At 39.4% G+C, this 115,029-nt stretch overlaps 1 protein-coding gene, 1 long non-coding RNA gene and 1 other non-coding gene across 9 annotated transcripts; 2 read left to right on the top strand and 1 right to left on the bottom strand.

The window, feature by feature from the left end:
* Nucleotides 1-218: 218 nt before the first annotated feature.
* On the bottom strand, nt 219-72,912 carry SNRK (SNF related kinase). 6 transcript variants are annotated; one of them, XM_037848450.1, is made up of 9 exons: nt 72,810-72,863; nt 69,630-69,679; nt 59,963-60,021; nt 56,771-56,896; nt 56,202-56,675; nt 19,152-19,293; nt 14,069-14,281; nt 11,955-12,089; nt 219-4,082 (listed from the first exon to the last, which is right to left on the bottom strand). In XM_037848450.1, exons 5-9 carry the CDS (start codon nt 56,590-56,592, stop codon nt 2,864-2,866), a joined length of 2,100 nt encoding a protein of 699 aa, XP_037704378.1. In that variant the 5' UTR covers nt 56,593-56,675; nt 56,771-56,896; nt 59,963-60,021; nt 69,630-69,679; nt 72,810-72,863; the 3' UTR covers nt 219-2,863. The 6 variants fall into 6 exon arrangements, with proteins under 6 accessions (XP_037704378.1, XP_037704379.1, XP_037704377.1 ...); XM_037848451.1 differs by lacking the exon at nt 69,630-69,679 and having other exon boundaries at nt 72,810-72,887; XM_037848449.1 differs by having other exon boundaries at nt 56,202-56,896; nt 72,810-72,862.
* A 105-nt stretch (nt 72,913-73,017) lies between these two features.
* LOC119528396 lies at nt 73,018-76,696 on the top strand. 2 transcript variants are annotated; one of them, XR_005215701.1, is made up of 3 exons: nt 73,018-73,116; nt 73,430-73,578; nt 74,040-76,695. It is a non-coding gene; the product is annotated as an uncharacterized LOC119528396 (long non-coding RNA). The 2 variants fall into 2 exon arrangements; XR_005215705.1 differs by lacking the exon at nt 73,018-73,116 and adding an exon at nt 73,160-73,188 and having other exon boundaries at nt 74,040-76,696.
* A 6,164-nt stretch (nt 76,697-82,860) lies between these two features.
* Nucleotides 82,861-82,922, top strand: LOC119510565. The gene has a single exon (XR_005211969.1). It is a non-coding gene; the product is annotated as a U7 small nuclear RNA (small nuclear RNA).
* Nucleotides 82,923-115,029: the final 32,107 nt, after the last annotated feature.

Genomic DNA, 115,029 nt, shown 5'->3' with positions numbered 1-115,029 from the left:
ACCAGCCAAGTGGAAAAAGTGAATGAACTAGGGAAATAAAGTATAATTAGTGGGATGCTCTGGAACCCATCTGAGATTTATGGTCAAGAACAGACTATTTTTTTCAGCTACGTCTGGCTATATAGGTACAGGTGCACAGCACGTGGAAAGTTGGGTCTTCAGGGGCTGGAATTATTCAGAACTGCTTACAAGAGAAATATAAAATGGAACTCAGTTTATATTGCTGAACACCAATATGTCACTTTATTATTTGGATTTTTTTCCCATTTGTCACATACCTGTCAATGTTTACACAATGAGAAAAATCAACCAGCACTGGAAGCAACTGACCAAATCAGTTGATAATTCTGTACCCTCTTAACACACATCCTTACTTCATAGAATTCAATTCAATCTCACGGCTATTCTTAAAATCAGTGTCGAGATTGTCACATCTTTAAATACAGATAGAATTGCCAGAAGTACATAATTATATATACACACATACAGAAAAATACAAGACTAACTGTTTTTCCACAATATTTAATTTATACACTACTGTAACTATGTGCAACTTTTGAAGACAGGTTAAGGGGTACAAGAAACCGTTTAGAGCAAGTAAGTAGTTTGGTCCAATATTATCTTAACGTAATGGTTATCCACTCCCTCCCTTTTATGTGACGACATATTATGACATACAACACATGCACAATCATTCACTTGTGAACAAATGAGTAAGACACCACTCAGACTAACATTTGTATACCCAGAGGGTCAACCAACCACACACAACTAATAAGGCTATAATACAGCTATGCAGCATAAATGGTCAACACTGCTGATCCTAAAGTGAGCACCATATATACATCTGAATATAAAAAACCATTGAAAACCAAACACATATGGGTTAGTTAAAAGGTGCCATTCCAAGGCTATACATAATCACAGGAAAAAATATTTACATTACTTGGAAAACAGCTGCAACAAAGAGTTTATTGCCAATGCCCTTTATAAACTTCTTTCCTACGTTTAATACAGATGTTACGCTCACTATCTATGTGAACCACACATCTTATTTCTGGCCCTTTATAAGATCCCTGCTCAAGAATTTCAAGCAAATATGTTCTATGGCTTCACCCACACATCTATTTTTGTAGCTTTTCAATTATAAATATCACAATGGATATAGAGCTATAGCTTAAAACATATCTAGCCTAGGTCTAGAAAGTAAATTAAGTGTTTTAAGTATCACTTTTACTTAGTTTAGTAAGTATACCATGAAATTCAGAGTTCTGAGTAAAAGATATTAACCTTAAAGTTAGCAGAGTTGGTGTGTGGACTTGAAGAAACCACAACCAACATAATGCAGTTCTCTGGTGCTCTGCCCACTCTACAAATGACATGACCGGAGGTGTCCAGGTCTGTCACTTTGGAGATGTGATAGGAGGCTGGCGTGTGGGAAGGCCCCCGGGGCCCTGCCACTGTTGGGGCTGCCACATCCCATCACCAATTCTGCTAAAGCACTGCTTTTAAGACCCCAGGGCGCAGCATGAATGATAACATCTGGCCCCTTCCAAAATTAGCAATCTGCAATATATAAATATATATATCCCATGAAAGATGATTATCTGGTCAAAAGTAGTAGTCTTTGTACAGGAATAGTTTAAAGCACAAGTTCTTTGATTATTATTTTGGCAGGAAGGCAAAGTGAAAAATGCTTCCAGCAACAACAATAACAAAATACAAAGCAGGTTTTGTGTGTTTTTCTTTATTCTGCATGTGTGAATTTTACCCTTTTATGTGTATTTTTTGATCTGCCTATTTTCATAGCTAACTGAGCCAAAGGATGTAAAATAATGGAAATAACAAAAGAGAAAACCTAACTATCAAACACCTAAAAAAAGAAAAGAAACGACGTTTTTTTTTTCATTTCTCCGGGGTTTGACTTTGCCAGCATCTGTGTATACTTTTGCCTCCATCCTAGGCCCTCTATAGTCTCTTCTATCTACATGGTTTTAAAGGAAACCCTGGGGTGTGCCCTAAGGGAAGGAATTTACACAGAGCATCTTTTTGTTCTGTTAGACAGACATACTCTCTATAAGTAAAGACATCATCGATTCACTTCACATAACAAAATAAGATTGTCTGCTTGTAATTAAGTTATCACTACTGGGGAAGCTGCCTTATAAATCTAAGTACTTTATCTCACCTACTACAAAAACAAGAGAATCTTTTTCAGTTAAATTTTCAGAGACCAGGCTTTTTTTTTTTTTTTTTTCCACACTATAGCTTAAGACAAACAGGTGTGGGTATGTTCAAAGCATGGTTTCAGGTTCTCGGTGCAGACGCTCGCTGCACTCTGCTCTGCACAGGCCCTAGCAGGCTGAGCGGGTGCCCAGGTGCTCACCCCTCACCCAGGCCTGCCAGCGTTGCGACGTTATTGCTTTGGTTCTGTCTCAGACATCACAGAGGGTGCCTCAGAGCATGGAGTTTCCCTCTCTCAGAAGGTCAGGACAGGAATTTAGATTTCTCACAAGGAAACAAAAGCATTTTTTCTCTTTCTAGGTTAAGTGCAGAAACATCAAATTTCTAAGTGCTCCATTTATATTAGGTTCCAAATATACATTTTAATTTAATCCTGATCATCCACATTAAAATTATAAAAGTAAAAATTACACAATAGACTTTTTGGCTGGAAAAGAATTGTCTAGCAGCATGCAAAGACCATGCATTGTCACATCGTCAGGCGAACAAATAAAAAAGTAATAAATAATTGCTCCTAACGCCCACTTTTTAAAAAAAGTAAAACAGAAGAGGGAACAGTGAAGTGAGCCGGTCTTCACAGCTCTGAGCAGGAGGCGTGCTAGTGGCCAAGCTGGGCCAGTCAAATGACGTGGCAGCAACTGGCCTGGCTGGAGGCGCACAGCAGCCCCTCCTTAGGGTTCCGCTGGATGTTCACAGAGATGGTCTTTTCACACAGAGGTAGCTGTAGCACGTTATTTTTCAGGTTCTTGCTCTTTATCCGTTCCAAGTCGGTGGTGGTGTCTGACATCCGGTCAGAGAAAAACTTTATGCTGCCCATTGCAGGGGCCTGCCCTGCATTCCCTGTGGAGCTGATGCACATTTTCCACGTAGACTTCTCTTGGACTTTCACACTGGAAAACGACAAGCCATTAGGTGGATCAATAATGTACTTGGTACTCCCATGCAGCTGGGAGCCAAGGCAGAGGCCCATGAGTTTGAGGCTCTCAACAAGCTCCCCAGCACTGCGAGAGGCCAGCTGCATGGAGTTGACGGGGCCAGTGCAGCGGCGCGTGGTACCCGACGTGTTGCTGGGGTTGCCGCCGGAGCCACTGGCGGGGCTGCCCCCACCGGCGTTGTTCTCGCTGGGACTTGCCTTGTCCGCCCCTCCGCTGCTGTTGCTTGGCTTGCTCTGGCCCCCACCATCCCCCTCACTGCCAGGGGGCCCCTCGCTGCTATCCCGGCGATGCCAAGAGTAGGTAAACCCACTGTCTTTATCAAGCCGCCGCCGGCTTTCTGAGTCATCATCACTGGTCTCTGAACTACTGCAGCTGGAGCCCCGGCCCTGACTTTTCCTCCGGTGGTAGCGTTTGTGAACTGTACCTGGGGAAGCAATGTTCATTTTTAACCTGCTCAGCTTGGGAGGCAGATTCTCATCCATGTCAAACTCATCATCAGATTCCCCTTCCTCAAAGATCTGGTTGAGAACAGGAGCACTCTTCCTAGATGTCAAGCGGTTGGTCACAGATGGCTTCCGGCGCAAAACCACTTGTGTTGAGAGGGACATGGGTTTCTTGTCCTCCTCATCTTCCTCTTCATCTTCTTCCACCCTGAACAGACATTTCCGCCCACCGCCTGTGGGTTTCAAGCCTGCGGGAGGAACCGTGGACAGTGCTGGTCCGGCCAACTCAGGGAGGTCATCCTTCTTCGCTGAGTCACACAGGCCTTTGCTCCTGTGGCCATTGAGGACGTTGTCAGCAGCACGAGCAGGAGACTGAGGGACAGTCGCATGGGACAGAGGAGTGGCTGTGAGGTCATCCTCAAGGTCCTGGGGTACATCGATTTTGGTTGGCCATGACTGCCTGTGTAACAGATTGGAAAAAGAAAAGTCATGTAATAATATGCATATGTTAGCAAAACACATTATATAAAACTTACTGGGCAAAATCCACAGATTTAAAAAAAATAAGACAGCAGCAGCCTTACAAACCCATTCAACATCCTGTAAACATTAGCAAAGACACAAGAAGGGCAAATGTGGTTTTGAAACACGGTTGGTTCAGTCTGTGGCTCATTGGCCAAGTGAAAAATTCATCTTCGTTATCAGAAAAGAAAAAAGGGCAAAGAACTAATCTATCATTTCCATACCAAAGCCTGATACTATAAGAAAAATATTTTTAAAAGCATACAAGGAAGAAAAGAATCTCATTTACAATAGCAATCAAATATCTAAGAATAAATCTAACCAAGGATGTAAAAGACCTGTACACAGAAAACAATAAAACAGTAGTTGCTAAAAGAAATCAAAGAAGAGAAGACCTAAATAAACAAAAGGCCATTCTTTGTTCATGGGCTGGAAGACTAAATATTGTTAAGATGTCAATTCTACACAAAATGATTTACAGATTCAATGCAATCCCAATCAAAATTCCAATGACCTTCTTTGCAGAAATGGAAAAGTCAATCATCAAATTTATACGGAAGGGTAAGAGACCCTAAATAGGCAAAGCTATCTTCTTGAAAAAAGAAGAACAAAATTGGAGGACTCACACTTCCCAATCTTAAAACTTATTATAAAGTCACAGTAATCAAAACAGCATGGTACTGGCACAAAGACAGACATATGGACCAATGGAATCAAACTAAGAGTTGAGAAATCAACTGATTTTTGACAAAAGGACAACGACTACTTAATTGGGAAAGAATGGTCTCTTCAACAAATGGTGCTGGGAAAACTGGATCTCCATTTGCAAAATAATGAAGGTGGACCACTACCTCACGCTATATAAAAAACAACTCTAAATGGAGCAAAGACCTAAATATAAGAGCCAGAACTATAAAATTCCTAGAAGAAAACATAGGAAAGCATCTTCAGGACGTCATGATAAGCACTGGTTTCTTAGACTTCACATCTAAAGCACAAGCAACTAAAGAAAAAACAGATAAATGAGACCTCATCAAAATTAAAAACTTTTGTACATCAAAGGATTTTATCATGAAAGTAAAACAACCCCCTACACAATGGCAGAAAATGTTTGGAAACCACAAAACTGATGGGGAGTTAATATCTAGAATAAATAGAGAAATCCTTCAACTCAACAACAAAATGACAAACAGCTCAACTGAAAAATGGGTCAGGGACTTGAATAGACATTTCTCTAAAGAAGATATACAAATGGCCAAAAAGCATATGAAAAGATGCTCAACATCATTAGCCATCAGGGAAATGCAAATCAAAACCTTGAGATACCATTTCACACAAACTAGAATGGCTACTATTAAGAAAACAGAAAAGTACAAGTGTTAGAGAGGATGTGGAAAAACAGGAACACTCATTCTCTGCTGGTGGCAATGTAAAATGGTGCAGCCGCTGTGGAAGACAGTTTGGAAGTTCCTTGGAAAGCTAAGTATAGAATTACCATATGAATCAGCAATCCCTCTATTCACTATATACCCCCCAAAACTGAAAGCAAGGACATAGTTATTTTCACACCAATATGCATTATTCATAAATTGCCAAGCATCCATCAACCGATGAATGCATAAACAAAATGTGGTATATACATCAATGGAGTGTTATTCAGCCACAAAAAGGAATGAAGTTTTGATACATATGACAACATGGATGAACCCTGAGGACATCATGTAGAGCGAAATAAGCCAGACACAGAAGGAAAAATATTGTATGATCTCACTGATATGAAATAATTAGAATAAGCAAATTCAAAGATTAAGAATCTAGAATATACATTACTAGGGAATGGGGAGGGTGTAGGGAATAGGGAGTTAAGGCTTAAAATGGACAGAGTTTATATTTGGGATGATGAAAAAGTTTTGGTAATGGATGGCGGCAATGGTAGCACAACATGGTGAGCATAATTAACAACAATGAATTGTATATTTGAATGTGGTTACAAGGGGAAATGCTAGGTTGTATATATGTTACTAGAATAAAATTTTTTACAAAAATCCAAAGTAATGTACAACATAGTGAGCCCAAAGTTAAACCATGAACTATGGTTAATAGTATAATTATTAAAATGTGCTTTCATCAGTTGTAACAAATGTACTACACACACACCAGTGCAAGCTGTTAAGAATAGGGTGGTGTGCTGGTTAGTATATATTATGTCCCCCAGAAAAAGCCATATTCTTTAATGCAATCTTGTGGGGGCAGGCATATTAGTGTTGATTAGGTTGGAACCTTCTGATTGAGTGTTTCCATGAAGATGTGACCCACCCAACTGTGAGTGACACCTTTGATTAGGGTATTACCTCTTGATTGAATGTTTCCATGGAAACGTGGCCCTGCCCATTCAGGGTGGGTCTTGATTAGTTCACTGGAGTCCTATAAAAAGAGCTCACAAACAGAGGGACTTCAGAGCAACTGAGAGTGACATTTTGAAGAGCAGCTGCAGCTAAGAGAGGACAAAATGCCCCAAGAGCAACATTTTGGAGGGCACCATTTTGAAATGCCATCTGGAAGCAAGAGGATGCCAGCCAAGTGCCTTCCAAGCTAACAGAGGTTTTCCAGATGCCAATGGCCATCCTTCGGTGAAGGTACCTGATTGTTAATGCCTTACCTTGGACACTTTATAGCCTTCAGACTGTAACTTTGTAACCAAATAAACCCCCTTTACAAAAGCCAATCCATTTCTGGTATTTTCCACTCTGGCAGCATTAGCAAACCGTAACAGGTGATATATGGGAATCCTGTATTTTATGCATGATTTTTCTGTAAATCCACAACTTCTCTAATTTAAAAGGTGGAGGTGAGAGCGGGGAGCAGAGGGATGTTTCTGGAGCAACCAAAAGAACAGTACATGCTCAGATGAGCCTCATTTAGGTCCTCGGGTTCATCCAGTCAAGCCCCAATCATGCCTAGGTTCCCCCTAGTCTTGGGATGGCAAGGATTCAAACATTGTCCTCTCCCCTCTGTATTTCATCCATTACTCCATAAGGTCCCATTGACCTACTTTTTTTTTAATGAATTTATTAACTAAACTCTTTTATGTGTGCTAATTAACTTTCATACATTTCCCTCCTCTAACACAGCAGCAACCCCTAATTATCAATATGGCCACTCATCATTTTGACCCACAGAATCTTAGAATCTGCAAAACAGAAAATTTTAAAATTTTTGGTACCTTGAAACATTAGACATACATAATATTAAAATTTTAAATTGAATCATATGAATTTGCCATTTGTGTAGGTCAGAAATGGTTGAAAATAGCTGATTTCATGTGGTTCAACCTAGAAGAAACTTGGAATATTGGAATCCAAAGATTGTTACAGTTGTTAGCTCCTAATGCTACAGAATTTTAGAACCATAAGACTTTAAGACAGGAGGTGGCAAACATTTTCTGAAAAGGGCCAGAGAGTAAATATTTTCAACCTTGTAGACCATATAGTCTTGTTAGTACTTCTGAATTCCGTTATCGCACAAAGCAGCCACAGATAACATAATACATAAATGAAAGGGCATGGTTATGTTCCAATAAAACCTGATTTTCGAAAACAGATGGCAGGCCATTTGACCCATGGGTCATATTTTACAGCCTGTTTTGGAACATAAAATCTGAAAGGGTCCCATCAAGCACTTGGATCTGCACAAGAGTGCCTGGTCTTCAGCATTTCCAATGGACTCCATTCAAACATGAAGTCACTTTAAAGGCAGTTTTGCCCAGCTAAGACCAATCTCTCCCCAGACAGCATCTGGCCTCCAGAAAGGGAAGGAGGGCAAGAAGGAACCTTGAGGGGGATACTGCTAACGTGCTACCTGGCATTGGGGAAGAGCCAAATAGCTGTATCCCAGAGCTGGAGTTAAAGTAGTGAGTGGCCATCAGAATCCATGCCTGGCTGTCCCCATGAGCCAAGCCCCTCCATCAGAAGCCAGAGTTGACCCTGAGTACCCTAAAGGGCATCACTGATGGACCTGGCAAGAACCAGTGGGCCCCAGTTGTGCAGAGGGATTTGATGAGGCTATTTCATCTGAGTAGTGGGTGCAACTGGGCTATAACCTTGATTTGTGGAGGGAAAAGAAAGAGAAAGCACACCACTTACCAGTTGTTTTTTTCCTTTGCTGAGTCAATAAATGAACGAAAAGAAAAAAAGCATACAAGGGTTACTGCCAAAACCAACCTCAATACCACATGTTTTGTTCCTTTGGTTCTTAGATGGCAGCCTTTAAAGGTGTATTATTGCTAATAAAAGTCACCTGAAATTTCTGTTCTTCCTGATTTTGCATGATGGTGTAAAAGTGTGGTGTTTACAAAAATAAGGGGAAAAAATTTTAATGGATTTAAATGATTTAAGTCCAGTGAATATTAGCATACATAAATCTCTTCTTCCCTAACTAAAAAATGCATTTACTAAAGAAAACATAAACAAGCATACTTTTTAATGCATAGCAAAGCTCATTATTATTTAAACTTTTATTTTATTCCCCAATCTGGAGTTACCAAAAACATAGCTTGGTAGCCAAAGAAGACATTTGAAAATGAGGCTCTCTCTTTAGCCTCTATTTTGAATAAACACCTTAAAATTCTCAACTGCTGTGGGGAATAGTACATGCCAGAGACACTTAAACCAACCACTTCCACACTGTGGACATTTTCATTTTCACACCAATTTTGTTACCCTGAAAATAAAACCTGATTTTAAAAACTCCAAGGAATTTTATAGCACTGATATGAGTGGATCAAATTGTTAAATACTTCACATCTACTGAACACATATCTCGCCCCAACACTGTATGGGATTAAATAAGTCATTCTTAAAGCCACAACTTTGTAAGAAAATCCTGTCTTTACTTAATAAAAGAGAAGCAAGATTGGTAACAAGAATTATAAATAAGTCACATCAACAGCACAACTCACACTGATCACATGCTTACTGGAAGCCAGCCTCTGTGTAAGAGCCTTACAGGGACTGATTCATTTAATCCCACAATACTGTGAGGCTGGTGCTATTATTATACCCCTTTTACAGAGGAAGAAATCAAGACACATAGAGGGAAAGTAATGTGCCCAAGGTCACATGAAGACTGAAGGAGGCAGTGATGTCTGGTGATAGTCTGGATCCCAAGGCAGTGGCTCGACTCTGCAGCCTTATGAAGCCTCTGAATGGTCTGTAAGCCAATGGAACATGCGGTCAGGCGTCGATGCCTCAGTGGTCTCTTTCTGAGAGGATGTCAGACACCAAGCCCCTCCTGTGGGCTGAGGTCAGCTTCCCAGAGGGCTTCACCAGGCTCCACTAACAGCAGCCTTGACCACGCTATTTCCAACCTACACCAGTAAGACCCAACGAGCCCCAAGAGCCTGGAGTCCTAAGCAACTGTAAAGTTATACAGTTCTAATAATCAATAAAGCAAGAGCAAAAATTGACCAGTGACCACTGTATATAGAATATCTACTCTAATTGTTACACGTATGTTTTCTCAAATGTTCTGCACAGGTCCCGCTTAAATAGAACAAACCTGTTAATAGAAGAATCCAAAGGTGAGCTAAGTAGCAGTATCCCCTGAAGTGGTCACCACCCAACAACTGCTAATTGACGATGTGTGACCACCTCCTGCTTTCGGTAAGTACATCAACCTCTTGCTTTTCATCCCAGAATTACCTGACTGAAGGAAGGGACTGTCCCTGTCTATCCCCTTTCTGGAGGGCTCCAATTGTGTGTCCTCAGCTCTCTAGGGCAGGCTGGAGGACGATTCTCTGCAGTCCACAGATAACCCCCAAAGGCATCCCAAGAGTTTTAGATTCAGAATAGATCTAAATGCCTATGCCTCTCTCTTTCAGACCTTCCATAAAAATGTAGGGGGGCAGCCGCACATTTATTCACATTGCTGATTAACAATGTAAAATTCTACTATATTTGTTACAGAATCAGTTACAGAATTTAAGAAACCTTAGGCTACCAGATTCACCAACTCCCAACACCACATCACCTCACTGTTGCAGGATTCTATCTGTACAAACATCTTTCCTTTGAGTGGAGCCACATCTTACATCCATACTCCTGAAACCGGGTATCCCTCTCCACTTCAATCCCCAGTTGGAGCCCCCATTTCCAGGCCTAGGACTCTGCCCCTGACCCCAGAACCCACAGGCCAAGTCCCTGCCTTCCTCTACCCACGCACTGCCTGCAAAGACACCAGCAGCCCAGCCGGGGGACATAGCCTTTAATAACGACCCATCCCAAGTCTCATCACCAATTTCTCTGGGTTATCCACCTGGCCCCAAAGAGTGTATCTGTTCTCTGTGGCTGGCTCTTCCTGCCTGGCTTGTCCTCCCTTCCACTAACAATGCCGGTTTAAACACCAGTCTCCTGACTCAGTCCAGGTTTCAACCACTCTGATCCTAAGAGATACCCAGCAACAGAACCAAGTTAGGTCCAGGGCTTTGCCAATAAAATTGCAGTGATAATAAAGAAAAGGCAGGTAAGGAGACCTCCCACCTGCAGGTGGGCCCTGTGCCACAGGAAGAGACGAGGCCCCCAAAGCCACTTCCAGAATTCTCATGAGGGCAAAAGGAAAACTGCTGGGAAGGCTCTGGTATCTCTTTATAGCTACTACTGTCTTCTTAATTCCATAATAAAGTAAATAAACTAAAATTCATTTACCTATTTGATCAACTTTATGTGAATCCTGACATGTTTCACTGAACAGAAAACAGTTCTAATGTGAATATTCTCTTCTCCAAAAGACAGGTGACAGCTTCAGACCCAGCACACCAGGTGTGCAGTGACTGGCTGGTCTTAGGTGGCTCTTCCCGCTTGAGGGATCAGGTCAGGAATGGATGACCCTAACCTCGCAACGTCAGTCTTCTGTTTTATCTCATTTCCAGGAGACCCCTTGTCATCTAGGCCCAGTCCTCATCCAAGCAGACACTATACATTGTGCTTAGATTTCTGTGCAAAAGAATCCACTCAGGACATGAATGGAGTCACTAAATTCAATTAAACAAAACTTCTAAACTTCTGATTCTTTGGCAATCCAGGAATGTTTTCCTCTCTCCTCTGCCACCCCACCCCAGGTAACAAATGACATACAACAAGCTGACTGCAAGTAATTTAAAATCCAAATGGTTTTCTCCCTCTTTTTCAATAATAAAAAATATACACACTGTGATGGTTAGGTTCATGTGTCAACTTGGCCAGGTGATGGTGCCCAGCTGTCTGGTCAAACAAGCACTGGCCTAACCGTTACTGCAAGGACATTTCTTGGACTTAAATCATCAGTATGTTGATTTCACCTGTGGCTAAGTACATCTGCAGTCAAGGGGAGTGTCTTCCACAGTGAGAGATGTTTAATCTAATCACTTGAAGGCTTTTAAGGGGGGGACACAGAAATACCTTATGTATTCTTAAAGTGATTTCAAATAACTGAGGGAAAATTCCAGCATCATTCTAGAATGAAAAACTAAAGAAAATGACAGATAAATACACATCAGGCAAACCCTCTGGTGTGAGGCTGCTTCTCCAAATGTGCTTTCCTGGCCAGGCCACCAGCTACAGCCCCTCTTCCCATTGAGAAGAGGAGAAGGCATCACCGGTGACAAAGGGACCACCCCCCCCACCCCGTCCCCTGTATGTGGGCCACTCCAACGCATGTCCATGAGGCTGTACCCATGTTAGTAATCTCTCACACTGCAGAGTTAGGAAGCATTAACAAGAAAGTCCTCTATTTCAAAATGTTAACTTACTAAAATCAGTGAAGATTTTTTTCTCACCTAAACTGGGCCTTGATATTACTAGGGCTTGCAGATCTGGTCTGTATTTCTTTCTCTTGCTTTTCTCTCAGGATCCTTTCAGCAAGCAAGAAGTAAGTGGCTGTGATGTGGTTATACCTATTGGTTTCCAGGGCTCTGAGGAAAACAAGGTAAGAGTGAACATAAGTTAATCAGTTTTCCTTTTTACAAGAAGAATTAACACACACATACAAACACACATACACACACAGTATAAACAAATGAAATTCAACAACTTGGAATCTTTCAAATTATACAAAAATGAAAACTACAAAAAAAAACTCCTAATTGCTATTTAGGTTACTCTTGAAATTCTAAAAAACAACTGCATAAAAATCTGCTAGCGAGAAAAATCTAAAGTGCTCTTGGCAGCTGGGTGGATGTCAACTTTAAGATGTGAAATGAAAAGGTAATGAAGTTTCCAAAAGTCTGTACAGATTATTGAAGAAGTTAATTTGTGTCAAACTTTATTTCTGTTAAACTGGCTTACTTGCTTTCATTAGAAGTATAAAATGAAGATGAGGTCTGTTATGAATCTACATGAAAAACCAGGATCAAACAGAAATGCTAGGAAAAGTTTTTATTTGTAGACTGTCATTGAATTTACTGCATTTTAGGCACTAAAGAATTAATGCAGTTGAGAGCATGTCATCAGTCACCTCCTACTTGAATACAATCAACATACTCATCTGTTTAAAAGGTAGCACTGCCACGTGCTAGTCTGGCCAGGCGCTGTGCTAGCTAGGTACTGGCGGCATAACACCCAACAGGGCCCCGGCCTCTGCCCACACTCCTGCAAGCTGGCCTGCTGTGGGACTTGCCAGAGAGTGCCACTGAGGATCCCACAAGGTCCAGAAATACATAACTATTGTTTTCAGAAACTTTCTGTAGTCAGTGAAAATACACAATGGACACTTAGAAAAGAAATCACAGCGGAGATCACTTTTTACAAACTGTGTAGTAGGATCACAGCTAATGGGGGCAGGGGTGGCTGAAATGCAAGATTCCAAAGATCTCAGGGGTCACATTTATTTGTTCGAGTGGTTCCTTCAGCTGAGTACCACATAAAGCAGTTGGCTTGAGTTTGGGGGACATACTGTGTATCTTTAAACACAGGAACTGCCCTCAGAATGAGTTGCTCATAACGTGTGGCAAGCAAGAACTGAGACCAGCTAAGAAACTCCAAGCTCAGGACTGTTGCCTCCTGCACTAGGTCAAATCACTCAACCATGTCAGAGCAGCCCTCTCAATGGGAACCTCATTTTTGCATGGAGTCCACCCTCTTTCTATCACATCCAGCTGTTTCATTCAACATGTTAAATAACTTGGATTTTTTTCTTTTATGGAAATGTGTCTTATTTTCAAAGACAGGAACTTTTATGGAAATTAACTGTCATTAAAACAAAGCAACCACATCTTTATGCTATATTAAATCCTTGTTTTTAAACTTCTTAGATTATTAAAGATTGGATTTGGTCTTTAAGGATTTAATTAACAACCTATGTTATCGGTGGGCTTTGGGTTGCGGCAGCAGGAGCACTACAGTGCCAGAGAATAAATATTTTAGGCTTTCTGAGTCATCTGGTTTCTGTTCCAACTACTCTGCAGTTGTAGTACAATGAGAGTACTGACAATACAAAACCTAAAGGCTGTGGTCCAATGAAACTTTTCTTACAAAAATGTGTAACTGGCCCCATTTGCCAACCCCTGAATTACAGTGCACCCACAGTACCACCCCACACTCCCTGCTCACTGTGAGTAACAGCAGGACACAATGGGATGAAGAGGACACCATCAAGGACAAGGTGTGTACGGGACTAGAAAACAGGATATTCCAACCCACCCCCACAGGAAGGGGGAAAGGCCACAGCATTCACTGACACCACCCAGCAATGGCTTGCTTCTTCACTAACACAAAAAACTCAAGTGGCCAAGCACTAGGACAGGAACTCTATAGATAAGTAAGATAATAACTCTTGCTAATTGGGAACTCAGTGTTCAAAGGCCCTGACGAGTGTGAGGGTGAATGAGAAAGAGGAGGGCCTGTTCCAAGAATCCTAACCCTGTGGCCCCTGTACTGATAAGTGCTGACATACTCAACAATGGCGTCTCGATCAGCTATGTCCCCAAGCACCATGCGCTGAATGATGCTGTTGTGCTCCTCTTCCGAGAGATTTTTGTATGACACAAGGGGGATGTTATACTTTGTGGCCGGTGAAGGGTCCACTCCCTGAAGCCAAGGATGGTTTTCAATCTCTTCTAAAGAGGCCCTTTTCTTGGGATCTCTCTGTAGCATCCGTGTGATAAGGCTGGAAAGGAAGTTAAGTCCTTTGTTAAAGCAAACTGCTGGCAAGGATTAGTAATCGTGGATTATTTTATTAATCAAAATTATTGTCTGCATTTACATAATCAATTTAATTAGGTTAACTAGTGGTGGGGAGAGGGAGGAGGGCAGACAGGAATAATGAAAATTCAGTACATCAGATTCAAAAAACAAAAATATCACAACCTCCAGAAATACCAATAAGCCGAACACACAAATATAAGTTTCCTATAATCTGTAATTAACTCTAGGTATCAAAGTAACATCCTTCCTTGAATTAACTGCTGGCTTAGTGGCATACCAGAACCAGATATAATCAGAAGCAATGACATACTGAATGGAGCGCATGAGACAACTTCTGTTTCAGGAAGAATGAATGACCCTCCTGATAAATGCAATTAAAATGCCATACAATATATTTTAAAAATATATTTTATTTAAAGTATTGTTGTGTTGATGGAGGGGGAGGGAGGGAGGGAGAGAGAGAGAGAAGGAGGGAAGGAGGGAAAAAAGGAATACTTAGCAGCTAAAAACGGAGTAAAAGCAGGACCCTTAGGAGATGAATGAGAAAGCTGGCCTTGGACCTGATGGTTTCTGCTTCAGATTTGAAGGTTACACTGGATGCAGGAAACAGAACATAACGTGTAGAGCCTACTGATGGTGGATAGTCCAACTGGAGTCCTTGCAAAAATCTGAGATCTTGGCTTCAGTGTGAGGGTGAATGAGAAAACATATTCACTGCTCAGAAGAGGGCAAGAAGGAAATATGCATGCCTCACCATTGGCTGTAGAGTTGGCATGGAATGAGGGAGTTCCTTCTAAGAACTTCTAACTACAAACTGGTCCTCACACAAGTTTGTGGTCCAAATTAATAGTATCTATCAGTTCCACAGAGTGAAGAAGTTAATTTAAAGTGGTTTCAGGCTGACAGTGCCCCTAGGCAACTATTGAGAAGTGAATCCTTTTAGTAGTAATGTAACAAAATCAGGCCTCAAAGAATGCCCCAAATAATATTACAAGGAATATGACCTCACAGTCAAAAAACACAAAGGGCCATGACATCAAAATTGGATTGCAAGCTTTTAGATATGAAAACATTTAGACACAGAACATAAATGTTGAATATGTTTAAGACATAAAGGAGAAGCTTGAAAATTTGACCAAGGTATAAACCCTAAACAAAACTACTATACAGTCTGGAGAAAAAATGAAATGGGGTTTCTAAAAGTGAAAAACAGAAATTGTAATTAAGACTTAATGGATAAAGTAAACAACAGATAAGACATAAAGAGAAAATTAATGAATTGACAGACAGAGCAAAGGAAATAACTCTGTATGAGCAGACTAAGACATTAAAAATACGAAAAAAGTTAAAAGACAAGTACAGAGTGAAAATATACTAATAACCATATACACCTAGTAACATTTCCAGAAGGGAATGAAAAAATGGGGAAGAAGCTTCATTTGAAAAGCTAATGGCTAAGAATTTTCCAAATTCTGAAAAATAAATCCAGAGCTAGGAACCCTAACATATACCATGCATAATAAACAGAAGATCTCAAAGCCGCCTGAGAGGAAAGACAGATCACCTACATAGGAACAGCAAGATGGGCAGCTGGCTTCTGCACAGCTCCAATGCACGCCAGATAATGAACAACATCTTCAACCAGCCAAAAGGAAATAACTGCCAGCCTGGAATTCTACACCCAAAGAAACTGTCCTTCAAGAAGAGATGTGAAATAAACACAATTTCAAAGAAAAACTGATTAAGTTTGTCAACAGATGCTCACAAAAGAAATTCTAAAGGATGTAATTTTGGCAGAAGAATATGATCCCAACTGGAAGGTTTGATATGCAAGAAGGATGAGGAACCAAGTTTTTATCAAATATTTGGCTAATTCTAAATGATTTTTGACTTTATAAAACAATAATAGTTTCTAATTTGTGGAGTTAAAAAAAAAGATTAATAAAATACTGGATGGTAATTAAAGTGTTCTAAGAATTTTTGTTGTTTACGAAAAGGATATACTATAGATTAACTATAGATTTTATTAAATTAAGTATATGTATATGTGCATTAAAATAGGTTGAAAATCAGTAAAATAATAGACTATAACTTCCAAACTAGTTGGGTGGAAAAAGTTAAGTGAGAGGAAAAAGAAAAATTCCAGTCAAACTCAAAAAAGGAAAGGATAAAAAGGAAAAAACCAAAAAAGTAGGATAAATATAAAATATATAAAAAGATGGCATAAATACATCTACATCTATCAGTAAAAACTAGAAAGTAAATGAGAATAAACTCTCCAACTAAAAGACAAAAATGATCCAATTGTATTAAAGAAAAACCCACTTCCAGGCTGTTAAAAAAGATATATTTAAAACTAGGATAATGAAAGGTTTAAAATAAAAGAATGAAAAACTATATAGCACACAAGTGTTAACCTAAGAAAGCTGATGTAGCTAGAAAACACAGATTGACTTTACAGCAACAAGCATTATTGGAGCTAAAGAGGATCAGACACTACCCAGCAATACAAAAGTTCAATTCACCAGGAAGATCAAACAGTTCTCAACTTGTTTGTACCTAATAACATTGCCTCATAACACTCAAAGTAAAAATGGACAGAACTCCAAGAATAAAACACTATATCTACTCATAGTGAAAAAATTTCTCAGTAATTGATAGATTAAGCAAACTCAGAAAGGATGTAAGTAATTTTGAACAGCATAATTAACAAGCTGAGTCTTAAATACGTATTTATAACTCTAGCTCCAACAATTGGAAAATATACATTCTTTTCCAGAACAAAAGGATCATTTACAAAACTGACTCCATCCTAGGTGATAGGCAAGCCTCAACAATTTGTAAAAGAACTGGTACAATACACACTTTGTTCTAGGACCACAATGTAATTAAATTAGAAATCAATAACAAAAAGCTAATTAGAAAAACTGCAGATTTTTGGAGATTTAAAACATTCCTCCAATCAACTCAATGGTCAAATCAATCAATGAAACTAGAAAATACTCAGAACTGAGTAATAACAGGAAGACTATAAATCATAACTAGTGGGATGCAGCTAAAACGGTACTAAGAAGGTAATTTATAGCCTTAAATAAATATTACATAAGAAAAGGAAAATTTGTGAGTTGAGTATCCACCTAAGAAAGAAAAAGAACAACAGAATAAGCCCAAGGAAGCAGGTGGAAGGAAATAATAAAGAGGAAAACAAAAACAAAAAAAATGTGAATTACTAAAGGCAAATGGCAGTTCTTTTAAAAAAGAATAATAAAATTAACAAATCTCTGGCAAGACTGATCAAGACAAAAAAGAGAAGGCACAAATTGTCAATAATAGAATGAAAAAAGGCAAAATCCCCACAGATTCTGTGACTTCAAAAATATAATTATAGGATATTATAAATACTTGAGGCCAATGGACTGTAAACCTGAGAGGAAAAGACAAGCTTCTCTAAAAACAAAACAGCCAAATTGACACAGAAAAATAGAAAAACTGAATGGTCTTATAATTAATAAAGATAATCCTTCTAGGAGAGAGGCACAGAAAAGGCTTTTAAGATATTAATAACTGGTCTATTTCTTAAACTAGATGATGGGAACACAGGTGTTTATTTTATTACGTATATATTTTTTACACATTCTTTTGAATAATATATGTCAAAATAAAAGTAAGCTAATCTGTTTTTCTGTTTAGTTTTTTCGTTAAGGGCTGTGGAGCTATTCCTTGGATTTTAAACATCTAACATGCACAAACTATACCCACAAATGGCAGCCCCACATCCTGGGGCAGAGTATAATAATAGTGATAGCATAAAAATCATCATCATCAATAACAATATTCATATTGAGTGCTTCTGATGTGCTAAGGACTGAGCTACGAGCTTTACATGTATTATTTAATTTTCACAATAACCCCATAAGGTAGGTACTACCACTCCCTCATCATTAGTAAATGGAGAAGACAGTATTTGAATCCAGACCGTTTGACTACCTTAGTTCTTAACCATCGACCACATGGCCTAAAATGGTGCTCCATTTAGAGAAAAGAGTCCCCAAATTATGAGATTTCCTTCTCACCAGAAGATGGGAGAAACACGTCTTTAGTACCATGATCTAGAACTCAAAATTTTACTACAGCACTTCTAGTGGCTATAATCTTATCTGAGTTCATATTAAAAAATATCACTCATAATGTCTATGAAATACTGAACTTCCAACAGTTCACTACACATCTAATAGTATTACACAGTACTTTAAATTCCAGATTATCAACTTGAGTCAACTTTTGGTCATTGGCATCCCAAAGTCACATCGCCAAACCAGAGATTTTTAGTCAATGTGGGGAAAGGAAAGGGAGGGTGAATAAAATTTGAGACATGCTCTATAAATCCTAAGATGGTGTGCCAAGGGTCTGTTTCAAGAAAGAAAATGCCCTCTTTTTGGGAACTGAAAAGCACTGACATATTACCGGTGATCTTGCTTCCGGCTGACTGCAGAGAAAGAGGGTTCCCAAGGTAATGACTTCACTTAAAATGAAAGTAACCACTACTCCTGGATGCTGAAGAAGCATTATAAAGGGTTTCTTGAAAACAAAATTTCTTTTCTTTGCTTCTTAAATTCGAAATTTAAATTTGAAATCATATTCTGGGTTAATCCCCCAAAATACTCTTAACAACAGGTAAAATCTTAAATTCAAAAATTAAAACGAACCCAGATACATGGATGCTGAAGTCAACTCAAATTTTCTTGGCATGTTAATAGAATAAAATAAAATTTCTTGTTTTAATATGAGTGCTTAAGGTTTCCACTTACTTTTTAACTTAATTTTTTACTTACTCTTTACACTCTTTAGACACGTGGGACGGTACTGTATATTTGCAATCCATGATCATTGTCAATGTTTCACTGTCATTGGCTTCTTGAAAGGGTGGCTGCCCACACACCAACATGAAAAGGATCACTCCCAGACTCCATATATCTACAATCAAAGAAATACTGTTAAATATCAGACAGTCAAAACCCCAAAAACACTAACAATATTTATCATTTTATTTATGAATCAAGAGCATTCATTTCTCAAAGCAAAAATATCTAGGGAAAAAAACTTAAGCCCAGTAAGTCAGGGAAGGGAAGGAATCTGTCTTGTTCACTGCTATTCATATTCATACTCACATAAGGCAAGTGCCAGGCAGACAGTGAATGGTCAATAAATGTTCAATGAAAAGATGAATTAATTCATTTATTTGTTAATGGCAAGAACACCTACTGGAAATTACCTATCAAGGCTCCTAAACCATGGAGAACATACTGCTATTTCGTCCATTACTGTACACATCAAAGATAGAAACTAAGATACTAATTTTCTGAGACTTGAAAAGGATTTTGTCTTAAGTCACAATTACCTCAGTTGTTCACTCCCTCAGTTTTGGAGAGGTAACTGGGTCACATAACTCATGATCACCTTATAGATAAGAAAATTAAAGCTCAGAGAAGAGAGGACTACGCCCAGGCTGTCATAAGGAAAAAAAGGCTAGTTATATATTACTTAGAGGACAAAACTAGGACTGAAGATATAAGTAATCCGGAGGCACACTTTGGCTTAAAAATGGGAGCTACCCAAAAAGCTGTTAAAATACTGAAACCAGTTGATTACAAAGTTAGTATATTTCTCATTACCACAAGTAGTCCACAAAAGCTGAGCAACCATCTGTCTAATATTCTGCTAATGGCATTCCTGCACTAATTGTAAGTTTGGACTGCTTGACATCTGAGAACCTCCAAATTCTAGTGTTAGACTAATTCCAACAATACCAAATAACACCCTACTCCTTGCCATTAAATAAAGAACAAACCCATCAATCGGATGGAAAAAAAATATTTTTCAGATGAAAAAAAGGACACCTTCATTTAGGAAGGATATCACAAATAATTCACTCTAGAAACTGAAGTACAGACACAATAACACAAATATTCATGTAACAGAAGATCAGTTCAAGCCACAAAAGGCTTATAGAGCACACTTAGAAGAGAACAGAGGGGCAGGCCATGTGGCCTTTGTCATCACATCTGTTAACAGGACATACAACTGCTATTTCCATTTAAGCTTAAAACAACCAAAATAATGTTTCCATGTTATTTTCCAAGGGAATTAAAACTGTTAATAAGGCAATGAAGGCAGAAAACCAAAAGTTGCACAAATTGTAATTTTTCTTGTAAGTACAACAAATTTTACTAAGGATGTTCCAGTGGAAATCAGAGAACAGATGGGAAAATCTACTGAACTTAGAACACTGATATAAATTAGTTCAAACTCTTGACTGTGGTGTGTACAGGAGGTCTGCCTGTCACTGCTCGTTGGCTGCAAGAATCACCTAACCCACTGCCCCACGACAGCAAGCTGGCTCAAAATTCCATGCCACAAACTAACCCTCATTTCATTGCCCTGACCTTGGAAAAGACAGTCATCCTCATTCAAAGTCAAATAATCTGAGTAATGGTAGCTAGTCAAACTTGTTCTTTAAATAGTCAGTGAGGAGAATTTACCTGTTTGTTAAATATTCAGTGAGAAGAATTTGCAACCTTAATTCTAGTAGCTTAAAGGAAATTTATATAGTTGATGTTTAACTTAAACCCTCTTTATTTAACTTAAGTCTGTTATTTTTGGTCACCTGCTCCAGCTCCCCAGTCACCACTGTGAACAAGTGGCAATTAATTATAATTACTCTACCTTTACTAAATATTGTCCCTCAATTTTTAAACCAGCTACATTCTAGAATTTAAGTCCTACATTTCTACTGATGCCCATCAGACGAGGGGGGATGGTGGGGGGAATTCACCAGATTTTTATTTATAGTCTATACTTAATCATCTCCTATCACTCCAAAAAAGTGGATTTGAAATGGTTTACAATAAAAACGCATCAACATGAAAATCAGGGTATTTAAAATAAAAACCATGAGACAATGTCTAATGCTACTACTACTATAATCATACATAATCACTATCACATACATAGTTGAGATACAATAAATACCTATCTACATAAATTCTACAAAACAAAAATTTTTATAAAATGAACTTGGTTACATTATTTCTTCCAGAAATTCATACTATAACTATAGATAAACCAGTTTGGTATTTTACCTTTTCTGTACACTATACTGTCAAATGATGACACTTGACAATATAATTATGCAAAGCTCATTTAATAATTACCCAAAATTCTTATTTAAAGAAAGCTTACTTTTTCTGTTAAATATTAACCTCAACAGCAACAAGGAAGCCCAATTTTGGGGAAATGTTCTTTTCTGGATCATTGGCCCAAGCAAACCAATTCACTCTGCTTGTAGGAAGTGATGTGTGCTTAGAAAAACAGAAAAGAAAAGAGAAGAAACGCAACACAAACATACACATGGTTTCCAGTTAGGGCTCATATAACATGAGCATGAACATGGAAATGATTAAAAGTTGAGAAACATAGAAAGATAATTCTATGCCAAGTGGTTTGCAAAGCTAAATGACATAATTCAAGGCATTTAAACTAGAAAAGAACACTGTAACTAAGAATAGAGCAAATGACCCTCTCACTGAGACAATATTATTCTTCAAGAGGTCATTTATTCCGTTTTTTATTTTCCAAGCTTTTAATTTCTCCTCTTGCTCTACTCTTGTCTTTGAGTCAGTTTAACTTTGCATCCCAAGGGCTAAAGGAAAGAGGTAAAAATAAGTCACTAAAACATAAGTGGTATGACTATCATCAAGTTATTTCAAAATACATCTCCCCATCTATAAAACTGGAATAATAACAGTAGTCTACCTTCTCTTAAAGCTGTTGGAGGCATTTAAAAAGATTAAACTAGAATCCAGCACACAGAAAACATTCAAAGGCAGCTGCCACTGCTACTGCTCTGCTCTCATCCATCTGCGCTGGGCACTGTTCTAGGCGCGGTGAACAGAGAAATCAGTGAAAGACACTTTTGCCCTTGAAGGGCTCCCAATTCACTATAAAAAATTGACACATAAAGCAGGTAGGCTCGAGGAGGGACACAGCCAACATGGAGAAGAGAAATGAACAGAGATGAGAGGGAGAGTAATAGCCAAGGCCTCTTCATCATTCAAGTAAAAAAGGCACTGATTCAGGAGACTGGGTCCCAGGAGTAGACACATGGTATTACAGGACCAAGAATGGCAGAAAGAACAATCATATATTACATTCCCCACAAATGGGGGATGGAGGGAGGTGGTACCAGTCTTAATAAAAATTCATTTTAGTGGATATATTCAATTATCTTTTTTCTTAAAACAAAACAAATTTCTCTAATAAAATAAAAAGCTCCCAGCATCAGACCCTTAGGACCACAAGGGATTCAAGAAAACTGTAATTTCGGTAGGAGTGTAGAACAGAAGGGGTGTGGAATGGAGACATTTTTCATCTTTAAAATCTGTTAATCAAACTGTCCATTTGTATTTAAAGGTACACAGGTTAACAAACACCAACCATCTGAATAATCAGATTTAATGTTCATAATATTTGCTACTTTTATTTCAGACCCCCATCTAAGCCTTCAGTTAATAAAAATGGAAACAGAAAATATTTTTTAATAAATACAGTTTGTTTGGTTAAAAGCAATTTTCCAACTCATGGAGCTGTAGAAAGAGGGGAGAGATAAAGCAGTTTTTACATTATAAAGGGTGGGAGTCACTGGTCCCCCTCACTGGCTGCTCTCAAGCTAGTTGGAAAGAAGATCACTAAGTCAGCACTGAGGTCTTATCTGCTGACACGCAGTAGATCTATCGTTATATAACTGAGCCAAGATATTTCTAGAGTTGGAGTGGAGTTTATAATATAAAGTTCATTTTAGGCAGGCTATGAAAACATCAAAATGAAAACAAAACAGAATAAAAGAACATACCAATCATTAATTTGAGGAAAAGCAAATGCCAAAGGTGGGGGGGGGGGGTCATGACTTTGGAGAGGTTTTCTAAAAAAATCATTTCTGAAGTGAATTATCTCAACAGCAAAAGAAAGAACAGGGATTAGAAAGTTATAAAAATGTGAAGACCAGAAACGTTTCAGGTAGAAACCTCTTTCCCCCAGCTTTCTTTCCCCAGTATAGCCATGGCTCATGAGAGAAGCAACAGGACTATGGTGCTCTAAAACCACTGCAGATGAAGTAGGGCCAGCACCTCGTAGCACACTGCTTACAGCTGCAAGTCTTTATGTAATCACTATCCAGCTCCAACCGTGGTCACTAGCAACTGACATATGACTCAATGCCAATGTTAAAGGCAATGCCTTCTTAGAACAGCAAGCAGTGTTTCAGAAGCATTTACGTCTCAAGACCTCGACAATAAAACCTAGGATCTCGTTCCTTTTGAAGACATTCAGAAATCTAAGCGCCCATGGCCTCTGGAGCTGAATTCTTGTTTCCACAGAACTAATTACCTGCATTCAAAAATTACCTGTAGATTAAGCTCACAACGGTCCCGCAGTAAGAGATTGAGAGTCGGCGCGTGGAGGGCCGCGGCCTACTAGGGGGTGCTGTTTCAACAACATAGGCTCCCTTGGGTTAAGGTGAAAGGAACGTACAGCAAGTAGAATGTTCAGATAAAGGGAACGTTCCGACAGCTGAACAAATTCCGAAAATAAAAATATATGCAGAGGCGGGGCAAGATGGCAGACTGGTGAGCTGTATGTTTTAGTTACTCCTCCAGGAAAGTAGGTAAAAAGCCAGGAACTGCGTGGACTGGACACCACAGAGCAATCTGTCTTTGGGCATACTTCATACAACACTCATGAAAACGTGGAACTGCTGAGATCAGCGAAATCTGTAAGTTTTTGCGGCCAGGGGACCCGCGCCCCTCCCTGCCAGGCTCAGTCCCGGGGGAGGAGGGGCTGTCAGCTCCAGGAAGGAGAAGGGAGAATTGCAGTGGCTGCTCTTACCGGAAACTCATTCTACTGATTCAAACTCCAACCATAGATAGACTGAGGCCAGACACCAGAGACTCTGAGAGCAGCCAGCCCAGCAGAGAGGAGACAGGCATAGAAAAAAAAACAACACGAAAAACTCCAAAATAAAAGCAGAGGATTTTTGGAGTTCTGGTGAACACAGAAAGGGGAAGGGCGGAGATCAGGCCTTGAGGCGCATTTGCAAATCCCGAAGCAAGGCTGATCTCTCTGCCCTGGGCACCTTTCCTTAATGGCCCTGGTTGCTTTGTCTATTAGCATTTCAATAACCCATTAGATCTCTGAGGAGGGCGGTTTTTTTTTTTTTTTTTTTTAAATCCTTTTTGCTTTTTCTAAAACAATTACTCTAAGAAGCTCAATACAGAAAGCTTCAAAGAACTGAAATTTGGGCACGTCAAGTCAAGAGCAGAACTAAGAGAGCTCTGAGACAAAAGGCAATAATCCAGTGGCTGAGAAAATTCACTAAACAACACAACTTCCCAAGAAAAGGGGGGTGTCCGCTCACAGCCACCATCCTGGTGGACAGGAAACACTCCTGCCCATCGCCAGCCCCATAGCCCAGAGCTGCCCCAGACAACCCAGTGTGACGGAAGTGCTTCAAATAACAGGCACACACCACAAAACTGGGCGTGGACATTAGCCTACCCTGCAACCTCAGCTGAATGTCCCAGAGCTGGGAAGGGGGAGCAGTGTGAATTAACAGAGCCCCATTCAGCCATCATTTGAGCAGACTGGGAGCCTCCCAACACAGCCCAGCAGCCCAGAACTGCCCTGGGGGGACGGCACTCACCTGCGACATAGCACAGTCATCCCTCAACAGAGGACCCGGGGTGCACAGCCTGGAAGAGGGGCCCACTTGCAAGTCTCAGGAGCCATACGCCAATACCAAAGACTTGTGGGTCAGTGGCAGAGACAAACTGTGGCAGGACTGAACTGAAGGATTAGACTATTGCAGTAGCTTTAAAACTCTAGGATCATCAGGAGATTTGATTGTTAGGGCCACCCCCCCTCCCCGACTGCCCAGAAACACGCCCCACATACAGGGCAGGCAACACCAACTACACACGCAAGCTTGGGACACCAATTGGGCCCCACAAGACTCACTCCCCCACTCACCAAAAAGGCTAAGCAGGGGAGATCTGGCTTGTGGAGAACGGGTGGCTCGTGGACGCCACCTGCTGGTTAGTTAGAGAAAGTGTACTCCACGAAGCTGTAGATCTGATAAATTAGAGATAAGGACTTCAACTGGTCTACAAACCCTAAAAGAACCCTATCAAGGTCAGCAAATGCCACGAGGCCAAAAACAACAGAAAATTATAAAGCATATGAAAAAACCAGACGATATGGATAACCCAAGCCCAAGCACCCAAATCAAAAGACCAGAAGAGACACACCTAGAGCAGCTACTCAAAGAACTAAAGATGAACAATGAGACCCTAGTATGGGATATGAAGGAAATCAAGAAGACCCTAGAAGAGCATAAAGAAGACATTGCAAGACTAAATAAAAAAATGGATGATCTTATGGAAATTAAAGAAACTGTTGACCAAATTAAAAAGATTCTGGACACTCATAGTACAAGACTAGAGGAAGTTGAACAACGAATCAGTGACCTGGAAGATGACAGAATGGAAAATGAAAACATAAAAGAAAGAATGGGGAAAAAAATTGAAAAACTCGAAATGGACCTCAGGGATATGATAGATAATATGAAACGTCCGAATATAAGACTCATTGGTGTCCCAGAAGGGCAAGAAAAGGGTAAAGGTCTAGGAAGAGTATTCAAAGAAATTGTTGGGGAAAACTTCCCAAATCTTCTAAACAACATAAATACACAAATCATAAATGCTCAGCGAACTCCAAATAGAATAAATCCAAAAAAACCCACTCCGAGACATATACTGATCACACTGTCAAACATAGAAGAGAAGGAGCAAGTTCTGAAAGCAGCAAGAGAAAAGCAATTCACCACATACAAAGGAAACAGCATAAGACTAAGTAGTGACTACTCAGCAGCCACCATGGAGGCGAGAAGGCAGTGGCACGATATATTTAAAATTCTGAGTGAGAGGAATTTCCAGCCAAGAATACTTTATCCAGCAAAGCTCTCCTTCAAATTTGAGGGAGAGCTTAAATTTTTCACAGACAAAGAAATGCTGAGAGAATTTGCTAACAAGAGACCTGCCCTACTGGAGATACTAAAGGGAGCCCTACAGACAGAGAAACAAAGACAGGACAGAGAGACTTGGAGAAAGGTTCAGTACTAAAGAGATTCGGTATGGGTACAATAAAGGATATTAATAGAGAGAGGGAAAAATATGGCAAACATAATCCAAAGGATAAGATGGCCGATTCAAGAAATGCCTTCACGGTTTTAACATTGAATGTAAATGGATTAAACTCCCCAATTAAAAGATATAGATTCGCAGAATGGATCAAAAAAAATGAACCATCAATATGTTGCATACAAGAGACTCATCTTAGACACAGGGACACAAAGAAACTGAAAGTGAAAGGATGGAAAAAAATATTTCATGCAAGCTACAGCCAAAAGAAAGCAGGTGTAGCAATATTAATCTCAGATAAAATAGACTTCAAATGCAGGGATGTTTTGAGAGACAAAGAAGGCCACTACATACTAATAAAAGGGGCAATTCAGCAAGAAGAAATAACAATCGTAAATGTCTATGCACCCAATCAAGGTGCCACAAAATACATGAGAGAAACATTGGCAAAACTAAAGGAAGCAATTGATGTTTCCACAATAATTGTGGGAGACTTCAACACATCACTCTCTCCTATAGATAGATCAACCAGACAGAAGACCAATAAGGAAATTGAAAACCTAAACAATCTGATAAATGAATTAGATTTAACAGACATCTACAGGACATTACATCCCAAATCAACAGGATACACATACTTTTCTAGTGCTCACGGAACTTTCTCCAGAATAGATCATATGCTGGGACATAAAACAAGCCTCAATAAATTTAAAAAGATTGAAATTATTCAAAGCACATTCTCTGACCACAATGGAATACAATTAGAAGTCAATAACCATCAGAGACTTAGAAAATTCACAAATACCTGGAGGTTAAACAACACACTCCTAAACAATCAGTGGGTTAAAGAAGAAATAGCAAGAGAAATTGCTAAATATATAGAGACGAATGAAAATGAGAACACAACATACCAAAACCTATGGGATGCAGCAAAAGCAGTGCTAAGGGGGAAATTTATAGCACTAAACGCATATATTAAAAAGGAAGAAAGAGCCAAAATCAAAGAACTAATGGATCAACTGAAGAAGCTAGAAAATGAACAGCAAACCAATCCTAAACCAAGTACAAGAAAAGAAATAACAAGGATTAAAGCAGAAATAAATGACATAGAGAACAAAAAAACAATAGAAAGGATAAATATCACCAAAAGTTGGTTCTTTGAGAAGATCAACAAGATTGACAAGCCCCTAGCTAGACTGACAAAATCAAAAAGAGAGAAGACCCATATAAACAAAATAATGAATGAAAAAGGTGACATAACTGCAGATCCTGAAGAAATTAAAAAAATTATAAGAGGATATTATGAACAACTGTATGGCAACAAACTGGATAATGTAGAAGAAATGGACAATTTCCTGGAAACATATGAACAACCTAGACTGACCAGAGAAGAAATAGAAGACCTCAACCAACCCATCACAAGCAAAGAGATCCAATCAGTCATCAAAAATCTTCCCACAAATAAATGCCCAGGGCCAGATGGCTTCACAGGGGAATTCTACCAAACTTTCCAGAAAGAACTGACACCAATCTTACTCAAACTCTTTCAAAACATTGAAAAAAATGGAACACTACCTAACTCATTTTATGAAGCTAACATCAATCTAATACCAAAACCAGGCAAAGATGCTACAAAAAAGGAAAACTACCGGCCAATCTCCCTAATGAATATAGATGCAAAAATCCTCAACAAAATACTTGCAAATCGAATCCAAAGACACATTAAAAAAATCATACACCATGACCAAGTGGGGTTCATTCCAGGCATGCAAGGATGGTTCAACATAAGAAAAACAATCAATGTATTACAACACATTAAAAACTCGAAAGGGAAAAATCAATTGATCATCTCAATAGATGCTGAAAAAGCATTTGACAAAATCCAACATCCGTTTTTGATAAAAACACTTCAAAAGGTAGGAATTGAAGGAAACTTCCTCAACATGATAAAGAGCATATATGAAAAACCCACAGCCAGCATAGTACTCAATGGTGAGAGACTGAAAGCCTTCCCTCTAAGATCAGGAACAAGACAAGGATGCCCGCTGTCACCACTGTTATTCAACATTGTGCTGGAAGTGCTAGCCAGGGCAATCCGGCAAGACAAAGAAATAAAAGGCATCCAAATTGGAAAAGAAGAAGTAAAACTGTCATTGTTTGCAGATGATATGATCTTATATCTAGAAAACCCTGAGAAATCAACGATACACCTACTAGAGCTAATAAACAAATTTAGCAAAGTAGCGGGATACAAGATTAATGCACATAAGTCAGTAATGTTTCTATATGCTAGAAATGAACAAACTGAAGAGACACTCAAGAAAAAGATACCATTTTCAATAGCAACTAAAAAAATCAAGTACCTAGGAATAAACTTAACCAAAGATGTAAAAGACCTATACAAAGAAAACTACATAACTCTACTAAAAGAAATAGAAGGGGACCTTAAAAGATGGAAAAATATTCCATGTTCATGGATAGGAAGGCTAAATGTCATTAAGATGTCAATTCTACCCAAACTCATCTACAGATTCAATGCAATCCCAATCAAAATTCCAACAACCTACTTTGCAGACTTGGAAAAGCTAGTTATCAAATTTATTTGGAAAGGGAAGATGCCTCGAATTGCTAAAGACACTTTAAAAAAGAAAAACGAAGTGGGAGGACTTACACTCCCTGACTTTGAAGCTTATTATAAAGCCACAGTTGCCAAAACAGCATGGTACTGGCACAAAGATAGACATATAGATCAATGGAATCGAATTGAGAATTCAGAGATAGACCCTCAGATCTATGGCCGACTGATCTTTGATAAGGCCCCCAAAGTCACCGAACTGAGCCATAATGGTCTTTTCAACAAATGGGGCTGGGAGAGTTGGATATCCATATCCAAAAGAATGAAAGAGGACCCCTACCTCACCCCCTACACAAAAATTAACTCAAAATGGACCAAAGATCTCAATATAAAAGAAAGTACCATTAAACTCCTAGAAGATAATGTAGGAAAACATCTTCAAGACCTTGTATTAGGAGGCCACTTCCTAGACTTTACACCCAAAGCACAAGCAACAAAAGAGAAAATAGATAAATGGGAACTCCTCAAGCTTAGAAGTTTCTGCACCTCAAAGGAATTTCTCAAAAAGGTAAAGAGGCAGCCAACTCAATGGGAAAAAATTTTTGGAAACCATGTATCTGACAAAAGACTGATATCTTGCATATACAAAGAAATCCTACAACTCAATGACAATAGTACAGACAGCCCAATTATAAAATGGGCAAAAGATATGAAAAGACAGTTCTCTGAAGAGGAAATACAAATGGCCAAGAAACACATGAAAAAATGTTCAGCTTCACTAGCTATTAGAGAGATGCAAATTAAGACCACAATGAGATACCATCTAACACCGGTTAGAATGGCTGCCATTAAACAAACAGGAAACTACAAATGCTGGAGGGGATGTGGAGAAATTGGAACTCTTATTCATTGTTGGTGGGACTGTATAATGGTTCAGCCACTCTGGAAGTCAGTCTGGCAGTTCCTTAGAAAACTAGAGATAGAGCTACCATTCGATCCAGCGATTGCACTTCTCGGTATATACCCGGAAGATCGGAAAGCAGTGACACGAACAGATATCTGCACGCCAATGTTCATAGCAGCATTATTCACAATTGCCAAGAGATGGAAACAACCCAAATGTCCATCAACAGATGAGTGGATAAATAAAATGTGGTATATACACACGATGGAATACTACGCGGCAGTAAGAAGGAACGATCTGGTGAAACATATGACAACATGGATGAACCCTGAAGACATAATGCTGAGCGAAATAAGCCAGGCACAAAAAGAGAAATATTATATGCTACCACTAATGTGAACTTTGAAAAATGTAAAACAAATGGTTTATAATGTAGAATGTAGGGGAACTAGCAGTAGAGAGCAATTAAGGAAGGGGGAACAATAATCCAAGAAGAACAGATAAGCTATTTAACGTTCTGGGGATGCCCAGAAATGACTATGGTCTGTTAATTTCTGATGGATGTAGTAGGAACAAGTTCACTGAAATGTTGCTATAGTATGTAACTTTCTTGGGGTAAAGTAGGAACATGTTGGAAGTTAAGCAGTTATCTTAGGTTAGTTGTCTTGTTCTTACTCCCTTGCTATGGTCTCTTTGAAATGTTCTTTTATTGTATGTTTGTTTTCTTTTTAACTTTTTTTTTCATACAGTTGATTTGAAAAAAGAAGGGAAAGTTAAAAAAAAGAAAAAAAGAAAAAAGACAAACAAGGAAAAAAAAAAAAAAACAAAAAAACGATGTAGTGCCCCCTTGAGGAGCCTGTGGAGAATGCAGGGGTATTCGCCTACCCCACCTCCATGGTTGCTAACATGACCACAGACATAGGGGACTGGTGGTTTGATGGGTTGAGCCCTCTACCATAAGTTTTACCCTTGGGAAGACGGTTGCTGCAAAGGAGAGGCTAGGCCTCCCTGTATTTGTGCCTAAGAGTCTCCTCCTGAATGCCTCTTTGTTGCTCAGATGTGGCCCTCTCTCTCTGGCTAAGCCAACTTGAAAGGTGAAATCACTGCCCTCCCCCCTACGTGGGATCAGACACCCAGGGAAGTGAATCTCCCTGACAACGTGGAATATGACTCCCGGGGAGGAATGTAGACCCGGCATCGTGGGATGGAGAACATCTTCTTGACCAAAAGGGGGATGTGAAAGGAAATGAAATAAGCTTCAGTGGCAGAGAGATTCCAAAACGAGCCGAGAGATCACTCTGGTGGGCACTCTTACGCACACTTTAGACAACCTTTTTTAGGTTCTAAAGAATTGGGGTAGCTGGTGGTGGATACCTGAAACTATTAAACTACAACCCAGAACCCATGAATCTCGAAGATAGTTGTATAAAAATGTAGCTTATGAGGGGTGACAGTGGGATTGGGAATGCCATAAGGACCAAACTCCACTTTGTCTAGTTTATGGGTCGATGTGTAGAAAAGTAGGGGAAGCAAACAAACAGACAAAGGTACCTAGTGTTCTTTTTTACTTCAATTGCTCTTTTTCACTCTAATTATTATTCTTGTTATTTTTGTGTGTGTGCTAATGAAGGTGTCAGGGATTGATTTAGGTGATGAATGTACAACTATATAATGGTACTGTAAACAATCGAAAGTACAATTTGTTTTGTATGACTGCGTGGTATGTGAATATATCTCAATAAAATGATGATTAAAAAATAAAAAATAAAAAAAAAAAAATATATGCAAAAAAAAAAAAAAAAAAATTACCTGTAGCTCTGGTTACTAAAGATTCTTTCTTGTACCAAACAAGATCAGTGGTTGATCCTAAGTAACATGACTGGAGACATTCTGAAAGTAGAAAACTGTCAGATCATTTCAACTAATGGTGTAAGAGGAGCAAGGCAAAAGAGAAATGAAGAATTTGGAAAAGTTTGTGTTTTAGGATCTATTATTCCTGTTTTTTTTAATACTCTAGTTAGAAACAAGGTTTTATTATTTAACAGTAAAATATTCCTTCCCTTAAAAAGAAGTGAGAAGGAATGCCATCATCTCATTATCTACTTTTAAAAACCTCTTTCCCAGACCTTTCTCTTGAATGCTACACCTGAATCCCACTAAAAGCCCTTGGGGGCTTCAAAACTCAATGCTGCCCAAACTAAGCTCATCTTTTCCCCATCCCCCACACCTGTCAGTCCCCTTCTGCGCTCTAGCCTGGTCTATCAAACCTGACTTCCCCTGACTCCAGGTCAGGAAGGTCCTGCCAATTCTATCATCTCTTTAAAATCCTCAAAGGCTACCCGCTGTGGACCCTCATCTCCCCTCCACAAAGCACCACCCGCCCTCCAACAAGGCAACTTGAGCCAACTGGTGATTTCAGTGTCAGCACAATGGGATGTCATAATCAATTTTCTCCCGTTTTCCTCCAGTATTCGGAGCTCCTTGAGCGTAGATTGTGTCTCCTGCACCCAGCCAGTGCCTGCTTCACAGAAATTTCCTAAATGGAGTGAACCTGAAGCTAATCTAAAGCGAAAGCAGTTCTGGAAACAGTAGGCGAGGCCCCCACAAGGCAGCTGAAGCAGAGGTACCGGCAGTGTGGTGGTTATTCATGCCTTTAATAAAAGCTAAGAAGGGAAGGAGACTAAGAAGTGCTTGAAGCAGAGTGTGGGAAGGGAATCGGTGATGACAAGCTGTAGTTTAAGCCAGCTGTTTAAGGCTTTGTGCTAACTTGTTTTTCTCAAGTCAAAAGAAAACAAGAAAAACTTCAAGAAGCCAAATAGTTATCAATCGCACACTGTGGGACTGTTCATGTTCACACAAACACAAAGCAGACAAGCAGCACATGCCCTTCCAACTCAGCATTCCTTCACAAACCCACTTTACAAACCCGGTTCTGGTGCCAGTCAGGAAGTGAACTTTACCAATGAAGGAAAAAAAAATCAGACTTAAATGTCACAGTTGGCCAATTTCTTTCAACATGGCCTAATGAAAAGAGCATGCCTGGGCTAACACTTCAGAGACCTGGGTGTAAATCCTACCTTAGCCACTTAATTCAATCAGCTGTGTCATCTTGGCCAAGCTACCCTAAGAATTTTAGTTCTTTCTTGGGCACCACCACCTACCCAGTAATTTCTGAGTGTGTCTGAGCAAAAAGTGCTACGTGTACCACTGCAGAGCCTGCAGAGAGTGATAATAATTGTTACCTCTAGATATAGGAGTGGGGACCAGCTGGGGAAAATAAACCCGATTTTATACTTGTTACTCAAGGTACTTCTGTATTATTTGAATGTGCTTATAAACATGTTCATTGATTCCTTGTAAGTAATTAAAAATTAGTTGTACAAAAGAGAATATTAGGATATGTACTTTAACTTAATAAACGTAAACCTTTTAAAGGAATGTAGAAGTAATAAAAAAGGCCTAGACATATTCCCTACTCGCTGAGTGATTCTCAACCTGTCAGCAACAGTTGGGTTCTGCAGGGTTGCTCTGAGAGATTCACAAAACAATCTCTCATAGCTTGAATACCAATAGTAAGAATTATTTTATTTTTAGCATGAATAACTTATTCCAAAGGTTAAGAAAATTCAAATATTAAACTCACTGATGCCTCATAAAAATCTGTAACAATCTAATAAAATGTGATGAAAGAAAAAAGAAGGGTTATGGGATCCACAGAGTCTCTGGATAAACTTTAATGACTGACAAATTTTTTTTTTCCCTTGTGTTATCTCAAAGTGTCCAGGGCTGGGTCTTAGTCTCATAAAACCAGGGAAGGGGTCAGGGTAGAGCTGCTGGCCAGATAACACTCCAGTTCTGTTTTCCTGCTTCAAGCCGGACTTGAGTGTTCTCCAGATGAAGGCCACACCAAAGCCAGAGCTACCACACAGTCACCTGCCACAGGTACATTCCCAGTCAGTCTGGATGCTTGGGATGTCTCAAAATTTCTACTCAGCTGTAACAACCCCTCAAGGTACTTCTAAATACCTCGGTGTAGTACTAATCTATAAATTCATACCTTTCCAAAATCAGATCTTGTGAAAACTAAATACCTCCTTTTACAAGCTTAAGGGAAAAATCTCTAGCTTTTGTCCAATTTTATAATAACACTCATTACAAAGTCTATGATGCTTATATATATATATATATATATATATATATATATATATATATTTTTTTTTTTTTTTTTTAGAAATATTTTTAAGAATGGCACCAAGAGGCCACCAACCATGGCAAAGTACATAAGGAGCACATTCTCCTTATGACTTTCAGTGTGGATACTCTTCAAAGGGGAACCTACAGGAGAACTGCTTTACTGTGGATACACATGACTCCAAATTTAGTTTTAAGTAGTGATTTCGCATTTCCCACAATTTTAAATTTCTCACAAGATCATGACAAATAAAAAGCAATTTCACAAGTCTAACTTTGAATTAAAAATAGAAATGTTTAGACTTAGTACCAAATCCAAAAATGTCCAACTCTAAACTGGTCACACAGTCAAGCACAACCAGACTGGAATTGCTGTATGCTTCGCCTTTCATAAACTTGAAGTCTGCATTAACTTGATGCTAATAAGCGAGTAGAGTACTTACACGTTTTATTAATTTGATTTTGAAACATTAAGCCTTCTGCACAAGATTGATGTGTGCTAACATCAGATAAATATGCAAGCCATAAAAAACATCAGGTAAGAAAGATCACCAGCCTATGCCAAATCTCAGCTAAGTTTTAAATGGTTCCTCTTTCAAAAGGCACAAAGCAAAACTTTCTAAGCACTGGGGATACAAAAATCTAATGAGGTGTGTCCTTTCACAGAACACAGCATTACCTTAGATTCCCCAAAATGTTTAAACTTGTCAGACTTTTTAACTGCCTCATTTAAGGATAAAAACAAATAAGCTTTAAAGTAGCAAATTTAAAATAACCAGATTCAAAATTCAAAATGTTAGTTCTTTAAATTTTTGTTTTAGTTAGGTCTCCATTCATAACACCTAAACTGGACATATGGTTTAAAAATATATACAGTTTTCTACCTTAAAAAAAAACCCAACATACATCTTTTTAGGAATGACAATAAACACATAACCTGCTTGGTTCCATGTAGGATTATAATTTTCAGATTGTTCCCTTATATTGAAATTTAGCTATAAAGTTCTCTCAAATAGAACCACATATTTCCTGTTTTTAAAGTAACATTTACTTTTTTCAGATTATGAAAGTAGTATGTTTAATGCCATTAAGAGTCTATCTAGTAGCAGCTGGTAGAAGGAGCCCCCCAAACTCACCAACACCACTGATAATATTTAATACTTGCCTATTAGATAGTAAAGACATACCAGATTTGTTTTAACTTGTATTGCTCTGATTATTTTTCTCAATTTCTTTTATCAAGGTATAATTTACATACAGTAAAATTCACCATTTTTAGAGTACATTTCTGTAAATTCTGACAAACGCACAGCTGTGTAACCACCACCACATTGGAGATCTAGAGCAGTTATACCACCCCAAAGAGTTTCCTTGTTGCATTTTGAGGTCAACCCCTCCCTGCAGCCCCTGGCCACAACAGGGCTGTTTTATGTCCCTATAGTTTTGCCAAGAAATGTAATCATATAGTGTGTAGCCTTTGCAGTCTGGCTGTTTTCATGAATGCATGTGAGATTAGTCTATGCAACTGTGCATGTCAATAGTTATGTCGTTTTTCTTTGCTGAGCAGTTTTCTGTTTATCCATTTCAGTTTGGGAAATTATAAATAAAGCCATTACAAACACTTGCATACAGGTTTTTGTGTAAACATAAGTTTTCATTTCTCTGGGGTAAATCCCTAAGAGTGGGACTGTGGGGTCATCTGGTAAGTATATGTTGAACTTTATAAGAAACTGCCAAATGATCTGCCAAAGTGGCTATACCATTTTACGTACCTACCAGAAATGTTTGAGAGTTTCAGTTGCTCTACATCCTCACTGAGGCTGTTGGTATTATTTTTTTTAAGTTTAGTCATTCTAATATAATATATACTTTTAATTTCCATTCTCTTAATGAATAATGATGTTGAGCATCTTTTCACATGCTTATCTGCTATCTGAATGTCCTCTCCAGTGAAGTAAGTGTCTGTTCAATTTTTTTTGACATTTTTAAAATGGGTTGCTTTAAAAATTATTACTGAGTTTTGAGAGTTCTATCTGTTTTGGAAACAAGTTATTTGTCAAGGATGTGAATTGCAAGTATTTCCCCCAGTCTGAGGCTTAACAGCACCTTTTAAGGAGGAGTTCTTATTTTGATAAAATCCAATTTATCATTTTTTTTCTGTTATAGATCTTACTTACTGTGTTGTATCTGAAATATCTCTGCCCCTAAACCAAGGTTGCAAAGACCTCTAAGTTTCATAGTTATACAATTTACATTTAGATATATGATGCATTTTGAGTTAATTTTTATATATTATATGAGGTATGGATCAAGTTTTTTTTTGTTTTTTGTTTTTTTTTTTTGCATATGGATATCCAACTGTTCTAATCTTTTGTGAAAAGACTATCCTTTCTTCATTGTCATTCTTGAGCACCCTTGAAGTCAACTGACCACATGCATATAGGTCTATCTATGGACTCTCCATTCTATTTACAATGATCTATAGACCTACCCTTTCACTAATGCAATAGTCTTGATTACTACAGCTTTATGTTTAGTCCTGAATATTCTAATTGCTTTTAAGGTTAAACTTTTCCTTCTTCATTGTCTATTTATATGACTTCTTTAATTAACTGCCTTTTCATTTGTCTACAGGGCAGTTGGTCAAATTGATCTATAAGAGCTTTTTCTACATTAAGCATAGTAAGCAGGACCTATATTACAAATATTTTCCTACTTTGTTTCCACTATAATTTTGTTTAAAATATGTATAGAGCTCCCATAAACTGTAATCAAATCTATCAACCTTTTCCTTATGATTCTTGCTTAGAAAGGTAAAGATCACATGAACAGTCACCTCTTGTTTCTTTTTTAGCTTAATTCTTCATGTACAAATCCTTAACTCATCTGGAATTTATTTTGACATACGACACAGGTAAGAATCTACCATGTTCTTCTTCCTCAATTATCTAATTATTCCAGAACAGTTTATTAAATAATTCTTCCTCTGATGCCTTTTGAGAATAGAGGAGTTTAAAATTATCACAGCCTGTCCTTTTTCCTACGTCACTTAGAATCATCCATTAAAGGACCATGCTAACATCTCTGAGACACCTGAAACTCAGAGCTAGAGCTCGGCAGATATGAATGTCAGTATTAGTGTGTACAGCCACTATTAAAAAAAAAAAAAAAAAAGCTGAAAAAGAGCCCAGACTTCAATTAGTGATATGAATGAAGCAGGTCTGGTTAAGACCAGGGCAAGCCAGGCCAAAGGGTAAAGGTTGAAACTGACTGTGTTTTAAAACTTCGACTTCCATATGAGACCAAGGGAAGAGAGATCTGTTTGGTACAGGATCTAAATTTTCTAAACGGTACAACTCTACAGTCGATTTGTTCAAACACCACAACTGCATGGAACTTTGAATAGGAAGTGAGATACGGTAGGTTAGTATAGGCTGGAGTGAAATAGTGACACATCCCAGAGTAATTTGGGCAGATAATAAAAAATATATTCACAGCCTCCCCCTCCCCAGCCCCGAAGATCTGGGGGAAGGTGCGGATGTGTTGGACATCCTCACCTGGACTGGTGTTGATGTTGTCACAAACATTGGGACTGGCGGTTTGATGTGCTGAGCCCTCAATCATGGGACTTGCCCTTATGAAGCTCGTTACTGCGAAGGAGAGGCTAAACTTGCGTATCATTGTGCCTAAGAGTCTCCCCCTGAGTACCTCTTTGTTGCTCAGATGTGGCCCTCTCTCTTTCTAACTGAGCCATCTCGACAGGTGAACTCACTGCCCCCGCCGCTACGTGGGACCCAACTCCCAGGGTTGTAAATCTCCCTGGCAACGCAGAATATGACTCCCGGGGATGAATGTGGACCTGGCATCGTGGGACTGAGAGTATCTTCTTGACCAAAAGGGGGATGCAAAATGAGACGAAATAGTTTCAGTGGCTGAGAGATTTCAAATGGAGTCGAGAGGTCACTCTGGTGGACATTCTTATGCACTATATAGATAACACCTCTTAGGTTTTAATGTACTGGAATAGCTAGAAGTAAATACCTGAAACTACCAAACTCCAACCCAGCAATCTGGACTCCTGAAGACAATTATACAGTAATGTGGATTACAAGGGGTGACAGTGTGATTGTGAAGACCTTGTGGATCACACCCCCTTTATCTAGTGTATGGATGAGTAGAAAAATGGGGATAAAAACTAAAGGACAAATGGGGTGGGATGGGGGGGATGACTTGGGTGTTCTTTTTTCACTTTTATATTTTATTCTTATTCTGGTTCTTTCTGATGTAAGGAAAATGTTCAGAGATAGATTGTGGTGATGAACGCATAACTATGTTATCATACTGTGGACAGTGAATTGTATACCATGGATGATTGTATGGTGTGTGGGAAAAAAAAAAAATCTAAGATAGATTAAAAGAAATCTGCCAAAAAAAAAAAAGGACCATGCTAAGATACAGAGGTGCCCTTGGGGAACACATTAGTCCCTATACCAAAGGGCCATAAAGCAGATACTGTCTATCCAACAAACCTGTGGCACCACTATTTGCCAGGCATGTGCTAGGTGTGGAGATGTAATGGGAATAAGACCTTTGAGATCGGCAATAAAGGACAAATCTCCTGGAGTGATGGCACTGCTGCACTGTGTCCTGCAACCCATTTTAAAAATGGCAAAAAAATTGAACAGACACTTCACTGGAGAGGACATACAGATAGCAAATAAGCATGTGAAAAGATGCTCAACATCATTAGTCACTACAAGATTGGAAATTAAAACTATCATCTCTATCCATTCATTCATTCACACAGAAAGTAACAACCACTTGGCTTACAGAAGATGGCCCCATCTTATCTTCCATCTAGGATCCCTCTTTTAGAGCACATTCCATGGGAAGTAGGTACCTCACCCTATATCTGGAAGAGCCCATAAACACTGCTAAAACATCTGGAATGCAGGTAGCAAAGAGACGCCCACATTATGTTTTTAAGAATTTTCAAGTATGATCTCGTGTTTCTTTGCCATCTCACTGCTAACAGTGTGCCTGCCACTAGGAGGTCCCTATGTTATTATCTATCAGCTGAAGACTAGAAACATGGATTTACTGAACCTGCTAGATTTTTACGCAAAATTAACCAAGGATCTGAGTGAGACTGATTGACAGCTATGAATGAAATTCATGAGCTTTGTAAAATGCACAGTCTATTGCTGGCTTCTTGGTGCTCTGCTGTGTTCTGGACAACTCAAGAACCAATATAAAGAAAGTGATCAACAAGCAGTTCTATAATTGATAAGGGACATGGATAGCCAGGAATTCTTAAGTTTATTTATCTTAAATAAAGTTATACAAAACAATTTTTTAAAGCCTCCTTACCGGAGAAAAACTGTTCCCCTTAATACCTGCACAGTACTCAGACAAGTCAAAGATTAGAAAGTCAGGGAACACTCACATTCTCTCCCTATCCATGCCTCTGCCTACTAATAAAAGTCATATTGATACTGGTTGAAGTTAGATGGTAAATCAAAGAAGTTTTTAATCATGGCTGCCGTTCCAAGGTATCCCACCCACAAACTAATGTTAGAGTAAAATTAGAACTATTCTAAATCCAAATGGAACCATCTACTTCCAGGTAGAATAAAATAGGTTGCAGCAGACTAAAGGTCCTGCTGTAACAACTAGAAACAAAATAATAACATGCATAAATCATATTCTCAAAGCTTTGAAAACAACAAGACTAGATGAACTAAAATTTCTGATAGAGAAAAGTCCTTTCTAGAACAGACAGAAATCCAAACAAGGACCATAAAGTGTTACCTCAGGAATTTCAAGGATCACAAATATTCCTAAAAAAGATTAAACTCAATCAACCTACATTATACTGTTTAACTAAAGGGGGATCTTTTGTATAACATCTTTTTAAAAACCTGAAAAATGGGTAAAATTCAGAAAAAAGAGCTACTGTGATGCAAGAATATAACTTGTAGTTGACAGATATTTAATATTTCTCATATACTAATCAACTGGTATTCTAATGTATACATAAGTCTCTTAAGAATTTAAGCCAGTTTTGGTCCTCTAGAAACTAATTATTCTGAGCAGAAAACTGAGAACCACACACTGGAATATGGAGATCATGCCATCTGGGCAGCTTCCTACCATCTACCAGAACTCCCAATCCATGTTATTAAAATGTAACAGGAATCTCCAAATGTCAGTGAAGAGTTGATACAGATTTTCAGTTAATAATACAAAATGAGCTTAAAAATATCATATTAAATGTATCAAATACTTCCAAACACAGCTAGAAAATTCAAGACACAATTAAGAAAAATGAGAGATCTTAATATATAAAACTACAGTGAGTTAAAGTCAAGTACCCACAGGCATAAAAGTAAGGGTACGATTTTTTACCTACATTTTATGCTTCAAAGTTTATTTCGAAACTGCTGGCGTTCATCCTTTCTGTCAAAAAGTTGTGGGCCCAGTTTTTACTTAGCCTCATAAACTTGCAAAGCCAGATCTATAAAAGGGCTTCACAGTGGTCCATAAATACCCCTGAAATTGAACCAAAATGTATGAATGTCTGCATTGCTCTAAAGAGAGTGTCCACAGCTTTCATTAGAATTTCTAAGAGTCTACGATTCATTAAATATCCAGAGAGAAGGCAAGGAAAAGGAGTTAACAATGTGAGCAAAAAGATCAGGAAAGACAATGGAGAGTGACACCAATAAAGCTTGGTAAAGAAATTTAGAAGAATGTAAACATTCATTTCTTTAATTCATCTCTGTAATGTTTCTTCATTTAAACAACCATTAAGAGCTTGTCATGTTCAGGAGGCACTAGGGAAAGGACAGAGATAAGATATAAACAAACACATGGTCTCCTCTCTCAAGGACCTTATCATCCAGCAAGGGGGCAGAGCAAGCCATCTGGGAGCTCAGCTTGGCATCACCCCATCCAATTCCAAAAGGAGAAGGCAAATCAGGGCATATATCGTCCCTATGTGTCCTCATCATCCTCTTTTTTTAGCCATCCAGTACCCTCCATTATTTTTATCCAATAAAGTAGTGTGCCTACTCTGTACCTGGCAGTGTCCTGGGCACGAGGATTTGCAAAGAGGGTCTCAGTCTACAAGGTTTTGTTTTCCTATACACCAGATGTTGTGCCACAAATGTTGAGGAACTACAAATTTTTTCTTGGGTTTCAGAATTTAAAAAAATTCTAAAATACAATTTAAAAACATTAAATTAGGCACTGTTTTACATGATACTGCAAGTAATTTTTAATATATCCCTAAAAGCTAATAAATCATTGAAAGTAATTTGGCAAGATAAATCAATACTTGGGTTTTATAGAAAAATGGGAATAAGAAGTGAAAAACCCAGTGAAGGGTACATATTTGGAAAGACAGATGTAATGAAGAAACAGTTCCACGGTGCAGTCTCTGCTAATGAACTTGCTTAGCTCTGTGGCACTCTGTTCTACATCAGTCTCTACCAAAGTCAACGCTGTTAACATGTGAGGATCTGAGTGACAGCAGCCACAGCCCTTGAAAGAAGTAAACCACACTCTGTGCTAATGTGATTGTGAAAGCATTCTCCAAGCAACCACTCCTGGAGTTGTGACAAGCCAAGGACCACACGTCAACTTCCTGACATGACAGGACAGGGTTTACCCGGAAACCAAGACCTGTTGGTAACTAGTCCCTCCAGGCCCATCTCAGAGTGAGCAAGAGAGAGTGATCAAGCACAACAGCTTGCATGTAAATAACATATTCTTCTATAGTTCGCAAATAGACTCTCAGTTCGGAGCAACGCGGGCTTCTGTGAAAAGCAGGATTCCAAATCTATTGTGCTAAAAAGTTGGTTCTAACTGCTGATTTCTTGCTTAACAAACTAGTCTTTCTTCCACAGGCTTACCTTTCTCCTTACAAAAATACCCAAGCAGATTTGATGTTTTTAACTCCTTAAAGGTCTCCTATGCTTCCACCTAAAGTGAAGATAAGTAGATTTAGTTTTTAAAAATAAAATTCTGAATGTATTTTTGTATTAGAAGTTAATGTTTTGGGTGGTTTGTAAAGTCCTTCTTAAGTTCCAAGAAATTTACCAGTTATCAAAAACCATCAGGACTGTGATTTGTTTCCTTTTAACATTTAAAAAAGAGAAATATCCCTATGTTAGAAGTTAACCTAAATGCAATCAACTAACATTCTCAAGGTTAAATTCAATTGAAAACAACATGTATGAGAGACACATGAGCAAAGGTCAAGGGCCTGCCCTTCCTCCCAGTTTTCTCACGGTGGCCAACATTTCAGAAATTCCCCCGAGGACTAATTTCCAAAGAAAAGAGAGAACCTCGGATACTCTTCCTCCAGCACCCAGCAAGAGGCAGGAAAGAAAACGAGGCCATGATCGTTAGCTGTCCCTCTCAGACCACAGCCACAGAACCAAATAAACAGAAAACATTCTGCGTTCTCTCCACAAGAGGAAGTGCCGAGAGGGTTACATGTGCCTGACTGAAGGCCGACTTTGCTGTTCATTCTGGGCACCCATATTCAGGCAAGCTTTTATTTACCTCTTTAATAAAACAAATCAAAGTACTATTTTAAAGCAGACCAAACCTCCTCTCTGCCAAAGAAGAAGCACAAATCATCCCTTTAAAATGGATAACCCTAACTCTACACACAGGGTCAAAACCCTGTGACACGTGGACTCTGACAGGCAAGCTTAATGTTTTCTAATCTAAAACTTGTCAGTGTTCAAATGTTCAAATGGCAGAGAGAGTAAGTAAGAGTAAATGATATAAAAGTTAACCAAATGCTGACTCTTGGAGAAGGTTGAAATTTGTAAATACTGAAACATAACCAAGACATCAATCTCTAATAAATGATGACTTAGGGATAGAAAATGAAACTATACACTCAGATGTGGTGCAACTTTGGAAGGAATGTAAAAGCAAGTACATTATCAGCTTCTCTAGAGAGGTCATTCAAATCTGAAATAAAATTAAGGATTTCATGGTTTAACCTAAAATAGGAGATTTACATAAACTAAAGAGAAAATTTCTTATTAGTTTATGTCTTTTTGGAGTATTTCAAAGTTCTATCACAGAAGATTACAGCTTAGGTTATATATTATCTATACAGTGTGATCCTTTTAAAATTTTTCAGAGAAAATATTTAAATATTTTCATGTATTATAGATATCATGCTACAACTACAGCATGTTTTTTGGGTGGCCACCCATGTCCTAAATCCTCTAAAAGGATCTTTTATAGGAAAGAATATAATGAGGAGGCATTTCATTACAGAGACTAGAGTTGAGCTAAGAACAACTGCCTTAAGTACATTAAATGTGGCTTCTAGTTTAATAACTCTTGGCTTAAATATGCTAAGATTTCCAAAAGCTGGCATAGTATACAAAGCCTAAGAAGCAAATAAATTAATAGCCAAGAATGTCTCAACTTATCATGTTTTACTAATTTACTTTTTCATAAAGAAATACAATTCTTTTCAGATAGACCAGAGTGGTATTTTTACATTCACACTGGATTTTGAGACACTCTTCACGTGCAATGTTAGGTCAAAGTAAGGAATAATTAAAGATGTTCCATGTGCATCAATTCTAAGATGTGCCGGTAGCCTTTAGTAGACCTACAGGCATCACATTATGAATCAGAAAAAGTTAAGAACTACTGCTCTAAAATAAATAGAAGTACATACTTTTAACATGGTGAAGGCTAAATGCTTTTACTTCAGTGGAAGGAGGACATTTTTTCTTTTGGCTGTTTACCTGGTTTTAAATTGTTTTTACTTCTAAAAATGCACTGTAAGAATAACATTTTGTTAGCATGCATTTGAACACTACAAAAATTTGGTGTTTGTCATATCAACTGAACCGTCAAACCCAGCCTATAGTAAGGCATTTTTGGTACAAAAATAAAACCACCACAGACATCACAGGAACACCCACACTGGGATACTTCCCTTCCATGCAATGAATAACATATATGTTTTTAACTTTTTATTTAGAAATAATTACAGATTCACAAGAGTTGGGGAAAAAATGGGAGGTCCCATGTACCCTTTACCTGGGTAATTTCCCCCAATAATAACATCTTGCTTACCTATACAGTACAATATCAAAACCAGGGAACTGACATGGGTACAGATGACAGAGTTTTAGATTTCATGAGTTTCACATGCACTCATTTGTGTGTGTGTGTCTAGTTCTATGAAATTTTATCATGTGTAGATCTGTACAATCACCACCAGTTACAGAAGGGTTCCATCGCCACAAAGCAACTTCATATATCCTTTATAGCCAGACCAACCACTATCTCTAACCCCTGGCAACCACCAATCTGTTCCCCATTTTTATCAGTTAATTTCAAGAAAGTTATGTAAATGGAAATATATAGCATATACATTATATAGCATGTAATTCAGATTGCTTTTGAGATTGGCTTTTTTCACTCAGCATAATTCCCTTGAAATCAATCCCAGTTTGTTCCTTTGTATTGCTACATAGTATTCCATAGTATGGATTGTGCTAGTTTGTTTACTCACTCACTCGTTGAAGGCCATCTGGGTTGTTTCCAGTTTTTAGTTTTTACCAATAGAACTGCTATGAACATTCATGTACAAGTCTTTATGTGAAGATAGACAGATATTTCATTTCTCCGGGATAAAATGCCCAAGACTGTAATTGCTGGGTCATATGCTAAGTGCATATTTAGTTTTACAAGAAACTGCCAAACCTTTTCCAGAGTGGCTATACCATTTTCCATTCCCACAAGCAATGTATGGGTGATCCAGTTTCTTCACATGCTCATTAGCATTTGGTGGTGTTGCTATTTTTTTCTTATAGCTATTCTCACAAGTATATAGTGATCCCTTTTTGTGGTTTTAATTTTCATTTCCCTAATAGCTAATGAGATTTAACAATTTTTCACATGCTTACTGGTCATCTGCAAATCCTCTTTGGTGAAATATCTGTTTGTGTCTTTTGCCCATTTTCTCACTGGATTTTTTTTCAACTGCTGAATATGGAGAGGAGAGTTCTTTATATATTCTAGATACTAGTCCTTGGACAAATAGGTGGTTTGCAAATATTTTCTCCCCTTCTGTAGCTTTTCTTTTCATCATCTTCACAGGGTCTTTTGCAGAGCAAAAGTTTTTAATTTTAATGAGGTCCAATTCATCATTTTTCTCTTTTTAAGGTTCATGCTTTTGGTATCAAGTCTAGAAGCTTTCAACTGTGCCAAAGTCCTGGAGATTTTCTCTCGTTTTTTTTCCTATGTTTTACATGTTAGGTCTTTGAGACAGTTTTTTTATGAACTATGAGGTTTAGGTGACACTCATTTTTTTTTTTTGCCTTTTGATGTTTGCTTGCTCCAGCACCATTTGTTGAAAAGGCTATCCTTCCTCCACTGAACTGCTTCTGCACCTTTGTCAAAAATCAGTTGGGGATCAAGATGGCAGAACAAGACGCTTCATGGCTCTGTCCCCAGATAGAAGCTTTGAACAACCTGCAAAAACTGGCAGAAACATCTTTCTCCAAGTTCCAAAAAGTAGTTAAAAGACTGAAGTAACAAGGCAAGTGCTGAATCAAGAAAAAGGCTACTTAAAAGTGCCAGGATCTCTTGGCACTCTGGTTTACCTCTCGTCTGCCTCTTACTTGCTCAGTGCCAAGCTGGACCGCTCTCCCAGTGTGGATCCCTGGTCCTGGTTCTGGAGGGAGTAGAGTAACCGTTGTGCACATACTGGAGCATGTATGCCTGGTCCAATCTGTCTGGTGGTGGACTGAGGGACTCACTGTCTCAGAATTTGCCCTGCATGTAGAAGGTGGCACATAGCTCTCCTATAGAACACTGTGGGAGAGCAGTCAAATCGTGCAGCCTAGGAATTGCTAGAAATTGCTGGTTATAGAATATACAGTGCAATGCCTGGGACCATGAGGAAACTTTTTCCTAGGGAAGGGGGAACATTCTTATCTGCATAAATAAGGAAATTCCTAGGGCCATGTGTGCATGCCCAAGACAAGAGGCAAGTACAGAAAGGATCAGGGAGGCTATTCTCTACACTCATTCTATGGATAAGCCTTGAAGGAAAGTGCTCACACAGGTCAATCTGCAAAGACTGCGAAACGTAGGGTTTTTATTTCCTTCTTTTTCTTTTCTTTTCTTTTTTTTTTTTTGTTTTTGTTAGCGCCTGACATTCAAGGAAAGCTCTGTCATAACACTAGCTGGATAAAGCTTAAAGAACAGATACCTAAGAGTCTAAATTTCAGCAATAAGACATTAAAATTCCAAAATATCAAGGATTCAACAAAAGGTTATAAACATACAAAGAAACAGGAACCAACTGCCAAGACAAAGGAGGAGATTAAAGCATCAGAAACCATTTAAAGAGAGCCAGGAGTGGAACATTTCAAAGACTTTTTAAAAAATGGTCCTAAACATGCTCAAAGAGGTAAAGGAAAACATGGACAAAGAACTAAAGGTTAATCAGGAAAACAATGGATGACCACAAAGAGAATATCAACAGAGAGGCAGAAATGATGAAAAGGAATGAAACAGTGCTGCAGACAACAATAACAGAAATTTTAAAATTCCTAGAGGGATTCAACAGGAGACTGGAGCTGGTAGAAGAAAGAATCAAGAGAACTTGAAAATAATGAATTTGAATCACCTAGTCTGAGGAACAGAAGGAAGAAAGAATGAAGAAAAGTAAACAGAGCCTGAGGAAACTGTGTGATACCATCAATCATGCCAATATACATATTGCGGAAATTCCAGACGGAGAAGATAGGAAGGGGCAGAAAGAATATTCAAAGATATAAATGGCTGAACACTCCCCAAATTTAACAAAATGCAAGAATACTTGAATCCAAAATGCTCAACAAATTCCAAAAAGACTAAACCCAAACAGACCCACTTCACTGCATACTATAATCAAACTGTTAAATGCCAGAGATTCTGAAAGCCACAACAGAGAATTCTGAAAGCCACAACAGAGAAACAACATGTCACAAACAAAGGAGTCTCGATATGTTTAAATGCTGATTTCTCATTAGAAACCATGCAGTCAAGATGGCAGTGGTATGATACATTTAAAGTACTGAATGCCAAAAATTGCCATCCAAGAATTCCTTAACTAGCAAAAACTGTCTTTCAAATATGAGGGAAAGATTAAGACATTCCCATATAAACAAATGCTGAGAGCATTTGTCCCCACTAGACTAGCACTACAAGAGATGCGAAAGAGTTCTGCAGGTTGAAAGGAAAGGACAATAGAGCCAAGCCCCATAAAGAAATAAATATCCCTGGTGAGGGTAACAACACAAGTAAGTATGAATGACAGGATTATTAAATTTTTGGTTTGTAACTCACTTTTTACTTTCTACAGGATCTAAAAGTCAAAAGCATAAAATGCAATGATATATCAATGGTTTTGGACTTATAATGTATAAACATAATTTGTGACAAGAACTACATAAAGATGGGGGAATGGAAGGGTATAGGAACATAGTTTGTGTAAATTATTGAAGTTAAGGTGGTATCAAAGCAAAGGAGACTGTTACAGATTTAGGATGTTAAATTTAAACCCCATGATAACTACAAAGAAAATCGGAGAATATAAAAGCTCATCAAGACAGATGTTAGAGTACAGGTGGCCAGGAGCAAGGGACAGGGGGAATGGGGAGTTAATGCCTAACAGGTACAGGGTTTTTGTTTGGAGAGATGGCAAAGTTTTAGTAATGGAAGCTGGTGAGGGTATTGTGAATGTGATTCTTATTGCTTTTAATAAAATTATGCTTTGGGAGTGGTTTAGATGGGCAAGTGTATGTTGTACGTATGTTCCCACAATTAAAAAGAGCAATAACGAGACAACAATTAAATGAAATACATGATCCTGGTTGCGACATAAAAAGGGAGGAGAAAAGGCTCAAAGGGACATTGTTGGGACATACAAAAAAAACTGGAACATAGACTATAAGCTTAACATCAATGTTAAATTTCTTGAACTTGGTAACTGCACTTAAGGTACTTTCGTAAGTGAAAATCCTTGTTCTTAGGAAATGTACATGGCAGTATTAAGTGTTCATGGAGCATGATGTTTATAACCTACATTCAACTGTTCAGGAAATGAGTTGAAAAATAGACAAAATAGACAGATGGATAGAATGGTATGGCAAACATGACAAATGTTAAAATTGGTGGATCTGGGTATCAGCAGGCAGTGGGTGGGTAGGGATATGTTGGAGTTCTCTGTATGGGTTTGTATTATGTTTTTAACTGTCCTTTAAGTTAGAAAGTAGTTAAAAATAACTACTCTTTTTACAAATCAGTTGAGCGTATTTGTGTGGATCTATCTCCGACTTCTCTATTCTGTTCCATTGATCTACCAATAACACAGTCTTGATGACCATCACTTTATAGTAAGTCTTGAACTTGGGTAGTGATTCCACTCTCATTCTCCTTTTTCCAAATCATTTTAACTATCGTCGATCCTTTGCTTTGCCATACAAATTTTCAAATAATGTTGTCTATGTCTACAAAACCCTTGCAGGACTTTTGATATGAATTGCATTAAATCTATAGATCAATTTGGGGAGAACTGGTATCTTTTACTATGCTGTCTTCCAATTCATGAACAAGGTGGGTTTCTCCATTTATTTTGGTCTTTGATATTTTTCATCAGCATTTTGTAATTTTCAGCAGACAGATTCTTTATGTATTTTGTTAGGGGCTGTGCCAGTTTGAATGTATTATGTCCCCCAAAACGCCATTATGGGACAGACATATTAGTGTTCATTAGACTGTAATTCTTTGAGTATTTCCATGGAGATGTGACCCACCCAACTGTAGATGATGATTCTGATTAGATAATTTCCAAGGAGGTATGGCCCTGAACATGCAGCATGAGCCTTTATTACTTTACTAGAATGCTATATAAGCTCAGACAGAAGGAGCGAGCTTGCTACAGCCAAGAGGGACACTTTGAAGAACGCACAGAAGCTGAGAGAGAAGCTGAAGCTTACAGAGACATTTTGGAGATGGCCTTGAAAGCAGACTTTTGCTCCAGAGAAGCAAAGAGAGGACAAATGCCCCAAGAATAACTAAGAGTGACATTTTTGAGGAGCTGCAGCCTAGAGAGCAACATCCTGGGAGAAAGCCATCTTGAAACCAGAACTCTGGAGCACATGCCAGCCACATGCCTTGCCATCTAACAGAGGTTTTCCAGACACCATTGGCCATCCTTCAGTGAAGGTACCCCCTTACCTTGGACACTTTATGGCTTAAGACTGTAACTTTGTAACCAAATAAACCCCCTTTTATAAAAGCCAATCCATTTCTGGTATTTTGCTTAACGGTAGTATTAGCAAACCGAAACGGGCATACCTAGATATTTCATTTTCTTCAGTGTTACTGTAAATGATACTTTGTTTTTAATTTCATTTTCCACACATTCATTGTTAGTATTTAGAAATGCAATTGATTTTTGCATGTTGATCTTGTAGCCTGTGACCTTGCTGAATTCACTTGAGATTTTCTATGTAGGCAATCATGTCATCTACAAATAGACAGTTTTCTTTCTTTTTTCCTTTCCAATCTGTATGCCTTTCAGTACTAAGTAGATTAAGAGTGGTGACAGTGTACATCCTTGCCTTGTTCCTGATCTAACGGGGAAAGCATTCAGTCTTTCACCATTAAGTATGATGTTAGTTGACGGTTGTGCCAGTTTGAATGCATTATGTCCCCCAAAATGCCATTATCTTTGATGTAATCTTGTGTGGGCAGACGCATCAGTGTTGATTAGATTGTACTTTGAGTGTTTCCATGGAGACGCACCCCACCCAACTGTGGGTGATGACTCTGATTGGATAATTTCCATGGAGGTGTTACCCCACTCATTCAGGGTGGGTCTAAATTAAATCACTGGAGCCATATAAATGAGCTGACAAACAGAAGGAACTCAGTGCAGCTGAGAGTGACATTTTGAAGAGGAGCCACAGCCAAGAGGGACACTTTGAAGAACACACGGAAGCTGAGAGAGTAGCTACAGAAGAGAGACAGTTTGAAGACAGCCATTGAAAGCAGACTCTTGCTCCAGAGAAGCTAAGAGAGGACAAACACCCCACAAGCAACTAAGAGTGACATTTTTGAGGAGCTGTGGCCTAGAGAGGAACGTCCTGGGAGAAAGCCATTTTGAAACCAGAACTTGGAGCAGACGCCAGCCACGTGCCTTCCCAGCTAACAGAGGTTTTCCGGACACCATCGGCCATCTTCCAGTGAAGGTACATGATTGTTGACGTGTTACCTTGGACATTTTGTGGCCTTGAGACTGTAACTGTGTAACCAAATAAACCCCCTTTACAAAAGCCAGTCCATTTCTGGTGTTTTGCATTCTGGCAGCATTAGCAAACTAGAACAATGGTTTTTTGTAGATGCTCTTTATCAAGGTGAGGAAGTTCCCCTCTATTCCTAGAATACTGAAAGCAATCAAAGAATCATATTTTAATGCAGGGCAAAATACAGATTTATGAATAAACAAGCTCTATTTTTGCAAAATAATGTGCATGAAGATATTCTCATGATTGTAGATAATTCCATCAAACACTGAACCACAAATTTGAGAACTATTAATATACAGGGTATATGTAAGTTTTTTGTTTAAATCCCAAAAAGTTACACACACTGACTCTAAATCAAAACCTTTGCATGATGCAATGTTTTAAGTAATTTAGCTTTCAGTGGTGTCTATTGCCTAATTGGTAACAATAAATTAATGTGAGACTGAATACTTCATCTTTGAAAGAGTTTGTCTATGAACGAGGAAGCATCTAATATAGAGGTTTTTCAGTTCCAGAAAATCTCATTGTAGTAAAATTCTAGGAAGCCTCCAAATCTCAAGTGAGATGATAACATTCTCAATACCAAATTTAATTCATTTAAATTTGAAAATAAACCTAAAAACGTTAACGAAGTAAAAAAGTAAAAATAAAATAAAAAAACTGTTAGGGTTTTACAACTACTGAAAAGTTGTACATCTGTGACCTAAGAGACAGTCTTCCCATTTTATAGTTATTGTAATGAAGAAATTTTTAAAGAATAGTTTAGTTTTGCTTTTTAAAGCCATACTTTAATACTGCTTTGAAAAAAAAAATTTACCCAGAAATTCACTTGGAGCCTCAACAAGCAGACAGATCACCCCCTGGCAGACAGCAAGCCCCCCATCAGTATCAGCAGAGCCTGGTCTCTCCAGAGCAAAGGCATGAAGCATTCCAGTTACCAGCAGACACAGGCTTTTTCCCATCTGCTCAGCCCAGTGAGTTCTTTCATTGGTTAAGCTAACATAACAAGCAGAAATAAGCTTTCCACTGTGTGTGCTGCTGCACTGTTTACCACAAGAATTCCAAGGAATGTGATAAATTCATAAAAAAACATGTTTTCTTTCCTAACTCCATCAAGTCAAGTTAATGCACATTCTTGTAAGCCCAGCAATGCAAATGCAGCAATAGCTCACGGAGCATGACTTAGCCAAACTTTCTCTCCCCAAGTCCCTAGATATGACAAACTAGGTAGATGGCACATGGAACCAGATTGAAAGAAGACACCATAGCCCAACCACCACTGGGTGGATTATGTGGAGCTCCCTTTAAGATAACACAGACTGGAAACAGGAAGGAACAGCCTGAAGACAACCATTAGAAGGATTAATTGGGGACCATCTCCTTCCATCCCATCATCCTGAACTAGCACCAAACATGCTCAAGTAGGCATCTGTTCTGGGTGAGAGGAGTAATTATGGGCATTAGGGACAGAGAGAGAAGGATGGTGCCCAAAGGGTCTACTGACCCCTTGGCCAAATACTAAGACCAGATACCAAGACATCCATCCCACCTGGCTCTATACTCTGCTCCTCTCCCACATCCACTGGTGGCTGGCTATAATACTCAGACATCATATTCACAGCTAGGCATCAGGGAATCTCAGAAACAGAGATGAACACACAACTAACAATCCCCAAAGCTCCTGAGAAAATAAACACCATGAACCAAGTTTATCAAAAAGAACTAATACCCAAAGAAACTGACTTAATGGAGCCCTCTGAGAAGGGTTAAAATGTGAAAAAAACATGCTTCTCAGAATCAATTAAATGTAATCTAACAAAGAATATAAAATTAGCTACACATCATTTCTCTCAGTGGCAACTTTGGAAGCAAGAAGATGACAGAAAAATATCTTCAAAGTCAGGAGGAAAATGATTTTGAATACATATTTTGATACCCAGCCAAGTTATCTTTCAAATGTGAGGAACTTTTTATACAGAAAAGGACTTAACGGAATTTTTCACAACTCTCCTCTGAAAGGATTACAAACAAAACAAAACAAAAAAAGAATCCAAGTGAAGGATAGGAAGGCCAAGAAATCTGTACAATTAAGTGTAAGTATTTATTGTAAATAAAATAAACAAAAGCAAAACAACAACTTATAACTTAAAGAGAAGTAAAAGCAAACTAAAGTTCTTGTTTGCAGGGAAGGAGGAGTAACATGAATTACTGATTAACTCTGGACATTGAGGGTGGATGCCAATACAGAGAGAAACAGACTATCTTCCAAACCACTTGAGAGGAAGGACAAAGAAAACCTGAATAATCTAACAAAATACAGGAAAAGTTTATAAAGAAATAAGTAAATAAGACAAAAGAAAACATTAGATAGCATAAATCCAAACATTTCAGTAATAATAAATAGAATGGATTAAACTCACCTATTAAAAGACAGACTCTCATATTAAATTAGACATAAAATACAGCTACACATTGTTTAGAAGAGGGAAACCAAAAACAAAATGACAACATAGAATTCTATGCAAGGAGCATCAAATAGGTACCAGTTCATATTCGTGAAAGGTAAAATAAATTATAAACTTTCATACACCTATCATAGTTTGGAAATAATATACATACAGCAAAAATTGATTAAAACACAAAATTCAGAAATCAGACTGAAAGACTAGCATACCTTTCTCAGAAAATGACAGCTCATAATAAAAACATACAAGGATACAAAAGAACGAACTGCATCATTAACAAGCTTAATTATGTATAAACTCTTTGTACCTACCAAAAATACAAGTATTTTAATCACACGGGGAACAGTCATCAAAAATTACCATATATTAGACCTCAAAGAAATTAATTTCTCAAAGCTGAAACCAACCAGGCTTATTTATTGACTGCAATGCACTAAAATGTACTAAAATTAGAAATTAAAAACCAGACAGCCAAAGGAAAAATTAAATCTATACACTTTGAGTTTTCTTTTAAAAAACACCTTTCTAAGTAAGTTGTGGGTTAAGCAACAAAACAGTAAAGATAAACTTTAGCAATGAACAACAATCAATGCAGAGTGAAACCCTTAGGATATCACCAGAGATTGTAGGAGAGGGCAACGTACAGCCTTAAATGCATTTATGAGAAATAAAGACAATAAGTAAAACAAACTTTTGATTCAAGGCACCAAAAACAGAAAATGAAAAACAACTTCAAAGACCCTACAAAAAATTATGTATGATATCATCATCTTTATAAAGATGGGAAAAATAATGATGTAGATAGAAAACAAAAAGTGCAGTTGATAAGTAAAATCAAAAACTGATTCCTTGAAAATAAATAATAAAATAGAAAATTCCCAAGCTAAGTCACTATGTTGATGATCAATGTACCATAAAATACTTGTTTCTAACAGGTGTTTTATTTAGCATCATATGGCAATTTAATAAAATGACAGATTTTAATCACTGCCCACAGCTATTTTGCTAAATATCTGTGAAAAACCACTGACTAATTGGGCCCTATAAACTAATAGTATATTAACAAAAAGACACCCATCCATTGGTTTTTTTAAGAAACAATTCTATATTTATTTTATTTCACAAAATGAAATAAATACAAATAAAGAAAATGAATAGGTTACCCATGAACTCCACCCAATTCTACTTGACCAATATAAGGTAATCCTTTATCAGAATGGTATGCATCCTTCCAGACAATTATCTCTTCCTCAACTTTTTAAGTTTTATTATGCAATATTAAATACATACAAAAAGATTTAAAAAATTACAAAGGAACACCTGTGTACTCACCACCCAACTTAATAAACATCACCAATACAGCTGAAACCCTCTAGGTATTTGCTTGCCCCTCAGGTTACCTATCTTGATCTCATGCATTTTTCATATATTCATGCATCCTTAAACAAAATATAATACTGTTTCGCATGTTTTAAACTTTTACATCAATGATATAACTTGATTTTTTCCCTTTAAACATTACATCTGTGAAATTCAGCCATGCTGACATACATACTTAAAGTTCATTCATTCTCACTAACACAGAGAATTCCATAATAAGAATATTGAACAATTCATTCTCCTGTTGATGAATATTCAACAATGCTATTCAAAACATTCTTTAAAAATCCCTTGTACATGACTAGGCGCTTCTTTAGGGTACATACCCAGAAGTAGAATTGCTGGGTCACAGAATGTGTACATCTTTAACTTTATGTCCTCTAAATAGTATAAGAGTTCCTAATGTCCTATAATCTTGCCAACACATAGTTTTGTCTGACTTCAGTTTTTGCTAATGGGAAGAGTAGGAAACAGTATCTTGTGGTTTTAATTTGCCTTGCCCTGATTACCAATGAGGTTGGACACGTTTTTCAGTCTGACACCTGTGTTTCTTCTGTAAATTCCTGGCTTCATTTTCTGATTAAAGCTGCTCCACTAATCAAAAATCTTTGGCTCACATATTTTAATGAAAGATTTCATTGACACTTGGTTATCTGTAGCAGACAGAAACCACTTGTTAACCCTTTCTTCTGTAGAATTCACTAGTCTAATGTGAAAAGCAGTGCCATGGTTTACAGAGCATTCCATATAATGCGCACACTTAAGTGTACCTTCGCTATTAATCATCTGCAATCTGCATTTCAAATGATGAGAATGCAAATGGAAGACTCCTCATCCATGAAGTCTGATATCAAGTGCATGTAATATTAGGGAATAGTCTAAGATTAAACTAAAAATGAGAAAGCTGACAACACCCTCAGATGAAAAAAAGTCATAAAAATTAAAACTAAATTAATTCACAACTTTCAGGACAGATACAATTGCAAGGGGACAAAGCTGACACAAATCTGAAAAGCAGTAAACATCCTCAACACCAGTATATTAATTCATAACAAGTGAGTGTGAATCAACAAAAGTGTGTTGGGAGTGGAGGGAGTGTGTGTAGATTGGAAATGCCAAGAGCCACCACTGTTTCAGGATCCAGCATGGAGCAGGAAATCTGTATGTCAGTTTTCCTATTCTATACAATGAGATTAGTAATAACAACCACACAGGTTGCTGTGAAAAGTAAACAAGATAATATAGATAAAATATGGGAATACTATACCAGTATCTAATTTAATTCTATCTTATAGATGAAAAAAAATGAAGCAAAGTTAAGTACTTTATTCAAGGTCACAATTAATAAACTATGTCAGTGTCCAAACTCTTTACACTACACTGTAATATTCATAGGACCTTTCCAATATGGGTCTCAAATAGGAAGAGGATGGTTAGGGCCACTACCAGAAGAATCTAATTAGATATGAAAAGTACTCAGACCTTAAAAAATTACAACGTACAGATAAGAGGTTACCTTAAAGATAACTTACATATCTTCCCTTGTGGTGACAAATATACTTTAGACATTTGCCATCTAAAGACTGAAATAAACTAACTGCCAACTTAGGGATACTGTGGCATTCACGAAACCCAATTTGTTAATTAAGACATTTTTAATAGAAATTCTCTTAGAAATTATTTTTAGATAAACAACTGAGGTGACCAGCTCAACTTCAGCTGGCAGAATTCAAGTGGACAAATAATGGACAGAAAGTTACCTACCTACTGCGGGTGCATCATACTCATCACCAAGCAGAATTTCTGGAGCAGAATATGCAAGAGATCCACAGCTTGTCGTGAGCTTCTTCCCTGGTTGAAACTTGTTGCTGAAACCAAAGTCTGTCAACTTTACAAGACCTTGTTTTTCAAAGAAGACCACATTCTCTGGTTTTAAGTCTCTGTGAACTACATGGAGTTTATGGCAATAAGATATAGCATGAACTATCTGAGCAAAGTACTTCTTGGCCAAGTCCTCATTCAGACCCTCCTCATGTTTCATTATGTAATCAAACATATCTCCTCCATCTCCCAGTTCTAGAATAAGATATAGTTTGGTCTGGGTGTCAATAACTTCATAAAGGCGTACGATGTTAGGATGCTGCACTAGTTTCATACATCTCACTTCCTGGAAAAGATGACCGGTGGCTAGAGTGTCCAGTTTTGTCTTGTCAATAACTTTTACTGCTACCTTTTCACCTGTAAAGACATGCCTAGCAAGTTTAACCACTGCAAAATGACCTCGACCCAAGGTTTTATCCAGATCATATAATCCAGCAATCTTTCCATCATACCCTCTCTTGAATCCTGCCATGCTGGTCCAACAGAAGAAAAAGTATTTATACTGTTTGAAATGGATCTTCTCAGATAAGAAAATCTGGTGAAAATAAGGAATTCATTTTCAATGTCGCCATGGACATCTACAAAATAAGAGGAGAAACAAAATTAAGTTTCTGTAACTTTTCTGTTGATAGGGGATAGTAAATGGCTTCATCTTGTTTGTTTACTTTTTCATTTTGTTTTAGGAAAAACTTAGAAGTAAATAAATTAAGCCATAAAATGAGTCAGGATCATTTATAAGAACCTTTTTCTATATTTAGGGTTCACTATAAAGGTTGAAATTCTTAAACGCAATATAACATTTTGCAAACTGAAAAACAAATTAGTTCTGTTGGTAGCAATTTTTTTTGTGATGTCAGATATAAGAAAACTGAGAAGTTCAATAAGCTGTGTTTAAAAAACAAACATTTCCCAAAGTAATTTCAATGAGTAGCTTAAAAATTAAGGCAATATTTGACAGGAAAGGGGAAAAAAGAACAAATAAATGGATAGAAACCCAACAACTTTTTCCCGTTATCCCAAGATTAACACCTACCAGTACAAACACATTCCTTAGATGAAGTCTTCTCTAACTCTCCCAGTCAGAATTATTTTCCCTCCTTTGTACCTCTCCAAAGTGCCTGGGACACCTCCACCCCATGTGGTCTTATTCTAAAGGTATCTGGGTGCACCATCTCTGGTGATACTGGAAGGTTCTCGAGGACCTTCTATTCTAAGGTTCTCTTTTGTTCTTCTCCCCTCTCACAACATCTAGAACACTGCTTTTCATGTGGTGGATTCTCAAAACTGTTGTTAAATTGTCAAATGCAAATGTTTCCAAATTTTCCAAGGCAATTGTTTTTGCATCACTAGTGCCTAGAACAATATCTAGCATACAGAAGGTGCTTCAAAAATATTTGCTGACTGACTGGTAACTCATTCTTTGTACTTATCAGTTACGCCTGTTTTTGTTATAGTTTTCCATCCCATCATGACCTGCTTCCACTGTAACAGTAAGCAAGTGTGCATTCTTAAAGATCATTTAATTTCAAAAGTACTCAGAAAAATAAATCAATGTATAAAATTATACAAATTAAGATGTCACTTCAAATGTCATGGGCTCAACTTCCACTCTTACTTTTTCTGACCAAAAAGTTAATAAAATTGAGCAATAAAACCCAATGAGGGATAAGGCAACCTCCCAAGACCAGCTCTATTTCCTAGTAGTGTATATCCATCCTTCCAGTGAAGCCTTCTCTAATAAACAGTTTCATATTTTCAGTTATATTTTATTAACAGCAGCCCTTATTTATCCCATTTAGATGGCAATGTCCCAAAATAAATTAAAATTGTACATACAATAAGGTAGAGTTTTAAGTACCAACATTAAAGTCCTTTAAATTTCAATTTTACCTAATAGAACAGAAAAAAAGCTAACATTTACTGAAAATCTACTATATGGCTGTATTCATGCAAAATGCATCTAACTGGATTGTTTTACTGGATCTCGACAATCCTGAGAGGTCAGTATTAGTCCCATTTTTATAGCCAACAAAAGAAACTCCATTTTAAGTATAAGTAACTTATATTAAGTGTTAAACCTAGGACTAAAATCTAATTCTTACTTCAAAGCCCACATTCTTTTTAACTATTTTGGCTGCTCTAAACAACACTACATTTAGGATAATATCCTAAGAGTTAAAATACCAACTACATAAGAGGTTCAAGGTCATTTATGTATCTGGGGCCACCTCAAAAAATATATAACTTAAGAAGCCAATGTTAATACTTACTAATATGCTTTTTATATCTTAGTAATTATTATAATAAATATAAATACCATTCAGTAAACAAGTACTCCAGTCCAGTCACATACCAAATGCTTTCCATCATCTTCATTTAATCCTCAAATTGCACTCAGAAATAGGATTAGACCTATTCTGAGGCACAGAGATATTAAGTAACTTGGCACAGGCCACAGGGCCAGTGTGTAAGAGCTAGGATTCAAACCCAAGTCTGTCCAACACCAAAGTCTGTACATTAAACCACTACACTTTCAGAACTAAGACTAAATTATTAATTCTGTTTCTAGTGAAGGTTTTTTAAAAATAAGAAACCAGTACAATGGACATGTGAGAGAAACAGCTAACTTCTGTGCTGTTTATTAGCTCTGTCATCTAATAATTTTAATGACATGATTAACAGAAAATCCAAATTGAAAGAAAGACCTTGCTTTATTTGTTCAGCAGATCCCCAAAAGAAACTTTAAAGACAGGTATACTAATTTTTCAAAAATAAAAACTGTAGAATAACTCAAGGGGGCAGAAAACTACCTTGAAATCTTTAACTTCAATTAATTACAAGGGCAGTAATTATTCTTAAAATTCTATCCAAGTATGTCTACATTTCTACTGCACAAGCTTGCAAATGCAATTTTTAGCTTTCAAAACAGACTTCTTCAGGCCACCCACCTCCAAATCATATAATCCTTGTTCATTTCATTTACCATTTTAATTTTATTCCTGGAAAGTGGCATGTAAATCAGATTTTTATAAAGAAATCAGTGGTGGTTTTGTTTTTTTTTTTTTTAATCAAAACTGTTTTATCACAGAAGTAATAACTGAATATACAGATAGGAAAAAAAAAAATATTTTTCTGATAGTCTCAAACACCCAGAGATAATCACTATTACCATCCTCATGTTTCTCTTCCCAGACCTGTGCCAGCAAAGGGGCACAATGAAATAATTTTTAATCTATTAGGGAAGCTCACAGGGAAGACTCTAAAAGGGTCGCCTCATAACGAAAAGTATCCTGTAGTAAGAAGATTAATCATTTGTACTATCAAAGAATTTACTCTTTGTATAAGTATCCCTTTATCAGATGAAACTAAAATTAAATTGTATACCTAAGAAGAACACACTCTGATTAACTGATGGTTGAGAGGAAAAAAAAAAATCCTTGTTATTGAACAACTTTCTAAATACCAGTCCACTGACTAGTCCTATTATCAAGTGCATTTTGAGTTAGGGTAGGAAATAATTAAATCTATTTTTGATTTTCAGGCACTAAAGATCCTTAGAGATCATACTGAACATCAATGCCCATTGTCAAAATGTGGCTTATGTAAAAAGTTAAAGGTGAATTTGTAGCAGCTCCAATACATACCCTGCAAACTGCATACTGAATGATCCTTGTTATCACTGTGTTTTATTTGCTTCTCTCTCCTAAAAGAAAATACAGAAAAAAATTTTAGTTAGGTTAGTTCCATTCGCTTTAAGTCAAAATACATACCCTAAGGCTGGATCTAGACAAAAGTGTAAAAATGGCAAAATGTGTCTTTAGTGGCCCAGTCTCCCCTTAAGTTTTCTCCCCTCTACAACTTATATAACCCCCTTTAAGGAACCTTTAAGTAAAAAGGAATTTCAGAGAAAACAGGTACATGGAGATTTTTCTAGGTGGGCATTTTTCAAGGTTAGAAAAGCTATTCCAATGATTGACTCAGAGCGGAAGGGGGAGGAAATAATAATACTAAATAAACAGTACTCTCACCATGTTCTAAATGCCTCCTGGCTAACAGACTCTGAACTCACAGTTCACTGCATCCTCACTGTGAGCCTGAAGGGTAGGGGAACACAAGGGTCACCTTGCCTGATAAGCAGCAGTGCCGTAGCTCCAATCCCGCTCAGCCCGGTTTCGAAGCCCACCCCACCTTCAGTAGCCACTATGGACCCATGAAACACCCATTACCACAGCCAAGGAGGACAGACAACCTTTGCAACTCATGTGGCGAGCAGGCAGAAATCAATTATAATGCCAGCCAACAGAGAGCACACAAAACACCTTTACATTGAGGCTTTCCGTTTGATAATAAAAAAAGAGACCATCAATACAAAGAGAACGTGAGCAGACAACCTACATCCAAAACGTGGCACAGTACAAGAGTACAGACTTGCAGGCCTTCCCAGTGTTGAGCTATCACATAAATAACTGAAAGGCCTAAACATTCATACAAGGCCAATGAAATAAACACTACACACTAAAGGTGAGTTGTATCAGGTAATCATTAAGACCAAGATCAGATAAGCTTGGGGGAAAAGGAGTGCAAAGAATTGAGGGAAAGTAGACAGGAAAGGTGAAAGGAGGAGGAAAGGTAAATGATCTATGGCTGTGAAAACAAGACTACTACCAGAAGTGAGGGAACAAGGGGGGGGAGACGGTTCTGCATCACAAAGGGGGCAAGCATAGCCACGGGCACATGCCCACATCTAGTGACAGCAAACCCAGGGATGTCTGTCTGGTCCTTTGGCTCTGAGTGAGATATGGCAGCTTCTCCCATTACCCTTGCCTGCTTCTCTCTTTCTGCTAGTAAGCATTCAAAAGATAACTAGCTACCACCACTAGCATCATTCTTATAATGATGATGTTCCTCCCCCATCAGCACAAATTCTCCCACCCTACTTCAAGAGAATGAATTTACTTAGCTATCATCTCTTTTGTGTTCGTGAAAATTTTGTTTTTCAGTTTCCTAAAATGTAACAATTTGAAAATAAGTGCTGTAGGACTGTAAATTAAAGAAAATAATGTCTCTAATCTGGACTTCAATTGTCTGATGATTTTTCAATGAAACATTCCACAAAGTCTAAGCATTTGCTTTTAAAATGATAGTAAGATGACCCATCACATTTACCCTTTCAAAAAGGACTAAATGTTTCTTTACAATTTTTTCCCAAAGTAATAGACTCTTACAGAAAACTTTTAAAAACAGAATAAAAAGTAGAAGGAATAAAAAGGCATCCACAGTCCAATGAAGATCAACGCTATTAACATTAGGAAGCCTTTTCTGCAAATATTTATGCATAGCTGCTTCTTTATTTTACCTTACAAAGGTATGACCATTCTATACATTACTTTAAATCTTGCTTTTTTTTCACTTGACATAACACTTTCTTTGTCTTAGTATTTTGTTTCAATTATGAGGAAAATATCTGTTTAGTATAGGAAAAAACAGAATTAGAATTTATAGATATATAGATATATAATATATAGACTATATGGATGAGAGGGGAGTTTTAAAAAAATCATCCATTCTCCCACACTCTATGATAATGGGTAAACATTTTGGTACACAGCCTTCCAAATTATTTTTTTAGATATAATATATTCTCAGGCATAATTTTTTTACAAAATGGGATAATATACACACACGGCTTTGTAACCATGTCAAAAACACTTCTCTCCAAAAAAAGTTAATACAAGTTCATTTTAGAAAATCTGAATAATGCAGAAAAGCACAACAGAAAAAAATAAAAATCATCTGTAACTTTATCCAGGATGACCTCTATTCAGGTTTGGATGTGTAGCCTTCATATCTATGCTTCTTTACAAAGCTACAATACTGTACATGAACTTTGATGATCATTCTTTTCCTCTACTTTATATGATAAACACTTTCCTATGCCCTGAAAAGTTATTTTAAATCAGTATTGTTAATTACAACATAGCTAAGACGACATCTTTTTAAACAGCAAAACCACTAAAATAGGACATTTTAAAGGAAACTCCTTTTTTAGCATATGCTCACACATGCATATAACTAGGCTGGACCTAAAATGAAACAGGCCAACTAGTCAGGAGTGTTTATAATACAGGAATTCATGTTTAAGAAGCAACTGGTATGTATTATAAGAATATACTGATGTTCTCTCAGCACAAGAGAGCAGAAGTAACAGAAGTGTGCAAGTTTGGCTGCAGAAGAGGAAGGAAGTGTGGGTGGCCCTACACACATTTTGCAAGCTGCTGAAAACAGTTGTAGAACCAGCCTCTCTTAAACCTACTGTCAATTTTTTGGAATTCATTCTTATCAAAACTCACTTTTAGCTTTTTGTTGACATCATAACCACTGCAGTCTGGTCTGTATATCAAACGAATACCTCCTACTCACGCGTCTCCCCAGGAGAAGGACAAAACAGGACGCTGAAGAAAAGTGGCTCTGCCTGAAGACTTCTCTGGACCAATCCATGGCATAAGAAAATGAGACTATTGTAACCCTCCCCCACCATCAGACCACCAATATTTAAATATACAAAATATTCCACTTCCTAAACACAATAAATAGCTTTTAAAAAAATCTGTGCCCATGCCTCCCTCTAACACAGACAACTAAAAGTTGAGTTTTTCATGAAGCCATGCTTAAACAATATTTAAGCTTCCTTACACATGGAAATTATCTTGTATCTCTTGCAAATACCAAAAAGAAAACCATGGAAAATGTCAGACTAAACTGTCTAGAGAAAAGCCAACTTAGGTAGAGGAATGACCACTCCCTCAATGAATGTTACCACTCCGAACTTACTGATAACTCACTGCAGATACCTATAACAAATATGGTTCAGATTGAAAGAAGACAGTTGACTAAATCCTCAAGGAATATCAACAACCTCCAAGTCAAGGAAAACAAACACAACTACCATGCAGTCACCACTGCTGTTCTTTCTCCAAAGTAAATATTCCACATTTCTAGAATGGCACTCCTCCTCCTGGGATTTATTAGTATCAGCTACAAATCAAAGATGAAGAAACCACAAACAGGTCAACAAGTCCAAGGTTACAGAAGAATCCAGAACTGGTCGCTGGACGGGTTAACTATTACCATGTGGTTATCATGTAGTATCAGTCTGCAGTCACTATAAATTAAAAGATTAAAGTCAATTACGTATTATCAGCAATGTACAAACAGGTAAAATTGTTACCTCCAAATCTCTAAGAAAGTATTTTCCAAGGGAAGCAGTTGCCTACTAGGGTTGATTTTCAGTGGTAGGACTGTGGATGCATTTTTACTGTACTAAAAGTTTTATTCCAAGTAGTTGATTTTAATGGACTCAGGGCCACTGAGTGGACTAGGAACATCAGTTTGAGAAGCCTGGTCCAGACTCTTGAGGCAGTAATTAGGTTGCCAATGCAGATCAATACCTTGAAGCACTAGTTTAAGTAACCTTCATTTACTCTAAGTAAATCAAGCTACAACCCAGGATATATCAAGGAATCAATGTATTTGGGAAGCGGGCCAATCATTAACTGATGTGGAGAAGTGGACAGTGTTTGTAAAGCGAGAGAGGTTAACATCCAAGCCACAAAACTTGGACCAGCAAAGCAGCCAATATGCTCAAAATCCTAAACAGAATCTATCACTTCATTAAAGTGATGAATACTGCTCAGTGTCACCATTTCCACCCAAGGGTAAGCAAAACTTAAAAATTAGCATGGTGACAGCCTTGGCATGAAGTGCTCAAATAATCATTAATGACTCAAAAGCTGGAAATTATTCCAAAATAAATAAAGCCAACTCACAATTACTTATTGTTGCTAGGAAAACAGAATATAAGTTGGAAGATACAGAGAATTTGAAAACAAAATCTAAATCTCCTCTCTTCCAAGCTTTTATTAACACTGTCAAACTCCTTTTAACTATCACCTTATTTTCCCTGCTGATATTGTGATAAAGATGGCCATTAAAAAATGGTCAAAAACGAATGTTGCAAGAGAAGGGAAAAAACAAAAAAACAAAAAACACTGATCCGTAAACAAAAATACTGGCACCTAATATTTAACTGATTTTGAGTTGAAAGATAAGATCATTCGGGGATTCTCTTACACTGGTGGGACTACAAATTACCTTTCTGAAATGCAATTTGGCCATACATATATTAAGAGCCTTAAAATAATTAATATCCTTGATTTATTAATCTTACTAGGTATATGTCTTAAACAAATAAAGACATGGATAAATATTTATCTTCAACAATGCTCAGTGATATTTACATGTACAAAAAAGCCAAAAACAACCTAAAGATCTACAATAAGGAAATGGTTAAATAAATCACATATTATCCACTATAACACTATATTTTGAGGCTATTTAATCTCAAGAAAATTCTCACAAAATGTTAAATAAAAAAATCCTTATACCAAATTTCACAGTGTATAAATTTTAAAAAAGCATAAAATTTGTGTATTACACATACACATATAAATAAATACTAAAACGTTAGATTGGTAAGATTACAGAAAATCATTTCTCTTTTTATGATTTTATGCTTTTATAATTCAGGAAAGACAAAGGTTATTAAAAGGTTGACTTCCTGCACATAGTTATGCATTCAGTTTATTTTCCATTAAGAGGTTCAAAAGTAAAACAATATTCCATGAATACTGTTCCAAGCCTATTTAAGTAGTCTTAATGAACAAGACATATTCAGTTCCTTCAGGCTGAGGAAGGAACAGGAACCCTAAACCTATTTTCATTAACAAATATTTGAGTCCTAATTGTGTAGGGCATAAAGTCCCTGTCCTTTAGAATCTTCCAAATGAGTTAAATAACAGGATCTATGGACCTGCACTACACAGTGAACCCTAAGTTAAATCATGGACTATAGTAAATAGTACAATTATAAAAATGTGCTTTCAGTAGTTGTAACAAATGTTCCACACCAATGCAAGGTATTAATAGGTTACATGGGAATCCTGTATTTTATCCATGATTGTTCTGTAAACCCATAACTTCTCTAATACAGAAAAAAAAGATAAATAACTGCAAGTTAGCTGAGGTAGGTATGTCCAAGAACGAGCAGAGGACACTAAAGAAGCACAGTACACAACAGGGCTTAACCTTCAACAGGGAGTAGTGTAAACACCACTCCTAAAAGTGGGGTAAACAAAGGCAGAGAAGCAGGAATGTATATAGCTGGCTGGCTTAGGAAAGGAGAACACCAGTTTGGGTAAAGCTAAGATTTTGGTAAAAGAACTGAGATGAGTTTCAGTAAAGGTTAAGAAGATGACTGATTCTGGAGAATCTCTAACGGCTCCCCATTTAAGCAACTGTGATGAACTCTTACCTTCTCAAAACTAATGGAAAACTTGAAATATTAAAGAATTCACCACATACCTATCTTCAAATTATACTTAAGGTTCATTGACATGTCATGAAAGGGTTAAAAATGACCTAGGAGAAGCCCCACTACCTTCTCATCACAGAGCTGTTCTAAGGCCTTGAAAGAAGAGGAAGGTCCCAGAGGTTTAACATGAAAGCAGCATGGGAATAACATCAGCAGAGAATTTTAGCCATGTTAAAAAGTTCACTGTTCACTTCAAAGTTCTATGAAACACCAATTTTGTTTTGACTTACTAGGTCTCTGTTATTGATCCTCTATATACATACTACTTTCCTAAAAATCTGCTAGTACTAACCTAAACAGGTTTATACAGAAATGAGTATAATATCAAAACCACAGATGTTCTTCCAGTGTCTCATTTAAAATTCAAAAAACTACTTCTCCTGCCACAACTGCCCATTTTAGAATTTCAGTTTTGTTTTAATGCAGGTCTCAAAAGAAGAAACAGAATTTAATTACTGGGTATCTATGAATGTACTGGCCTCTTTACATTTGTTGTATCACTTGATTCCTCACAACCAGCAATATAATGGTGGTATCATACCCATTTTATGGATGAGAAAGCAGGGCCAAAGAGAGTAAGGACTTACTTTCCCCTGGCCCTACACCCAGGTTAAGAGCTGCCCAGGTTGGACTTCAGATCCAACTGACCCCTGGGACCTGCGTTTTTCTCTATAAGGAGACAACACCTCCCTTTTACCTAATCCTTTCTAATTCCTAGGGAAACAACAGCACTAAAATAAATCTAGCTTGACATTTCCAGTGTTCCTCCAATTCTGATACGCCATGTGAGTTACCTGTCCCAGAAATCAATTAAACAGAGGAAATTCCCCCAGCATCCCCAAAGACTCACCCAATAAACATTAATAATATAATTCTGTTAAAAACTTTTGAAATGTTTAGAAAACTCTTTTTAAGCTGAGAAATGAACTTACAGCCAAATAACCATTCAAAAGACAGCCTGAGGGAATCCGGTCATCTAAAAGTGAAATGACATCCTGAAAACAACTTCACCTTAGAGTTGGCATACAATTTTGTGATAGCAAGAATCCTCCCCCAGTGGCACATAACAGTAAAAACCCAGTAAGTAAGTCAGGTAAAATTTAGGCAGATTCTATTTTCTCCTTAAAATCTTTATTCTTCCCAAAACTGCTATTTTAATGTACTTTGCACATTACATTCTCCCATTTGTTTCTGAAAAAGCATTTTCCTTCACAAGATAATTAGCAAATATTCACAAAAGAGAAAAAAACAAGGACAAAATCAAGCCCTGAACTTGTAGACAATATTATTCCAAATTTCTTTAGTTCTGCTCTTAATACTTTATGCCAAAAAAGAGATAATTGTTTAACCCACAGAAAATGAAGTAAAACAGAAAGGTAAATTTTACCTTAAAATTCAATTGCTATGCCTTTGCCCACTGCTAACTAAAAAGGCTGTACAAGATTATGAATATTTTTAAAAGCAATTCATGAACACAGTGTACTTTAGGTTTGTAATCTGTCCATGAATATTTGTTAGAGATCCTTTGTCCTAAATCTAAAATGAACTTTATCTAAATAAGTCAGACTGCAAGAGTAAAACTTACATTAAAAGATCTAAAATATAATCTAATATAGAAGAACCAACATGGCAGAATATTAAGCCAAGTTTGATATGCTATTCACATATTTTCCCCTAGCTTTTGCAATACAGGGTAAAAAACAATATATTGGCCTAAGGGGTGTATGCATGTATGTGTGCATAACAGAGAAAGAAACGTTAGAGAAGGAGCAAGGATGCTAGGATTGCAGTCCTAAGAATCGGCATTTCAAAGTACCACAAAGGCAACTTTTATCTTCATCATAGAGGGGCACTTTGAGAATGATCAAAATTCATTTATTCAGCAAATATGCAGAGCAGCATCACAGCACAGTGGAAAGAGTGCCTTGGGATCTGGAGCCTGACAGGTTACTCAACTTCTATGAACAGACACATCTTAACTATAAAACAAAGATAATCACCACCTTTTACAGCTATCATGAAAGCTAAATGGGATAACATATTAGCAAGTTAGGAGTAGGATCAAAAAATCAATCCAAGAATTCTTTTTCCACTTTTCAGAAGTGGCCTCCCTCTCAGGAGATTCCAATATTAAAAGAGATTATATACTTAATTCCCCATCTTACTTTGGTATCAGCACCTTCACCCCCAACTGGCCCAACAAACTGGCCTCTAAAAGCCTTTACTGGATATACTAGGAAGGTCCCTGCCTCAAGTTGTTTACAGTATTATACAGGGATAGGCAGACATGCAAAAAGAGGTGTTCTTACCCCTAAATCTGCCTTGGGGAGTTCATGGAAGATACCCCAGAGAAATTCATTTTTTTGTGTGTTTGAGCTAAGACTTGAAATTGGTGATGATGGGAAGAGGCTTTCCAAATAAGAGACCAGGGACAGAGAGGGCTTAGTATGACTGGGACAATAACATATGCATTGTAGATGAGACAAGGTCAGACAGGTGGGCAAGGGCCAGATACCCAAAAGGCCTTGTAGTCCATGTGAGTCAGTTTATATTCCTTGGGTCTGCTTCAGGACCCAGCTGAAAGGTCACCTTCTTGACCATTCCCTTATGCTCCCCACACCTCTGCACACACCAGGATCCCTTATCCACTCTCTCAGCAACATGTCCTTTTCCATTATGACTCTTATCACAGCTGTGGTTATATCATTATTTATATGACTATGTGATTTATCATCTTTGTCCACTACTAGACTAAAAGATAAACTCAGTACTGTGTAATGCCTGTGTCCATTTTATTCACCTCTGTATCCCTGGGCCTGCCGAGTACAGTTTCCTCAAAATACATAGAAACATTTTACTAAATGAATAAATGAACACATGAAGACTAGCACTAAGAAGCCAAAGAAGAATCATGAGCAGGGGAGTGGCAATAGAGATAACAAACAAATCTCTCTGGCAGCAAAGTGAAGATCAGACTGGAAGGACAAGACTAGAAGCTGGGAAACAGGTAAGGAGACAAGTGAAAATGTCTCTAGGTAAATAATGATTTAAAGACTTTAAAATGACTGGTGCAGTAGTGATGAAGATGTAATGCAGGAGACACATGTAGAAAGTAGAAATCAAGTACTCACTGCAGAGGAGGGAACTCTAGAATAGTCTAGTAGGGAATGGGAATGGTGATGCCGTTCACTCAGACCAGGAATACAGGGCAAGCACAAACATTTCTTAAGCATCTACTACATGCTATTATAGTATAGAGTGGAATATTTGCTTCTAGTTCTAAAATTCTACAATTGAAAAACAATTTAAATCCCACCCAACTGTAATAAAATAAGTATGGTTTCTATTAATATGTTGATGAAATCAACAAACTAAAGTTTAGATTTTTAAAGTTTCTTCATCAAGACACTTCTTCAGTACACAGTGCACTATGCATTACTCTTCCAGACTGGAGACAGATATCAAAGAAGTGGTCCCTGCCTTTAAGGAGTCGCTATCCCTGGGATTGGAGTAAGGTCATGACAGCAACTGAGAAACTGAGACCAAGTGAGATTGAAATTTGACCACCATCACATGCCCTGAAACTCACACTTCTGGAGCACTGATTTCCGAACCTACATTATATGATCTGGGCAAATACATAATTGAGGAGGTATGTGTTTAGATAAACCAACAGACCCAATCTTACCAAAACACAGTGCATTTCTCTTTTCTTTGAGGCTGGAGATGCTCTAGAACTCAAAACAGCACATCACCCTGGCAAAAAAAATGCCCTCCAACTTAAAAGTAACTGAAGAGTAGCCACACGACAGGAAACTGAATGACACAACATCATCACTAAGGAAACGGAAAGACACCTGATTTTTCACGGAGAAGCCTACCTGAGCAGAAGCCAAATGCTGGAGGTACCAAAGCAGAATCTCAGAAGGCTCTGGAAGTGACAGCAGAGAAACACATGTTCAGGGAAGGCAGAGGAGGAATCCTCTTTAGACAGATTCCTCCCTACACAAGAAATGGTTTCCCATGGGACACATGGCCACACCCAAAGCAGATGTGCAGAAAAGCAGATGAGAAAATGTTCCATAGTGTGAACAATGTAGCTACAAATCATTCAGAGGACAACACACTTCCAGGACCCACAATCATTTGCAATACGATTCAACTGTGGGATTTTACACTAGCTCTTCCCAAACTAAAACAAAATAAGAAAAAATCTTCCCTCCTCCCATCACCAAAGCTATCATTCCCGTTTCTCTATTCTCTTCAAATTTTTTAAAAAAGAACAACTGCACTGTCTTCCCTCCTTAATTCCCTTTCACCCACCTGGATCTAAGTTCTTCCCCCACCACTTGACCTTGGCTTCCCATCCTTCCTGAATTCTCTAAGCCCTTTCTCCTTTTCTGCCTGGGAAGTCTACCTATCCTTCAAGACCAGCTCAACTGTCACCTCCTGGTCTTGTTGCACCCATCTCTGTCTCCCAGTTTTGCCTATGCCTCACCACAGCATTCATCTGACTGTACTATTACTGTTGACCTTGGTGTCCTCCAAAGGCCATAAGCTCTTAAAGGAAGAAACTGGTTTTTATTCACTTTTCCATGGCTACACTCTAACGCAGGGCCCCAAAAATAGACACATAAAGGTTTCATGAATAAATGATCAAAGGTTAAGATTCTCTTCAAAACTACTAGAATCCACTCAACTTTTCTATCTAAGAGCTCTGAGAATTTACCTGCTCATGCTTGCACACTGGGAAATACCTAAACTCTGAACAACAGTTTTCCTATAAAAGCATTTGGCTAAAATCTTCTGGCTGATAAGCAATCAGCTGGGATGCAGTTAAATTAAATCTTTATATAGTTCTTCATCTCTGTTTTTAATTCCTAAAACTCTGGCCATGTGGAAAGTTTGCATAAGTTCCTTTTCTTCCTGGCCAGTATAATGAGCTCTTAAGCTCAGACAAGGAGCTACAGGGAAGAAATCATGCCTTATTTATACCAGTGCTTAGAGCTATGGTTGCTCAATATCTCCAAAAATAAATAACTATTTTCTATTTAGTTTCACTTTCTATACGAGGAAAACACTCATAGTCAAGTATAAATGAATAGTATTTCCTGTGACCAGTAAAGATTTCATGAAAGCCTTTTCAGTTTAATAAAGACATTTTTAAAAGACTTCCTTTTAGGATTATGGGATTAATCTGAACCACAAAGGCCAAATCTATATTTATGGTCTAGAAAAATTAAAATTAATATAAATTTTAGTAGAATGTTTTAAACTAATTGCACTTACTGCAATATTACAGTAAAAATGTTCTCACAGTTGTTAAAATAATTAGCAGGGTTAATTTCTGTATACAAAATGAAACAATAAAAATTGGTTATACAAATTTTAAAAATAGAAAGGGGACACTCAAAGTAAATGTAAAAAGAGTCTTTGCTGAGAAAATCTTGAAGATGGAGTATTAAGAAAGCTAGCGCTATGAACTTGATTTTCAACTTCCACACTGCTTCAATATGCGACCTTGGGAATGTCATGTAATTTCTCTCATTTCTAGTTCTGTAAAATGGCTATGTCACCTGTTTTCCTCACAGGTACAATTACAAAGATATTCAAAGAAAAGAATCGGTTTGTCTGTGTGTGTGTGTGTGTGTGTGTGTGTGTGTGTGTGTGTGTGTGTGTTTCAGAAACTTGTCTAATTAATATGTTTTCATCGCCATTTGCACAGTTCATTCCTCTTCAGAAATCTAATTCCAAGAGAAATATTTAAGCAGACGTTGAAGACAGATTTCCTTAAGGGAATGATTTTATAAATCTGGAAAGCAATGTAACATGATTATAAATTAACAAGTTGATTATGTAAGCCTTGACAACCCTGGACTTTAAAGTACACTGATATACATTCTGATAAATTAGAGGCAACAGACTGATTTTGGACATGGCACCCCAACCTACAAGGAACCCAAACTGAATCACAGGCGTTTGACCAGAATTTGGTGGAAATTCAACAGGATGCCCAACATCTGCAGTTCTATCCTTTGAAAGCCATGCTTCATCTTAAAACTGATAAACTGTGAAACACATTAAGTTGGCTTTAACACCTACTCTGAAGATTTTGAGAATGCACTTGATTAAATGGGAGGGAGAAAAAAGTAACTGGACAGTTTGAAAAGTCCTATATCGTCAGAGGTCTATAGACTGACAAACCCTATTGCTAAATTCTCCCCTAATACTGGGCTTTAACCGAACTCGTTATGAACCTACAGGAATGTATCTGGTTCAACTGTTAGGAATAGCCAAGGAACACTCAAGATATAATGCTGCCACTTTCCTGGATCCCAAGTACAAGTAAAAGGCAGGATGGTTTTGTAAAATGGTCCAAAAAGAAATCAACAGGCAAAGACTATAGAAAAGAACGTAGATTTCTCATCAATTCCAAAATTCTAGCTCTCCCTCGGGAATGGCACTGCTCCTTCTTCCTTACCCCGTTGCCCTGTCTCTATAGACAATAATGTCCCCATGCTATTGTAAAGCTGCGGTTTTACCGAGGAACCCCCTTGCTGTGACCAGATTTCTAGATTCGTTTGAAAAAGGAAAACAAATTTAGAAAACAGAACACACCCTCCCTAAAGAACCTGAGGGCGGAGAGCCTGGACGGGGCGCGGGAACCCCGCACTCGGCCGACTCGGGCGGGGCGTGGGGATGCGGACGCCTCCCGAGGTGCCGCAATCCCGCCGCGGCCGCAAGGGCAGGGCCTCCGGGCTCCCGCAGCCGGTCGCCGCAGTGACGGCTCCCGCCCGAGCCCCACCGCCGCGCCGCCGCCCCTCCGCCAGGCCGCGCCGCCGCCTCGCCTGTTAGGGGCCGCGACAGCACGGGCCCCGCGTCCTTCTGGGCCGCGCGCTGCGGCCGGTGCGGGGAGCGCGCAACTTACTTTCCGCCTGCGGCGGGAGCCCCGGCCCGCGCGCCCAGCCCGGGAAGAGCAGAAGCTGCTGAGGCTGCGGAGGCCGGCCCCGCACCCCGGTCCACGGCCGCCGCGCCCTCCAGCGCTCCGCACTCGCCCTTACCTCAGCCGGCAAGCGGGCGTCCGTCCGCAGCGGCCGCGGCGCCGACGACTCCCTCCCGGCCGCCAAGTCCCCGAACCAAGCGCTAATCATAATACCGAGCGGGCGGGCGACCGGCCGCGGGGAGGGGAGTGGGGGCCGAGCTGCGCCTGCGCGGTCTGCGCGTCACTATGACGCGTGCGCCGGGGCGGGGCCAAGGAAAAGGCGGGGCGGGGCGCACCTGCGGGCCTAGGCGTGCAGGCAGCTCGAGGGCATCCTGGCAGCCTCCCGACTCCAGCGAGTCTGGGCCGCGGCTGGCGGGGGGAAGCGGGTGAGGCGCCGGAGGAGGACGGTGGACTGTGGAGGAGGAAACACCTGGGGCACGGGACAGCGACCGGGAAAAGTAGCGCAAGCGGTCGGGAGAAATCGGAGGGAAGGGACTGCGTCCACACAGAGCTCTGCGTCTAGAGGGATGGGGAGGGTGGGAGTGGCAGAGGTGCGGGGAGCGGATTGTACTTTACCCTTTAAGGTTCGCCCCATCTCCCGCCCACGTTTAAGAAAGGAGAGGGAAAAATTATATATACGTGTATTACATATGTGCGTATAGTATATGTTATATCTAATATATATTTTTTTCTTTGCAGTTTCTTCTTACAGAGATTCCTATTTGAGGGAATTCTGTTGATTTTAAACAGAAGGAGAAAAGCCCAGCATCGAATGCAGCGTTGGCTTTAAAGGTCAGTGGGAGACACTGGCCTGACCAGGCTGCTTCTCCTGGAAACAACGTGGAAAGGTAAAAGGTCGTGGAAAGTATTGAAATACATGAAGTTAAGATTAAATGCTCACCAGGCATTCACCGTGACCCTAGATGGTCCATGGCGTCGTCGCCAGGTGGCTCAGGAAGGGAATCTAGCCAGGGAGTGGCTGGAGAGGTTCGGGGGAGGAGGGGCTCTCGGCTCCCCACCTGGATGCTTGGCGCTGTGGATACCAGCTTTCCGGGGTTCCAGGAAGGGAGCGTCCACAAGCCAGATACCAGTTCTCTCCATCCTGCCTTTCACTTTTCTGTTCTCCACTTCTGATCTCCCTTTCCCCAAGAGAAAACTCCTAGGAAAGGACACAAGCCAAAAACGGTGCTTAGATGCTCCAATTTCCGTTAAACTGAGTGGACAGGGAAGAGAAATCTGGATGGCTTTAGCAGATTTCTCTGTTGATCTGCAAATGTCAAAAGCCTTTTCTTTCTCCCTCTTTCCACAGCATCAACTTTGCATGTCTGAAGATGATTGGGAAACTGAAATGGATTTTTGGGAGCTGTGAATTCTTTGACTCTTGGGATTATGATTTAAGGTTTTCTGTGAAAGGGGAACTCCCAGAAACCCTAATGCCCTGACACTAGGTGATGGAATATGAGCCCAGGGAAAGCCTCTGCCCCTGAAGGCTGAGTGAAGGCCCCATCTCTGGGATCACTCTGATTAGGAAAGACCATGAAAGAATAATCTCATTTTGATACTGACACTCTAGCAGAGTTTCCAACATGGATTTGCAGAATTCATTCCTTTGTTGCTGGAAAGCTGGAGAAGCCATACACTTTTCCCCTCAGGGAGATATCGTTATTCAGGGAACCCTGTAGCTAACTAAAGGGGGAAAAAAATCACTCTAATGGTCTCCCAAGGGAATTCCAGTGGCTCAAGTCCTCCACCAGCTGGTCTGTAGCCCCTGAGATGTAACAGTAGTCACAAGAACAAAGACCTTTTTTGATAAACCTGTGAGAAAAAAGTTATATTGCTGCAGAACTCAGTTGAATAAATTCTGTAAGGAAAACAAGGGCCTAAGAATAGCAAAACAATACAGTAAAAGGAATATAATAATAAATTGATTTAAATAAAGTCTGTTCCAACTCTCTTCCAGAGTCAGGAATGGAGTATTTGCTGCATGGTAAATCATTTATTCATCCCTGTGTTTCTTGGGAAGCCAAAGTGCTACTGGCAAGAAGAACATGACCCATTTTTGGTTCCATATCATAAATGTGGTAACATGATCTGATTAGGCTTGGGTAATATTTTAAAATATTCAAGAACAAATTAATATGTTACTACTTAACTTTGAATTTAAGTAAATATGTTTAACATAATGAAGAAACCCTTTCTCCAATCTGCCCTGGGGCTTTCATCAACACATGCTGCTTTTTTTAATGTTAAGTCTTTTTAAGGACCTTCAAGAAGCTTTAATTAGATATACTGCCTTCTACAGAATGACAAGATGGAACATGCCTGCTTTATTACAGTCCCTGTGATTCAGATCTCAAAGATAACATAATGCCACCATTCAAGGAAGAAGTTGTTTATTGGAAGGAAACTAAGGAGATGCTGCATATTAGATCAAGGTGTGAAAAGTGAGCAGATTAATGAAAGAATTGCCATTTTCATCTTGGAATCCCCCAAAGCAGCATGTATAATGTGGTCATCTTCTCTAAATACTGATAGTTTTCATAATTTATGAAAAATTAAAAGAAATATATTTAGAACAACAGATGTTAAGTATTCGTGTACGTTCAGTCTTGAGTTGTGACTTTATATTAATGTGGTTTCCTTTTAGCTATTTAATTAGTCATTTTGTACATTGATATCTGTGCATTTCTGTTTCCTGGCTTCATCCCACTAGGATCAAAATAAAACTTCATTGGAAGAGCCTAAAGAGTTCCTCAAAGACTTTCCCTCACCACTCCCTTGGCATCAGTTAGCATCTCACTCTTTTATCTCAGACTCAGTTATGGCCCAGTGTGTGTGTGTGTGTGTGTGTCAAACAAGGAGTGAAAATGCCTTAAATCTCTTAATTCTGCTTTTTTGCAACCTCTGAACTAGGAGACATTGTTGGCATTGCCTATAGTTAAACCCCAACTCCCACCACTAAGAGCTACGACCTTGAGGAAGTTGCTTAACTTTCTATTTGTTTCCATGTCTATAAAATGGGAATGATGGTGATGATGTGGTGCTGATAATGGTGCCTTTTTTATTGGTTTCATGTAACGCAGTGCTTCTCAAAGTGTGTTACTTGGGTCAGCTGCATCAGCATCTCTTGGGAAATTTAATTATGAAAAATTAAAAGAAATATATTTAGAACAACAGATATTAAGTATTCATGTACAGTTCCATACCAGATCCACTGAATCAGAAACTCTGGTTTCTCCCTTTTAAGAAGACTTCCAAGAAATTATATAAACAAACAAAAATTAAATTTAAAATAAAATACAAATAAAAAGAAAAAAAAGAGAAAACGACTTCCAGATGATTCTGATGCAAACTCTAGAGTTTGAGAACCACTGTTGATGGATTGAGTTTATAGAAAGCATTAGAGCCATGCCTGGCACACATTAAACAGTATATTTATGGATATATTTAAATGAGTGCAATATGATGCTGTTGAGGTATGCAAAGTTTAATTTAGTCCAAAAGAAGCATGTCCGCGCTGTTCCTCCAACAAATCCTGCTTAATCCCTTGCCCGAAGGCTTTAAGGTAGCTTGCCAAGTCCTTCATGATCTGGTGCCTGCCTTCCTTTCCAGCTCTTTTAATTCCTCTATGTACACCATGTCTCCAGCCTTCCCAGTTCTCAGAAAGGGAATGGCTTTCTCACATCTTCAAGCCTTTGCCCATTCTGTACCTCGGCCTAGAAACATCACCCATCCCTTTTCTCCACTTCCTACTCTTGCAGTCTCTTGAATTCCTACTTATCCTTCAAAATCCAGTGTCACCTCCTCTGTGATGCCCCCACCCCTGTCCAGTCAGAGCCAAGAGTTCTCTGGGATACCATACCTCCCTGCACATCCCACTTACAGTACTTAACCATAGGATTTTGTGACTATTTACATTTGTATTTGTTCCCATTGGATCTTAAACCCCTGGAGGTCATGGATTTGAGTTCATTCAATTTCCTATTTATGCAACTAGCACTTAGGTTGCAGATAGGCAGCAGCCCAAGGGCTTTCACCCACAGACTTGGGGTATTTGTTTTGCTCATGCATGATCTTTAAGAATTAGAATCAGCTGTGAATCTCTAAAATTGGGAGATTTAATTTTTACACTTTTATTGAGTTACAGTTTGCATACTATAAAATTCATTGAAAATATGTACAATTCAATGATTTTTAGTAAGTTTATAAAGTTGTACAACTGTCACCACAATTTACTTTTAGAATATTTCCCACCCTAAAAAATGCTGTCATGAACAATTTGCAGGCAATCCCTTCCAACCTCCAGCCCCCGGCAATCAACGATCTGCTTTCCGTCTCTACAGATTTGCCTTTTCTAAAAATTTAAATAAGTGAACTCATACAATGTGTAGTCTTTTGTGTCTGGCTTCTTTCACTTACCAGAATTTATCTATGTTGTAGCATGTATCAGTAGTTGATTCTTTTTTGTTGCTGAATAGTATTCCACTGTATGAATATAGTTCATTTGTTTATCCATTCTTCAGTTGATGGACATTTGGATTGTTTCCACTTTGGGGCTATTTTTAATAATGCTGCTGTGAATACTCATGTACAAGTTTGTGTATGAACATATGTTTTCATTTCTCTCAGATATATACTCAGGAGTGGAATTTCTGGGTCATATGGTAACTCTATGTTTAATATTTTAAGGGCCTGCCAAATTGTTTTCCAAAGTGGCTCTACCACTTTACAATCCCACTAGCAACGTATGAGGGTTCTAGTCTCTCCATATCTCCTCCAACACTTGATATGGTTAGACTTTTAGAGTATTGAATGTGTAGTGGTGTGTCATTGTGCTTTTAGTGTGCATTTCCCTAATATGGTAGGTTATAAAAAATGTTCTTAATCTTAATCCCATTTCTGTGGGTATGAACTCGTTGTAAATAAGACCTTTTGAAGATATTTTTGGTTAAGGTGTAGCCAACTGAATCAGACTGAGTCTTAAATCCTGTTACTGGAGGTCTTATAAAGAGAAAGTCATGGGGAGGAGCAGAAGTCAACAAACCCTGAAGAAAAAGGAAAAGACTGCCATTTGATGGGAAAGCCAAAGAACCCAAGGATTGCTGGCCAGCCAGACTGCTACTGAACCCGGGAGAAAGCCTTTTAGCCTCCAAAATCATGACACAATGAATTCCTGTTGTTAAGCCAACCATTGTGTGGTATTTGTCATAGCAGACAGGAAACTAAGACATCTAATGATTAATGATGTTGAGCACCTTTCATGGGCTTTTTTAGCCATTTGTGTATCATCTTTGGTGAAAGTTCTGTTCAAACTCTTTGCCCACTTTTAATTGGTTTGTTTGTCTTACTGAGTTAAAAGAATTCCTGTTATATTTTGGATACAAGTCCTTAATTGGATCTATAATTTGCAGACATTCTCCTGCAGGCTGTGGCTGCTTGTCTTTTCATTTTTTAAATGATGTCTCTGGAAGTACAAAAGTTTTCAATTTTGATGAATTCCAATTTATCAATTTTTTTTTTTATGAATGACACCTTAGGGGTCATATCTAAGAAATGTTGCCTAATCCAAGGTCACAAGGATTTTCTCTTTTGTTTTCTTCAGGTTTCATAGTTTTCGGTTTAACATTTGAATCTATCATCCATTTTGAATTATGTATGCTGTGAGGTTAGAGTCTAAATTTTTTGTTTATTTGTTTATTTTTGTGAATGGCTATCCAGTTGTCCCAGCATCATCTGTTGAAATTGAATTTTCCTAATTGAATTGCCTTGGCATTTTTGTTGAAAATCAATTGACCATTAATATAAGAGTTTCTGCACCTTCTATTCTGCTCCATTGATTTATATGTCTGCTGTCATTATCACCCATTCTTTACTACTGTCATTTTATGTAAGTTTTGAAGATAGGTAGAACAAATCCTCCAACTATGTTCTTTTTCAAAATTGTTTTGTTCTAAGTACTTTGCATCTCCATGTCAATTTTACTATCAGATTTTCAATTTCTACAGAAACAGCCTGCTAGGCTTTTGATGGGGATTGTGTTGCGTTTTTAAATTTATTTTGGGAGAATTGCCATCTTAACAATATTGACTCTTTCAATTTATGAACATGTATATCTTTTGAAATGTCTCTCAGCAACGTTTTGTAGTTTTTCAGGTCTTACTCTTTTGTTACATATATTTCTAAGTATTTTTTATGCTATTGTGAATTGAATTTTCTTTGTTTCATTTTTGGATTGTTCATTGCCAGTACAAGAAATATAGTCCCTTTTTATTTATTAATTTTTGGGTCCTATGACATTCCTAAACTCATTTATTAGATATAGTCAGATTTTTTTAAATTCACTAGGATTTTCTAGATACAAGATGATATCATACACAAATACAGCTTTATCTCTTCTTTGCTATTCTGGATGCCTTTATTTCTTCTTGCCTTATTGAGTGGCTAAAACTTGCAATACAATATTGAATAGAAATGGTGAGAGCAGACATCCTTGCTTTGTTCCAAAACTTGGGGGAAACACCTTTAGTTTTTTACTATTAAGTATAATGCTTGCTGTAGGTTTTTCATAGATTTTTTTTATCTGGTTGAGGAAATTCCTTTATATTCTTAGTTTATTGAAAGTTTTGTCATGAACAGGTGTTGAGTTCTGGCAAATGCTTTTTCTGCATGTATTGACATGATTGTGTGGTTTTGCCCTCTATTCTATTAATATAGTATATTACATTAATTAATTTTGGGATGCTAAACCAGCCATGCATTCCTAGGATAAATCCAACTTGGTCATGGTGTAGAATCCTTTTTTATATGTTGCTGGATTCAGTTAACTACTATTTTTTTTTAAGAATTTTGTGTCCATGTTCATGAGGGATATTATCTATAGTCTTCTTTCTTTCTTTCTTTCTTTCTTTGTAATGTCTTTGGCGTCATAGCATGACTATTAAGTGTTACCTCCTCCTCTGTTTTCTGAAAGTGTTTGTGAAGGTTTGTTATTATTTTTTCTTTAAATATTTGATAGAATTCACCAGTGAAACCATATGGATCTGGACTTTCCTCTATGGAAAAATTTTTTAATTACTAATTCAGTTTCTTTATTTGTTATGGGCCTATTTGGATTTTCTATTTCTTCTTGAATCAGATTTAGGAATTTGTCTCTTTCTAAGAATTTGTCTGTTTCATCTAAGTTACTAGCTTTTTGCCAATTCTTTTAGGTTGGTAACAATGTCTCCTCTTTCATTCCTGATTGTGTTAATTTGTGCATTCTTTCTTTTTCCTGGGTCAGCCTAGCTAAAGATTTATAAACTTTATTGATATTTTCAAAGAACCAACTTTTGGTTTCATTGATTTTCTCTACAGTTTTTCTGTTTTCACTGTTTTCCTCTGGTCTTTACTATTACCTACCTTCTGCTTTCTTTGGGTTTAACTTGTTCTTTTGAGACCTTTCTGTTCTAAAATAGTCATTAAAAGCTATAAATTTCCCTCTAAACTCAGCTTTAGTTTTATCTCATAAATTTTGATATGCTGTGTTTTTGTTTCACTTCAAATCTTTTCCAATTTCCTGCATTGAGTTCCCCTTTGACCCCTGAGTTATTTAGACCCATGATTTGTGTAATTTCCAAGTATTTGGGGATTTAACAAAGTTATATCTGTTGTCCATTTCTTATTTAATTCTGTTGTGTTCAGAGAACATGCTATGAATAATTTCAGTCCTTTTAAAAATATCTAGACTTTTTTGTGGCCTAACATATGGTCTATCCTGAAGAATGTTTCATGTATGCTTGAAATGAATATGTATTCTGCTATTTTTAGGTGGAGTGTTCTATAAATATCAGATCCATTTGGTAAATAGAGTTCAATTTTTCTATAAACTTGCTGATTTTCTGGGTAGTGGTTCTATCAGTTACTCAGTGGAGTACTGAAATGTTCAACTAAAATTTTGAACTATTTCTCCTTTCAGTTCTGTCAGTTTTTACTTTACGTACTTTGGGGCTCTGTTGTTAGGTGTGTACATGTTTATAATTGTTATTTCTTCCTGATCTAAATACCCTGTTAGCATCATCTTTGTCTCTAGTCTTCAAGTCTGTTTTGTTTAATATTAATATAGTTATTCCAGCACTCATATGGTTTCTCTCCTGTAGCTTTCTCCATCTTTTTAACTTCAACCTATTTTTGTCTTTGAATCTGAAATGTGTCTCTTGTATGTTTATTGATCCTGCTTTTTTGTCCATTCTGATAATCTCTTCCTTTTGGTTAGTGTTTAGTCTATTCACAAATTTTTAAATATATTATTTTATATATATATATATATTTTTTTTAGTGATTGCTGAAGGGATTACCATATATATCTTATCGCAATCTACTTCAACTTAATATTGACTTAGTTCTGGTAAAATGTAGCAACCATGCTCCAATGCAGCACCATTCTCCCTCCTTTGAGCTGTTATTGTCTTATATCTCTGAATGTTATAAAGCTGGTAATAAAATGCCCTAATTACTTTATACAATTTTATTGAAGAGAAAAACTATATTTTTGCTACTATTTATATTTATCCACATGTTAACATTTCTGTTGCTTTTACTTTCTTCCTGTGGATTTGAGTTTTCATTGGGTATTGTTTCCTTTAAGCCTGAAAGACTTCTTTTAGTGTTTCTTGTTAGGCAAGCAGTAAATTCTCAGTTTTTATCTTGGAATGTTTTTATTTCACCTTTATTTTTGAAGGATAGTTTTGATGGATATAAAATTATTGGTTGATAGTGTTTTTAAGGTTTTACACTTTATATATGTATCATTCTGTTGCATGTGGCCTCCATTGTTTCTGATGAGGAGTTCAGCTGTTAATCATATTGTTTTTCCATTGTAAGTGATGAGTCATTTTATCTCGCTGTTTCCAAGATTTTCTCCTTGTTTTTGTTTCAGGTTTGTCTATAATTTAGGTGTGGATCTCTGTGTTTATTCTATGTAAGGTTCATGTAGTTTCTTTGATCTGTAGATTGATGATTTTCGTAAAACTTGATAAATTTTCAGTCATTATCTCTTCAAATATTTTTTCTACACTTTCTTCACTTCCACGAAGACTTCCATTACATGTATTTGATATGCCCCATGTTGTGCCACAGGTCTCTGAGATGCTATATTTTTCTTCAATCTTTTTAAAATTCTGTTCTCCAGATTGGATAATTTCCATCAGTTTATCTTCATGTTCACTGATTCTTTTCTTTTTTTTTTTCCATGTCAAATCTGTTCTTAAGCTCATCTAGTAAACTTTTCATTTTTTTTTGTTTAATGAATGGTGTTCATTTAATGCAGGTGTTGAGACATTCTTTTTATTTAGTTGATTATCATCTCAGCAGAGAACATTTTAATCTTAATTAGGTGGGTTTTTTTCCCTTTTCTGACCACTTCCAAGAAATGAAATGGTGATTGAGAAGAGAGGAAAAGCATCATGTAGCTGCATCCTTTAAAAAAATGAAAAGTATGGGAAGAGGAAAACCATACAGTAGCATTCCCTCCTGGAAGAGAGGAATGCTGCCGCCTGCCCTCTGGAGATCCCACAGAGGGAACTGATACTAGCCCAGTTTATGGACACCACCTCCTTGGAGAAACAGTGAATAAGGTCTAGTCCACTTCTGGGCCACTCACCAGGAGGGTCCTGCAGTGTTTTACAAACATTGCAAATTGATCATATATGGTTTGCTTTGACAAGGAGGTTCCTCTTTAACACAGTGGATTCTTAAGTCCTCAAATGACTTGTAATTGATTAGGAATTATAAAATCCAAGATTGGAATATTAATTACTGATTCTCTGGGACATAAAATTTTATGGGAAAAAGTATGTTTGGTTTAATGATGAAGATCTGTATTATTTACATAAACCACTTATATTAATTATTTATAATAATATTAATGGTATTTAGTGTCTTGTTTAATTTTCACCAAAACAATTGTAAAGGCAGATACATTCATTATCCCTCTTTTACAGATGATGACACTGTGGCCTCACACACCCAGGGTATCAAATGCAGAAAGTGGTGGAGCTGGGATTGTTTTCCAGGAGTTCCCCAGAACCCACGCTCATTAGCATTATGCTAGTCTACCTCCTTAAACCCTGCTGTCTGCATAAAATGACATTGGGTAGTGTTATAGCTCTTTTAGAATTTGTCTAGCAGGTTTTCTGGCTTTAGCTAGAAAACACACATACACAAAATGACATTGGGTAACCCAGTGAGGAGTGCTACTGCGAAAGATATAGAAATATTCTTCAATTTGTCCCTTTCAGTGCCTTTTTATGCTTTTACTCTTAATTCAGCAAAAACATCCACAGAGAGTGCTAGTAACAGCTCAGGTCTTTGACTCTCCAGTGCACTAATTTAGAACTCAGAGAGAACTTAGAAGTCCTAGACTATAGGTAGCTAATATCCCTTCAACTGTCTCTTTCAAATAGACTTATGTATTTGGTTTATGATATGTTTTAGATACCAAGATACACAGCTAGCTGAGTTGACATCCAAGTGTAGGAGCCACAGTGGGGTTTGGGGGTTGGGCTTTTCCACAACAGGGAGCTTGTTCTTTTTCAGAGCAGCCAGTTACATGGTTGAGTGGTTCTAAACGTAAGAGAGACCCTTCTTCCCTCTGACTTCCACCGACTAGTCCTAGTTCAGAACAAGTCTCCCTATATGTAATAGCTTTGCAGAGATGTGGAAGTGTGAAAATAAACCTTTCATGTTGATTATTTTGCTTTCCAATTCTAGGATTTCCATTTTGTTCTTTTTTATAAATTTCTATTCCTCTATTGAGATTCCCTATCTGTTGAGTAATTGGCATCATATGTTCCTTTGATTCTTTAAACATGTTTTCCTTTCATTCTTTGAACGTATTTATAATATCTGCTTTGAAGTTTTTTCTGATAAATTCAAGGAGGCTAGTAAATGTAGTTTTCAGTTCGTCATATGCCACTTAGGCTACAACAAGGAAATCAGCATTCTAATAGAAAGGAGAGAAGAGTAGGATGGCTATTGGGTCAGTGACCAGCAGTCTCAGCACTCAGATCATGAAAAAGAAATGACCAACACCCCAGAAGCCCTCTTGTGCCCCCTCACAGTCTGTATCCCACCCAAGGGTAACCACAGCCTGACTTCCTATAACATAGATCATTGTTGCCTCTTCTTCATCTTCATATAAATTGGGTTATACAGAGTGTGTTGTTTTGTGTCTGGCTTCTTTCACTTGCAGCGTGAATAGTAAAGGGAAAAAAAAAATGGTATCAAAGCAGTTTAAATTTTCTAACAAATGAGTTATTAGTCACCCTGAAGGAAGACGATGATTGGAAATGGAATTATTCACCTCCATTCCTTGAGTTAGTTGTCATTAACTACCCATTTACTCTTCAGCTACAGACAGTCAATAGAAGTGACCACCAGCCCATAGATCATTAGGTGTAGTAAAGTGTTCTTCCTTATGGGAGTTACTAAAAATATTTTTAAATTAGAGCCACATGAGAGCTAAATGATGGACACAGAATGGATGGCCCTAGTGCTGGCTAGAGCAGAGTCCTAAGGCTCCTGCTAGACAAGGTCTTAGACTTCAGTTGCTGGATTATGAGAAAGACTTTTTGGGGGGAGTGTCCTCAGTAAGGGGTCAAAATGACCAAGGCAGAAAAATTCAGAATTTCAGGCAGCAGATAGTTACCAGTCAGTGCAGAACAAGTTCAATGTTTTAATATCAATACAGCAAGTTAGCTGAATGCTGGCACTGTTCTTTGCTGTAATAACCATTCTGATGGTTTCAAGCTGTATGTAACCCAGAAAATAATTGAAAGCAATGAAACCCAGAAGAGAAGGGAGAGAGCAGCAGGCACCACCACGTGCCTGGCCGTGAGGCAGAGGAGTCCAGGATTGCCGGAAGCAGTCTTCAGGGAGAAAGCATCACCGGTTAATGCCTTGATTTGGACATTTTCATGGCCTCAGAACTGTAAGCTTGTAAGTTAACAAATCCCCATGGTTAAAAGCCAACCCAGTTCTGGTATGTTGCATTTTGGCAGCTTTAGCAAACTAAAACAAACATGAAGACTGTGCAGCCTCTGGTGAAACTGTGACTACAGGGCATACTGGCATCATGAGGAACCACTACAGCTCATCTGTCTTGATGAAGGTGAGACTTGTTTGTCCACTTATGGACAGGAGGACAGGACATTTGGCAGTGCAGACAGTGCAGCTGGAGTTGGCAGCTGGAGTTGGTGTCTGGTTAATTGAACAGAGCCAACCTAAGCCATCAGGGCATCCATGTCAAAACAGCTGAAGCTTATTTCCTTCGTGCAGTCTTGCAAATAAGAATCTACTCATTTCCAGTTCACAATTCTCTTTAGCTTTCCCAACCTGCTGCAAAATGAAGGTGTGTTCCGCATTATATAAAAATAACAAAAATAAAAGCAGGATGGAGAAAGTTGATTCAGGATCCATGACCATTCTCCTAGATATAGTTGTTCTGTGCTTGCTGCCAACATCCTCTCCCTTGCCTGCCTGCACTGTGAAGACCAGCAAAGCTTTCCCAGCCTTCCTGACAAGTAGGCGTGGCCGTGAGACCCAGTTCTGGCCAATGAGATTTGGGTGGAATTCTGCTGTGCAAGGATACATGGGGTTTGGAGAAAGCTTTTGCTTTTCTGATAAAAGGGGACAGCTGCAGCTGGCCCTGACCTTCCTCTTTCTTATTGCCCTGACTGTGGGTGTGATGCCTGGGACAGGAATTGCCATCTTGCAACCACAAAGTAGAGGCCAGGAGACCCACAGCCCTGCTGGCTCTGGACCTCATGAGCTGCTGAACAAATGCTAACAGCTGCCTGCCCAAGACTTTTTGTTACATGCAAAAATTGAAAATGCTGTTTGTTCATTAAACTTACTTATAGCTGAAAGCACTTCTAACTGATACAACTAGTATGAACCATTACTTGTCATGAATAGGCTAAAGAGAAGTTGAGGATTTTGCAAGTCTAGTTAATGCATCAGAAAGAAGCTGTGGATACTTGTTGACAAAAGTAAGAGAGTTATCAAAGACTGCTGGGGTCTGGTCAAAAGAACTTTGGAGCTGACTTGAAGGGCATTCCATTGGCCAAAGATGGGACTACGTCAACATCAAAGGAACATTGACTGCAATGGATTACAACGTGTTTAAAATGGATAAATAAAGGTTTAGCATCCAACACTTCTCTTTCTTGTATGAACTGTACCTTAGAGTAACCAAAGACATGTTGAGAACTTCTTTGTAAAAGAATTCCAGTTAACAAAGAAAGAAGGAATGACAGAATTGGGAAATCACAATTTTGCAACACTTGATGAAATCATGAATCTTAGTAATGACCATCAAAAACCATTAGGCAAAAGGTTGACAGGGAACTGTTTATATTGCATGAATCAAGCTGACAACACCTGAACCCACTGATCAATTTTGACTTCTAAAAGTAGGACAACCAGCCATTATGTGCCTCGTAATATGATACAACAAAAAGTACAAAACATCTCTTGTGAAGTTTTCTAGCCAAAAACATTTTTAATAAAAATCTTAAAATTGAAGAACAAGTTAAATGACACCAGGGGAGAAACAGTCTAATCCAGAATGTGGGATATTTTATAGGACAAATGACTCATTTCTCCGCCTACCCCACCCCCCAAATAGATGGCATAAAAAAGAAGAGAGAAGAACTGTTACAGGGTAAGTGAGACTTCAGAGCCTCTTCAATCAAATACTATGTGTAGGTCTTGTTTGGATTCTTATTTGAAAAAAACAACTATAAAAAATTATTTGCACTCATTAGGAAAATTTAATAGGTTCTGAGTATTACATCACATGATAATGGCATTTTGGTTATGTTAAAAAGTCTTCTCTGTTATGGATACCTATATAAGTATTTATGGATGTGAAATGATACCTGGAATTTGCTTTAAAAGCCAATTTTGCAGCAAAAGCCAAACAAAAATTGCATATGCAGGGCAGGGAGTGGATAGTAATAGAGGAAACAAGATTGTGTGAAAGGTAAAGGGGTTCATTATATTTTTCTCTCCACTTTTATACATGGTTGGACACTTTACATGAAGATTAAAAAGAGAAGATTATTTAACTTGATTTTCCTGTCATTCTTGGTGTCAGTAGCAACAAAAATGAGAAAGGAATAAAAAAAAATCCTGTCACAAGGCCCTGAATTATATTGCCTCTGGTAATAGTGTTAGTTTCATAAAAGCTAAACAAACTATATCATCACAAAACTAGGATATAAAACAATCTCAAATGTCAGTAAGATTTTAGGGGTACTTTAGAGATACTAGTCCTTCTGCCCAGGATGCCTTCTGTGTTCTTGTTTACCTGTGGGACTCTCCAGAAAGGCTCTCCCCTCTGTTCCCACATGTTCCCAGGAGCACTTTGCTTCTCCTGTTGACCTCTAATAATTTGTCTGCACTCTTCCACCAGACTGTGAGCCACCCCCACCCCAAAGCCCCTAAATCAAGGACCAAGGATTGATTCCTGTTATCATCCACATTCCCTGTACCTAGGATGGTATTGACATTTAGTAGAAGCACAGTAAGTTTTGGAGGGAATGTATACACAGAACCCAATGCACCATGTTTCATACTTGTGGAGTCGGAAACCCCAAAGGTTGAAGTTTCTGTACAAGGACCACAACTCTTCAATATCAGAAACATTGCTGAGTACTTACATCTTCTGGTCCCTAATTCAGTGCTGCTTGTGATTCTCATTTCTGATTCCAATAGTCTTCCTCTTTATGAGTGGGCCCTTTGTCTACCAGTGCCAAATGTGCTATTTCCAGTGCATCCCCTAATCCCAATTTTCATGATAAACTCATTCTCTTTGTATGTTTCTAGTAGACATTACCCAAATTGTTTTAGGCAGAGGAGATGATGAATAATTATATAGCACAAACAACATGATATTGTTTTAAATAATACTAAGTAGAATCCTTAAGATTTAGGCTTTCAGAGCTATTAAATCTTCCTTTATTTCAGCTCCAGCATCTAATTTGCTGATTCAAGAAACCAGCCCAGAAATGTCTTCAAGTTTTGTCCCTAAAATTATGGGCATACACTATGGTGTACGTGGCAACCCACTCCTTACTGAAAATAACCTTGATTTTCTTTGAGCCTCATTGACTGCTCTGAGCCAGACTTTGGTCAGAGGTCATACTCAGCTACTCCACCAAGCCCACCCAGGATTCAGGAAAGACCTTTTTTTTTTTTCCTGAGACTCCCCCAAATTACAAACCACAGTGATGGAAAATCAACCCAGACATCCATCTCACACCCTCATTGCTCACTTCTACATACCTCAGGTCTTAGCTTAGATATTGTGACCTTTGACCTCTCACCTGGCTTAGGAGGCCTCCTTTGTGTTCTCATAATACTTTAAAAGTCACCAGGCATGGCTCTTTCAACACACTACTACCATGGTCTCTTAACTTCATTCTTGCCTGCAGCTTCTCCAAGTTGGCTCTGTAAGCTTCCGCCATTGTATCCCCAATGTCTTGAACACAATAGCTACTCAAAGAACACTGGTTTAGTATACTCATACCTCTGTTCGTTCTTTCCCTTTCTTTCTTTCCTTCCTTCCTTTCCTCCTCTCTCTCCCTCCCCTCCTCCCTAGCTGTCTTCTTTCTTTCAACTGAACTGAATCTACATTTTCTCCTCGTCCAGTCTCCTTGTCTGCCTCTTTGAATAGAGGAAAATTGAGGGTGTGGTTGTTGGTGAAAGGAACAAAGACCTGTCAAGAGCTGAGCCCTCCTCTTCTGACACTCACACACTCCCTTATACTGCTGGGGCCATGACTCACCTGGAGGATGACTAAACTGATCCCCGACCAGTGCTTGGAAGCTCCTCCTGACTAGGTTCCTTTGCCTGGACCTGATGCTAATCAGCATATCTCAATCTGCAATAAGGAGGATGGGCGTGGATTAGTTTGATAATCCCATACTTACGAAAGAGTAAGGTCTCAGTTATTCAAAGTAATGGCATATTTATGGGAGTTCAGAGCCAAGAGAGGGTCAGAAAATGAAAACAGGATGGTTTCTTTCACAACAGTGACCTGAATCTAACGCTACACCAAATAAAATCACTCAAAAGGGCCTAATTCAGCTTGCAGGGGTTGTTAATCCTGGTCATAAACTAGGGGGAAAAAATCACTAATGTATACTTGGACTACACCAAATAAGGTTTAATGAACATAAAATTTACTGTCCCCAAATCTCTACAAACTCATGCCTGAATAGTTCAAATCAGTAATATTAGAAAAGCATCTTTTCAACAGATTCACTCATTGTTAGTTCTGGTAGGAAAATATCAGTATAGTCGATATCCACAATAGCTTGCCTGCTGAAAGACCATTTGAGAAGGGAGAAAACTGGGGGAATCTTGGACCTGAGGCTATGTCCAGGGCTCAGAGCCAGCTACCCCATCATCTGGAGCATTGGGAGCACAAAAACTCTAAGCTGTGTCTGCCTTCAAGGAGGTTACAGTTTACGTGCTGTCAAGGTGCCGTGGACTATGTACCAATTCACTGTGTAGACAAGGAAGAACACTGAGTTCATAGAAGGAGGAAAGAAGAACATTTCTCTAAGCATATATGTATAGTGCTTTTAACTGGTACAGAGTTTTGGCCTCTGCAATGCTTTCCTATCCATCAGCATTTAAATTCCATGAGAGCAGAAACCTCAGGCATTTTGTTCACACTGTAGCCCCAGCACCTTTCTCTGGTGCAAGGCATGGAGTGAGAGCTTGATAAATATTTGTTGGACAAATGAACCAATGGGTATACTGTGTCTTGTATATTTTGGGAAAGAAAACTGAGAAGCAGAGAAGTGAACTGATGTATTGTGAGGAGGTGGTCACCAGTCCAGCATTTGGTCCATATGACTCATTACTGTTAGTTGCTCATAAAACATAACTGAACTCCTGTCCTGGTGTTCCTCCTATTTTTTTTAGAAGTAGGAAAATAGAGAAACACATGGTTAAGTGACTTATAATGCAGAACTAATGATAGGACTTGACTCAATGTCCAAAAAGAGGTAATAACTACTATTCACAAAATTACAGACATGGAGACCCTTTTTTAGGAGGAAGAGAGGCATGGATTTTGTTGTCTTCAACCATGAAATGACAATCTCCAAGCCCCTTTCTGTTAAACTGTGTTCCTTCCTTGCTTAGTAGCCAAAGTGTAAAAGTGTATGTCAGTTCAGTTCCTTATATTATTAGAGGACATAACAAGGAATTTATATAGGTCAGAGAATATTTTAAAATTCCAAAGAGAAGAGCTGTTAATGAATTTAGTCTGGGGTGTTTTGCCACCAGAAAAATGATAGACCTCTTCTAAACACCTTTAGCTGTTTGCGCATCAAGAAAAGTCACACATTTTCTCTCTATCAAAAGTGTAAAGAAAAAAAAAAGGCTGAGTGCAGTTGCGCTCCTGATACATTGAGGACTGGGACTGTTTTTAAATTCCCTATATATTGTGATAACCCAGAGGACCATGAGAAAGCTCCCCTCCGAGAGGCACAGGAGGCCAGTGATCTTTTGTTCCATGTCAGGACAATCTCAAAAGGTGCAGATTGAAATGCTGAGGCCGGGCACATTCTTACCCATGGGACCAAAAAAAAAAAAAAAAAAAAATGGGCCTGCATTTTGTTTTGTTTTGTTTTTGATTAGTGCTTATGATGTCTTCCCAGAAATTCCCACCTCTGCCACAGCAACTCCTACTAGGCCATTCGCAGCCTCTAGATGAAGCTCCTGATTTATGTTTTTACCATGTAATAGGATCGTTTGCATTGCAAATCCTATTGGTTTTTCTCTGTGGATAATTTCCTGATGAATTCCTGTGAGAAGTCTGCTATGAATATCTAAGTTCAAAATAACCTTTAAAGAAGCCTCTGTCCTGTTACGTGAATTTAAATCCCTGTCGATCCCTTCCTCACCCAGAACTCTGAATTGCAAGCAAGGGAGTGGAGCAGACGCAGAGTTTGGATCTTGGGTCAGCCACCCATCCCTGTGCAAGCTCAGCCAACGCCTTGGTTTGGCACCTGTATTATGGTGCAATACCCCCCTCAAAGGGCTGTTGAGGTGAGGATTAAATGAGTGAAGTCATGAAGAGTGCTTAGAAACCATCAGTAAATGTCAGCTGTGCTGATGCTAGGAAGTGAGGTCTAGCATTTTGGGAGCAGGATTTCTGATCTCAAAACATAATGTTCAATTCCAGACTTTGTGTGAAATCAAATCCAAAGCAAAGAGATTAAACTTGAAGGTACAAAGGATCAAAGGACTTCAACTCTTTTGGCAGTAGCTATTAATATTTAAAACGATCATCCCTCCGCAACCAGGAATTCTACTTTGCAGCATGTCACCATTTCTCTCCTAAAGAAAGCCACACACCCTGGCATGAGAAAGTATAATTCAAGCATTTTCACTGTAGCATTACTTATGCAGGAAGGAAAATTGTAAATAACCCAAATGTCCACTAATGGCTTTAAAAATGTATATCCAAATAATGGAACACTACACAGCCAAAAATGATGAGGTAGTCCTCTATCTTCTAACATAGAAATTTCCTCAAAGCATATTGTTAAATGAGAAAAAGCAAAATGCAGACTGACACAAAAAGTACCATTTATGCAAAAATAAAAATTCAAAACAATCATATGATTTCTCTTGGAATATACATGTGTACATAAATAAATGTTGTAACCAAATGTGACTTCAGCTTTCCTGATAAGTTTTGATTTTGTTAATAATGTATTTCATGTATAAAGTAAAAATCACATATAATAATATATTTATGTGTAATAGCTAATTCATATAGCAATGTATAACATAGTACAAAATTTATTATTGAAATAATTTGTTAAAAAAATTTATTATAGTAATTTATGATTTTTATTTATACTCTTAAGCATGCAGATTCCTGGGTTTCATCCCCCGACTCCTAATCTGATTCCTGCATGTTTTGGGTAGGACCCAAGAACCTGCACTTTTAGCAAGGGGATTCTGCTCTGATGGCCAACTCTGAGAAATGTTTCATTTTATAAGTTTCTTCTCCCACTGTCAGGCATGCATGGATCACTCAGAGGTCTTGTTAAAGCACAATTCTGTTGCAGCAGGTCTGGGGTGGGGCCCAGGATTCTGTATGCTAACAGGCTGCTGCTGCTTGACCTTGAACCCTACTGCAAAGTTTGACTTGAGTTAGGCTTTGCAATGGGTAGAAATTCGGTGGGTGCAGGGAGGACCTCAGAAGAGGAGAGGCAGAAACAAGGGAACTGTGGCCAGGAAGGGCAAGGGAACCAGTCTGACTGAAGGGGGAGCAAAAAAGCCTGGGGGGCCTCTTAGTGTCACCAGTACTTGGCCCATCAGCAGCTGCTGGTGGCATTAGGTGGAAGCCCCTGACCCCAATCACAAGTAGAGGAGAGGATGAGTGTGGGGCGGGAGCCCGGAGGGGAAGGCCATTGTCCAAGGTACAGGTGCCCAAAGAATAGTTGGTTATCTACTGTTGGGTCCAGCTGGGACTGGGCCCAAGGTCAGGGCTGCCCAGCAAGTCAGACCACCCCCCAACCCCCCAAGGAGACAGTTGATCTGGTTCCCTCTCCTGGGTGGAGGTCTGGCCCTGAATTATAGAGGGGCTCTAGAGTGGCTTATAATTTGTAGAGGATACAGAATTGCTTTCCACATTTGTAGGACTAATCAAATCTCTTCCGATTTCCTTTGAGCAAAATGACGTATTTTCCAACTTGATCACTTTAATTTAGCAGGATTTGGACTGGCTCACACAAATTTTGAGAGATCTTTGAAAGAAAGGGGATGATAAAGGTCAAGATGACAATATAGGATTGGATCAGACAGGGACTGAGCATAGTGAAGCCCCAGCATTCCTGGGTCATGTCTGACTCAAGGAGGCTATTTGCTTCTGAATAGTTAACTGAATTCTCTTTGCAAAAGGAGGTGGAACCACCCAATGTCTTTCAAAACTCATATCTAGGGTGACTTAGGAATAGCAGGGTCCCGTTAACACCCATTTTGCATTTCCAGCTCTGGTGGCTCCCAGGCAGTTTCTCCCACTTGGGGCTCCCTTCCCCTTCAGCAGTTACCTGAGTACAGAGAGGTACAGACACGGTGGCAGGGGAGACATGGCTTTCCCAGTGCTAGATCTGACCGCTGCAACATGGGCAGAAGGTCTCAAAGGGGCTGAAAGGTAACAGTAGCACACTTCAGAAACTCTGCATGTTTGTTCTTTATTAGCAGTTGCATATTTTAAGCACTTAACTGGTTGTTTGGAGATTACTATGAAAACTGTTTTAATTGCATCTGAAGGAAATACAAGCAGACACCTGCATTACAATTTGACAGCCCAACTTCCACTGAATTCTGCTTGCATGTGAACAGTTAGATGCAAAATCGAGAATCCAGTTCTTTGGGGGTAGTAAGATCATGGGTTGTTGTATCTTTTACACTTTGATCTTGACGGTGCCACTATCTTTTCAATTAAAAACAGAACTTATACATAGCTGACCATTTTCTAAATATGTGATTTAATTATTTTAATAAAATTATTTTCTAATTGGAAAAGCAATCAAAACATGCTATTATAGGAAGTAGAGAAGGTACAATAAAGACATCTATATTTTGCAGTATGTTAAAGAAGAAACTCAAAGAACAGTTTTTTTAAATAAACTTTTTGTTTTGGAATAAATTTAGCTTTACAGAAAGGTTGCAAAGATAAAACAGAGATTCGTATCCCCTTTATTTAACTTCCCCAAATGTTAACACTTTACATAACTATGGTACATTGGTCAAAGCTAAGAAATTAGCACTGGTATAATGCTATTAGCTAAACTGCAGAGGTTATTTGGATTTCGCCAATTTGTCCATTAATGACCTTTTTCTGGCCCAGGACAAGGCAATCTAGGCAGAGGACACAGCTTGGACAACGGTCCTGAGATGGGAAAGAGTTCTGGCATGGTCCCTAGCAAAGAAAGAGGCCCTTCATAAACTTCGTGAGCAGATGAATGAAGTTCCTGGGTTCACGGTGTATTCGAGGAGATGTTTATGTAAGAGAATAGAAAATGAACCAATAATACTTGCCAACAGCACCCTAATGCCCCACTTTGGCTCTCAGTCTCCCAGTCCCAATGAAAACAATCCCTCAGGGTCATTAGGAGTCTCTGAGGGAACCTCCTTCCTCTCCCTCAGTCCATGGGTTGGTCCAGCACATAGTCACCCAGCCATCCTGGTCACTCAGGTTGTAGTGGAGGGCTCTTTGCTCTTCTGGCTCTGGCCAAGCTCCCTCCTGCACCAGGTGGGTCCTCCCCGGCTGCCTGGGAGGACCTCTGCTCTAGCTTCAAACTTGGCTTTGTACATCGTGACTGCACATCCCTGTTGTCCATTGGATCTCCTTGCAGAAGGATACACCTTTCTCTCCTGCAGGGCTCTGCAGACCAGGTTGCTCAACTGCATGTCTGCTGCTAAGGGTCACTCGGTAGCCGACTCACAAGAGATAGCCGACTCCCTAGGGGAATTTTTGGGAGAGTGTCAGGAGCCCTCATGTTTCACATAAGACCGGAGAACTAATCTTGTGGTTATGCCAGGCTGGGCAGCAGACATGGTACAGCCCGTGTGCTGCTGCCATGATGACGGTGACCTCCAGTTGCCCTGACAATACCGCATCCCGCACGTTCTCATCAGTTTCTGAAAGGACTGGTTGAGGCAGTGAGAGGAGGATCTGCTCTCTTGACTTCCCCTAACTCCCAAGACCACACATAAAGAGATGTCCCAGTGACTGGAGTGGACTAGGATGAGCAGTTGGATGCTAGACAGCCCAACCATGACATATGTCCATTATGGTAATTTTGTTCATTCCTATAGCCATCATCTAATGATTGTGGTAGGAGTGGGAGACCCAAAGGTGAAAAAGACATAGAATGTTGTTTCCAGAAATTTGCCTTTACTCTCAGAAGGGAGCAGATGGCAAACACATCAGAGCAATGAGTTGGAAGGGCCTGGAAGTATGTCTATGCCAGATGCATAAAGGAAGGGGTGATTAATTCTGCCTGGGGAGGGCAGGGGGTGGCTGCTAAAGCTAGATAGCAGAGGTAACACCTGAGCTGTGTCTTGAAGGAGGGTTGTTTGGCTGGCAGTTAGTTTGCAGGCATGTTTGGGCAGGGGAGGAGAGCATTCCAGGCAGAAAGAACAGCAGCTGCAAATGCATGGAGGTGTGAAGTAGGCACAGAGTTTAGGGAGTTGTAAAACATTTGCTATGGCTGGAATTCTCAGTTTGAATGAATTCTGGCAGAAAGTTCAGGCTGATCAGATAGTCAAGGGTTAGGCCAAGCCCAGGACATTCTGTAGATCGGTGCTGTACAATATGGTTGCCACTAATTGTATGTGGCTATTAAATCTAAATCAATTAAAATTAAATACAATTAAAAATTCCATTCCTCAGATATACTACTCAGGAGTGGACAGCACAGATATAGAACATTTTAATCATCACATAAAGTTCTGCTGAACAATGCTGGTCTAGGCTGTGGAGAACCACGGGAGGATTTTAAGGCATGGAATGACGTGGCCGTATTTGTATTTCACAGAGACTCTTGTGTCCTCTAGAGTTGGGTCCAGTAGAAGACTGGGGATAAGTTAGGAGAATATTGCAACAGTCCAACCAAGAGGCTATTGTCACAAGAGAGAAATTGTCCTCTTTTGCCTGGAGCTTGTTTGTATCCAAAGCCAAGCAGAGAATTATTCAGGGTGACTAAAGTTTCACCTCAGTCCTGATGTCCTCCCATCCCAGTGTGGGAGATGGGAGTCCCCAAAGATTCATAAACTGGTGAATCTTGGCAGCCAAGACAGTGGGAGTAGATCTCATTTCATCTCCAGTAGGTCCTGGGGCTTTTTGTGTAAATCCAGGGTGTGTCCACAAGACACAAGGACCCCTAACTTCCAGGGGTAACACACCCAAGACTCACCTCACTCACCATGTATCAAAGGAGAGGACTCACTTTTACCACCATGAAAAGTCAGGCCAGATGTTCAACTGAATCTCTAGTTGCCTATTGTCCTTAAACCCTGAGGCAGCCACAAGTTGGGAGGCTAAGAAGGCTGGACTATTATATGAACACCAGTAAAAAAACAGCATGCACCTGCTCAGTTTCCCCAGTCACTTACATCGCAGACATGGCATATGGGAAGGTCAGCAACACCTTCCTCTGAGTATAATTAAGAACAATATGTCCAGGGTGTCTTTGACTCAGAAGGAACACCTGACAAAGGTTCCACTTTGGGTTTCTGCGTTCTTAGGGTGTGGATGCGCCCATTTGAGCCAGACTGCAGTGTGTGAACATCCCTCTCACGCTCCTGACTGAGTCATTAAAGCAGACCGGGGCATCAAGAGAACTGGTTCAAGGCCTAGCCTTGCCAGTTAGCTAAAAACACACTTGTTAGTAACACTTTTCCCACAGACCAACAGCGCTCACTACAAGCCAGGCCCTGTCCTAAGTCCTTGGAGATATTAATTCATTTAATCTTCATAACAACCAATGAAGCCAGTGCTATTATCCCCACTTTATAGATGAAGAAACCGAGGCATGGAGATTAAGCTACTTGCCGATGCTTACACGGCTACCCATATTTAAACCCATCACCTGTCTCCAAACCCGCAGAAGCACACAGTGAGGTTGAGAGCCCTGTGGAACCCTCTCTCGCCTGTTCAGCACCAGCTGCTTTGAGTGTTACAATGACCACCATGATGATGGGCACATTGTGGCTGAACATGAGACCTTTGGGGAGAGGCCAGTGCAACCACCCCAATCACACACCAAGTTCCATACCCTTTATTACAACAGCAAACAGACCTCGTTGCCCTCATAACTGGATGAGGCCATAATGAAAATCCTTTCCTTCCTGGTGCCTCCCATTTCCTCTGTGACTGCATCACAGACTCTGCCACACCTCTTTGGAGAAACACCTCTTTGAGAGGCACTCCTAGTGCATGGGCATGCTGGCACAGAGATGGCCAGGCACACCTGTAAGCTTTCCCGGAGCTGGGCCTGTTCATTCTCCCACCCAGTTCCCGCTGCAGCCAACTGGGCCTGCCTCTGTGTCCTCACTGCCAGCCCCAGGAGGCCAGCATGGACATGTCTAAGGACATATTTGGCCACCTGAACACACTGCCCAGAGGGGCAATTGCTGCAGAAGACCAAGTCTGCCTGAAAGATATCACTGGCCAAACTCTAGTACTGGGGTCAGATAATGATCTGAGGCCTTATCATTTGCAGAGCTTGTCTGTTTCTATTGGGTTTTCTTGTTTTGGGTGATCCCAGCAGCCTGTGTAATGGCTTCAGGTCTAGCTTGATCCAGGGACTAAAAAAGGAATGCCATCAAGACATGTTTTCTCTTGTTCTCTTAGGTCTGCCATCCACTTGTGTCTCCATTCTTGAGCCCCATATTGTGGCCCCTTACATATTGAAATCTAGGTGACTGCAGAATGACCAACATCAGCATTGAGCTCAATGGGAAAGAGTAAAGAATCCCTTCCAGTGGCTTCCACAAAAATTTGTAAGATTCACTCTGATTTGACTGGTTTAGGCCATGCGCCCCCTGAACCAGTCATTGTTGGCTGGAGAATGAAGACAGCGCAGATCCCCAGACAAAAATAAGAGGTCTTACTGAACAAAGGGAGGACAGAAACTACTCCAGGAAGGTGAGGAAATTATCTTCAATGAGGTCCAGAGAGGTGAAGTGACATCTGCAGAGCCAAACAGCAAGAAAGCAGCAGAGACAGGTCTCAAATCCAGTCTTTCCACGTTTGAGACCCACTCTGTACATGTGAGCTGACCTAACCCTGGGTGCCCCAAATGTGGATAAATGTTGACTGGAGACTCAGAGACTTTGCAATATTGTGTACAAGTGGATACTGTCTGTTTTGCTTTGCTAAAGCTGCGGGAATGCTATATACCAGAAATGGATTGGCTTTTACAATTTATTAGTTTTCAAATTTACAGTTCTAGGGCTATGAAAATGCCCAAATTAAGGCATCAACAGGACCAATACCTTCTCTGAAGAAAGGCTGCCTGATCTGGGGTTCCTCTGTCAGAATGCGAGGTACATGGCCTGCATCTGCTGGTCTTTTGTTCCCAGGTCTTTTTGCTTTCAGCTTCTGGTTCCAGGGGCCTCCTGTCTGAGCTTCTGTGGGTGCTTCTCTCTGAGCTCTCTCCAGGTTTCCCTCTCTAAGCTCTCTCAGCATTTTTCTGTCTTTTATCCTCATAAAGGACTCCAGCAAAGGATTAAGACCTACCTTGATTTGGGTGGGTCACATCTCCATGGAAACAACCTAATCAAAGGGTCCCACCCACAATAGCTCTGCACTCACAGGAATGGATTAAAAGAACATGGCCTTTTCTGGGGTACATAACAGCTTCATACTAGCAAACTGTCCTTGGCATCTTTTTCACTTTATGACAAAGCCTACTGCTGCCTATCTATTCACTATTCTCCCTTACCCTATCTGTTTAGCTCTTGTTATATCTCTGATAGATTATGACTCTCACCTTGCTCTCTCCAATTCTTTCTACCCACTGCAGGGAGCAACCTTTCCCCACTCCAAATTCTCTAACACAGCACACCCTTCAAGAGTAGCCCCTGCTGGACTCTTCATGCCCTTCTCTTTTGCATGCCCAGTTCCACCTCTACCTCCAGGCCAAGTCGATATCAATTTCCTCCGTTCCATGACATCTTTACCTGAGGTTGCACCACCAACCAAATTACTTCTTTAAGAATAAGGAGACAGGTAAAATGGGGATTATGGTTCTTACCATTTCCAAAACTGCTCCAGTCTCTACAGCATCCAGCCATAGGCAGTGCCCTTCACCCAGCATTCCTCAATGGCCACTCTCCTCATCGGGGCTCACCCTTACCGATCCTCCATGTCTCAGCTTGGGTCTCACCTCCTCAGCTCCTTGAGTGGACTCCACCACCGTGTGTGATCTGGTTAGGACCACGGTGGAGCCCCACCCCTCACAAAGGTGAGAGGCTGGGGCCCGTTGTCAGCATCCTCACACAGCTGGGGCAGATTGTGGCCTATGCTTGACCACTCCAATGCTTTATTCTAGAACACATCAGTGGAAGAAATGGCTGAAGGTCTTTCACCCCATTGTCACTGACCATATTCTTCTGCTCTTAGATCTTTCTTGTAGTTCCTACTTCTGAGCCCCTCCACCCTGAGCTGCCTTCTTTCCTGCCTGTTTCCAAGTTAGTTCTTGACCTTCTTGTAATTCTGTGGCTTATTATCCTTTCAATAAATTCACCTTTGTTGCTGATAGTCAAAACCAGTTTCTGTTGCCTGCAGTCAAAGGCTCTTGGCTGATATACTCCATTTTTACCCCGTTGCTCTCCACTGTGTCCCCAACACCCCTCGAAGGGCCCAGCACAGAAGGGGTTACTGAATGGCTGTTGCATGAACCCTTATGGAACTGGCCCCTGTGAACCAGCTCCTTTCTCTGGGTCTGCATCAGCTGGTATCCCTACCTCACACCGTGGTGAGGCTAACTCAGTCACAAGGCACAGCATGGGCCTCCTCCTTCATTGTTCACTCCTCATGGCACACTGTCCTCCCAAATGGTGCTTCTTCCCATAGAAAGGCAGAGCCGCCTTCCTTTGGGATCAGTCCCAGTAGGGCCAGTGCTTTTCAAAGTTTCAGCTCAGCTAACTATCCTGTTCCTCATTTTTTCTCATCATTTAACATAAAAGCATTGGATGATTTTAAAATAATCTTGATGTCCTGTAATTTAAATCAGTTTCCTAGGAATCAGATGCATTTGATTTATTGAGGGAGGATCTCAGGAGAACAGGAGTGAGGAAACGAGATATGGCGGAGGAAGGAGATAAGGAGAGATGCTGTCTCAGCTGGAGTCTGCTTCAGCCTGATCCCACGGGGAGCTCTGGAGCATGAATTGCACCCCAGAGTGGCCGTTACCTTGAGGAAAACAGGTCAGACATTTGCATCCTGCTTCAGTCTGTCAAGGGCTGTGGGCTGTCCTGGGTGGTGGGGGAGGTTGCATAATGCCCCCAGCAAGCCTATGTTCACAGAGGGTGGGGGCTGGGTGGGGTAGGAGCTCTGGGGTGGTGAAGGGGGTCAGGGCGGGGCATCAACAGCATCTACCACACCCTCATTTGGTAATTTCTTTAGGCTATATTCCAAGATGTGGGGTTATTGGATGAAATTACAGAATATGCACATAACTCTTAAAACATATTTCATAGTGCAGGAACTTTAGACATTAGCTCAGGCATTAATACTTTATCGTGCATTAATACTTTATCATTAATACTCAGTATTAATGATAATACTAATGATACTGAGTAATACTGTTAGTATCTATTAGTATACTACTAATACTATTAGTATCCTATTAGTATACCACTAGTAATACTAGTAGTATCATTAATATTATCATTAGTATCATAATGATACTACTAATGATACTGAGTAATACTCAGTATCAGGCATTAATATTTTATCAGATTTAATCTATCAAATCTGACAGCCAGCTGAGGCAGGCCCCTCAGCTGATGGAACAGAACATGGCATGGGTTAGTTTTGGTAGGATAAGAGAGCTATTTCCCAGGCATAGCAAGCCAAGTGTTTCTTGCAAAGAACTGCAGAGAGGGGAGGCAAGGGAGGGAAATAGGCAAAAAAGGAGCCATTACTGGTGGGATGAAGGCATCTGCCTGGCTGAGGGCAGAGCATGTGTTATGGGTTGAGTTGTGCACCCCCCCCACCCCCCCACAAAGACATGCTCAAGTCATAACCCCCAGTCCTTTGAATGTGATCTTCTTTGGAAATAGGGTTTTTTTTGTTTGTTTGTTTTTTAAATTCAGTTTTATTGAGATATATTCACATATCATACAATCTTCCATGGTGTCCAATCAACTATTCACAGTACCATCCTATAGTTGTGCATTCATCACTGCAATCTATTTTTGAACATTTTCCTTACACCAGAAAGAATAAGAATAAGAATAAAAAATAAAAATAAAAAAGAACACCCAAATCACCCCCTCCATCCCACCCTATTTTTCATTTACGTTTTGTCCCTATTTTTCTACTCATCTGTCAATACACTGGGTAAAGGGAGTGTGAGCCGCAGGGTTTTCACAATCACACTGTCACCCCTTGTAAGCTACATTGTTCTACAATCGTCTTCAAGAGTCAAGGCTACTGGGTTGGAGTTTGGTAGTTTCAGGTATTTACTTCTAGCTATTCCATTATATTAAAACCTAAAAAGTGGTATCGCTATAGTGCGTGAGAATGTCCACCAGAGTGACCTCTCAACTCCATTTGAAATCTCTCAGCCACTGAAGCTTTATTTCGTTTCATTTTGCATCCCTCTTTTGGTCAAGAAGATGTTCTCAATCCCATGATGCCAGGTCCAGACTCATCCCTGGGAGTCATATCCTGTGTTGCCAGGGAGATTTACACCCCTGGTAGTCAGGTCCCACATAGAGGGGAGGGCAGCAAGATCACCCACCAAAGTGGCTTAGTTAGAGAGAGAGGGCCACATCTAAGCAACAAAGAGGCAATCAGGGAGAGACTCTTAGGCGCAATTATAAGCAGGTTTAGCCTCTCCTTGCAGCAACAAGCTTCATAAGGGCAAGCCCCAAGATAGAGGGCTCGGCATACCAAGCCATCAGTCCTCAATGTTTGTGAGAACATCAGCAACAATCCAAGTGAGGAAGTCCAACACCTCTGCATCCTCCCCCAGCTCTTCAGGGGGCCCTGAATATACGGGAAATAGGGTTTTTGAAGGTGTGATTAAGATGAGGCCAAACTGGTTTAGGGTGGGCCCTAATTCAATATAACTGCTGTCCTTATAAGAAAAGGATGTTTGGACACAGGTACAGGGAAAAGAAGACTGTGTGAAGACAGAAGCGGATGCATCTGCAAGCCAAGGGCCACCCAGGATCGCTGACAAGCACCGGAAGCCAAGAGAGACAAGGAAGGGTTCTTGCCTGCAGGTTTCAGAGGGAGCATGGCCCTGCTACACCTTCATTTTGGACTTTTAGCTTCCAAAACTGTGAAACACTACATTTCTGTTGTTTGGGGCCATCCAGTTTGTGGCACTTTGTTAAGCAGCCTGAAGACACGAAGACACGAAGACAGCAAGTGACACTGAATGGGGAGTGGGAGAGAAACCAATGTTATACCTTCCTGTGTCCCACTTTATCAAATATTTTGATGGCTGTAAAAAATCTCAAACAATTAAGAAAGGTACAATACAGAAAGAAATCCCCCTACCCCACAATAAACCCATCTGCCAGTGGTAACTACTGTCAATAGTCTGGTGATATTTACTGTTTGTTTGTTGAAGTGGTCTTCTTAAGGGAGAAAGAGATTTCCTCCTCCTCCTCCTCGGTTACAGGTGTTTTCAGCTTCCCAGCTCCATAGAGTGCAAACAATAATAATGAATAAAGGACATGCATCCCAAGCAAAGCATTCCTACTAGGCAACGGGGCCTCCTGAGGCTGCTGCCTAGTCTCAGGTGAGAGACACAGCCCGTGTTGCTATAGTCATGGGTCGTGGCAGGTAGGACTCCTGTCGGCTTCTCTGCCTCCCACATTTCCTCCTCTACACCCGTGCCCCTTTTCAGAGCAAAGAGGTAGGTTTGCTAAGGTCTCTCAACTGCTTCTTTCTCTGCCATGGGTCATCAAAGATGCACCACGATCATCTCTCCATTTTCCATTTCTCAAAATGCAAATGGCAGGGACGTTGCTCTGTTTTTATTCAAAATGAAATAATATACCGAATTGTTTAATGCTGAAGAGCCAGAAAGGAAACTCCTGTTTACCCAAAATCCAAATAATAAGGAAGCATGAAGAGCCAGATGATGTTCTGCACATCACTTCTCTGAGAAAAAGAGACACAATGGAAAGTTTGAATTGGGGATTTAGTCCCCAAAGCAGTATGCACCCATGGGACCTTGTGAGAAGATTGAAGGTTAATAAGAAGAAAAACTCCCACTCACCGTCACACTTTGGCCCTGTAGAGTCTGTGATACTTTTATTTATGTGGGCAGAGTCTGACACATAGATGCACCCATTTATTGAATTCACTGAACATCTACCACATGCCTGGCAGAGTGCTAAACACTCTGGGGGATCCAACATCAGTAAAATAGTTCCAGTTGTTTTGTTTGAGAACACAAACACTCTACAATATGTTCAAATAACAGCACAAGTAACTTTATATAAAGCAGTGCAAGGACAAAGAGCTAACAGAGAAGTTCAAAGAGTAGGAGGAGCTAGATGCAGGTGGGACGGCTTCTATATGGGTATAGTATGGAGGGCTTCTTGGAGGAGGAAGGGGCATTTGCATTGAATTATAAGGATGGGTGATAATTCGGCAGGTGGATGCAGGGACTGGGTGGGGATGGAGCGGAGCAGGCATTCTAAGTGGAAGAAGACAGGAGCAAAGATGCACAAACTTCAATCATAGCTGCATGCAGTGCAGTAGAATTTCACACACGCAATGTTGAGTGAAAGAGTCCAGGTGCTCAAGAGGACCTATTGTAGAACTCCATTTATGTAAAGTTTTTTTTTTAAAGGCATGCTGAACTGTAGCCATCAGGAACTCACATTTAATGATACAAGGATAAAGAAAAGCAAGGGACACTTTGCCTTCGGAGAGTGGGGAGCACTGTGATCTGCCTCTTGACCTGGGTGGCAATTTAACAGGTGTTTATTTTCCAATAATTAAGTTCTACCAGTATGTTCTATACACTTCTATATTGTTATGCTGTATTTTATGGAGACCCATGGCGGCTTCTTCCTTCCATGCTCTGCCAAAGAGGAACCACTTCATGTGGCCCATCTCCCCTTAAGAGGCCTGTCATGCTTTGGAATTTAGTTCATCTGGTTTCCTTGTGACAGCTGGCAATCTGATGGACTCAAGAAACCTTTTGATTTTTTAGATTACATGGCTTTTTCATGTCACTAGAGTGGGAGTGATGTTCACCTGTGGCTGTTTACATCCTAATGGGATCTTTATGTGTATCTCATAACAAAAAATGTTTTTTTTTTAAATGGGGGTGGGCAGCATTGGCCAGAAAGTATAAGACTAGACAAGAAGGTGAAAGAAGGATTGTCAGGGAAGTAAGGTTGCAGGGTGGGGCTGGAAGGCTTGGAATGGCAGGCTGGGGAATGTGGCTTGGTTTGGAAGGCAAAGGGAAGCAGCTGTAGGTTTGACAGCAGGGGAGGAGAGGGGCTGGGGCACAAAGCCATAAGTTCAGGGCCCAGGGCAAGAGTCCAGCTGAGCAGTCACAAAGGCCTGACCAGTGGAGAGCAAGAGAAATGCAAAAGAAGGGGATGGATGTGAGAGTTGCATTAGAGGCTGATGGAGAGTAGAGGATAAGGGCCTCAATGTAAGAGTCTGCGAGATCCTGACCAGGAGCAGGGAGGGGGGCATGCCAAGGTATTGTCAATCAAGATGGGATGGTTGGGGTGACACTGACACAGCACTTAGTGCCAGGATAAGGACACCTGCTGACAGTTTTAAATGGGGGATATATTAAAACTCCCTCCCAGAGTGTGGGGGATTAAGAAAGCATGGAACGGATTGGTAATGCACAGCAGTTAACATACAGGGAAGGTGAGAATCCCATGCTACACACAGGACTTGTATCTAATTTGTTTGCTCCCAGCATTCATATTCAAATTCCTATCTTCTACTTTGCAACCAATTTACATCAGTGAGTTGACTCCCACACCCTCATCCCATAGCTCTTTCTCCTTATCCATCATCCCTTTATGGCCTTCCTGGAAACCATGAATTTAGCTCTGTATAGCCAAGGGGGATCCTTTGTTGGGTGTCAAGTCGTGGATACATGTTTTCTTTCTGTTGTATTCTGACCATAATTCTTCACTCTCACTGGGTGACAAGCTAAAGCATTTATCCTTTACAACTGAAATTCAACTTTAGAATCTGGAAGAATAACTTTGTATTATTATAACATGTAGCATTGTTGATTCTATAACTTTTAGAGATTCCCTGACCCTAATTCTAAACTTAACTCTGATTTTTTGTATTTGATTTCTTTGACTATTTAATGCTTTAAAACCTACTTCAAAAACTCAGGCAAAACACTGGGGAAAGTTCCATTTTGTTCCTAGAACTGTCCTGAATTAAATTCTTCAACATATAAAGTATAAACATCAGTTTGTTGGTGGAGGGAGTCCTTTGTTTTCTCACCATTGTCTGGATTTAATTCGAATAATGTGCCCCAGAGCTTCATGGGGAAGAACAGAAGAACATTTCCTGTGCTGCCCTGAGAGGTTTGGGGAGCAGGACTGAGGTATGGAAGACAGTTCCATGACCCTGTGGTGGGTCTCAGGGAGGCATTGGCCAGGGTCAGTTATATACTAAGAAAAAAAGATGAAATGGACCATTACAGAGAGGCCTGTCACTAGGATAGAGGCATCAAGGAAAAAGCATGGCATGTGCATGGGCTTGTTAGTGAAGCTTTAATATTTATTTACAGTTAATAGTGCCCTAGTCTATGTCCTTTACCTGTTGCAGAGACAATAGGGAGTGGGACCGGGCTCCAGAGGCTCTGGGCGCATAGCTGTCCTCCATGTTTTCTTTCAGTCTCCCTTTTCTGCCCAGCAATTATGGTCTACTCATAAAAGGGAGGAGGTATTCCTGAATTTCTAAGCAAATATAGAGGAAACAGTTATAAAGTGTACTCTTCTTAAATGTTCAGCTCACTGAGCATTTTACAAGTGTGGAAATAAACAAAGATCAACCAAGTGAGAAGATAGGCTATTTATTCAGAGCTTGCCATAGCAAGGGAGTCGGTCACCATCAGTTGCCTTTGGCAGAGACACAAAGGCAGGGGAGGGGGAAAGCTTTATAGTGAAAAAAGGAAAGGTTTCAGGTATGCTCTGGTTGGAGGTTGCTGGCATGAGGAAGCTGGAGGTGGCTAACTAGAAGTCAGGCAAGTTTACAAACCAATCTATGTGATTAGTTTGGGGAACATATTTGGCTTTTTTTTGGTTGGTCCTGAGTTAGAAGCAGGGGCATACAATAGGAAAGCTGGCAGTAATTGACCAAGTCCTGACTGTTCTAGAACAAGTGGTTTGGCTTCCTGGGCTTCTTATGTGAGTCAGACTTCTATTTTGTCACATAATGTGGCCACTGATTATTTGTATATTCAGTCTTTCACATCTGTATGTATCTCTGTCACCACCACCCAGAGCAAAGTGAAACTTGATTTGTATGTTTGAAATTATTTATTATTTAGTGTTTTGAGCACATATAGTAAAGAAAATTTTAGGGCCATTTCCTATTTATAGAAGGCCCTCAAGGCATTTAGGGAGGTGATGGTTTAAAGTGGTCAGGAAAAAAGTTCTTCCCAGATGTTATTCAAGATGCAAGGTTTTCTTTCCTTGTTTTTAAGTTTCTTTGACCTGAGGAAAGAATAGAATGTCGAAAGAGGAGTAAAAGAAAAGAGCACCGGAGGAGGGCATGGAATCTGGGTAAAAAATGTGACAAAGAGATCTGGAGGAGCTGTGTGGGGCACAGGAAAGGAAGCATTGAGAGTCAGAGGGAAGAAGAGGAGGAGAAACTGATGGACTGTAGGGTGAGAGACTTCAAATAGGGAACCAAAGACTGGCTACCACCACAAACTGCTCTGCAGACTGCCTCTCTCCTGCCTCCATAGGAGTACAGGTCTTAGCTGGGCATATAGCCACCCAGAAAAAGCAGAGACTACATTTCCCAGCCTCCCTTGCAGTTAGGAAGGGTCACATGACTATATCTTGGCCAATGGGATGTGAGTAGAAGTGATGTGTGAAATGTCCAGGTTGGTCTCTTAAATAGTAGAAGAGTGACCTTCCCTTCTTCTTTCTTTCTGGAATGTGGACATGATGAAGATTCATCTTGGACTGTTCATATAAGGGCAATACCCTAGGGATAGTGGAGAAAGATGGAAGGAATCTGGGTCTCTCCATTATGCAGCCATCATATTTTCCATGGATTGCTTATGTCCCTATTGTTAAATGAGAGAAATAACTTCTATCTTGTTTAAGCCACTGTTATTTTGGATTTCTCTTGTACTATGTCACCTCTGCCTATGAGACCTACCTTCTCCATCCATCTACTTGTCACTTGTCTGTTCTGCTATATTTAATGGAGTGTGGTATTTTGCCTCCCAGTATTCTCCTTGGAATGTGTCAGGAGACATGCCTGACAGTCTTCTCTCCAAGTCATCTACTGGGAGTGGCGTAAGGGGGAAGCTAGTAATCACAATGAATGGTGCCATGTATGCCTTTGGACTTTGGCTTCATAGCATCCATCAGCAAGCCAAGATTTTATCACATTAGAGACCCAAACTTCACCACATTAGGGGCCAGGTTCATTGGAGGATTATAGTCCAAGAATGCCATGAGGTGGGTTTTGGGGTTTTATAACCATCCTTTCTTGTGCGCAGCTTGACAGGTTTATGATCAGGACAACTTTATTTTTTGGTCCTGGATTGGAAGCATTTGTGCTAAGCATCATGATTCTACTTCAAATTCCATTGCTGCTCCTCAGCTGTGTTGATAATATTGTTGGTTTATTTTCTATTTTTGTCTCTCAGCACCAGGATCTAGAGTCAACTCACTCCAGGGCACTTGGTGAACCTCAAGGTGACCCAGCTATCAGTGGGTAGTGATTGTAGAACAAGGACCATTTACCTTCCCGGCCAGTTGCACAATTAAATTAACATTCAAAAAACAATTTCCTGAGATATTCCAAGCACTAACCATCACTCACAACAGTTTTTTGGTATTTCATTGGGCCCTTTCTATTGCTAATTGCTGGAGTTCCACAATTTCTTGCTCTGGTTTGTACAGAGGGTGGCCAAACAGTAGTCCCTTTTCTCTTGCCTGTTTTAATTGTTGCCAGACTTGCTGTTCTCAAGACTGGAAATCACACTAGCTGAATCAGCTTTGTGTTCAGGACGTTTTCCTTAAATGACACCAAATTCATTCTTCACCCTAAATATATGAAAAATGCTTCGATAATTTTCCAATAGGTGAATTCAAATCATGCCAGAAATGCTGCTTGAACCACTTCTCCCTACTAGAACTTGATTAAGAAGCACTCAAGGATCTTGAAACACATATTTCTTCCTATGCTATTATATACTCAGATTCCCTCAAGGAGCTTCCAGGACCCAAATCTATTGCCAGGACTCTACTGAATGAGACTAAGCTGGATTGTGGTCTGAATTTTAAATTCTTTAGAGTATTTCCAACAACAGAATCTGAGTTCCACCTCTCCTCTCCCGTCCCTTCCCTTCCCCTCCCCTCCCCTCCTCTCCTCTTCTCCCTTCCCTCTCCATCTCTGTCTCTCTCTTTGTGTCTCTGTCTGTCTGTCTGTCTGTGTCTCTCTTACATACGAACATATACTTTTTGGCAACTAACATTCTTGTTCCTGACTTGTTCTCATACCACTCACCCCACCCCCCTTCCTTTTATATCTGTTCTCTAGCAGAGTTTTGCCAAGGAGCTGCTCCATGTCAAAGAGCATTAGTGCTCCGGCATTCCAGCAGGCAGTTTTTTTTTTCTTTTTTTTTTTGACTGCATTCCAGATGGATGCTTCCGGACTTGTTGTTTTCCATGGGACACACACGCAGGCTCTTGTTTCCCCTCATTCTTCTTTGGGCACCGAGTTTCTCTGTGTTTCAGTGGCCACGGAAATCTGTCCTCTAAACACTTCCTGTCAAACACAAAGGCCAAAACAGTCCAAACTGGAAGCCTGCCTGGGGGATGTTAAGCTTGTTTCTTACTGCCCAAATTAATTAGATTTTACATATTCTAAAAGCGTGTGTCCTGTTAGCCAAGGGGGCTACAATACTCTGCCATTGGGATAAAAATGCCCTGATTGTACCTGATGTCTCGGAATGGGATGTCCAACCATGATAAATGTCTAGTTCTTTAAGATACCAACATCAGCTGATCCAGTTGCTGAGATGACAACTGGCTTGACAATGATGGTCCTTAATCTCCACATTTGTTTCAACTCCTTTGCCAAAGCTTCATATTCATTTATTTTCTCTGCCTAAGGTTGGGAAGCTCAACCCTCACCTTTATTTCACTCTGTAATGAACTTTGGGCCAGTTGGTGAAGGGCCGCTCCTCAGGAGATTTTCATTTCTTTGCTTCTAGGACAGTCCTGGGGGGGTCTGTTCATCCAGAGAAGACCAGGGAACCCCTGAACTAACCACCACACTCCAAGACCAGGAGAGGGGCAGGAAAGTTCTCCCTCTTTCTCTTCAGGGTTCTCCCCACAGACTTCTATGGGGATATGCCCCCTCCAGGTGAGTGGGCTTGGTCCTGGGTTCCCAGGCTGTGTATCTATTGTGAAATCTCCCTAGCATGTCCCTAGCCCTGCCTATACTCTCTAGGTCATCATGGCCATGACCTCAGCTGTAGAGGCACAGAGGTCATTCCGCATGAGCCACTCTTCTGGAAAAGTGGAGTCTTATCCCTCTGAGACTCCCCCCCCCACCCCCCATAAACTCTCAAGTCAACACACAGATGATTACTGACCTCTGCATATGCCAGCTAATGAACGCAGAATGTTTTTCTCAGTTTAGGGGTCAAGAACCCTTTGAAAATCCCATGACAGCTTGGACCCTCTTTCTAGAAAAATGCATACACATACAAATTATTTTAGGCTAACCCCTGAAACCAACCAAGAAACTCTAGGCTAAGAACCCTCTGAATAAAAGAAACTCTAGGCTAAGAACCCTCTGAATAAAACCTCACTACATTCTCTTGAATGTAGTGAGAATTTGGTGACAGAATGGTCATCAACACAGAAAATGTTACAAGTGACCCCTTTCCACACGTGGGAACTGATGAGGAAATAGAAATCTCACCTTCTATAAGGAGGAGGCAAGGATTAGTGATTGCTGATATTTTAAAAATGGAAATTCCAAAATGGATTAAGTGTGGAGCTTTGCTGAATGGAATCTAAATCTCATTATAAGTCTCAGGGGCAAGCAGATGATCAAATATTGGGGACGACAGAGTTTTCCAGATTTGGTTAAAGCTCTGTACTTACCTCAGTGAGCCCCATATCTGCCAATAGGTTGAAAAGCTACCTGGGATCATTCCTGTTTGTTGAGGTTTCTCAAAGGATTGTGATGTTCACATGGGGAAACCAATTCAGCTGAAAATCCAATACAGCTCTGATTCACTTGGCTCAGAACTAAGCCTGGAAGTAGGGTGGGAAGGGGTGTGTGTGTTTCCTGGGGGTACTGAAATGTAACTCTTCCATCTTCAATGTTTTAATAGTAGTTATCCTGGTTTTTTTTTTTTTTTTTTTTTTGCCCCTACTTCAGCTCTCCCAGGATGATGTTAGTTTAAAAGTTTGTTGATGCTGCCAGAAATATGATTGGTTCGGAATGTCTGAGCCTACATCCTGATGTGGGAGGGTTTTGGGTGAGGGTTCAAAGCTCTGCTTCCATTTGCCGTCGATAGTTTTGTTGACACTTGAGCCTGGAGCTGGTTCTCCATTAGTAGGTAAGGAAGTAGGAAGAACTATTCGAGAACAGAAATCTCCCCTGAGATTTCTAGAAGCTCTTTAAAACAATATTTGATTGTATTTACTTGCAAAAGTAGAGCATGACAGCTTGGTGACAAAAGGTAAGAGAGCAGTCTCGTGAGCCAGAGGTTTGAACACCACAAAAGTTTGGGAAGCCAGGGAGGAAGGAAGGAAAGAAGTGATGAAGGCCAACAGAAACGCAAAGCCAATGAAAATTCAGGGTCAGCAGTTGCCAAACTAACAGGAACTGGATCTATAGTTAATGAGAAGAGCAGGTATGTGGTTGAGGAATATCTCGTCCTTGTAAGCCTGACCATTCTTTTCACAGGGACATCATCTCATGGGATGTATTGAAGACACTGAGTCCTACCCCTGGCCTTATTTTAAATTGTCTGGGTAGAAAAATATTGCATTAATCCTCTTTTTCTTTCCAATGAGAAAACAAATAATAAACTTGGATATTTAAAGAGTCACTAAAGATACTGTATACATCAAAAATTAAGTTATTATTAAAAGTAGATAATAACAAGGAAAACTTGAATTGGGCTTTATGGCAAACTTCAGGCTCAGATCATTCTTTCAATCCTCACAACAGCCCTGCCAGACAGATAAGACAGACAGCTTTTATTAATTCCATTAAGGAAAGAGTCTAAAGCTCCATGGGGCATCCAGTGCCACAAACTGTCCGTTTTGTGATTGTCTTCAAGTCATCAGGCAATGGAAGGAGAGAAGAAGGAAGAAGCTCAGAATCAACAGCTGGCCAAGGGGAGAAGGAGAGGAGTCGGGGATATCAGAGCCTGTGAATTCGCACATGGAGGTCTAGAAACACCAGATCTCTGTGTGTCTTACGGGCCGATGGGCAAGTACAAAATGAGAATGGGCAGAAAGATTTGAGGGGGCAAGGAGGCAACCAAGACCATTGTAGGAATTCCCAGGTGTGCTGGTTTGGATGTATTATGTCCCCTTCATTTGGACATTTTCATGGCCTTCAGACTGTAACTTTATAACCAAATAAACCCCCTTTATAAAAGCCAATCCGTTTCTGGTATTTTGCATAACGGCAGCATTAGCATACCGGAACACCAGAGTATCTGTGAAGCCCACATCCTGTTGTGGGAGGGTTTTGAAGGGGCCAAGGCTCTGTTTCCATTCGCCTTTGATAGTTTTGGTGATGCTTGAATCTGGGGCTGGTATTCCAGTAGTGGGTGTGGAGAAGCGCAAAATCAGGTTTTTTTAATTCCTTAGTCCAGTGTTCTTTCCACTTCAGTAAGTGGTTTGTATAGGAAAACCAAAAATATGTGTACATTGTGGTAACTTGTCTCTGGCAGCAAAATGAAAGCTGTGAATCAGCTAGAGTCAAGTCCTGTGTGCCTGGTATCCTGACCCCGGCACAAAGCATATGCTGGGAAGAGTCTGTGTCTCTGTCCTAGGGAGAAGAGCATCTGGTTGGGGGATGCATCATTTCCTTATGAGGAAGTCAGTGGAGGTAACCTCCCCTGCCTGCTGAAGCCAAAATGCAGCTTCCCATAGGTGAACCCAGCAATCGTTCTCTTCCATGGAGCAAGGTTTCCATGTGTGTTCCGGAGGACATGAGTTCCTTGGGGCATTAATTGGGGTTAACCAAAGGAAGGCTTCAGAGCCAAATATGGTTCTGGGTTAAACAAAGATTCAATAGGCTTTTCACTGCAGGACTTCTCAGAGCCTTTGCTATGCCAGGGTGCACTGTGCATTCCAGGAGGGGCTCTCAGGATGCAGTGTTTCCCACATTTATTTGGCCCCAGGACTCTTGCCATGGATGCATTTGGGAGAAGAGTGTTCTGAAGAAAACTGTGCAGGGGTGCCCAGGGCACAAAATTTTGCCCAGGATTGGTCCTCTGCTTTTTGTTATCTAGAGCTGAGGGTAGAGTTTAAACATTTATCAAAATAGAATCAATCCTAATTTGATTTAACTTTTGAAAAAAGTTAAATCCAGTGATGTGCTGGTAAATGTTTAACAATTGGCTCTCTGGGGAAGAAAGCCTTAGTGGTAGCATTTGCTGGTTTCCATGGTGTAAGTACTTCTACCAGGCCCAATTTCGAGCTACCAGAGTGATGTTATTGAATGTAGACTTGGGAAGAAACATACATCATCAACTCTCTTGAGCCAGTAGGAGAGGCTCTGGCACACCATTGGTTAAAATGAGGGGCTAAACCAACAGATAGAATCAGGGTGTGTCAGCTCATGGGAAGCTAGAACTGGCCAGACTAAAGGGTATGCAAGGAGGAGGCAGTCACAGATGAGAAGAGTGACTCAGTATAAAAAACCCAGGGCACAGAGGGTTGGGCACTCACAGGTTCAGTAAATTGGATAATCGTGCAGTGCAGTTCTTGCGTTTTTCTTTTGCAATGCCAACAGCCTTCCAGAAACAAAGAAACCTGCTCAAAAGGCAACTGCCAAAGTTCTGTGTTGCACTCTGATAGTAATGCAACAGGCCAGGCCAGACTGTCTTCTGTTGCTGTGAAGTGACAAGGAGGTTTGCCTGGACTGACTTGGCTTCCCTGAGGCTGGCCTGAAATTAAAGAAGCAGAGGAAATGGAGGCATTTCCTTCTCTGTGGGGTGAGCCTACATGGCATGAGCATATTTTCCATCAAGAATTAGTTGCTTAGAGAAGAAGCAAATCCAGACCAGGTCTTCACTACAGTTAATCTCAGAGCTAAGAAAAACCATTTTCCTGGTACTGGAAAGAAGAAAAAGGAGACTACCAATTAATGATCATTTTTCAAATCATTTCTTCTTGTCTGAGGGACTGGATTTCATCTGACCTTCCAAGCTCCACTGGGCAATTGAGTCTCTTTTCTGCAGACAAGTTTCTGATGTCATGGGTGAAGGCACCCAGCAGGGAGTTTTAGAGATAGATAGCTTCCTGTTTGAAATCAAAGCTTTACTCTGTAGCCAGGTCCATAGGAAACCAACTCAGGCAGGAGCAAATGAGAAATTCAGTTACTCAACCAGGGAAGAGCAAACTGAGGGCCATGGGATGTCAAATAACCAGGCTGATGGATTTTTCCCAGAATAGACGAGTGTTTTGTTGGAATTGCCCTGAGTGACTGGTTGCTTAGGCAATGTGCAGACACAGCTTTCTTCCAACTCATCAGGACACTGATTATCTTTTTCTTCACCTCAAACCTAGGGAAAATGAATCTGTATATTTTAACACTCTGCATTATTTCCTTTGTGGGTGAAATGAAACCAAGGGGATAATTTTAATAACTTAAGAGTGCTCACTGATCCTGATGGGGAAAAAAGAAAGGTTGATTCTCCTTCCAGAGCAGTCTCTTGACCTATCCAATCTATTAAAGAATAATTGAACCAGCAACAATCACGTCCATGAAGTATCTACTAATTATGCTGCTCTATAAACAGTCTCTGCATTCAAACATGCCAATTGCTAAAAATGGATCATTACAGCATCAAGGGTGTCTTTAGAGTTTTAACTACTCCCAGATTCAGAATATCTAACCCTGAAGAGTGAGGGCTGATGTTTTCTTTTCCCATTCCTGCCATTGTCCCAAATCTTATTTCATATATTCTGAAATCTTTGCTTTCCTCCAAATTCAAGTCTTTTGTCTTCTTCTGCATTATAAACTTCATAAAGTGTCCCCAAATATGTCATTTATCTTAAATGATTCACATATTCTTTATCTTATTCAGCAAACTCTTAGACAGCTGTCAGAAAAGGCACTAAGAACCAAGTCTGATATAGTCCAGCCGGGCCTCCATTTCTTATCTTTCAAGTGAAGGAGTTGGAAAATGGCTGAATTAGGATTAGTTTCAACTGTGAGTAACAGAGACCAAAATGACAGTGGCTTAAAGTAAATACAGAGTTGTTTCTCTTTCATGTAAGTGAAGCCTGGAGTTAATTGGGGTAAGGCTGGCACGGCAGCCCTGTGCTCATCAAGGACCCAGGCTCCTTCTACCTTGTTGCTCTACCATCCTTCAAACGTGGCTTCCACCTCAAGGTCTAAGTTGATTGCTCTAGTTCCAGCCATCATGTCCACATTTCTGCCATCAGTGAAAAAGTAAATGCTGCCTCTCCAAAATGACACCACCAGAAGTCACACTCAGCACTTTTACTTACAAGCTACTGCTAGCTGCAAGAGGTCTGGGAAATGAGCCATTTATTCTAAGAAGCCACTGGCTAGTGAAACATTAGAGACTCTATCATGACGGATAACAGGGAGAACAGATACCAGGGGGAACAAGCAGTCTCTACTGTGGATGAGATTGGTGATTTTCAAATTGTATCTTCAAAGCCCTTGGATTTTGGTGCGTGACACAGGGATGACTGTGGGTTCAGGATGGAGATGTGAGTAAATGTGCACAGGATCCCAGAAGATTCCTTGGAATCAGAATATCCAGATCCCCTGTTCTGAAGTGCAAGTTTATTAGAACCTTTCTGCTGGATTGCAGTGGTCTGGACTGCGAGTTTCTGGCTGCTAACTGGTAAGAATTCCCAGGACCCCAAAGGGAAGTGGGGGCTTCAGTGGTGCCCTGGGCTGGCCTAGAGGACATCTGATTCTGGAGCATAGTGCCAGTCCTGGAAAAAAGACACATTGGGCTGGTATTAGACCATTTTTCAACATTGACATCATGTGGCACTGACAGAGCAATAGCAGCTGACAGTGGGACCCTGAAATTGGACTG

This window comes from Choloepus didactylus, chromosome 1, assembly GCF_015220235.1.
Source record: "Choloepus didactylus isolate mChoDid1 chromosome 1, mChoDid1.pri, whole genome shotgun sequence".
Classification (NCBI taxonomy): Eukaryota; Metazoa; Chordata; class Mammalia; order Pilosa; family Megalonychidae; genus Choloepus; species Choloepus didactylus.
The sequence above is the reverse complement of the archived record's forward strand: the minus strand, read 5'-3'. Positions and strand labels throughout refer to the sequence as shown.

Excerpts from the sequence above, each read along its gene's own strand:
- SNRK (XM_037848447.1), bottom strand. The coding sequence starts at position 69,859 with ATGATTTGTAGCTACATTGTTCACACTATGGAACATTTTCTCATCTGC. Across the intron at positions 60,022-69,629 it reads AGCATTTGGCTTCTGCTCAG|GAGAGAGAAGCAAATAAAAC; the intron begins GTAGGCTTCTCC and ends ATTTTCTTTTAG. Across the intron at positions 4,083-11,954 it reads AATATCAAGGCCCAGTTTAG|GCAGTCATGGCCAACCAAAA; the intron begins GTGAGAAAAAAA and ends TCTGTTACACAG.